The 102605-nt window shown below is 37.8% G+C and overlaps 6 protein-coding genes and 1 long non-coding RNA gene across 11 annotated transcripts; 5 read left to right on the top strand and 2 right to left on the bottom strand.

The window, feature by feature from the left end:
• Positions 1–1124: 1124 nt before the first annotated feature.
• Positions 1125–21455, top strand: LOC117293404 (SLAIN motif-containing protein 2-like). 4 transcript variants are annotated; one of them, XM_033775723.1, is made up of 9 exons: positions 1125–1517; positions 6549–6697; positions 9260–9397; positions 10447–10665; positions 11415–11654; positions 12892–12993; positions 14329–14689; positions 17151–17238; positions 19870–21455. In XM_033775723.1, exons 1-8 carry the CDS (start codon positions 1192–1194, stop codon positions 17203–17205), a joined length of 1590 nt encoding a protein of 529 aa, XP_033631614.1. In that variant the 5' UTR covers positions 1125–1191; the 3' UTR covers positions 17206–17238; positions 19870–21455. The 4 variants fall into 4 exon arrangements, with proteins under 4 accessions (XP_033631614.1, XP_033631613.1, XP_033631615.1 ...); XM_033775722.1 differs by lacking the exon at positions 17151–17238; XM_033775724.1 differs by lacking the exon at positions 19870–21455 and having other exon boundaries at positions 17151–17403.
• A 5536-nt stretch (positions 21456–26991) lies between these two features.
• LOC117293403 lies at positions 26992–32378 on the top strand. Of its 2 annotated transcripts, none has more exons than XR_004519437.1 (4): positions 26992–27134; positions 27977–28128; positions 29123–29225; positions 30591–32378. It is a non-coding gene; the product is annotated as an uncharacterized LOC117293403 (long non-coding RNA). The 2 variants fall into 2 exon arrangements; XR_004519438.1 differs by having other exon boundaries at positions 27974–28128.
• Positions 32379–32966: 588 nt separating this feature from the next.
• On the bottom strand, positions 32967–41825 carry LOC117293605 (scavenger receptor cysteine-rich domain superfamily protein-like). Its single transcript, XM_033775963.1, has 5 exons — positions 41744–41825; positions 39248–39595; positions 35067–35194; positions 34388–34604; positions 32967–34134 (listed from the first exon to the last, which is right to left on the bottom strand). Exons 1-5 carry the CDS (start codon positions 41823–41825, stop codon positions 33761–33763), a joined length of 1149 nt encoding a protein of 382 aa, XP_033631854.1. The 3' UTR covers positions 32967–33760.
• Positions 41826–45993: 4168 nt separating this feature from the next.
• Positions 45994–60036, bottom strand: LOC117293402. The gene is made up of 8 exons (XM_033775721.1): positions 59867–60036; positions 58314–58426; positions 57724–57926; positions 57167–57241; positions 49727–49795; positions 48139–48294; positions 47263–47529; positions 45994–46545 (listed from the first exon to the last, which is right to left on the bottom strand). The coding sequence occupies exons 1-8, from the start codon at positions 59867–59869 to the stop codon at positions 46106–46108; spliced, it is 1326 nt and encodes a 441-aa protein (XP_033631612.1). The 5' UTR covers positions 59870–60036; the 3' UTR covers positions 45994–46105.
• An 800-nt stretch (positions 60037–60836) lies between these two features.
• LOC117293981 lies at positions 60837–71139 on the top strand. Its single transcript, XM_033776495.1, has 8 exons — positions 60837–61007; positions 61501–61634; positions 62550–62622; positions 63716–63816; positions 65016–65114; positions 65820–65897; positions 66836–66910; positions 69932–71139. The coding sequence occupies exons 2-8, from the start codon at positions 61563–61565 to the stop codon at positions 69998–70000; spliced, it is 567 nt and encodes a 188-aa protein (XP_033632386.1). The 5' UTR covers positions 60837–61007; positions 61501–61562; the 3' UTR covers positions 70001–71139.
• Positions 71140–71976: 837 nt separating this feature from the next.
• On the top strand, positions 71977–87382 carry LOC117293604 (TM2 domain-containing protein DDB_G0277895-like). The gene is made up of 7 exons (XM_033775962.1): positions 71977–72213; positions 77666–77729; positions 79736–79842; positions 82672–82767; positions 83540–83626; positions 85076–85159; positions 86982–87382. The coding sequence occupies exons 1-7, from the start codon at positions 72139–72141 to the stop codon at positions 87249–87251; spliced, it is 783 nt and encodes a 260-aa protein (XP_033631853.1). The 5' UTR covers positions 71977–72138; the 3' UTR covers positions 87252–87382.
• A 6112-nt stretch (positions 87383–93494) lies between these two features.
• Positions 93495–101012, top strand: LOC117293988. Its single transcript, XM_033776503.1, has 5 exons — positions 93495–93699; positions 94746–94809; positions 96841–97031; positions 97911–97973; positions 98758–101012. Exons 1-5 carry the CDS (start codon positions 93625–93627, stop codon positions 98827–98829), a joined length of 465 nt encoding a protein of 154 aa, XP_033632394.1. The 5' UTR covers positions 93495–93624; the 3' UTR covers positions 98830–101012.
• Positions 101013–102605: the final 1593 nt, after the last annotated feature.

Raw genomic sequence — 102605 nt, 5'->3', positions numbered from 1 at the left:
TGCGCGCGCTGTCGGTGAATTGGCCGCGGTGTGCGCGCGAAAGGGAAACGAGAAACGTCTTGCACCAAGACTACAGTTATTGCAGTATTAGGCGGCACTCCCCGGTGCGCCCAGGAGCAATTTTGTTCCCCCTGCACATTGGATCATGGAATTGCCATCCTTAAAAAAAAATCCCTGTTTCTTTTTAAAACTCCCTTTTTTTAATCGATTTTGAAAATTCGTAGTGCGGAAACCAAAATTGCGGCCGGTGTCAGATGCAATTTTGTCCGCCATGTGATACTGTCCGCTCCGGACACTTTTGCATTATGCAATCGTGTCCGGGTTATGCAAAAACCGTCCGGCGACATGAACATGACTGTACATGTACATGTATGTGCGCGCAAAAGCGAGCAAGTATGCACTGAATTCACTATTTCAGCATGGATATTCACGTATTTTATGATTCCAGCGAATACCCAACGGCCGAACATTTACCACATGTCATTCATGACATGCACTTAGCTTGTAAAAAAATGGCGGACGTGTTCCGTCGACCAAGGGCGTTTAATTTACTGCAAGGACGGTTTTGCACGGGGGCGGACACAACTGCATATGCAAATGTGTCCGGGCGGACTCAATAAATTGCATTATGCAGCAGCGTCCGGGCGGACACGATTGCATAGGCAAAACCGACCGGCGAACATTATTGCATATGCAATAATGTCCTCCGGATAAATAGTATTGCATGGAGGACATAGTTGCATTCGACACCGGGGAGACCGTAAGGGATGGGATCTCTATCATCAGGTGGGTGGGAGGAACTGTGCAATGAAAAAAGACCGAATCATTTAGAAAGGCGCCCTCATTTGACGAAGATGTTCAATGTTTAACTAGCCAAGTCCGTCAAGAAAAAGTGTAAATTAATATTCATAGTTGATATTGAACTAAGCGTAAGATTGTAGCCTATAACATACATTTAAGAAGAAAAAAGTCATAATTTATGCAAATTTTAGGCAGATTCATGTAAGAAAATTACTTAATTTTAAGAGTATGACAATTTGACATTACGCCCGCTAGACTTGAGGAAGTCTAATGACCTGACGAAACGGCCCACAATTCTTCTTGATATTTCCTGTGAACCCGTATTGACATTCATGACATTTTAATATCGTAGTGATTTCTGCGTGATATTTCGTCTTCAAACTATGCGAAATGGACACCCAAGTTGACCCAGAAGCCGAGGTAAGGAAACTTCAAAGTCTGGTGAAGAAATTAGAAAAGCAAAATGAACTGCTCCGCAATAAAGCTGGTGGCATAGGCACCGACAAAAATCATACGCCTCCCCAAAAATCTAGAGTGCGGCAAAACAACATGGCGATTTCTGATGTGACAAACCACAACGACCGAATGAGAACGGCAAATCATTTGGAGAATGGTTCTGGTGACGAGGACCGGGCAAATTATAGTCTGATGGATGACAGTGTTGAACTTTTGGACAGTGAAATCAACGACATGATGAAAGAAGAGGAAGATAGTTGGTAAGTATTGCACTTGGCAGTCAGTGCCACTATAAATGACTAAAACCTAAACAGCTACAGGACAGTACTGTCATGTAACCTAACTAGCCCACCTTGTTGAGCTGTTAATGGCTCCGCTTTTAACATCGGTCTCATCACTGTCGTGATACCACCTTGTTGAGCTGTTAATGGCTCCGCTTTTAACATCGGTCTCATCACTGTCGTGATCTCATCACGACAGTGATGAGACCGATGTTAAAAGCGGAGCCATTAACAGCTCAACAAGGTGGGCTAGTAACCTAACTAAGTTATTATTATTTTAAATTGTGAATACACTCTGCACTTCGACTTTTGTTGTATTAATACAGTATTTTATTGTAATTTTTTTGTATTGGCTGTATTCTGTAAAATTAAAAATGTATGTGACCATGGAGCATTGCTCCAGCATGGGTCATGGTGTGACTGAATTTATTTTGTTAATAACACTACACAGCATGCCGTCCAATACTGGACGTAGATCCAGTAACAGTAACAAGGGCACTGTACTGATTAATAAATAATTTGACATCTGTTATGTGGGTGGTCGTACTGTAGGCCTACTGCAGATGTGTATGTAATGTAGATGTCACAATTTCTTTAAAATTTTTAAAGGAGCACAGGGCACCGGTTAGTCTGGACCTGGTTCAATTTTACGCTGACCAAAGGTCTTGCACTCTTGAAAACTTGAAACAGCTTCTCTACAAATTCAATGTGAATGCAATTTAAACCAGGCTCTATTATAAGTATTAAATGATGATTATTTATTCATATATTTACCTGACTTTTACGCATGTCTCAGGTATTCATTGTAGATGATATTTTATTCCTCAAAATGAATGGCAAATTAAAGCATAATGATTTTTGTTAACATTCGATTAATAATGTGCACATTTTATATGCAACAAATGACTTGCAACTCCGGTCAATTCTCACTTATGTTTTTAAATGAATAGTGAATAGAAGTTAGAACCAACTCATCGTCAACAAGTATTTCCACATTCATTTATGGCCTATGGCCAATTTCACAGCGCTGCTTAGTGGCCGATTTTGTGCTTACTTTGCAACTTCTGTTTCATAGCGCTGCTAACCGTAAGCACACAAAAAGGCATGCTAACATTCCGGTGCTTACCGCACGCAAATGCGGTAAACATGCAATATGGCCGCCCAATTTTTCTGCTAACCTGTGAAATACGCTAAGGCTTAAGCAAATTTTTCTGCTACAGTAAGCACGCAAATTTGCTTACCATTAAGCAGCGATGTGAAATTGGCCCCAGCTTGTATGTAGCCAATTTATGTATGTGTAGGTCTTTAAAAAGGACAGCTAAATCTGATTTTTTCTTTTGTACATTAGAATACTTGGCTTGGAATACTTTAAACTTGTTTTTATGAGTTAACCACATCATGTCTGATGATGTCTGTTGGCATGTGTATGCTTTTTTTTTGAAAGTTTTGAAAGGGCAAGGGCACCAAGGCATTTTTTCCTTGGTAAATGCCACCCTATATTAGGGCACCCTATGAGGGCATTGTGCATTTCTAATGGAGAATTTCAAGGGCACCAAGGCAATGGCCCGGGGGCATGGAGGCAATTGCCTTTGTTGCCTCCACGAAGTATCATGCCTGGTGTGCCTGGTGTTGTAGCAAAAGGCTAGCGTTTTTTTTTAATTGACAAATTAGTTTAGTCATGACCAATCATCAGTGATGAATGTACAGATAAGTTACTTTACTACAATTCTGGAAGCTACGTACAAACTTGTATAAGATTCCCTTAATTTTGTGTAACAAAAGAGAATTTAAATTTTGATCATTTTCTACAATGCTTGAGTCATGCACGTGTAATCTAACCCCTGTTCTTCAGATACTTACTGGACTATCGATAGCCAAAATCAACAGTCCAGTCTACGGTAGTAGTTTAAGTATTGGGTCATCAACCGCACAACTGTGAACATCTGGCCGTCTAGTATTATTTTCCCTGACATACATGTATCTAAAACGTATTTGTGCTAATTTATTTGTCACAAAAGAAACCCATTGAATGTACATGTAGGTTGCTCACTAACGTACGCTCATGTACATTGTGTAACAGTAAAATAATACAATCCTCTAAACTTTCAGCAAGATATCATGATTGTTCTAAAAAATTTTGAAGTTTTCTAATTGTACATACTTCTGGCATGTCTGGCTGTTTGGTGCAGATGAAACTCCTCAGTGCCAAGTGCATCATGACAAAACGAGCTCTGTTGTACTGTGTGTACTGGGTACATTTGTATGTACCTACATTACATACATGTACACCTAGCCCTGGCGACCTTACACTTTCGTGTTATACAGTGACGTCCTGGATATCAGGGTCCATTTCTGGGGCGGAAGAAGCCACTAATTTCAACAGATTCACGTTCCATGGGAGCATATTTTCTGCGTTGGGTTTTGGTCGTCATATATTCTTCACAAATCCGTCATTTTCATGAAATAATGCAGCTCCCAACGTTAAGAAATTCCCATTTTTGTTCGTATTCTTACAGTCTGCCGTGTGTACGCAACGTGCACGACGCACAAATCTTGCGTTGCATTTGCATGTTAACGATGTGCAGTCAAGATACGGTGACCAAGAATATTTCACTAAAATTACAGATTTGTGAAGAATATATGACGACCAAAACCCACCGCAGAAAAATGTATGCCGCCATAGAATGTGAATCTGTTGAAAAAAGTGGCTTGTTGCAGGTAAGATTTGAGTTGTGAAGCTTTAAAAAAATTTCCGCCCCAGAAACGGGCCTTAATAGTTAGAAAGAGTCCTAATAGGGCTACATACATGTACACACCTATAGACTAAAACAGGCCTGATACTCAACTTACATGTACATGTAGGTCCATGCCTCTGGTTTTTGCCTCGGTGGCCCTTGAAATGTTCTGGCAAACCCCTTGAAAAAAACATTTTCCAGTGGTTGAACACCTAACATGTGTCTTAAAAAACGTAAAATTAAAGTGAAACAAGATTTTGTTTAGGAATCTACATTTTATTTTTATGGTCGTCACTGTAGTTTTAAAAACTAACTTTGAGTACTTCAGTGGATTGCAGATTACACCTGAAGGATCAAAGGCTTTCCTTTGGCATCCTGTTATAGGACTAAATCATTTCCTGTATGTCATGTAAGGCCTGTGATGTGGTTGGGAATGTGGTGTGTAGTATTAAAGTCACCTGGAAGTGGTATTTTGTCAAAATACCGCTTTTGTCACTAATAATGTGTTTTGATGAGTGGAATGTGAATAAACAGTTAACTAAGGTTCTAAAAAATTAGTTCTTACCTTATTTACAAATTTAAGAGTAGGCCCTGACCCGAGAGGGCGCTGTTCGTGACGTCAATCGAGGCGCGATATTTGAACATAAAATGCTGCACAGTGCTGAAAAAGACGTCGGACCGGACCACTAGGCACTATTGCTCTTGTGAGTCTGACCAGCAATGCAGCCTGACCCCATCTTTAATTGTTTTACCGCATCCAGCAGCAATACACTTGGTCGCATTGCCGGAAAAGTGCAAGAAAATAACTTTTTTGAAACAGACAAACTCAATGACTTGGACTTGCATGTACTATGCACGTGTGTTTACTCTACGCATCATGGCAAAGTCTGCCTCTATTGACGTCACAAAAGGGGTAGGCGGAGTCAACCCCCCAGACAACTTTAATTATTTTATTTTTTTACATACATGTAAATCTTGACAAAAAATTATTAAAAAAATTGTTTTATTGTTACTAAACATTACTCTAATGTTTGAAAAAATAAAAATTCTATTTCCAGGTGACTTTAATTTTGGTTGTTACCTCGTACACCAATGTGTGTTACATGTAGCACTTTGTCCTCTTTACTTTCCCCGAGCTCTGTGAAAAAAAAACACCTGTAGGCATATTATTATTCAGTTGGGATTCGAACCCATTACCTTTGCATCTAGAGCAGTTGTCTAACCAACTATATGCCACCGAGATTGCCCAGTAGCTACAGGCAGTTTGAATTCCACATTATATTTTAGCAGTACAGACCTCCAAAGTGATTTAATAGGTTTAATTTGCATACGCACATAAATTTTTATGTTTAAAGACACTGGACACTTTTGGTAATTGTCAAAGACCAGTCTTCTCACTTGGTGTATCTCAACATGCATAAAATAACAAAGCTGTGAAAATTTGAGTTCACTTAATCGTCAAAGTTGCGAGATAATAATGAAAGAAAAAACACCCTCTTCACACGAAGTTGCATGTTTTCAGATGCTTGATTTCGAACCTCAATCCAATTCTGAGGTCTTGAAATCATATTCGTGGAAAATTACTTCTTTCTCGAAAACTACGTTACTTCAGAGGGAGCTGTTTCTCACAATGTTTTATACTACCAACAGCTTCTCATTACTCGTTACCAAGTAAGGTTTGATGCTAATAATTGATTTGAGTAGTTACAAATGTACCAATTAGTGTCCATTACCTTTAATCTTTACTGCGGGTTCTGCCCACAGTGGTTGGTGCCTAAAACAACATTTCGGCCCTCAGAACTCCCTCTGCAATCACCACTGGCATTACTTTCTCTCTTTCCAACATGTCCAATCACCACAATTTTTTTTACAATTTTGAATTAATCTTGCCTTGAGATTTCCTTTGAAAGGTTTTAACAAAATGTAAAATTTATACCTACATGTGAAACACGTACAAGTTTGATAATGCAAGTACATGTGTCATAGTGGTTTCTTTTACAATTGAAAAGTTTTTAAACAAAGAACTAAAGAACGCTATTCCAGACAATTGTTTCCATGGTGTTCATGTCATTCAATTCAATGCAGGTTGCTAAATTAAGAAAATTTGGTTTCCCGGAACTAAAGATGTGTTGGTTGCCACGACCAACTGGTCAACTGTTATTTTCGCAATGCACAGGGCTCACAGTCGCACTGGGGAATTTTTTTTTTAAAAGTCTGTTTATTAATTGTTGTGATCAAGTTCTATTGGGTAACAATAGCTTTGTTTTATTTTAAGGTTGTACGTATCCCCCTTGAGGGTGTTAACACCAGAGGAGCGAGCCATCAATGTCTATGACTGGGTAAGACAAGATCTGGATCATCCCAGTGAAGAAATGGAGTCTGCCAAGAGGTCTTTGCAAGCCAAACTAGATGAATTATCAAGAGGTATGTACAACCCCCCCCCCCCCTGTTTCCCAACCAAGTTTTCCAACAAACACTCCCATTCCTGTCCCCTTAATTATGTTAAAAATCAATTTTAAGCCCATTGCCCTTTTGAGATGTGTTGGTCACTATTATGAGTGCACTGTATCACTATCATGATGTGGGTGCACACATACATGTATTTACCCAAACCAAATAGTTCCCTGGCAGTGGTAGTGTGTCCACCCTAAATGTATCTCAAAATGGCTAATTAGTAATTGTTACTCATCTGCTTAGTGAGTTAATCAAGAATGCCAAAAATGATATTGCAAAAAAAATTGCATAAAGATATCATCATGTCCATAGCTCTTCAACACCGGGAAATATTTCTGATATTACTGCACGCTCTATGGGGCGCTATTAGTATTACCATCCGGCCTGTCTGGTATGCATGTCCCCAATGCAATTGACATGCCAATCCAACACATACAAATAAATAGTGTAAAGGGTACCTCCCAGATTTATGCTAATTGATATGACCGTCAATCATACATCATGTACACAATTGTAACAGTGAATATTGACCATTGATAGACAGTTCAGCTCTCAGTGTTTATTTATGTTGGGCCCAGCCCTGATAAAAGTACAATTTTGTTCCCTTCATTAGTACATAGCAATTTAGGTAAGAAGCTTAAAGACAGTGGACACTATTCGTATATGTCAAAGACTAGCCTTCACAGTTAGTGTATCTCAACATATGCACTAAATAACAAACCTGTGAAATTTTGAGCTCAATCGGTCTTCTAAGTTGCGACATAATAATGAAAGAAAAACACCTTGTCACACGAAGTTTCGAGACCTCAAGTTCTAAACTTGAGGTCTCGAAATCAAATTCGTTGAAAATTACTTTTTTTTCAAAAATTATGGCCTTTCAGAGGGAGCCGTTTCTTACAGTGTTTTGTACCATCAACCTCTCCCCATTACTCGTAATCAATAAAGGTTTTATGATAATAATTATTTTTAGTAATTACCAATAGTGTCTACTGCCTTTAACCCAAGGCTATGCGTATGTTGGAATATAGGCCTATAGATGCTTTAGACTTTTTAGTGTACAAACAAAAACTTTCTCAGTTTGACCCCTTGCACGCGCATTACACGCGGCGACTGATGCCACGCTCACCATGTTGGTGGGCAAGTTACATGTAGGCTTACTTGTATTAACGCCGCGTCGCCTAAATGCACACTTCACTGCATAAAGCACATCATACAGTTACATGTACATTAGGGCCTATATATAAAAATGCACAGTGAAATTGCTCACCAGTATGGCGCATTCAAGATTTTTCTGATGATGATGTCATGTGAATTGGGTCAATAGTGTGATATTTAGGAATAGGGTACATTGAACGCGCAGAAATTTGTCAAATTCACATGTGCTGAACCTTCGTTTGAGTATCAGACCTTGGATTATACATGTACGGTACGTGCCCTGGTCTTGGCCTCGGTGCCTTTTGCACATGATATTTAGTGCCTACATGTACAAGGCTCAATTTAATGTTCAAAGCTTTTTAAATACAGAAAAGTCTTGCTTTAAATCAGAAATATGTTACCAGTCAGAATACTATCACAAAATTACAAAATGTTGACTGGTTCACTGGAATTTCTGCTAGTTTTTGCTCAGTGAAAAAAATCGGTCTACTTTACTCACTGTTAAAGGCTGTATGGTAAATTGGGCCGTTGTCCTTTTGGTACATGTACTATAGATAGGGCCTAGGCTTGTACAAAACAATGCATCTTGGTACTGTCCTAACTAACGTACGTACATTGCACAAAACCCTTCCTCTCCCCTGGACCTTTAACATTTAGACATTAGCTGAGGTGTTAACACACATGTCATGGAAGGACAAATTATATTAACATGATTAAATACATGTATCATGTCTATCAATTTCATTTTAATCCTCTGGTGTTCAATAAACACATACCGGGAATCGAATTGCAAGAACAACATTTCCACTAGACCAAAAGGTTCATGTAGCTCATTACATGTATGGACCAGAAATACTTTTTGCAAGACCGCAAAATCTATTGTTCCTTTTCATATATTTTTACCAAACTTTAAACGAGAGGTTTGGAGTTGAAAAGTTTACAGCGTAACTGTAATTTTAACTTTTTCACAAATTTGAGAGGGCAAGACCTTTCGTTTTACAAATGGCTTTTTCGAAAATCTTCAAGTCTTAAGGAAACTTTTGACGGGTTACCAAGGCCAAGACCAGGGTAGTAGAGGCCATGGTCTTATTGGTCAACTCTGTATAATTCCAGACTTTTTAATATTTTTTATTTTTCGATAAGTTACTGAAGAATTGGTTAGGGTTTGTAAACTATAATTGTAGGCCTATACGGGCAATTTGTTGCCAATCCAAATTAGAAATAAAGTATACTAAGAGGAATCATTTCCTCACACAAGAAGGAATTTCAGACTGGAAATGTCAGGACAATTTGTATTTTATCACTTACTTAGTAAGTAAACTGTCTGCTTCACCAGGTATTTTTGACTAACTGTTACTGGATATTATTTTTCATCAGCCCAGAGGAACAGCATGGGACCCAATGCTTTGGTTATCCAGCAGCACCAGCACCAACAACAACACCAACAACAACACCAACAACAACAACACCAACAACAACACCAACCTGTCATGGTGGATGCGTCAGTGGGTGTAGGTCAGTAAAGTGCATGTAAAGATGACATTGTTTTGGGTTTCATACTTTCTGCAAATGTGTTTAGAATTTTGTTGTCACAAATGCGCAAAAAATAATGAGCTGTGTAAAATTCTGGTGAAAGTTTCTCATGTGAACACACTCATGTGATGTCAAAATTCACTTCTCATCAGTAAGTATGAACAGGGTGTTACTAAGATACAATAATAGACTGATCCATTAGGCTCCGCCCACTGCGCACGTGTGAGCAAGAACATTTTATTTATTTTTTATTTATTTTTATTTTCAATCTTTAGACATGCACAATAGTTGCAAGTTGTACAGGGGCTGTCAAGGTTAAAACAAAAGAATAAAAACTGTCATCAAAAGATGTGTAAAACCAGACCCCTGCCAACCATAAAAATATAATTATACAATATAAAAAGGTGATTGCACTGAATAATTTAAAAATCACACAAACGAAAACATTAAAACACGAGCAAAACCAGACTATTGAAAACAAAAACTGCACCCACAACAAAACGCCGCAGCGATAAGAGGAAGGGACAACAATTTAAAATAAAAATCATAGAATGAACTAAAAACCCTCAGAAACCAAAATAAGTTGGCAAGAGCACCTACACAGATTTACACCAGACCCACAGGGCCCATGTGCGCCTCTCCAATGCCATTCTGCACAACTATGCCACGCGCGACAAGCATTGGCACACGCATGTCGGACCTTAACTTGTCAGACTTTTGGTTGCGCAATGGGTTGTGATTGGTCAATATGTAATGGGACAGGGCTTAATGGAACGGTCTATTACATCGACCCTGCAAATGAAAGACATTTTAGAAACCTCAAGTTTGTTTGGCAACCTGAACCAGAACTATGTTTGTGCTTCGGTCATTGGTTGAGTGTTGTTCACATGTTCGGTTCAGTGTTGATGATGCTTTGTTATGACCATAACGTAACAGAGTTGATGGCTCAGTTGAAATGGTTTCAAGTTCTCAAATAAAAATAGCTATTATACTAAAATATGCAAAATATTTTCTTACATACTCTTCTTCAGGCCGACTAGAATCCTCCCCATCACCATCACCCAAGTCTCCCCAGTCCAGTGCCTCCTCTAGCCACTTTCCGTACCAGTCCTCAACGATGCCTCGGAGGGAGAGGGAACGAGAGAGAGAAAGAAGGATCAGCGGAGACAGGAGACCCAGCGATGAGCTGGGTTACACCAAACTGGAGGATGTAACCGATGTCCAAATACTTGCCAAGATGCAGGAGGATAGTAAGTGGATCTTGTCGAGGGATAATTAAGTGTACGGTAACCAGAGCCCAATTTCATAAAGCCTGAAAGCACAAAAACATGCTAAGCACAGAGGGGTATTGATTAACAGAAAGAGGTTACCAGCCAAAATGTTATTACGTTTGCATTGTTGCAACTGGTGCCTAACTCAGTTTCTGCTTAACAATAAATTAAAATTAGTTCAGCTTTTCTGAACACTCATATGAGGAGCCCCTCCACTTTCTATCAAAAACAAGAGGCTAAAATAAATATCAAACAATGGGCTCAGAGGTCACAGGTCTGGTGTACCTGCTCTTCAATACCAACAGTAAAAGCAGTGTTTCCTCCTCCTTAAAGGAACATTACAGAGTTGGTTTTGCTAGTGATGAAGTTGCTGGCAGTGCAAGCACTTTATGTAATCCCACCATATACATAAACTGACAAACATGTAGAAGTTTGAGATCGATCGGCCATCTGGGTCACGAGAGAATAGTGAAAAAAACGATTACAAATTTTGCATTGCATCGATGTCAAAACAAAAATGAATAAAACGCTCAATGAGCGATAAACTCCATACGCGAAATTAGATTATTTATTTTTCATAAAATATGAAATTTCAGACAGAAATGTTTCAAGGGATGTTTTCTACTATAATCATCATTAGACCATGTAAGTTTTATGGAAATCTGTGGTCTTCAAGATTTTTGTTTCTTACCTATTCTGTAACATTCCTTTTAAATCATCTCACTCAGGTCTAAGACAAGCCATGCACCAGTCTCCCTCCAATTCTCCAAGGAGGGCCGTCACCGGTATCTCACCAGCCTCCTCAGAGAACACCCTCCACAGACCGGCCTCTCGGACAAACAGCCACGGTAGCAACGCTGACAAGGACGAGGCCCATGAGGCACACCTCGCAGGCGCCGATGCAAACGCCAAGACGGCAAATGTGGTACGGCGGAGGCCCTCGCTTGAGAGAATAAAGAAAGTTGAAGGTGGGTAGAAGTGACTAGACTGATTCCCGTTCCTTATCCGCAAGGATAAGTACAGGTATTGGTTTACATGTGTATACATGTATGGTTGATTTAAGTACGAACCTCCACAACCATGAAAGCCATGTGAAATGACGCGAGGTCAAAGGTGATTATGGATTTGGGCTCAACGGCATATCTCTGTCGTAATTAACAAACCTCAAAAGTGTGGCATCAGATGTTCAGGCTAGGTAGAAGTAACATGCTCCGGCTTGTAAACAAACTGGATGGGTCTACTAGTAATATGAGACGTGTAAGGATACCTTGCACATTACTGCTAAGTTAACAATTGCTTAGCAATGTTTTTGGCTTAAATTTGGGCCAAGCTGCAGTGGGAACGAAAAGCTCACCCCATCATCAACATTTTCCTCTCATGGATCCCACTGATTCTCCTCCGTTTGCCAGTTCCTATCATTGACATAAATTGCAGATCACATTCCATTTCCATTCAAATATTTTAAATTTGAGAGCAACCCTAGAGGTCTGTGAAGTATTCCTGTACTAATAGATATTCCCATTCCTACACCATACTCATACTAAATTTGTGTACAGTTAGCCTACGTCATTTATTTCAGTGCATTCATAATCAATTGATTTCACAAATAAACCAGTTATGACATTGCCAAAACTACCAGCAAAAGTGTCTTATGATTTGTCATTAAATAACAACATGATTTGGGCATTTATAGAGTGTTATTATCACAGCACTTTACAGAAGTTCCACTTATTTTTGTCCATAAGTTTTCAGTTTAAATTGATTATGGCTGTAAAGTTCTTAAGAAGAAATTGTGATATTAAACATCCTACTTCACTTTATAGTCAACAGAACATTACTTGTTCTGGATATTATGAAAAGCAGGGATTCGAACCCACCACCTGTTGGTTACAAAGTCCACCAGTTTACTCCTCTAATGTTGGAAAATGATGTGGATAACAATATCTCCTTTCCTTATAACTTCTGGGTATCATTTAAGCGTCTGCATGTTCAACAATTTACCACTAATATTCCATAAACTTGTTGCACGGGATACATGTAATTCACTGTACTCGATTCCAGAACACCAGTTAGTGTCGTACTGATCCATCTTCAACTCATCTTCCGCCCACTACTTCTGCCTGCCACTCCCCTCCACCTTCCCTTGTCCCCCTCACCCCCATCCTGTCCCGTTTGTCGACACCCCACCTCCTTTACAAAATGCAGGGGATACACGTAGATATAGTTATGGAGCAAAGATGGCGCCCAACCATACCGCTGATAACGGGGACAGTATCACAATAGCCGAGTTGCAGAAACTCGCGCTTGGTAAGTGTGCGTCTTGCACGGTCGCAGAGCTAGTTGGTCATGTGGTCATGTGGTAAAGGTTTGCTACGCAAATGTGCCATTTTATGTACTTTTTTTCCTCAGTGCACTTAGTAGGTAAAACTCTGATGCAAAGTTACTTTTCTTCAAAATACTGGTCACTGTAAAAAAAATTATATTATTATTATTATTATAGTTATTGTTATTGTTATTGTTATTGTTATTGTTATTGTTAGTGTTAGTGTTAGTGTTAGTGTTAGTGTTAGTGTTATTGTTATTGTTATTGTTATTGTTATTGTTATTGTTATTGTTATTGTTAGTGTTAGTGTTAGTGTTAGTGTTAGTGTTATTGTTATTGTTATTGTTATTGTTATTGTTATTGTTATGGTTATGGTTATGGTTATGGTTATGGTTATGGTTATGGTTATGGTTATGGTTATGGTTATGGTTATGGTTATGGTTATGGTTATTGTTATTGTTATTGTTATTGTTATTGTTATTGTTACCCACTATACTTGTACCATGTCATTACCACATTTGGTTTAAACATATCTGTGCAGCACCACCCAAATGAAACAGGAACCCTCTTCAAATCAGGCATACAACATCCCAGCTGATCGGCCAATTTCCTATTGTTGCCTCCTCCTTTTTAAGTGGCATTGAAACTGAAAAACAACTGCCTGTTTGGTTTTTCTACGCAACAATGCTGCATGGTTGTCAATTACTCCGGATATGCATAACTATGCCCAACCCGTCTGAAGCAGCTGCCCTTGATGCATGTGGTTTGTGCATGAACTGTCCAACATGTACAGTACCCTCAAAGTTATCAACACTCTGTTTACCAAGATAGAAGATCTATAAGTGGGATAAGATTTGTCAAGAGCAAAGTGCATGACAATTCCTTTTATTTGATAACAGATTCAAACCAACGACCTTCTGTCGTAAGTTCAAGATGGGAATTCGGACTGAAATGTAAAGTATGCACTGGACACCATTTCAGTAAGCAACTCTTTCGATGCACCAAGAGATCAGTGCAGACAAGGACAATTGCTATCAATGAATACAAAACATTTGCTTACTGAAATGGTACTTAGTGTACTTGAACAGTAGATAGAGATCCAGTTCCCCATCTTGCTTCTAGTGGGCTATACAGTCTTTGGTATAGACTAAGGAATGTTGCAGAAACATTTTTTGTTTTCATGTTGTTTGCTTTTGTATGTTGTTTTGTGCCATGGATTTTGTTGTGATCCTTTGCCTTACATGTACAACTGTAATTGTGTTGACACTTTTACTTTTACAATTTGTTGTTAAAAATTGTTTCTTTTTGTGTAATTTCAGAGAGGCAAGCAGCTCACAAGGGCAGCCTACCCAACCTGAACCGAACCTTCACCAAGGAGAGTCCCCCAGCCACGCCCCAGCCACCCACCGCAGCCACCGTCTCCCCCCAAAACAACCACACAGACCCCACAGAATCCAGGCTCAAACACCCAACCAGCCCCTCACCAACGCGGTCCTTGCCAAGCCCAGGTAAAACAAGCTCCCTCAAACAGCCATCACCGAGCAAACTACGGACCGCCTCGCCACAGCGCAGTGGGATACCGGTTAGATCGAGTGTCTCTGCTGAGCGGAGTGGTATTCCAAGGCCCCGGTCGGCGGTTCTCAGCCCAAGATCGCAGTTACTTGTTCCAGGAAATAGGAGGTAAGCCTTTAGTGTGGTACCTCTGCATGTTGATTCTCAGGGTTTAGTGGAGAGATGACTTGCAGTCCCAATTTCATAAAGCTGTTAAGCAGAAAATACTGCTTGACAAATTTCTTTGCTTTAAGCGAAAATTGAGTCGGGCACCAGCCACACCAAAGCATGTGATTTGGGCGGGTAACCTGTTTCTGCTTAGCAATACTATTCTGTGCTAAGCACAGTTTTTGTGCTTACAGGCTTTATGAAATTGGGCCCTGACCATTCCTATTCATCTGTGATGTGTGTCTATTGCTTTGCAAACCTGTCTGCCAATTGGACTGTCGTCCTGTAGTGCCTACTCTCAAGGAAGAGTATACAAATTTGGATGTACACAAGTATAATTGACCTGGGCCAAATTTCATGGCTCTGCTTACTGCCGAATTCTGCACTTACAATCACCATTCTCTGCTTACAGTGTAAGCACCAATTTCTGCGTTAGCTGTGTAAGCGAAGGATGCCTAGTAATGTTGAATATGCACACACAACCAAATTGTCCCTGCTAACATGTGAAATAGACGCTTGATGTAAGTGCAGAATTACTGCTTCAATAAGCGCCAATTCTTTGGTTAAAGCAGAGCCATAAAACTGGGCCCTGTTCCGTACTACTTACATGTAGGTGGAACGACAAACCCAGAGTAACCTTTCTCAATTTGAAATCTTTGTCCAATCTCACCAAGTAAGATCTGAAGTGTGTGCCGTGTTTTTTGAAAACTCAATTGAATAGTATGAACATTATTTCATATTTTACTTGTGTTCTAATTAAACACAAATTAACAAAGAGTTTTTTAAACTGCACTTCAAATGAGGAGTGATTTCGCATTTTACCTGTTTACATGTACAATGTGTTCATTGCTTGCAGGTGATATTTGAATCAAAAGGGAACACCCTATCTCTATTTGGTTTAAAAAACACATTTCAATTTTTATTTAGATTGAGGTATAGCTTAAAATTTCTGTTTCGTTGTTGATGTTGGCTGCCATGGAAACCAGTATTGAATGGAGTTGTCAATGATTACATGTGTCTTGTACATGTACATGTACAGTGTACATGTATGATCAGCAGTTAATGTGCATGCAAGCCATGTGTTTAGCGAATTGTCAAACAGCCAAATCCCCAGCACAACGTTACTTGTATGTCGCATTGGCATCCCCAAGGGGTAAGGGGGAGTAGCTTGAGCCCCCACTGCCCATGATGCCAATGAACGGCAGCTACGATGTACAGGTATGGTGTGGCTACCCAGCAAGATTGGTGTGAATATTGTGCAACAGTTGTGTGATTTTATTTTAATGTACTCCCCACAGCAGTGATAGAGTTGTATATTTGGCAGCGTGGGTGGTTTTGTAATAAAAAGCAAAGATTGCCAGTGTAATTTGTGAATGAAGCTGATTTCAAGCAGCTGCATGGCATGACAACAGTGATAATGTAGTGGTGGGGAAACTGTACAATAAATGTAAAATAAATACTGTACTACACATGGGTAGATGCTTTACTGTACAATATACGTTCACCTTTGCATTTATACCTTTCACTGACTAATATCACTCAAATAAACGTCAACTTAAAAATAAAAAAATATTACACTTCAGTGTATACAAATTTGCTGTCAGGTTTTGAATTTAAAAAACTCATAATATTGTGTGTACTGTAAAGATTGCATGATCATTTGTGTACACATTTGTTTTTGTGAAGGTATTAAAGCATGTATCAAACACGTACATTGTACATTTTAGTAGAATGCTCTTGTTTAATGTTTATTCTAAGTTGTTTACAGCTACCTCTTGTGTTGGCAATTTTGTTCTTCTTTTGATGAATGTTCAATAAGTTTATAGATTTGCTTTTGAATTGATATGCACAGCTCGCCTCCCCCCCCCCCCTCCATGTAGGTCTGTACATATTTTATGGGTAGAACCAGTCATCTCTCTCTCATGCGATATAATTAAAAACCTATTCAACTTGTTCTCAGAGGTAAAGTGGCTATCATGTGTATTTTATGTTTAAAAGCTATAAGAATTTGCTACAGCTCTTCAGGCAGTATAAACACGTTGGTACATGCGCACATGTAAAGTGCATGTATAAAATTCATCCACATTTTTTAGACTAGAAAGTTTTTTACACACTGGATGCTATTTGATAAATCTTTTAGTAACGACTGATTTTGTGTATCAATTGCAGCACTGAGCAAGGGAAATTGTTCAGTTAACTTAAACTCTAGAACCCCAAAAAAGAACAGAAAAAATGAGAACAAGTTTAAAAACAAAACAAAAACAAGAATGGATCTAGGGAGAGATGTCTGGTTCCCATTGTACTTGTAGACCTACTGTAGTGCATTTGTTGAGAAAGTCTGTTAAAGTACAGTAGTTTTAAACTCCAAACTCTACATGGTTAACCTTAATACTGCATTGCAAGATGGCCATTCTATTTTCAGGGGGGACAGTTCGATGATGAGGGAACTCAAAGAAACCCAACAGTCAGAATGGTAACCCTTGGCTGATAGATCGCCAGCGGGTAGCCAGGTGAAAATATATTCAATCCTTTTACCCCTTTCGTTCTTACATGTACATGTCTTAGTTCAGATATTATTATTGGCTAATCAACAGAATTAAGTTTAGGTGGTTGTATTTCTAAAATAATTTTTCCCCCTTAGTTTGTTATTAAATATTTAATATTTTATTATTGAAACAATTTATTATTTTTATTTTATTTTTTCTAAAGTACATGTACTTGTACACGAGTAAGGTTATTATTTGTATTTACCTAAAACATAAACTCGCAACTCGGACATTAGACTTGTGGACAAGTCGTAGCGTTCCGATTCTATTCATGCTATTCCGAATCTCCCCGCAGTTCCCGCGGTATTCTCGCGAGACTACTGGCCCTGCGAGACTACTGCTCTCATGACTAGTATAAGTCGACAACCAGCAGTTCGCGCTAGAGCAGTGATCTCGCGAGAGCACCGCCACAACTCGGACTATCTCACCGCAGCAGACCATCCCCCACAACTTGTCCACAAGTCTACTCGGACATCTGAGGAACTCTAGTTTGGCAAATGTCTGCTCTAGAATTGCAAAAAAAAATTCAGGACTCAGGAAGGTACTGAGTATATAGTGCTTCACTCGTATTTAGCATGGGTAAACACAAATAGTATAATTTATCTGTGGTGCATCTAAGAAAAGGATTAAGGCTATTGACCCAATCCACCTGACGTCATCATCAGAATAATCTTGGATGCGCCATACTGGTGGGCAATGTCACTCTGCGTTATTCAGTCAAGTGCACATTTTAGACGACAAGGTGTTTACACGTAAACCTATTGGCGTCCACCATGGTGAGTGTGGCACAGTCGCCACGTGTGACGTGCGTGCAAGGGTCAATAACTGACTAAGTAAAACAAAAACTGTCTGGCCCTGGGCAGGAATGAATAATAATTATAACAACTACTGTGGGATGAATTCATTATTAGTGGGGTTTATAGACTTCTCTGGCAATGGTTGCCTGCCTTATTTGCAAAGTAAAAGTTTAACGCATTTTTTTGTACAACTCATAAAGATTTGTACAAGAATGTATATATCCAGAAGCGTACATAATTTAGGTAAAATTTAGCATACCGTCCTTTAGATTCACACATTGCCTGCTGGCTGCTAAAATGTACATGATGCACACTAACCTTAACAATTAACGAACTAACTGAACCAAAAGTAACTTAATACGAAGCATTTTTCTTTTTTATTTATTGAGAATTCCTTTTGAGCAAACCAACTAATCTAGAAATATTGCCTGCAATTGCAAAATGATCTTGTAACAGGTATTATCAGAACAAAATTAATATATGATTTATTTATTTACATGCATACCATCATGTATACTGGTAATGCACAATGTATACAGTAGATTTTTATTCACTCAAATTTCTAAGACATTTTATCAAAGAACTGTCCCACATCAATCAAAATCCATCACCATATGGATTCTCAACATCGACACAAAATATATGAGATGGATTCTAAAAGGTAACCAGTTGTGACGACCTCTGTTGACCTTATCAGTAATGATCCCATATGTAGCCTTATTAGTGAGGTCAAATGAGGTTGCGACTACCAGTTACCTTATAGAGTCTTCGCTCCCAATACTGTGGCTTCATTTCTGAGGATTTTGACCATTCAATGCTTAACTTGGGTATTTGTAGTGTGTGAAATATTGCAATACAAATGTAAATAAGGCGTTAATAGTTATATTGAATATTTTATTACCCCAAACAATTTATTATTTTTTGGTTGTTCTAACAAAAACAAGGTATTTTTTACGATGCTGGAAGTCAAGTATTGGCTTCCTATACAAACACTATTTGACTTGTATTAATGTGCTGTTATATTGGTTTCCTAACACACACTGATACAAGGATACAGTGTATCCAAACTAGTGGCTTCAGCAGTGGCTATGGATAGATTGCTGACAACTGTAGCTAAAGTCGCATTGATTCAGACACAGCCTAAACTAATAAACCCCTTGCATAATGCAAAACACTACAGTGACCCAGAAGCAACGCACATGATTTTACATGCACGCACAAAGAGCAGCCAATGATTTGCCTCTTTTGGCCACAGTGAGGGCGCTTTTTAGAGGCTGTATCAGACTGCTTCAGCAGTGGCTTTGGTAAAGAAGCTGGAAAATTCCTTTTTATAAGTGTTAACATCGAAGCCAATGGCCATGTAGCCACAGCCGAAGTAGCTGGACTATGGCGCTGCTTAAGAGTCACTAACCAGGAAAACATAAACACTGATTGCCGCTTGAGAGAGAAAGAGGGTAGAGCCTACCGGGTTAAAGGAGCTTTCTCAAGATGGTGAAACTAACAGCAGGTCCCAGTTTCATAGAGCTGCCTTTAAGCACAAAAAGTTGCTTAGCACAACAAAATAATGCTTACCAGAGTCAAGTTACCAGCCAAACTCAGGTCACTGTAGTTTGTAACTGGTAACCTGCATGTTCTGCTTAGCAGACATTTTGTTGAGAATGTTTTCTGCTTAGAAGCAGCAGCTCTATGAAATTGGGCCCTGAACACACCTCTGCATATTTTGTTGCTCATTACTTTTCTTCCGTCTTATGATCATCCTCTTTGCGGCTCTTTTTTCCCTCTCTCCATCTCTCTGTAGCTCATTAACAATGCCAAGGAGATCACGTAAGACTAAAGATGATTCGTGGAAGGATGGATGCTACTGAAGACACAATCTCGCCTCACCATTGCCAGGAGTATGCTTGCTAACCCCCTATCAAAATTTGTCAAAATTTTCTTATGGTAGACTTTAGACCAGTTTATGCTTCCTGCCAATGCAATAATAGTTTTGACGTCACATGGCTGTTTTCACAGCGAATGTTTGGCAAGTGTTAAACAACTGTGGCAAATTTTTCTTTGTGAATTTGCGGCGTAAAAATTCGTATCCCATTCGCGTTCGCAGGAAGTATAGGATCAGGCTTTAACCTGCAAACGCTTTTGGAAGAGTAATGCAATGGAAGTTTCGTCACGCAGGACTTTTTCCTCGATTGAACTTTGCCCAACTTCATGGCATTGTTTACAGCAGAATTATGTTCTTGTGATCACCTTTCTGTGCTTACGGGCCTATTGTGGCTTGTAGACCATTCTGTGCTTATTGGCCTAAGAAACGGGTCTAAGTCACAGAAACACAATTTTCTTGCAATTCATAGACGCTAAACCAATGTTTGTATGAGAGACATCAGCTGTTGAAAGCTTGTTGGGAAGATCATAATTATAAACAAACAAACAAACAAACAAACAAACATTTAAAATGGATCCAAAATAAAGAAAGAAAATAATATGTACAGAAATTGGGAGATATTTTTAAAAGAAGAAAATTTGTACACTTAGTAATAAATTTTCTGCTTGGGTTTTCACAATTTGTACACTTCCTGTAGCAATGCCATGAAGTTGAGCCCAGTTGTACATGTACATATCAATTGCAAAGATAATCATAAAACCATTTATTGCGCCAAACTTTTAACAAAAATTCGCTTTAAGGATTTATTCCAGAGACCAGGGAATTCCCCTCGTTGAACTGAACTAATTTCTTGTTTTTAAAGGGCCTTGTTACACGAGGCACGTTTGACAGGCGACTCGGAGGCACCCAAACTGCACTTCATGCAATAAAAACACTTCAGTTGCATGAGAGACTTTTGTAGAAACAGTGTCTGTCTATCTTGAAGAAATTGATGAAAACATTTTCATGTGAATGTGTTTTCGTCTTAGAGATTGCCTGGAAAATGGTTGCCTGTAGATTGCCTTCTGTGAAAATGGCCCTAATCAAGCAACAGGGGTGTTTTCCAAATCTTCGCTCACACTCAAGCTCGGGCTTTGTCATCAATTTTGAAGCAGGTTGCATTTTACATGGTGTTTCCAGTATCAATTAGAGCCTAGTGCCCAAGCCTTGGACCAAATTTCATAGAGTTGCTTTAGCAGAAAATATAGCTTAACATTTGCCTGCTTAGCAAAAATGACCAGGATACGAGTCACAAGTTGTACATGTGATTTGGCGTTTTGGCTGGTGACCTTGTTCTGGTGAGCATTGTTTTGTTGTGCTCAACTGCTATTTGTGCTGAAGCAGCTCTGTGAAAATGGGCCCAGATTTGGAAATAACCCGAGTCAAAGACAGTTATATAACACCCAAGCAGATCCTTGCCATTTGATTGGAGGATTGTCCGTCACGTGATAGCAAATAAAAGTACCATTGCACGCTGAGTCACTCACCGTGCTTTTTCGTTCCATCCGAAAAGTACCATTGCACGCTGGCAGCGTGCAATGGTACTTTTCGGATGGAACGAAAAAGCTGAGTAAAAACATCACTGCGTGCGCGTGTCTTTGGTAACGCAGCAGGTGTTACTGCAAGAAGGCATAGTAAAATTACTAGCATTCGGCTTCTACAGTTGAAATTGTTTGTTTTGAAAGTTGTATCTTTCAATCAAAATGACAAAGATCTACTTGGATGTTATATAAAACAAATAATGAATGTTTTTCATTCGTGCAATGGTGCGAATATGTTCATTCGTTGAAAGCTGGAATGTTCCATTCAACTCGGCTCCGCCTCGTTGAATAGAACATTCCATCTTTCAACTCATGAACATATTCGCACCATTGCACTCATAAACATTCATTATGTGTATATTAATGCATTAATACATTTCCAATATATATTTTAAAAAAAACTTTTAAGGTGTAATAATTGTTACAGTGCATGCTGCTGGACTAAACAAAACAAACTAACACTATTAACCAGGACCCAATTTTAAAGAGGTACTATACTAGAGCGAAACATTTTGCTTAACAAATTTCTACTAAGAAAGCTAAACAGGAAACAATTTCCTAAAAAAAAACTGGCAAGTTGTGAATGTTTGAAATATAAAAGTTAGGAAAATTTGAAAACTTATGTAGTTTCAAAACTTTGTATGAAATACGAACTATTCTGACCACCTATGCATTATCAAGAATTGTCAAGGGTACAAAGAATTTACAAAGAGGTATTAAATATTTTGGTCACCATTTTTATAACCGAACAATTACAAAAGGTCAGATACTATGAACGCATTGATTGTCGGTTGGCCTAATGGGTTGAGTATGGTGCTAGGGATCCTTAAAGACACTGGGCACTATTGGTAATTGTCAAAGACCAGTCTTCTCACTTGGTGTATCTCAACATATGCATAAAATAATAAACCTGTGAAAATTTGAGCTCAATTGGTTGTCGAAGTTGCAAGATAATAATGAAAGAAAAAACACCCTTGTCACACGAAGCTGTCTGCTTTCAGATGCTTGATTTCGAGACCTCCAAATCTAAATCTGAGGTCTCAAAATCAAATTCTTGGAAAATTACTTCTTTCTCAAAAACTACGTTACTTTAGAGGGAGCCGTTTCACACAATGTATATACTATCAACAGCTCCCCATTACTCGTTACCAAGTAAGGTTTTATGCTAATAATTATTATGTGTAATTACCAATAGTGTCCACTGCCTTTAGCAAGTTTTGGCTGATTTAGTTATGGCCAGCTACGACTATTGCTTAGGGTGTTGCTAAGGACGCCCTTTTCTTCAATGCATGTCGACAATGCGATGTCACCGTAGCCTATAATTCGGACAGGGCCTAAAACATTGTAGGTGAATATCGCAAGGAAAAAAAAAAAAGGGTCATTGTTAACATTTTTAAGATCACAATAGTAATCATGTTTGTTCAATCTTAAGGTTACAAGAGGTCAATGGTATTTAGGGAACAAACCTGTTTGGCAACCTTTGACTTTAAAGTAGCACAACGATGAAAAGGTCAATATGTATTTCTGTAAAAAAATTCAAATGTATATCAACGTTCGATTCAGTGTGTGAGATTGCAAATATTGTAAAAAATAAGTGTGGATTGTGACATGTATATGTAGGGTAATGATAGATATAGATACACATACCAGAAAATTGGGGCGTCCAAAGGGCCCTGAAATTTTACAGGAGGCAACATTTTGTGTCTATTGCCTGGCTGTTCATTCTTGAGCTGCCTTGAGGCCTTCAATTACATGGATGCCATGGCCTCTCTGTTGCCCCTGGCCTTGGTGCCCCTTTAGAACTTTGCCATAGACTTAAAGATTTGCCAACTGAAGTGCCCCTTGAAAAGTGAGAACGGCCTTACCCTCTCGAAGATGAAATTCCAGGGCTGCTGATATAACAATCAATTCGGGGGAAATATTTTACTTTGGTTGTAGCCCTAATTACACCATTGTGCGATAAGCACTATACACTTGGTACTTTCGGACAGAAAAAAAAAGGTGCAACCAGTCATATGAACAGTTTGCTTCAAATGGTATTTTGGCAGGAAACCATTTTCTGCTTACTTAAACAAAGTGTTTTGCATAGTTAAAAACAAGTTACTTCAGCAGGTGTAATTTTAAAGAGCTGCTTAACCTAAAATAAGTGTGTAGATCATTTCTGCTAAGCACAAATTACCAGGATACCAGTCATAAATGTAAGATGTCATTTTGACTGATAAACATTAGGTGGTTGTACTGGGCTACTTTTTGTGTTTAAACAGCTCTATATAATTGGCCCCTGGTCTTGAACTTGATGGTCCCTCAGACATTGTAGTTTTCTAAATGAAGTGCTCTTTTACAGAAATGGAAATGCGGGTGTCATCTGGCATTGTCAACTTGTCATAACTTGTCATTTGTAAACCATTTTTGATTAAAAACCCTTCAGCCTTCTTCTGTAGCAATTTGCACTTAATGAGTAATGTAGTATACCGTTATTTATATAAATAAAGAGATCAAGGATCAGGTTAATTATCGATAAAGTGTTGTAAATGCGCGGGTCTGGCAGGCTGAGAGAGCCCAGAGGCTCAAAAAATTAACGTCATACTTTTCATGAAAATACTGATGATCAATCTTAGCTCAGCATGAAGCAGCGATGCAGCTTTCAGCTCAAAAGCTGGTTTCTTTGTGCGTTAAATAATTGTTAATGGCATATTGAAAACTGAAAAACAGTGTACAAAGTAACTTTTATTTACTTGGCCAGTCCTCCTTCTTTTACAAAGTTGCAATTCTGAAGAGATCTAAAGCCATTCAAAATTTCAGAGTTTTTGCTATTATTTAATTTTATTGTGTACGCACAATTAGCACCACTGACAGAATGAATGGAAAATGAGAAGAAATGCTCACTTTCTGGTGGCCAAGTAATTAGAGAGTGGGTTCGAATCCCAGTAATGACTCTTGTTCATGAGTGAGGCACGTCATCCAGGATTGTGATGTGAATGATTAGCAACCTGTGCACTCATTTGATTTTCCGGTGCTGCATGTTTCTGAGGAGATGAGATGGTTTTTAGGAGAAACTTAGGGGGTAATATTTCTTTAAGGTGCTTTAAGGGGCCTATTTGGATTGAAAAACACATACTAAATATATATTATTATTATTCATGTTAGTAGCATTTCCACTGTCAGAAAATATGACTGGACATGCAACATGTATTTTAGTGGAATTTACTACTGTCTAATTGATGGAACTTTTTGGGGTGTAAGCTACATGTATTTTGTACTTTGCCTTATTTCTTAAACTGGGGAGCCTTTTTTTCCTTTTCTTAAAAATGAGGGTTTTTCCAAAAACGTGGAACGTCTTTTCTAGTAGAGACAAATAGCGCTTGGCAAAAGCAGAACACCAGCTACACAGAGCAGCTGCCAAGGGGTTCTGCCAAGTCTCTGGTTAAAACCTCGGAGACTTGTTTCCATTCAGTGTACAAGAATAGTCTGTGCCAATTTTATAGCAATCTTTAAATCCTATAAACCAACCCTGTGTACACAATTTAGAGAGACACATACTTCTGGAGATTGATAAGTAATCTTTGGGCTGATTGTCTGATTTGTCTAATAAAATTAAGTTTAGACCTGACCAAATTTAGTACCTGCAAGGCTGTTGCTGGATTACATTTTTGATATAAACAGGCCCCCCCCCCCCCCCCAAACATTTGTCATGGGCTTAATTTCAGAACATACTGTTTAACAATAATGTCAAAATGAGCTGGAAACCACTATGTGGCAACAACGTAAACAGAATATGATTTTGGCTGGTAACCTGTTTCTATTAAGCAAGATTTGACTGTGCTGAGCAAGTTCTTGTGCTTACAAGCTTTTATGAAATTGAGCCATTGTGATGTACAGTCTTTTGGGGTTTAGTTAGTAAAAGCTTTAAGAGTAGCACAAGACTGAACAGGCAAAATTTAGTTTTATTGGTTTACCTATTTGTTTATTGCTGAAAGAAATGAAGAATACAAAAAAAATGCATTTTCATATTCTGTGTATAATTTATTATGTACAAAACTGTAAAGAGTTTTAATTTATACTTTTTTGAGAGTTAGAAAAAAAAGAGAAATACAATGTTGGATCAACAGCAAAACATGTAAATAATAAAAAGTTATAGTCCGAGGTTGCCGTGGGATTATTTCAAGAAGATATTTATGTTTCATTTTTGGATTTTTTTTATTTTGATTCCCCTTACTATGTTTTTTACTTCAATTACATGTAGTCCTATTCGCTATTGCAATTAATATTTACCCTCTACTGCAGGTAAACAACATGTATTTTATATCTTACTTTGTAGTACAATTTGTACTTTGGTTTCCATTGATAACGTTCAAGGAGGGAAGGGAGAATGTCACTTTATAGAAGTTAAGACAAATTATAGACAGTACCTTCCTGGAACCAATTTCATAAAGCTATTAAATAAGTAGAAAATACTGCTTGACAAATTTCTTTGCTAAGCAGAAATTGAGTGGGTCGCCAGCCACAACAATGTAAACTGAATTTAATTTTCTGTGCTTACAGCCTTTTGAGATTGGGCCCTGGTCTGCTATGAGACATAGATTAAGGTTGATTTCTGACTTCCATGATTGCTTTTATTGTCATTGTATAACATTATTGCATTTTAAGTCACAGATTCTAACACAAAAATATAAGATAAAGCATATAAAGTAAGCTAACTATCGCATTGAACTGAATCATGCAAGTGATAAAATGAAAATGGGTATTATTTGTTTTGCATGTTTTTGTTTCCATTCAAATGAACTGAATAAATATTATGTCAAAGACATCTTTATGAAATGTTTTCCGGCTTTAGTGTTTCATTCTGTCTTCCGTGTTCAGTGTTCAAAATGCGGCAAACTATCTATAAGATCTTTATCTTAGTTTAGCCATGGGTTAAGCCCATCATTTTTTGGGTTCAAAGTGCTAAAACGTTGATGGACTAAATAATGGTTCGGGTTGTTAGTTTTTGTGTCCTGTTTACTTATTGGAGTCAAGTTTTTTGTAAGGTTTTTTTGTGCTCTCCCTTGTTCTCTTTGACCAATACAATTGCATCCAAAAAGTTGTACTTAATTTTACCAAACAATTGTGATACATCATCTGGAGGGGTAAAAAAATATGCTACCCAAAAATATAATTAGGTGATTTCTTGATCAGTTTGTTTTTCTTCTTATTATTACATGTATGGGTAGGAGTAGACTAGGACCGAGTACACACTGATAAAATCCATCACCATATGGTTTTAAATGATGCCTTGTTCGTGAAGATTGTCTCTTCGCTTCATAAGTACATTTCTTCAATCGGCAATGCCATTAAAAATTGCCACTTTTCCTAGTTTAGTGACGAATCTAGTTATTCGAAAATACAAAGTCGTCCTTGAGCCAAGACTAAGCAAAATATTGATCGACCATTGTTTCCTCCCATTGACTGGTCGTCGCTTGGTGGCGCTTTGCTAGGAAATCTTACTCTTTGATTATCTGCACTTGGTTCAGTATTTCTAGTAAACAGCGATATTTATCCCCAAGTTTGAGTAAGATCCCGAATAAATCATGTTGGCTAACATTTCCAGAGTCTTGCTTCGAAAAGGTAAGTAATGGATTACCTATTTCTTTGCTTAATTCGGCTGAAATTCAACCGAAGATTATTTTTTTTGGTATCGAACAAATTTGTATAAAAATCGCTTCACTCCACCATAATCTGACTCACGACACACTTCGTAGCCTGGATATTTTCGGGGGTGGGGTTGGGGGGGGGGCATTACTCTAAAAGTGGAGGCAGTGCTTTATATAGGTTTGTGATTTTCATGCTTTTATTTTGGAAGGTGTACACATTTTCCTCTTATTCTTTTCTTTTTGTGAGCAATAGTGCAATTTATTTTTGTATTGCTTGGTTTGGTCTTTGGCCTGGGTCACCTCACCTGCTTGGTGGGGGGGGGGGGGGGTATACTCCTCCTAGCCCTAGAACTATAAATGAGGTTCGTTCCACTATTGTTTCCATGAACCTCATACAGCACCAAAAGCCCTGTTCGTACATTTAAATAACTTTTTGTATGGCGCCACCACTTTTTCACTCGTTTAAATTAACAATAACCAAAGTTGAAACCCAAGCCTTTTTTAAGCATGGAGGAATGAATAATACAAAGTACAATTATCTAAGAAAACAATGAAGGGTAAAATCAAACTAATTCCTCAAAATCAAATACAAAATACTTTGTAAAAAGTTTTTTTGTATTGGGTTCAAACAAATGATTTTGCTATAGTGCTGGTTATTTGTTTCATAGGCGGTGTAGTTATTATTATGTATTAACTTGAAAGAAAATTATTTTGATAAAAGATACATGCTACATGTACATGTAGGCACAGCCACCACCTACCCCTATGCCAAACCAATTTTTCAAACATTACCCGTTGGCTATTGCTGTCCAGCAGGCATGTCTACCAGGATGCCGTCACTGGTAACCCGGACACCAACTACTGTCGTACGTCGCAGCATGGCCACTGAGCCAATGGAACTACCCAAGTTGTCAGGTGCCATCTGGATGGGTGGTGGTGTGGCGTTTTTCTTCCTAACTGCAGCCTGGGTAGGTCATTTTGTTATCTTTCTTTAAAATTTAGATTTTGGAAACATGCTCAAGCCTGAGGCAATTGCCTCCATGCCCCCTTGGCCATTGCCTTGGTGCCCTTGTAATGCTCTAGTTGAAATTAATATTTTCCTCATAGGGTGCCCATTACCAAGGAGAAATGTGTATCATACAGGCCTGTGCTCTGAAGTTGGGGGGGGGGGGGGTTGTCATTTCCATTTTAATATTTTTACTAGGCCTGCAGCCAATTTCACAAAACGCTAGGATTAATCGTAACTCGATATAACGAGTAACCTGCCTAACTTAGGATGAGTTCAATGCTTCCCAACGTCTATGGATACAGAAATTAACTCGTCCTAAGTCCTAAGTAAGATTAGTCCTACGTAAGTTAGGAGTTTGGTGAAGTCAACGGCTGATACTTCATGGAGGTTGCCTCTTTTGCTCCTGGTTGTTGCCTGGGTGGCCCTTAAAATGTTAAAATTGTATTGTCTCTTGTCATGCTTGTAGGTTGATTTGTAGGTTGAAAGTATTTTTTTTTTTTAATAAAGTCACTTTATTTACCATCCTGTACATTTTAATATTTTGTGTTTGTTTTTATCTTATAAATAATTTCATAGTTTGTGTTTTTGCCACATTCTCAACTATTTGCCCTATTTTGTGCTTCATTGATCACAAACATTACTTTATTTTTTGTAGGGGGTTAGTACTCGACAAGGTCTGCTTTTTATGGGCCCCTCTACTTCCATTCTCAAGAGATGTTTGTTATGTTTTGCTTTGTACTGTATAAATTTATTTCTTATTCTTTGCATATATAGGCCTAGTTGTTATACTTCTACATTTATGTTCCATTGTTTATCTTGTGTAGGCTTATGGATTAGAAATTAAAATGAATTGATTTGAGATTGATGTACAATTTAGATCAATTATAACGGTTTTTTGAAATCGAGCTCCTAGTCTTCTTTCCAGTCACTTTTTGTTTTGTTAAAACCCACAGGTGAACTTCAATGATCTGGTTGTGTGGGGTACTGCTCCAGAGAGACCCAAGTCTGTATAGAAGATTACATTCAGATTTATGTAGCACCTATCTCACTCAAAGGGTAAGCGTATGCTCTTTAAATTTAATCAAACGTAAAAATAATAGTGGCTTCTCAAAGGCACTGGACAATAATATTGGTAATTACTCAAAATAAATGTTAGCATAAAAACTTACTTGGTAACAAGCAATGGAGAGTTCTGGTTGATATAATCAAACATTGTGAGAAACAACTCCCTCGGAAGAAATATATTTTTGGAGAAAGCAGTAATTTCTCACTAAAATGTTTGAATTTGATTTTGAGACCTCAGAATTTGATTTTGAGGTCCCAAAATCAAGCATCTGAAAGCACACAACTTTGTGTGCTAAAGGTGTTTTTTTCTTCCATCATTATTTGGTAACTTCGACAACCAACTGAGTTCAAATTTTCACAGGTTTGTTATTTTGTGCATATGCTGAGATACACCAAGTTGGAAGACTGGTCTTTAACAATTACCAAAGGTGTAATTAAAAAGGGCTAGAATTTGTCACGCATCCAAGCTCATGTCGCTTCCAAAATTATTACACCTGCTCACTGGGACATTTTATTTCATTGATTCAAAACACCCTTAATAGATGGTCATTTGCATTGGGTATAAAGAACAATATGAATTTGTTTTTCCCCACATACACCAGTGTTTGTTAGTATTCTACACTCCGTTCTTTCCCTGCGCGCTGTGAACAAAGTTACAGGCATATAATTTGCGTGGGATTCAAACCCACGACCTTTGCAATTCTAGAGCAGTGTCTTAACCAAATAAATGTGATGATCATAGCGGTAGTCTAGTTGGTAAGACACTGCTCTAGAATCGCAAGGGTCGTGGGTTCGAATCCCACCCGAGTAACATGCCTGTGATATTTTTTCACAGGACTCGGGAAAGTATTAAGTATACAGTGCTAACACACATCGGTGTATGGGTAAAAAAAAAAATAATAATAATAATAATAATAATAATAATAATAATAATAATAATAATAATAATAATATTCTTTATCCCCGATGCAAATTTAACATCTATTAGATCATAGCTGTGTTTTTCCAGAAACCAATGTTGTACTTTAAGATGTTTTTACATGTACAGTGTGTAACACACAGCCCCTTGAAAAACAACTTTGGTTGAATGGGCTACTGTGTATAAAAAATAAATAAATAAGAGAACAAATCATACCTGGGCACTAATGTAAAGCGCATTGATACGGTTATTGTGAAATGCGCTATATAAGAATTTGTTTAAGCGCTTAGAGAATTAAGTGTTAGTTATTAGGCTCTATATAAATCGAAAGTTATTATTATTATTATTATTATTATTGTACTTAAGATAATGTAAGATCTTTGCTGTACCATTATATACACTTTTAAATTCTTAACGATTTGATTTTTATCTTTCAGATATGCGAGTCACATTGCACAATGTAGAGAGAAGTCAACCTAACATGCATGACTAGTCAAGCATTTTGACCATCCAAACATATCCATGTTCTTAGTTGCACGACCTTGGTCAGTAGTAGAAATTAGTTTGTTAATATTACGTAATGATGCAGTAAGACAAATTAAACCGTAGCTACATTTGACGTCATCAACCATTCAAGATCACTTAGTGATCACCTTTATACATGCAGTCCAACCACTAATTTGTTTCTTGACTAGCTTCCCTCGCCCAACTTCAAAGGTGAAGAAAGCCGGGTCATTTTGACAATCGGTGAGGTCTGCAAATTGCCAAAATATGGGTACTTTTGTAGAGTTTCTTCTCAAAATTGTAAAACAGGGTATATTTATTTCAAAAATTTAATTGTTGCAAATCCTATATTCACACCTATTTTTCCTGGTGGAAGTTGTTAAGCACCAGAATTCATCTCGGAGCTTTGAGTTCAGCCTGTTGCTCTTCGTACTGCTACCTTGCAGTACTGGAAAACAAATGTGCTCTGCGGGCACACTGGAACATATTTTGGTGTTTGCAAAGACAAGTTGCAAGCAAAGCATAAAGATAGAACTCAGCTTTTCTGGGGCCCGCTTAAGGGCCCTGGAAGCTTTTGCATCCTAGGTACTCTGTAGTGCCAATTGAGCCACCATTTTGCACTTAAATGCACTTAACAAATAATGATGGTCCTTCAGAACCTACAACACTTCCCATTCCTGTAAAATGTATGCGTTGCTGTTAAGTTTAAAGATGCTCTTAACAAAAAAACCAAAAAAATGGTATTTTTTCCAAGTAGTTTTGGACCAGTGTGCTTTGCTTGGAGTGAAATGATCACCATCGTGGTAATAATGGGGGACTTTTGAGGTTCAGCAGACTTACCAGGTAAATCCATTGTTCTTGTAAATAATATGAGCATGCTCAAAACGACAGAAACAAATCAAAATTTACTTTGTAAGTCTGCTGCCACCTAGTGTTCAAAAGTCTCCCAATGAAGGTTTACTGATGGTTTATGGCGTAGTTGCACATGGGTAGCTTTACAAGCTGAATCATTGTTGAATGTTCTGGTAGATGTAGATTGCATAACTCATTTTGAAGTGTGAGTAGGTATTGCACATGATTATTTGTCTTGTGTTTATTCAAACGACATTTGTAGAACTTCATTTTTATGAAAAGCATCATGTAGTAGTAAATTTAGTACATAAAAGTTTATAAATTTTATGAATTTAAATAATATTAATAATTTCATCATGCTTCAAGAACCACTCATGAAAATATATGTGACTAGGTTTACAACAGAAAATTAGAAGTTTCAGAGGTCCCCATAACAAAAATATTAGCAGGATTGGCATCATGTATAGTTACATTGATTATGTTCGGAAAACATTGTCTTAAAAGAAACAATCTGTAATTTATTGAAGTAAACCTGCTGTGTAAAGTACACCTTTTCTCTAGTTTGTTTTCTACAGAAATAAACCAAACGCACGATCTGATTCATAATTCCTTGAATTTTGAAAATTAAGAATTTTATATTTTTAAATTTGTTCAAACAGTTTTTCTTGCATTTTGTTCTCAAACCAAAATGTAGAAAGGTATTATTGGGAACTGATTTTCTTCCAAATAACCTGGCTGCTATTTAGAGGCTATTTATGTGATATCGCACTTTCATATTTAGTTTTTTACTTGCAATATTTATCAACATTATGGAAACATCAACAAGAATGTCGCAATAAAACAGTGAGGAAACGTCACTTTGCAAAGAAGTCATTTGAGTTTTTTTTATTAAAACTGTGCTAATCTGGACTCAAGAAGTTTACATTATTATTGAACTGTTCACCAACAGAGGGCGCACTTTTATTTACCCGCTCAAAGAAAAAAACAACACTGGACTGCTCTGAAAGCCGCAGTCCGCCTTATACAACGCGTCTGTCTGCCCCATATGTACAAATCCCATTCTTATTAACTTCAGTTATGGTATTCTCCCCTCTGAAAATTTCTCCCTAGTCTGATTTCTGATTATTTAGCTATTTGGGAAAAAATAAAAGGATAATTGTAATTTAATAGTGGATTGTTATCAAGGCCCACACAGCATGTAAGAAGTCGGGCCTTTACTCGATAAACATTTCCATACCAACTCAACAATGTGGATTACATCACGAAAGTCCAACTCCTTGAGAACGTTCCTTCGATAGCCACAGATCCTCCCCGAAACATTACCCTCCAAAAAAAGCCCAAAGATGGTAAAACAAGGTGAAAGTCAAAAAAGTCTGATACATCCAAAAGTGGTAAACGTAATGCAAAACAAATCTGGAGTTGCTGGAGTCGTAGACTGGAATATTTACTTGATGGGTAAAACTTCTAACATGAATTTGTTCCACAATTTGTTTTTCACTTTCAATGTACACATCGATCGCACGTCATTGTCACACAGGTGAACTTCATATTATGCACTGGTAGTACCTTATCATAAAAATACTCCCAAGAATCGCTGAGTTATGTGCGGTAGGGTTTACTACGTAGTTTTTGTTGAGCGGAACTTGTACCTGAAACCTCTGGCTATACTGTGCCAGCGCTTCACCAACTGAGTAATCTTGTACTGGTTATCTCCCCGTTTTGCCAATATTTTTAGTCGGGGTGCAAGTCATGAAGCCATTTAACCATTAACTGCCGTACATGCAGTATACACACATCTACATCTATGTGAGTTCTCATCAAAGCCTGTTCAGAATCTAGATGAGGAAATAGGCTGCTGTATACACATTTTGTACGACCATGGTACCAATACAAACTCTATTCTACATGAAAAGGATCACAAGGCAGCACATGTAACTATATCAAAGGGATCATATTAAAACAAAATTAATATGATCCTTTTGATATAGTGAAAAGCATATTTAATATGCTTTTAACAGTATATTTCAATAATTTTTAAAAAATATAATAAAAGGCAAGCAAAATTAACAACACTTCATCACAAAACTAAAACTTGTCTCTATAAGTTGCAACATTTTGACACTTTTGGTCTGACCATTCAGTTCTAATGTTCATTGGTCTGTCCAGCAGTTCCTAATGTTCCAAATTGCTGTGTAAATGCAAGCAAAACTTATTACTCACTTAAATGTGTAGGCGTATACATAGTTTGCGATTAATTTCCAGCCGTCCCTCCAAGAGTAGCCCCAGGATACGTTGGCTGTTGGTACCCGGCGACGGCTGAACCAGGCGGGCCTACGACGGAATACGGAGGTGGTCCCGGTGGTACTGCTGCCACGTTGTAATGCACAACACCGGGTTGGTTACCAGCTGGTAGATGGACACCAGGAGCTGCGGCAGAGCCGCGTGAGATCATGTATGTGGTGTTCTGACTATAAGCGGTGGCAGAGGTGGGATCGGTGCGAGACCTCTTCTTGTTCTTCATTTGCTTGCAGCAGACAGCACCGAGCATCATAACGAATATAATGACTAGTATTGAACCCGTCACGATGCCCGCAATGGCTCCCACAGTCAGGTAGCCTTGTTCGACTAAGAGAAAGAAACAATTTTGAACGGCACAATTACTAACAATGCTTAACAAAAAAAATTATACATTATTATTAATTGCAGCCCCTTTACTTTTCCCATTCACATATTTTTGTTTAATCAAACCGACGGTGGCCGGTCAAACCATGCTCAAACGTCTCACTCCCTTTCGGTGCATTTGGGACGTATTCAGTTGTTTCCGGACACAGGGGACACGGCAAAAGGGCAAACGGGTTCAGATAAAGGTATGACGTACTTGCTGGTTCACACACAACTGCAGCAAGCTCCGTATTCCCGTAGCAGTTCTCAATGTACCATCCCCGGTGATGGCATGATGCCAGTGTGGTCTCGTCCCCGTAACAGCCAACGTTATCCAGGAGCACGCGCATGCCAGCTGACCCGGCCTTGTAGTAGTCACCGTTACTCTCTCGCGCCTTTTCGGGATTACCGTACTTCAACTGCCGGCATATTACCTACAGATAACAAACCAAGATGGTATTACAATATGTACAGTCGGCTCTCGTTACAACAAAGATCTCGAACTGGTCAAACCTCTTATAAAGTTACCGTGGAACGGCGTTAAGACAGAAAAGCAAAACAAAGAACCACTATAATAACAGAAATGAGATATCGGGAATTGAGAACGGTTCCTGGGGTATACTTGATTCATGGAGGAAATTATTCCTCCATGCTTGATTCAAGTCCCGTTCTCGTGTAAGAGGTCCCCAAGCATATCGCACTCGCCGTCCAAAAATGTGGTCCCGAGAATGGAACATGTTTGGGGAACGCAGAGCATCACAAAACAATAGTTTTCTGTTTGGCGACGACACGAGATTGGGACTTGACTCATTGCTGGGTTGGCGGTGGGGGTTAAAAGTCTCGGGATTTTCCTCTGTAGTGTAATGAAAAGGGGTTTTAGAGTGTTTTGCACTTACCTTGGAGTCAGAGTAGCCCCAATAATCGTTACATATGGTTCCCCATACCCCGCTGCTGTGTTCTCTGTGGTATACCTCCACCCTACCTTCAAAACGATTGCTTCCACCCATCAAACGTACTGCATAATCTGTACAATGAGAATAAAAAAGGACAATGTTTGCTTCACCTTTTTCTTACATAATGACTCATGTTGTGTACGTGTACACAATTTTCAGTAAAGCACAACCCCTTTTTATACTACAGAGCCACTTCCCGTGAAATAAAAGCCTGGACACATCCCGGGAGTTTTTAACCCTACCGCCACCCCAGCAACCGTTCTCACTATCCCAATTTGGCATCTCCCGGGAGTAGGCCCTGCTTTTTTTATAGGGATATATACACAGGTCGTCTCACGGGAAAACGTTTTACCCCTTGACCCTACCCCTAATCAGGGTTAATTATTTCCTGGGAATAAGTTAATTCCTGGGAAATTCCCGGGAAATTCCCGGAAGTTTTTTTGAAGTGTGAAAAGATCGACCAACATTTTCCGGGAATTTCCCGGGAACTACATATAGTGTGTGAAAATGGCTTATGACATGGCAGCTGTTAAAGGGTAGATGAACTGGCAATCAAGCTTGGTTTCCCAGAATAATTATGTGCACTAAGCTGCCTTAAACTAACACGAAAAGTTGCTGTTCAGCAGATCAAAATTATGTACAAGAATAAGATAATAGCCACAGTACCATGTCTCATGTATGTGTTGCCTGGTATCCTGCTCATTTCTGCTTAGCAATAATTGTCTGCTTAATAAGCAGCCCTATGAAATCGGGCCTTATCCAGAGCAGCTTAATGCAAAGAAAATTGAGGCCATGCCGGTGTCGCATGCAATTATGTCCTCTATGCAATACTATCCGGAGGACATTATTGCATATGCAATAATGTCCGCCGGACGGTTTTGCATATGCAATCGTGTCCGCCCGGACGCTGCTGCATAATGCAATTGTGTCCGCCCGGACACATTTGCATATGCAGTTGTGTCAACCCCCGTGCAAACTGTCCTTGTAAGAAATTAAACGGTGACTTCAACCGTCGGACAACTCGTCCGTCGGACAACTCATCCGTCGAGCAACTCGTCCGTCGAGCAACTCGTCCGTTCGGCAACTCGACGGTGTTGTCTGACATTCAACTAAACGCCATTGGTCGGCTGAACCGTGTTCGCTATTTTTGTACCTGCTAAGTGCATGTCATGAATGACATGGGAAATGTTCGGCCGTTGGGAAATCACTAAATACGTGAATATTCATGCTGCATTACGTTGGTTCAGTGCATGCACGCTCGCTTACGAACGCACGTACATGTACAGTGGACACGATTGCATATGCAAAAGTGTCCGGAGCGGACAGTATTGCATGGCGGACACACTTGCATCTGACACCGGCCCTATCCAGAGCTGGGGCCAATTTCATAGAGCTGCTTCACGAAAACAGCTCGCTTATTTTACACATGTTACTGGCCAAAACGTTTTGCCATATAGATTGATTGTGACTGGTATTTAGCTGTTGTTCACTTAGCATAACAATTGAGTGGAGTCTTGGCCGGTAATCTGATTTTACTAAGTAGGAATTTTTTTGCTTAAGCAAAATTTTGTGCTTAAGCAGCTCTATGAAATTGGGCCCAGCTGGGTGCAAAGAAAACTGAGGCCGTGCCGGTCAAAATTAAGCCTTGTAATGTAAAATATTGTCGAACATCCCCAAATGAAGGACAGTTTATGGTATTGTCTCAGTCCCTACAATATAGAGAAGTTAAAAACAACTATGTTTGTATTGTTGTCTTTCTTCATATACGGTTTACTCGACCGTGCAGTGGGGCACTGAAATATTATTTAGAACCCAAAATAAATAGAGCACGAGTAGGGGCTTCATTCCTTTATCAAGAGCAAATGGGTGGGGCTTGTTCCCTTTGGATCTTGCTTGGAATGAGTGAGATATGTGTGCATTGTTATGCACATTACCTCTTTCTTTTTGTCTTGTTCTGAAATGACGTAACAGTGCTGTAAGAAGTGAATGAGGTTCTTTGTGTAAACAGCTGAGTCAAAGACTACAAATGGAAGATTGAAACATTCCGATCTGTCATGCTATACGCATGTTGTACAGAGCTGCATTTCCTTGGACATTCACCGAAAAACTGGCGACCCGTTTGTACATTAAAAATGGCGGGTTATAATGTGTTGGTTTGCTGATTGGTGGTTTGGAATTATCGAGGATCTCACTTGTGTGAGGTTTACTGACGGTACGTAAAGTGTAACATTATTGGTAAGGGATCAATTTGATACTGATTGCGCAAGTGACTTGAAGAGATTTATGAAACACTCCATGATGCGAACCAGCAGCAACCATTCTCGTCGGACTACATCTTCCTTCCTCCATGGACCACCACTGTGTCTATTGTTGTAGGAATCAGAACTTTCCTGTCCCCGGGACTCAAGGAGTGGGTCAGCGGGGACTAACGGAGCTTGACCGGTGAAGACAGAACTAAAGACCGCGTGGAACTCAGCATTCAAGAGGTCGACCAAGATGGCGTTACGGAGGGGACTTCCAATGGCTCGGATATACAAAAAGAGGATACTAAAGAATGGATGAACTACAAAATGTGTTTAAATACAACAATACATTGACTCGTACAAAAGCGATGTTTGTCTTCGAAGTTTGGGACTGAACTATGCGAGAATTATACGCTGACTGATAATTATCCGGGAAAGGACTTTATCGAGCTCGGAAAGTAGTACTGTCTACAAATTGAGTTGAATATCTGTGGAGTGTGTGGTATGGGTTGAATATCTATGGATGTGTGATATGGGTTCGTCTAATGGCTCTTTCATGACTGCTACATTGAAGTTCGTCCATGGTCACCAATGGTACAACACATGGTGAGCGAAGAACTAACCAAATTCTTCCCCGTTTTCTTGCAGGTTGTATACACTGTATGTAAGAGTGCTGTCAAACAATAATATAATACTAATAATGCAAAACTTATAAGCGCACTTTCTTATTTACCCGACTGATAAACTTTTTGTGTGTGTAGGCCTAGGCCTACTTATTTTAAAAGTCGAATTTAATGATTTTGGCATGTGTAATGCATAGATTGGAAGAATCAAATGATGTCATTGTCGACTGATTTTGGTTATCACTTGCCAAGGCATGTGAATGTTTGATATGCCATGAATGTACATTTTATTTCACAAAAAGCATTACACAGCCTGATGATAAGAACGTTATGTAGGACTTCTCCGCGTTGTAAGCCATGTTGTAAAAACATGCACACCCTCAGAGCCCGTATTCATCACAATAACTTAACATAGGAAGTCTATGGCACATTTTAGATTTATGTGGTATGAATAGTATATAAATGTTTACCTTTTTACGAGCAAGGTCTGGGAGGGCACACCTTTTTTGATGACAGTTTCTAACTTTTGTTTCTATAACAGTTTTTGACTTTTGCCTTTCCCTAGCTGGACGGCCTCTGCTTGTTTTCATAATTTGTGTATTGTCCGAAGAATTAAAATTAAAATAAACAAATAAATAGTTATTATGGGCAAGTGCCGTCTTGAAAAATGCCGCAATGCGTCTTCGAAAAGAGAAATAAAAAATCAGTCAAGCAGCCAAGATGGACGCCATGCTGTAAATAGTTTTCTAAGATATGAACTGTTTTGTACGGAGCTTCAGGAGTGCCATCCCACATATATTTGTTGCTTTGATTCGCATTTCATCCTCAAACATTATGCGTGTGGGTCATGCGCATTGGAACGTACATGAGTGATGATTGCGATTTGGGGGTTTTGTGAATAATATATGTAATTTTCCAGTTTCGTAAGACATGTAGACCACGAAATTGTTTTTTGTTTGGAAGATGGAAGTTTTTTTCGGTATTTTTTTCCCAGATCTTTTTCGTTAAAATGATGAACGAGTCCCAACTTGATTCAACTTAGCTTTCGCATTCTAAATGCTGACAAAAACAACTGTTCTTCTCTAAAGGTAAAATAATCGTTAAAATTAACGTTATTTCGGTAGTCCATGGTCAATTTAGTTATAGGCCCTAAAGACAAATTAAAAAGGGGAAATTATATTTTTAAATTGCCCATACCCCCAAAAATGAAACAATCAGTAACTGAATAGCGGCGAGAAAAATAAAGAGCCACACTCACCATCAATGGGGCTGCATGCAACGGCAGCCACATCCCAATCACCAAGGCATACAGTCGGGCTCGCACCCGTTACATACTCAACAGTAGGGCAGTTCCCAAGCGAATTCTCGTTCCCATGACAACCCAGCCTGCTCACTGTTACCACCATGTTGTTATTCCCAGGGAACATGTCCTGTGACTTCGCCGTACGCGTGTTGAGTTCGTAACCGAGTTGGTGACAGACAACCATGGCTTCATGATTGCCGAATTCTCCCGCGCAAACGCCACCCCAGCTGCCGTTGTTGTACACTTGAACCACACCTTCGTAAGGTGATACCATATTCTGTCCAGTGTCGAGTCGAACATCACCTGAAGGGGGTTTAAAGGAAAACCCATTTTGTAAAAATATATATCTTGGACCACCTTTAAAGATGAGGCATAGATTAGGGTATGCTCTCAGAACTAATGGCAACTTAAGGCTTGAAGCCTACATCAGCTTTATATAATAATTCTGAAAAAACATTTAACTTCGAAGTAATTTGGTATTAAAAAAGTGTATCATTAACATCCCGGTTTTTAATTGTTTATATGAGAAGCGTTACTGTCAGTAACGCTTCTCAGATTCTTCCAGCTTGGTCATTTGCTCCGGATTTTTGCGATATCTCAAGCAATCACCTTTTGAAATGAATTTGTTTCATGTTAGTTGTATTGCATAGGCCTACATGTGCATTTATATTAGATCAAAACAATCGGACTATTCCACACAAAAACAAGTTTTATTTTGCTTTTCAGTTCAAAGTTCAATTCAACAACGTTTATTTCCATTTCACAAACAATATTACAAGTATTATACAAAATAAAGATTAACATTAAAACAGCTAAATGATACTAAATAATAATAGTAGGAAAAGGACAGAGTAAGTGAAATGGTGGCAATCCAGCTACCTGAGCGGAATGTTTTCAACAGAAATGGTATTTTTACTTGTTTATAATGCACTTGTTCACCATTTTAATGTAATTTTGATATGTGTACACTTCTGAACTTTTCGTTATTATCGATTAAAAAATCAGGCCCCTACCTAAAGGTTTTTTGAAAAACTAAAAACACTTCTGCCGTTGAGAGCGGGCGTCAAAGGACAATGCCGCTGACGTCATTTGTGGGATTTTGCTTTGTTATACATCCACGCTGCAACAAAGCGGCTTTATCTACTTATGACGTTTTGAGAGTGATTACGTAACAGGGCTTTTCGCAAATCTCGCAGAAAAGCTGTGGATAAGGGCATACAAAATGATTGGTTTTCTTTTACACAATTGAAACCTATTTATAATCATATGACTCGATTTCCTTCTTCATCGAAAACATTTTAAGTGGAATTCAGCAAAGTTCACCACTTGACATTAAACGTTCAAGCAGGTCTTTAATTAAGCGTTTGCTTGATTTGGGGATGCCATACAGGACAAGACAGACAAAAAGACAAAAAAAATTACAGACATACGGACGGTAGGGACAGACAGGAGGGCAAACACAAAGCACTAACAGAAATAACTGCAAGAGTTTACATGAATCTACGATAAGTAATGATTACAAAACTAAGTATTAATACAAAACAGAAAAATAGCTAACACATAGTAGAATTAGAGGAAGGCTTTGACTACACGTTTCAATACATTCATTGAGGAAGAGCTTTTGATGTCACTATAGGAAGCTTGTTCCAGTTGGCCGCACCAGAGTACCGAATCGTGTGTTTGAAAACTTGTGTCATGCGCTTAGGAATATGAATGTTTGATGAAGCACTGGTGATATGGTCGTGAATATTGTAATTCAATGTAAAGAACGATTGGAGGTGAGTGGGAAGTTGTTTGTTGAAGAATTTGTACATGAAGATGTTCTGGTGGTATTTGTTGATGTTATCGAGGTTAAGAAGGTAGAATTCTTTGAATAGAGGATCCGTATGAGCAGTGTAGTGTTTGTGAGCTTTTAAATATGCAGAATCGGTATAGTTATCAGTGGAAATTAGCTTCAATCTGAAATCTTTATGGTTCTAAAACTCAAATACCAACCATTTTGGAGAAACATTTCCTTCTGCAATACTTTAGAAGGAAGTGGCATCTAAAAAAAATCAATCTTTCGTTCCTTGTTGCGTTTGCTGCCATCGATTTGTGCACTTAGATCCATAAAATGTTATTATAAACAGCGTGATCACGTAAAAATCATAAACTGTCTAATAAAACAAAATAGAATGAAAACTTCTTCCACTGCAATGCATTGTGTTTTACCTGTGAAAGTGTGGGATCGAGAAAGAGAAAAAAAACCCACCAAAAACAAACATAACACTCAAACCACAAAACAAAATAGCATCAAAGAACTCACACCAAATGGTTTGCCATTTCCTTTACTGTTTGATTTCAAGCAGATATCAAACAAAAAATTACAATAATTTCTTTTTTAAATTCAGCATTTTCAAGGCAGTGAGTTGTTAGCTTGCTTTAAATATAATTTAAATCACTAATGCTTACCTTTTCTGTATGCAGTTGTGCAGGTAACAATGGCCGCTACCACGATAACAAGCAAACTGACATCAGAAGCCGATCTTATCATCTTTTAAACACGGGAAAATATTGTTCGTAGAATTAAAGCATAAAACATACACCAATATTCTTGCAAATATCACAGGATTGGGTTTAAAAATTTGAAATTAGATGATTCAAAGCACAAGTGCTGCACGGGTTCCAAATGGCGTCGGTGCATCTTATGAGGGCAACACACTATAATAGATTAATTATTAAGAGACTACGAGCTGTGTACTATAGAATTCAGAGTCCAAAGACTCGACTGATTTTAACATTTCTTGTTTTTAGACCTCTTTACAATAATTGACAGTCAGAGTTAATGACTAACTTGTTTATTGACACGAGAGTAACATCACTTACAGTGGCTAGTGACAGGCTGTACCACTCGGCCCGAAAGTGTCCAGTGAGGGAGACGTTGGTAAAGTTGCAGTGGTATACTAGATGGATTGTCAAACTATCAGGAAATTGCCTCATACCTTTGACACAAATTACTGTGATTTCAATTTCGTTCGCTGCAGGTTCGATTCAAGTGTCTTTGTTGCACTGTCTTGACTAACTCCAACTTGGTACCCAAGTTTGTTCTTTTTTAGCACTATCTTGGCAAACTCAGACTTGGTATACAAGTTTCTTTGTGGCACTTCTTGGCAAACTCGATATTATTATGTACAAGTTACCCGTTGTGGCAGTATCTTGGCAAAGTCCAAATTGGTATTCAATGGGGCAATATCTTGGAAAACTCATACTTGGTATCCAAGTGTCTTTATTGCACCATCTCGGTGACTCAAACTTGGTATCCAAATTCCTTTTTGACACTATCTTGGCAAACTCAAATTGTGTATACACGTTTCTTCGTGGCACCATCTAAGCAAACTGTCACTTGGTATCTACATTTCTTTGTGGGACTACCATGGCAACTCCAACTTGGTATCCAATCACCTTTGTGACACTATCTTGGCAAACTCAAACTGTGTATATACGTTTCTTCGTGGCACCATCTAAGCAAACTGTAACTTGGTACATGTATCTACGTTTCTTTGGAGCACTACCATGGCAAACTCAAACTTGGTATCCAATCACCTTTGTGGCACTGTCTTAGCAAACTTGAACTTGGTATCTTTGTTGTACTATCTTGGCTAACTATCAAAGCTTATTGGTGGCACTACTTCGGCATGACTCAAACTTGGTATTATAGTATCTTTATGTGGCGGTATCTTGGGAAACTCAAACTGTCTATCTAAGTTTCTTCGTGTACTTTTGTGCATCATCTTGGCAAACTCCCTGCACCTCTAAGCTTCAAGACGATAACAACAAAACAAGATGGACGCAACTTGTAAACTGAGTAACCTGTTTATTTGCATAAACAGTTTGCATAAACAATACTAGACAAAAGAGACCAAACTCTCTAGTTGAAAACCACTGATTACAATGCTGAATGGAGTTGGTACCACTGACCTTAGGTTGTACCAGCCTAAAGTAGAAGAACCACTATTGAGGTACGCAACAACATCGACTTAAGATGTGTTTTATTTAAAATTATCATTAAATTTTTTTGTTTTTATTGTGGTTCCAATAATCTTGCAAGGAAAATCATACAAAATCGTAAAAAAAATAGCCACTCTATGTCTTGAATTAAACAATTGTATTTTCCTCATTTATTTATTTATTTAAGAGAATATATCTATGATTAATATCAGTATAAGGGTATCGCGTGGTGTTGATTAGAATAGTAGCAACAAAATTATACGCAAGCACTGTACAAAAAAACAGTTGCTTTTGATGGTAGGCATATTACATAAGCTTCAATGTTTAAACAAAATTATATATTTTATTCTCGAGTATATTTCACGAGACACGTTGATTGCCATCGAACACTATTGTTTACAATAGCTGGATATATAGTTCGGTCTCAACTTTCTGAAAGTACAATTTCGTATAAAACTAATAATTAAATAGCAAAATTGTTCGGCAACTTGCATTAATCTTGCATTAATGTCTCTACGTCACACCACTGACGTCACAATTTACTCCATTCCCATGTGTGACTGTAGCTGTTATTAAAAGCTTTAAGGCACTAGACTCTATTGGTAATTACTCATAATAATTGTTGAAAAACTTACATGGTAATGAGCAATTGAGAGCTGTTGATAGTATAGTATAAAACAATGCGAGAAACGCCTCCCTCTAAAGAAGGGTAGTTTTTCAGAAAAATCTCGAATAATAACAACTTCAGCTGAAGCCTTTTATTATGCACCTGAGAGCACACAAACTAATGCAACAAGGGTGTTTTTCTTGCATTATTCTCTTGCAAATTCGATGACCGATTGTGCCCAAATTTTCACAGGTTTATTATTTGATGCATATCTTGGGACACAACAAGTGACTAACTATACTGACCTTTTACAAATTCCAACTGTCATAATTAGGTCGTTTGTAACAAATAATTTGCTTTAAATGAAATCATGCAAAATAACCATATTAAAACATTCTTCTTGTTAGTACGAAAGAAATAACACGTGTAATTACTAATTGCATACTCCACCAATTCACATTTCAGTTATTTATGAAGATATCATCTCGTTTGATTATAGGAAATATGTATATTCTGTGAAGCCTCTACATATATTAAGTTAAACCGCCAACAAATGTATACACCGTGTCGAACTAAAAATCTATCCAATAAACTGTGAAACTTTTTTATATAAAATTGTGTACATCATAAACCCGTTCACCGAGAAAGACACTTTTACACCCACACAAGTATTTAGAACAGAGCTTGGTGTACAACAAAGGCATTATATCTCGTAATACTTATAGTTGTACGATGTTTTTTAAACTTTACAAAGCATACTTCGTGAATATCAACCGAAATGGTCATTTCCTTCAATGTTTTAATCCTGGTGTTTCTTTGATTATACTAAGGCCCGTTCACACAGGTCCCGATAACGAGAACGAAAACGAGATCGATAAAAACGCGCAGCCTCGATTGGTTGAATTTCTCCACGCATAATACGCCCACGCTTATTCAACCAATCGAGGGCGTGCATTTTTTTTTTCGTTCTCGTTTTCATCTCGTTATCGGGGCCTGTGTGACCGGGCCTAAAGCCGTGTCCGAATTGACGGCTACAAGTACAGCTACGGCTATAGATGTCTATACAAAAATGTGTCAATTCCCTAATCACTACTCAAGTTGTTGGTTATTAAGTTAATTATAGTTACTAATATACAATTAACACATTGAACTTTGTTCATTCACTTAAAGCGACAAATTTAATTTTAACATTAAAAAAAAAGTGTTTTAGTGGTTTTGAACCTACACTAAAAGGCACATGATGGCAAAATTTCCAGAAAAAAATCCCACCACCATTCATAATTTTATTAACAAATAAAAAACCAATCACACACTTTATTGTCATGCGTATGATCTCTGGCAATCTTATAAAGCCAGCCAGATTTATTGTTACCAGTTAAGGTTGCCAGCCCAAAATACCACACCACAATGTGTGACTGGTATTCTGCTCAGTTTTGTTTCCTTGGCAGCAAGTTGTTAAACAACATTTTTGGCTAACCAGCACTTTGATACAGGGCCCTACAGCAAAACCACTATTAATTCGCACACAACATTACGCATCCATTCAAGGCACTTGATGGAATGATTTTTCTCTTTCCAGAAAATGGATTTAAACAAAAGGTCATTGCCATGGTAATAAACTGGGTTTGCCTGGATAAAAGTCAATTAAAAAATAGTTTCTGAGTTTCTCGTAGTTGAATGCATCTACACAGTACACATTCAACCCTGTATGACCATATAATGATAACATAGCCCCTTTCACACTACTCTATTCCCCAGGGTTGCCCCCCGAGAATAACGGTCAGCCTGTTCATACTTTGATCGCTTTACCCCCGGTCTGCCCCGGCATAAGGGCATACCCCTGGGGAAACCCCTGGGGTTATTCTTAAAACGTGCAGCCGGAACCTATGGAAAATGGATACAGTGTGAAAGTGCGCCGTAGTAACAGTGGGGTTAAAAAATAGTCCCTCGGCCCTCCTTGGGGCTGTATTCCATGGGGATAAGAGATTCAGTGTGTATAGAATTTGAGGTTGCATGGTGAGATATCAATGTATATTTGGTTTGCGGTAACACCATGTGTGTATCTACTTGCCAGGTAGAGTTTGTTCTTAGAGAACTGTCTATTTCTACCTCCATGATTATACTACCGCTGAGTAGATGTTCGGGGGTTCGGGAGACTTCTTAGATACAGTGTGAAAAGGGTTTTAGCTATGCCAGCCAGCAGTATGTTATGAATGCATCTACACAGCACTAGAACCCACCATTAAAGCTGAATTTTCACTAACGACTTCGCGAACATCATCCACATTACACATTCTATGCATGACTTCCAGGCACTTCCTGCAGTACATGTCCCTGTCTGTCTGCGACTTGACAATCTTAATGACAAAGTCTTTGGCCTCGTTGGACTGGGCAAGGCCCTCCATCATAGGATGTATACTATCATCCAAAACGTCATTTGCTGTAAGTGTCTCGTCATAAAGTAGTCCGAGGCATCGGTAACTTTTAAAGTCCTTACACTCTTTTCCTGTCAACTCTAATGCAGTACCGATGATCTCGGTCATGTCTCGCTCAGGTGAAGATTTCAGCTCCTCTTTGAGGGATCTTCTTAGAGGCAAATTCCCAAATATGTCTTCAAGTGTGGTTGAACATGCATCACTTAGGGTGACGTTGACAAATTCTAAAATGAACAGAAGTATTCACATATAAAGTTTCTTTAAGAGGGAACGTGAACAAAAAGGGATGTTGTGCAGTGCTGTTGACTGCACTGCAATGTTTCTAACTGTTTGTAACTATACTCTGGCCGCATATGGCAGAAATGTCTGGAGTTGGAATGTCTTGGCCGAGTGGTTAAGAGCACCGAATTCAAACTCTGGTGTTTCTGATCAGCAGACAAGTGGCTTGAATCCCAGCCATGACACTTGTGTCCTAAAGGACGAGACATTAAACCATTGCTTCGTCCGTCGGATGGGACTTAAAGCCGTTGGTCCCTTGTGTTGTGTAACGCATGTAAAAGAACCCAGTGCACTTATCGAAAACCCTAATATGGTGCTACATAATTGGGTCTAGAATTCATCACTTCAATAACCTATCTTTCTTAAAGTTTGTATATACTCGGCGCCTTGGGTACCTCGTTGGTAGACACGTTCGCTACTATAAGACTTTGATACTATTAATATTATTATTATGAAAATGCAGTACATAATACAAGCGGGCAACACCAACAGTTGAAAAGGACACTATGCTATATTACTTATCTTGATTCAACTGAAGTTTGTCAACCGGGGGGGATAGAAAAACGGTATTTCCTTTTAAAAGGGCAAAAACAACACGGTGTTCGTTTTTAAAATGGAAAAATCACATCCCTATACATTGGTGGTCTGTCTTTGTGTCTTACCTTCAGTTTTGATTAAACCCTCTGCGATGCACTCAAACTCCCCTCTTGTAGTAACTCTACCAGCCTTCACTGTATACATCTGGTGTGGGATCAGAACACCTTCTAGTTGATATTCATCCAATCCATATGTGTTTATCCATTTTTGGTGAGGATAACGAGGGTTTGGAAAACATGAACAAAGTTGCAGAGCATTGCAGTTGAGACTCTGTAAACCTTTCACGGTGGCTGTTTTACTTTGAGGATCTAACTGAATCTGCAATTGTTTATCTATTGGAAATGGCAAACACAAACAAAATCAAACAAACATTAGTGCATTGCGAATGAAATTTTTTCGAACAATTATTTCCCAAAACTTTGTAACTAAGTAAAAGATATCTGTTAGGACACCAGCAGTGCACTTCATACACAAAATCAACCCACATTAGAAGCACATCAACTCAGTAATTGGCAAACAAATGAACGCCAAATTAAAGTACCCGTTTTGCAGTATACATTATATATACTAAGTGCCTTGAGTACCTTGTTGGTAGATACATGCGCTATATTATAAGACTGCAATATTGTTATTTTTATTTTTATTTACTCCTTGGTGATGAGTAGCAAGTTAAGTTACATGGTATTTGTGGGTGATTTAACCCTATAGTGGCGTGTAATATCCTAGTCGTCTAACACACCAGACTCAAATTCTGCAGATGTTCTGATCAGCAGAGTGTGGATTCGAGTCCCTGTGGTGCTTTTTCTTATCTCTATTACATTTTCCAAATCTCAAATGGAACCATCAATTTGCTTCCAAAGTTTACTGCTTGATGTAAACCGCCCCCCCCCCCCGGCCTGGAGAGGCCCTCTTGTGGTAGAGCACTTTTAGGGAATACTTACATTTCCTGACGGATATTTTAGTCTCCTCTGTAGAGTTGATCCAAAGCTTTTTCCAGCATTTTACCTTTCTGCACAGTTTGCATGAAAGACACAAGAATACCAGCGCCAGACTAATACTACCTACAACTGAAACCTTGACGTAAACATCTGAAAATCCTTCAAGAGAAACAGACAAAATAAGCAATTAAAATTTGAAGGTTCTGTGAAATAAAATTGAAAAGGTTTATACTAAAACTGTTAAAAAACAGGGCCTTCATTTTTTGTCAAATTGACATCGGTGATAAAGAATATTAATTTTGGGTTTTACCCATACGCCGATGTGTGTTAGCACTGTATACTCAGCGTTTTCCCAAGCTCTGTGAAAACAAATCACAGGCATGTTACTCTGGTGGGATTCAAACCCACGATTTTTGCTATTCTAAAGCTGCGTCTTACCAACCAGACTTTCCTAGCTTTCCTTTAACATATTGCACGAACAAATGATTACAAATCTGCAAGTCACCTCAGACTAGAACCAAACATAGTAATGGTATCCTGTAGAATGGTACATTCTTTATTCTAGAATGGTACATTCTTTATCTTAGAATGGTATATTCTTTATCCTAGAATGGTATATTTATCCTAGAATGGTATATTCTTTATCCTAGAATGGTATATTTATCCTAGAATGGTATATTCTTTATCCTAGAATGGTATATTTATCCTAGAATGGTATATTCTTTAACCTAGAATGGTATATTCTTTAACCTAGAATGGTATATTCTTTATCCTAGAATGGTACATTCTTTATTCTAGAATGGTACATTCTTTATTCTAGAATGGTATATTCTTTAATCTAGATTGGTATATTCTTTATCCTAGAATGGTATATTTATCCTAGAATGGTATATTCTTTAACCTAGAATGGTATATTCTTTATCCTAGAATGGTACATTCTTTATCCTAGAATGGTACATTCTTTATTCTAGAATGGTACATTCTTTATTCTAGAATGGTATATTCTTTATTCTAGATTGGTATATTCTTTATCCTAGAATGGTATATTTATCCTAGAATGGTATATTCTTTAACCTAGAATGGTATATTCTTTATCCTAGAATGGTACATTCTTTATCCTAGAATGGTATATTCTTTATCCTAGAATGGTATATTCTTTATCCTAGAATGGTATATTTATCCTAGAATGGTACATTCTTTATTCTAGAATGGTACATTCTTTATTCTAGAATGGTATATTCTTTATTCTAGATTGGTATATTCTTTATCCTAGAATGGTATATTTATCCTAGAATGGTATATTCTTTAACCTAGAATGGTATATTCTTTATCCTAGAATGGTACATTCTTTATTCTAGAATGGTACATTCTTTATTCTAGAATGGTATATTCTTTATCCTAGAATGGTACATTCTTTATCCTAGAATGGTATAATCTTTATCCTCAATGCAAATTTAACATCTATTATAAATGGTATCCTAGTTTTTTTTGTTCTTCCCCTTATATTTAGGCTGTGATGACCACAATCCAATACAATGACTTTTCTTTTACAAGGAGGGGGGGGGGTACAGTTGTTTTAGTTTGTCCTTACCTCCATTGGGTGTTAATGAAGGTACCACTTGAGATGTGCTGCTATGGGTTCTTCCCGAAGTCATAGTATCTGCAAAAGCACATTAAGAGAAATGAAAATAAATATCATATAGTGGACTATATGCATTTTAATTTAGCAAATTTTTGTTAGGAAAAAAAAGGAAAGTTTCCTGGAGGGGACTTGAACCTCCGACCTATGGCGCTATCTAGACCAAATTGAGCTAATCAATGGTTCTGCTGCCCTCTATCGTCCCAGAAAGTCTCCCATTGAGCTAATCAATGGTTCTGCTGGTGGTATCCTCATGTTGTCAGTGTCTCTGTCCGGGGCTTCCCAACAGTCAGAGGCCATTTATGCACAACCAGTAGCTGTCATACAGCAAGGGATCACCTATTGTTGTTGTACATTTGCTATTTTGTTTGTCTCTGTATTTATATTCGATTTTGTTGGCTTTGTGTTCCGTTTATGCAGTTGCACCCTGACTTAGGACTATGTCAAAATGACTCTTTAGGAAATGTTAAAAACTTAAGGCTAGTTGTAGAAGTGAGGACCCAAACTCGAGATAATACTACTCCACCCCTGGTCAAGTGTATTAAAATCGGCCCTTGGTCAGTGGTGGACGCACATTATTACTTCAATAACTCATTCAATTCAATTTCAATTCATTAAGGTTTATTAAAAATATCACCAAATACACGACAGAAGTTAAAAAGACTTAAATTGACGTGTTTACATACATTATTAAAAACAATGACCAAAAAACACAGACTTAAAAGAAGAGAAGAAAAGCTCCAGGCATGAATGCACAAAAAAGATAAAAATTAGATTAAATTTGATAAACATTTGATAAAACTGATAATTCATTATTATTAAAAATTACAAAAGACAACAAACTCTGACTTAACAAGGAGAAGAAACTGTAGGCATGAATGCACAAATTAAAAAAATTTGATCAAATTTGATAAACATTTGATAAAACTTAACCCAACTGTTAGAGATTCTTGTTGATGAACAACTGTTGATGTTGATAACCACTCAAGCGAACCAACTGTCCTTTTGTTCACTGAGGCAAATGACATAGCAAGAAGGGATCCCTGTCGAAAACACACACCGCTATTATTTAAAACAATTGAACCGCTGAGTTATTTTGTTAAACCCTGCAAGGCATATAATTCCAACCCCTTCCTTGTCTGGTCACAATTAGTGCATTTTGGCGTTTCGTTAGAGCCAAAAGATATTTTTAAATATGGTTAATTATAAGATGCCTGTTGAGAGATGCTTAATATTGTTTACTGTAAACAAGCGACCCGTGAGGCTATTTCTTAATTCCGGAAATCCCCATGCAAAGTAAGGTAGACCCAAAACAGGTCCCAAATCACCCAAGCTTGTATACCCCTACAACTGTGCAACTCCTATTGTTCCTCTTTTGTTCAATTCTTTTCGCAACAGCTCCTATTGGTTTTGTACACAATTACCAACTGTGGACCTTTCCCGAACCGTGGACTCAATTTCCTTTTTTGTTATAGGTCCCCGGTTTGAATGTCTATACCTACTCAACCTCTCATAAATTGTGTTTGTTGTGTTAGGCCCACTTGTTATCATTGTGTTGTCATCAGTAACCAAATGTAGCTTACGATCGATTCAGAATTTGTTCACACAATATTTTAAGAAAAAAGGAGGTCAAAATGCTTTTAGTTTAAGCTATTACGCATATTTTATTTTGTTGCTATATAGCTACAAAGATATTATGTACAAACATAAACTGTTTTGTCAAAATTTTAATTTGTTTAAAGGAATTTTACAGAATTTGTAAAGAAGAAAAACTCGCCTTAGATCACAGATTTACATAAAACGTACACGATCAATGATGATAATTATAGTAGAAAGCATCCCTTTAAATACTTCGATCTAAAATGTCATTTGATGAGAAATAACAACAAAAAAATCCCGTTTGGAGTTTATCGCTTATAGTGAGCGTTTAATTTTTTGTTTAAACCGAGGTCATGCAAAATGTGTAATCGACTTCTTTTTACTATTTTCTTGTGACCCAGACGGCCGATCGATCTCAAACTTCTACAGGTTTGTCAGTTTATGTATATGGTGGATTACATAAAGTGCTAACACTGTCAGCAACTATTTTGCTGGCAAAAATAAAACCACTTTTGTAAGATTCGGGTACTTTTTCAAAATGTCCACAGATTTACATTAAACTTACAGGGTTTGAAGATAATGATAGTGGAAAGCTTCCCTTCAAATGTTACTAACTAAGGTTTTGTAGTTTTTGAGAAATGAGTAAAACAAGTCACAAAATAATTTTGGTCTCATGAGACCAAAACTATTTTAGCATATAAAATCCCCTTAACCAGTTATGATATTATACCAAAACCATAGCATAACTGGTTAATACGTTTTTACATGCAAAAACTGAGACGAAAATTATTACTTTTACTCATTTCTCAAAAACTACAGCACCTCAGTAAGTAAAATTTCAAAGGGAAGCTTTCTACTATCATAATCTTCAAACTGTGTAAGTTTAATGTAAATCTGTGGACATTGTGTTTTTTGTTAGGAAAAAGTACATGGACAATGGACACTATTGGTAATTGTCAAAGACCAGTCTTCTCACTGGTGTGTCTCAACAAATGCATAAAATAACAAACCTATGAAAACTTGAGCTCAATTGGTTGTCGAAATTGCGAGATAACTTTATGAAAGAAAAAACACCCTTGTCACACGAAGTTGTGTGCTTTTAGATGCTTGATTTCGAGACCTCAACATCTAATTCTGATGTCTTGAGGTCAAATCGTGGAAAATTTCTTCTTTCTCGAAAACTACTTAACTTCAGAGGGGGCCGTTGACCGAAATGTTTTACACCATCAACCTCTCCCCACTACTCGTATACCGAGTAAGGTTTTATGCTAATAATTATGTTTTTTTTACTTTTTCTAATAAGCAGGAGAGAGTGCTTGTTCAATATATGCTTTACTGAACTTTTGAGTCGCATTTGTTTGTTTTGGAAAAACATCACCAATCCCGTTCAACTTACTTTTGACTCGCCTTGTATTAAGGTGGAAACATGCGCGGTTTCGTTCGCACTGAAAACATGCAATTGTCCGTAGTGGAAATGGATTAAAGGCACTGGACAAGTATTCTCACTTGGTGTATCTCAACATATGCATAAAATAACAAATGTGTGGAAATTTTAGCTCAATTGGTCATCAAATTTGCGAGATAGTACTGAAAGAAAATTCACCCCTGTTGCATTACTTTTCGTGCTTTCGGTTGCATTTCAGCCATGGTCTTTAAGAGAAATTACCTCTTCCTCAAAAACTACGTTACTTCAGAGGGAGCAATTTCTCATATTGTTCTATCAACAGCTCTCCATTGCTCGTTACCAATTAAATTTAGTATGCTAACAATTATTTTGAGAATACCAAAAGTGTACAATACTTTTACATTCGTAAGGAGTTATAACTTGCCAGTCTGGAAACAATGTTATACTTCATACGTGGAAACATGTTACAGTCCGTTAGAATACAGTTCGCTGCTGTACAGTCCGTTGGAATACAGTTCGGGTTTGTAGTGGAAACGAGTTACAGTTCTTTCTGGCCGTATGAAAGAACCGGGTTTATAGTTCGTAGTTGTAGGTATCACCGTACGTGACTATATACATGTACAGTTCGTAAAGGACACCCACGTTGTAATTCTTATAGTGAACTGGAAACCAGTATACCGTTCGTCGTCGATGGAAACAATATTATATAAAATTATTGTACAGTTCGCAGTAGAAACGGGTTAAAGTTCGTAGTTGGAATTTATGTACACCTCTATATACAGTTCCTTGAGGAAAACCAATGTTATCATTCTTTCAGTGAACTGGAAACCAGTGTATCGTTCGCCATTGATGGAAACATTTGCTAGTGTATAGCAGTAGAAACGGGTTACAAATTCAGCGGAAATAGGTAACGGTTCGCGGTTGAACAAATTGCATTCATGTTTTTTATGTTACGGTTTAATAGTGTAGTAAATACACTAATGTCATGTTCCTATTGAACGCACTTATTAAGTTACACACGATTTTCAAAGTTGTGGTTTAAAGACTGTTACCTACAGTTCGTAGTGCACACAGTCTCCATCGGATACAAGTAGTGTGACGTCATGGGTACCTTCACTCAGCTCACACTGATTTCCTCTCAGGTTGAAGGACTTGCATCGTTGGTCTTTGTGACAAGCCAGACAGCACTGCAACTTCCCCCGCACAGTAAAGGTCTTAAATGTGTGGTCAGACAAACAGCGATTGGTAGCGACGATAGAACAACTTACGGAGTCAGTTATTACAGGAACTGGACGTTCACACATGACATGCTTTTCAGTATTGACACATGGAACTGAACCCCATAAAGGAAAGATCTTACTGAAGGCAGAACATTGACGATCTGGGGTTCGACGTTTCCACCAATCAGCGCGGTACTGAATTTCCGAGGTGTCTCCGATACAATCCCAAACCCCATCTCCGTCTTCGTCTGTACAACCAATCCACACACCGGTAGAGAGTGCCAAACCCGAGTTAGTAAAATCCCACATAAAATCATATTCTTCTTTTGAGTTAGGCGTGGCAAGATGTGCATCAAGTTCGTTGCAGATTTCAACGGCATCTTTCCATGTACGCATTGGGTTTAATAAGCTCTTGTAGCAAGACCCTTTCCATTGCTGCCATTCTTCATGACAGGCTCCGTAACTCACGGCATTCGTGCCCGGCAGAACCAGCAACACGACTAGGGACAAGGAGCCAAATACTACAGCGTGATACCCCATGATAATCAAAATTGAGTACATGCAAACTTTTTACAGCTTGATTCTGACTCCGACAAAAACACCGTGTGTTGTTTCGATAACGCAGTGCAAACTGAAGTCAGCTATACCTGTGTATTCCCGCTGGCAAAAAAAAAAACCACACCCCCAAAACACAGCTTCATTCTAGCTTCAGACACGAAAAGGAAATGACGCAGTGTGTGGCGTCTTCCTCATTAAACTGTTGCATCAGAAACTGATAGCTATGGGTGGTATCGCGCAAGTTATTAGAGAGAAAATAACGCCATATGTAATGCAACGTGTTGATATCTCCGAACCGTTTGGTAAAAACATGGCGATCAAAAGATTGTGGTGTTTAATGTACGTATATTCCAGCTGTGTTTCAAAACCTTACGTGCAACCACCCACCCACATAGCGATCGTGTTCGCGGGGTCCTGCTATTGTTGTTTTATTATTTCAATTCTCTTGTGGGGTCCATGTTGAACAAAGAAGTGTCATGTGTGAGTCTAGTGTTCAATTGTCTAAAATACCCCCACAAGAGCGCTGCTCCCGTAAGCACACACACACAACCTTATACGGATCAAGTTTGGATCCAGCTATTTCTCTTTATTAATTCCCTTTTCTAAAATAATAATAATTACAATAATTTATTTTTAATATAGCGTCTTACATAAAAAAATCTCAAAACGCTGTACAGTATGTTACATAATTATTATAAACATTCAGCTAAAAATAGTAAGCAAAATACAGCAAAATTACATTGTACAATAAGAACGATAAAAACATACAATGACAAACACCAATACGAGACAATCAACAATATAACACTTAATGTAAAATTGTCAAAGGTAATGTCTTTTAAAAAGAAATGTTTTGAGATGGGTTTTAAAAATATCAAAGTTGGTGATAATCCTCAAATGAATGGGTAAGTTATTCCCCAAAATGGGAGCATAAATAGAAAAAGCCCGATTTGATAAAGAAAAAACATTATACAATGTGTGTTCTTTGATTCCTTAATAGGCTTTGGCCTGAAGTCTTTGATATTATGAGTGTGAGAATTTACATTTTACGTTACGCTACGTTACTTCAGAGGGAGCCGTTTCTCGATGTTTGACAGCATCTTAAAGTAGTCGCACTTCTTGCTTAGTTTTTTAAGTATCAATTTGGCATATTCTAGTTACCAATAGTGTCCACTGCCTTTAAAAGGAAAGGTTTAGCTGGTTTTGTGTCTCAGTCTTGGTCTCAAATTCGACTATTGGGTCTCGACTACAACATTGTCGAGCACCCCCCCCCCCAAAAAAAAAAAAAAAAAAAAAAACCACAAAAAAACACACCACATATTGGTTGGGGCTCATGAGTATCATTATACTCCTCCTCGATTTCTTCGGTCCACACTTGACATCACTCGCTTGGATGTTCCCCGAGCAAACAGAGTTATAGGTCAAAAAGCTTCAGTGTTGCTGGGCCAATGAGTTAAAGGCAGTGGACACTATTGGTAATTACTCAAAATGATTTTTAGCATAAAACCATACTTGGTAACAAGTAATGGGGAGAGGTTGATGGTATAAAACATTGTGAGAAACGGCTCCCTCTGAAGTGAAACAGTTTTCGAGAAAGAGGTAATTTTCCTCGAATCTGATTTAGAATTTGCCGTCTCAAAATCAACAATCTAAAAGCGCACTATTTCGTGTGACAAGGGTGTTTTTTTCTTTCCTTATTATCTCGCAACTTTGATGACCAATTGAACTGAAATTTGCACAGGTTTTTGTTTGTATGCGTATCTTGAGATGAAAAGACTGGTCTTTGACAATTACCAATAATTTCCACTCTCTTTAAAGGGTCTATGTAACTTTTGTAGGACAAAAAACGCTATGTCCACAGATTTACACTAAACTTACACAGTTTGAAGATAATGATAGTAGGAAGCTTCCCTGAAAATACTACGTGCTGAGGTGCTGTAGTTTTGGGGAAATGAGTAAAACAATGTCATGAAAATAAATTTTGTCTCATGAGACGAAAACTATTTTAATCATTTACAAACGGATTGTCATGACATTGTCTTACTCATTTCTTAAAAACTACAGCACCTCAGTAAGTAATATTTGAAGGGAAGCTTTCCACTATCATTATCTTCAAACCCTGTAAGTTTAATGTAAATCTATGGACATTTTGAAAAAGTACCCAAATCCTTTAAAGGGAAGGTTTAGCTGGTTTTGTGTCTCAGTCTTGGTCTCAGATTTGACTATTGGGTCTCGACTACAACACTGTCGAGCAAAAAAACAACAACCACCACATATTGGTTGGGGTTCACGAATGGTAGTATCATAACATTCCTCAACGATTTCTTCGGTCCACACTTGACATCACTCGCTTGGATGTTTCCAAAGCAAACAGAGTTATAGGTCAAAAAGCTTTCAGTGTAGCTGGGCCAATGAGTTGAAACAATCTCCCTTCCGTCAAATGACATATTCCCTAATGTTAGGGAATCTGTTTACTCTGTCTGCATTTCTGCAAGTCCTAAAGACTCACCTTTTTTCCATGTTAATTTCTTTCTCTAGTGCGCTATGATCTTGATGGAATGGCGCTCTTATAAATGTGAATTGTTATGTTATCATGTGGGTCACACTTACCTTTAGGACTGCTAGATGTAGTCTCGTACTCAGTGGTTGAAACAGGTTGAGGTTGTGTTGTTAGGGGTATGGTTACTGTAGTCAATGATAAACAAAACGTAAAATTATGCATACCAGTACATTACTCACTCGATGAAAACACTTTGTTGGTTAAGGTTCTGAGGCTTTGTTTGAACGGCAATCAATATAGAAATTCAATTGCCAAAGCTTTTTTCAGCTTTGTCTCGTAAATATCCAACAAAAATATACAAAGTCCTGTTACAATTTCCAGTCTAACTTTCCAGTCTAACAAGTAACTCGTCCTAACTCGAGACAAGACTAATCCTAACTATTTGTGAAATTGACCCAATAGGATTAATCCTATCTCGAGTTAGTAACCTCGACAAGTAACCTGTCCTAACTTAGGATTGGTTCAATGTGTCCCATTGTCTTGGGATATGGAATTTAACTCGTCCTAAGTCCTAAGATTAATCCTAAGTTAGGAAGAGTTTGGTGAAGAAATCATTGACTGGTCCTTTCTCTTTGTTAAGAAAAGTCAAAAGTCATTGAAACCCTACCTTTTGGCTTCCGGAGCTTTTGACACAGCGTTTCATTTGCTCGTGGATTGCTCCCCAGTCCCATGGTGGAACTGCATATCTTGGGGCAGAACCCATTTCTATAACACGGCCTGTAGACGTAGAGTATTCCTCTTTGATCCAAGTCATACGGATTCTCTGGGCAGTAAGAACACTGTACACACTGGCGACCTAAGCAAAACTCTCTATAGGGAAGGTAAATGGGAAAAATGGACAGTTAAGAGAAAACTTCATGGGATTTGGGTACTTCTTGTGACACAAAATACAATTTCCACAGATTTACATTAAACTTACATCATTTGAAAATAATGATAGTAGAAAGCTTACCTACAAACATTACTAGCTGAGGTGCTGTAGTTTTAAAGAAATGAGCAAAACAATGTCACAGAAATCCATTTCTGGCAATTGCCTCCATGCCCCTGGTCATCATTGCCTTTGTGCCCTTGAAATGCAACAGTAGAGATTTACGATTTTCTCATAGAGTGCCCTTTATCAAGGGGAAATCGCCCTGGTGCCCTTCCCTTTCAAAATCTAAGCACACAGGCCTGAGTACACAATCGACATGTACTTACCCACGTGAGAGGTTACAACGGAAATTGCATTGCTTCTCATCCGAGTCCATCATGCGTATCTCTGAACTACCCATTCTGAACACCATTACCAGGAACAGTCCTTTCAAGATGTCCTGTTGAAATAAAATAAAACGAATAAACGTGTCTATTATTAAACCTTGTGTAAATGTGTACAAATAATTAAACATTGTGGAACAAATTGCAAAACTTTATGGAAACTGCTCCACATTTTGGATTTGGTTTGGCCCTCTCCTATGGCGAGGTATTACAACCTTATATTAGTGTTATATTATAAGTCCAAACACTGGAAATGAGACACGAGAAGAGTTTATTGGTGGAAATGTGCAACATGCTAGCCAAACTGCCTGTAAAGTAGTACCAGACTCCCCCCCTTCTTGGGGGAGGGGCAAGGGAAACACAAGATGGGTTTCAAAGTTGAATTACCACCGTAGAAGGTTAATTGCTGTATATCCACAAAAGAGCACAATACGGAAAAGTTCCCGCATGGCGCCACCACTTTGACCTTAAAGCCATTGGACACTTTTGGTACAGAATTGTTTTTTAACGTTCACAGATTTACAAATAGTTTACAGGGTTTACAGAAGGTAATGGTGAAAGAATTCTCTTGAAATATTATTCCATGAAATGCTTTGCTTTTTGAGAAAACATTAAAACAATATTAATTCTTGATATCGAGAATTACGGATTTATTTTAAACACATGTCATGACACAGTGAAACGTGCGGAAAAAATGGTGGGTTTGATGACAGATTGAGCCTAAATTTTCACAGGTTTGTTATTTTTATTAATAAGTTGTGATACACGAAGTGTGGGCCTTGGACAATACTGTTTACCAATAGTGTCCACTGGCTTTAACGAGATATCCCTTTTTGTAAAAATTAGTGAAAATGTAGTGCCAGGAAACAATGCATCAACATAGCTAACAGTAGTGAGATAGAATGCTCGATAGATAGAAAGATAGATAGAAGTACTAGACTGGTAAATACTAACATATAACCAAGTGCTGTTTGTTTCGACCTTGTGTATACATCATACATAAAATACGTGTTTTCATGGTCTAATTTACTACAAAACAATAAGTTGACACTAACTACAGTACACCGAAATATAATTATTGTTGACTTTATTTAAGTGACACTGAACTTGGACACGTTGGACGTGTGACTCACAACAAACACTCAAGTCTAAATAGTACCCTCTCACTCAGAAAAAAACAATCTTTGGATAATGTTCCATAAATAAATAATGTGTTCTTTACCTTTTTCTATGCGCTAATAGTAATCCTCTTAGATAACTTTCCGTATGGCGCCACCACTTTTTCACTAATTTTTACAAAAAGGGATATATCAATCAGGTAAATTTTACTATATTATTTCATCTCGAATGAAAAAGTGGTGTCGCCATACGGAAACTTTTCCCGCGCGGTTTATAATACCGTACTACTACTACACGAGGCACTAGGCATTCAATCAATCAAAAGGGTAATTCCCCCAAAAAATAGTTGGTCGTACTCCTTGCTCAATGGGTCTTACCATGGTCTTATTGTCAACCTCAGCATGTCTGAACCCTCCACAGCATGGGCCTGAACGCCTTCGAGGTGGTGACACCCTCTTACTTAGTACATGTTGAGAATCAGTCAAACAAATCCGGATGAAACGAGAGTCGATCGAGGAGAGTAAACAACCCAGTTATTTTGCTTTCATTTCATTTCCGGGAGTGTAGTTGTGTGGCGCCCTCTGTCGTTGATTGTTGATTTCCCATTATTGAAGACTTTGTGTCATTATTGATGGCCTCGAGGGGTCATCGTAAATTGGATTATCAGCGTAAGCGATGATGATTTCATTATCACACTAACTTAGTGGCACTCCCCGCTCTCACTACAGAGCATGCTGAACTTAGCACATTATTACCAAATTATATCTGTGCAAGCCTCACCACAAAATTTGCCACCATCAAGTTCTCTATAGGCCTAAAGTGAAAACATTATTAATAAGCTCATTGTGTTAGTCATCCATTGTTTGCACTTTGGTTGTTGGTCGTTGTAATTTGGGTAAATAGTACCAAACCCCGAAAATGGCCCCATTTGGCTTACTAGTCACTATGGCCAAGATGGAGTTAGACTTTATACTTATTCTGTGTGGAAGTTTTCTATAGTTACAAAATGCAATATTATTAAACCAAATCGCATATATTGAAAAGATTAAAGATGAGCTAGTAATGTTTGATTTGATTACAGTGGGCTGAAGCTGGAGAGTAATTGATTGATATTTGGTGCGGCACTGCCCTCTTTTTTTCTTGGTTTATCTCCCACTCACGCTTCTATTGAAGCGCTTCTATTGAAGCATGAGTCTGAGCTGAGAGCTTGCCCATGAGAGGGCTGTCCAGACTCGCATATTCTACAAGCACACACAGCGCAGCAAACGAAAGGAAAACAGACTATTGGCCATGCACCTCAAACAGCCGGAACAGGAAGTTTTATCTGTAAAACACACTGCTGGGAGCGTCCGGAATAAACAATGAGTGTAGCTGTACATCCTACGTTGACATTGAATTATAGTTAAATCGCTTGATGAACCAGTATGCCACCATATTGCCACCTTTGCTGTCCTGTTAAACCCTAGACTACTTCGTCGAAACAAAATCCCCCAACTTGGTATTGTCTTTAAAACGCATGTAAGTATGATGGGTTATTAACTGAATACATTGTTATGTTCAAGAGTGGTGCACCTTGCTCAAGTATAAGCAGTATAGGCCTAAAGCTAAAACATGTAAAACAAAAACAAAATGTGACGTCATATTAAACATTATTTTTATTGTTTTCAGGCTTCTGTTGATTGTGTTTTGTTTTTTTTTAAATAGAAGATCTATTTAAAGGTTGTGGTTGTGGTTTGATTCAAAGTCAATGTTGTGTTGGTTTACTAATATAATATAATGTTATTTTTTAGATATTTTGGTAGAATCATAGAATGTAGTATTTTGGCTGGGCCATTTTTGGATCTGTTTATTTGTGTTTTTTGTTGCGTGTTTGAGATTGCCGTTACAATTTCGGTTGATGATACTGTAAAAGTTTGTTTTCTGATGTAGAGGGGGTTTAATACAGTTCACTCCTATTTCATCATACTGTGTAGCGATGTTTTATTGTTCATATTTTTATTTACACTATTAGCATTAGGTTGTCTTCGTGACTAACACTGATTCGGGGGCAATGTACGGTGGGTGAGAAACGCCATGCCAATCATGAAAGCTTGTTGTTGTTGCCGAGTGCGAGCTGGATGTATTTTCTCTGGGATCTTTTCAATGGTGAGTTATCAAGATGTCATTGAATACGCTTTCTAAAGGCAGTGGTGGAAACCATTGGTAATTACTCAAAATATATGTTGGACATTTATTTTGAACTTATTTGGTAACGACCAATGGAGAGCTGTTGATAGTATAAAACATCCAGAAACGGCTCCCTCTGAAGTAACGTAGCTTTTGAGAGGTAATTTCTCACACTCGTAATATCAAAGAATTAAGGCCAAAACCCCCTTTAAGGAATCAAAGAACACACATTGTATATATAAAAATGTTTTTTCTTTATCCAACGACCGCAAGTGAGGCCACATTTTCACTCAGATTTTTTGTTTTGTTTTGTGAATGTTGGAATATGCCGAGTGAGAATGTCTTTCCGAACGTGTCATTTACACTGTAATTGTCACAAAGCGGAAAGAAAACCAAAAGTGAAACTTCGATTTACGGTTGAATAACAATAAAAAGTGTACCTGCCAACTTCCTTTGTTTTAATATCTCGCAAAGGATCGCGAGGACATGAAGGTACAGATTCCCTTTGTGGGCAATATTTTTTTAGATAAGTGCTCTTTACAATTGGGCGCACTAGACCCCAGTTCTATAATTGCCTAAACAAAAACGTTTATATTTTTGTGGTAGACTGTGAGGCTGTGGACACATGAGAAATGTTTGAGCCTTGAATTTTACCTGCAGTAAGACTGATCTAATTTTATCAGCAAGGATATTATAGAACGGTCTTTGGAATTTGATTATCTAGCCAGCCTTTTTACATAAGAAAAATTGTGTCCGAACTCGTCCTTACAGCGTCATATGCACGTTGAGGACCAACTCGCCCATGAAATAAGCTTAGTCATATCATCAAAATAAATGTTTCGTCCCTGAAAAACAACGGATTATTATTACCTAATGCTTCCTTTTTCCCTATAGGTGACGTCCTTGTCATGGGCGGCATGGGGTGTCTATAACTTGTTCGACTCTGGACTTTTACAAACCGAATCGGGTGAGTCAGCTTAGGACAAGGAGGGAAGCGGGCTTAATAACAAAACACATAAGAGGCCATGCACGCGCCATCTTGCCGCAAAGCATACTGGAAACCAGTTAAAACATAAATCAAGCCGCCAAGATTGACGCTATGTTGACACGTGTTTTTCAATTTTGTGAATACCGCATTGCTTCAAATTAATATTCGCATGCCGGTGTCGTATGCAATTATGTTCTCTATGCAATACTATCCGGAGGACATTATTGCATGGTTTTGCATATGTAATCGTGTCCGCCCGGACGCTGCTGCATAATGCAGTATTGTGTCCGCCCGGACACATTTGTATATGCAGTTGTGTACACCCCCGTGCAAAACCGTCCTTGCAGTAAATTAAACGCCCTTGGTCGGATCGACGGAACACGTTCGCCATTTTTTACAGGCTAAGTGCATGTCATGAATGACATTGGAAATGTTCGGCCGTTAAGTATTCGCTGCAATCTCCACTGGACGGTGTTTGCATAGCCCCGGACACGATTGCATATGCAAAAGTGTCCGGAGCGGACAGTATTGCATGGCGGACTCAATTGCCTCTGACACCGGTATGGCAGGATATGTTGTCACCCGGAGATTCTGCCCCCCCCCCCCCCCATACGGCAAACTGTGTACAAACTACTTCTGATAGCGCCCTCTTTTGAATCACTCTCCTTCAGCCCATGTTAACTACCAATGGGGGATAGAATCTCTGGCGGGGGGGGGGGGGAATCCCATGGGACACCGGTGCTGCTTGATGGAGTTGGATTTCATGCAGAGTCATTTGCGTGTCAATTACATGCGCATTGGGGCTATTAAAACACTTACAAAACAAATTTGTACAGAAACGATGATGAACCATGCAAACCATTATGTTGTTACCCTAATCTGTAAGTCTGGGAACTGCAAATAAGGGGATCAATATCGAACACTTTGCATTCAAATAACTTATTGATTGATGTAAATATTATAGAATTGTTTTTTTCTCTCAAAACCTTCTATCATGGTAAATGCATATCCAAATTAACCCTAAACAGTGTAATAATCATGTATACCTTTTTGTACACTTATTAAACTACAGTGTCAGACGTTCCACCATTTTATTATGGATATGCAGTTGGTGTCGGGTTGTGGCTATTTCTCTGTATCACATCCTTCTTCATGGTGGCGGGAGTTTGTTGTGTTAGTATTATTTCAAAACTGTCCATCACAACGTCAAACTTTGGCCATTTTCCATAGAGTGCGCCACCAACGGTGTTCCCTCGAGATGACATGATAATTCACGCGGTGTGTCGTGGGAACAAGCCTACCGTCGATTTCACCAAACTCTTCCCCACAATAGGATTGATCTTAGGACTTGAACGAGTCATTGCAACCTGGTACTGTAACATGCAAACCCTAAGGACTAGTTACTCGTCCTAACTCGTGATAGGATTAATCCTAGCATTTTGTGAAATCGGCTGCTGAACATCTGACGCCACACGTCGAGGCTCGTGATCTACCAGGGATCTTCATTTTAACCCACGTCCATAGTCACCCTTAACATTTCTCTTGGATATTCACATTTAAATGCGACATACATGTGTATACAGAGCCAATAGAGAAATGGCAATGATCAGATCTACATAAGGAATTGCAAATTACCTGTTATGGCTGCCTCCTTGGTGGCCCAATTTCACGGTATGCCTTACCGGGAATGTTGCGCTTACGGTCTATAGAACTTTCTTTTTCTCTGCTGGTATAGTAAGGTTGCTCCTGGACTTGATTCAAGTCCCGTTCTCGTGCGAGAGGTCCCTAAAGCATACCGCGCCAACTATCAAACAAGCCGTCTGGAACTGTGCCCGTTCTTATTTATAACTCTATGGTCCCACCGTCAAAATGTAGATATTTATGTTGGCAGCGCGGCACAGGCTGGGGATGCCCGCCGCGCAAATTTCTTCTTACGTTAGGCGATGGGACATAAAATAATAGGACTCTCTCACGGGATTGGGACTTGAGTTAAGTCTAAGTGCTCCATGAAGATATGCCCTGCATGCTTGCCCGGCAATGTAGACTGGGGACTGGGCATCAGCTGTTCACAGTTTCCCCTAAAGCAGCAGCCGGTGTGGCAATAAATCCTGTGCACCCCCCCTCCCCCCGGATGATTCTGTCCCCCGTTTATGGTGAACTGTGTACAAACTTCTTCTGTTAGCGCCCTCTTTTGAATCCTCCTCCTCAAGCAGCTAATGTTAAGTTCCCTTGGGGGACAGCATATCCAGTCCATCAGTTGACAAAATGTTGGCAACCCCTCCCCTCCTTAAAGAAACCAGTCTCCTGGCAAGTTATGCTACCTATAGCTTTCAATACACCCACTCATTGGTGTTGTTTTTAACTCCCTATAGGATCGTCGCGGTCTTCTCATACCATACATAGTGGCTGATGTTCTTGTTATCCTGGTTCAGTGCGTCTTGTGTGCCTTCTATTTGTATATAATGATTCAGGTGAGATAGACAAACTGGAACAAACTTAGGACCTTTTCGAAACCACGATTTGTGGCTTCAGGCTCCTTGAACTATATTTGAAAGCGATTGTTTTTTGGTATCCAACAAGGGAGGAAAACTGGACATGTGTGGGAAGCCGAAGCTAAAGCCTTGCTTTAGAAAGCACCAATGGTGCAATCATTTTAAAAGCTTGTATCATCAAGGATTCCTGAATGACGCCATAGCATCATCAATTTCCGCGAGGGTTATTTAATTATCAGAGTTCAAACTGGAAATTGTGCACAAAGAACGTTTCACACCGCGCGTAACTCACAGCCAATAATTGAACTTTATTACACTTTTCTTTCAGAACCAGTGATTCCATTGGGTCATTAATTCATTGGATAAACGTGCAATGACGTAAGCTTTCCGTATCTGTTTCCATATCTGATTGGTCCGAGGTGTCGTTTGGCAGCTGCACTTTACGGTTGTATGCATTGAATCTAAGTGAAAGGTGCAGATGGGTGGGGATTGACCTAGGCCACTCTTTGGCTTTATTCACGAGCATGGAAAGACGCAGCTGATCAGGCTAGACTTTATTGGACTTAGTGAGGGCGCTGTTTGGGTCTAGTGACGTCATATGCAATGGGTATATTTAGCTATTACTTTTTTTGTGATCGTTTCTCTCGTGATTTATATATATCTCTATTGCGTTTATCTCTTAAGGTTTTCGAAGACGGTTACCTGTACAACTTGGTGAATCTCATTGCTTTGTCTATGGCAGCTGTTTTCGTTGTTTTATACGTAAGTTAAAAAATTGCCAAAAGACCTTGCGTTCATTATTTTAATATAATCACATTCGGTTTGGTGTATTTTTTTGCGGTTTTGAAACGGGCGTAAAGGACAATATTTGCTATAGTATCACAACCACAGCCGTACCATGATGAGAGTTTCGACAATTTTTGATTAGAAGCCATTTCCATTTTCTGATAAAACGCATGGGTGACCACAGGGTTAAAAATTGGTGCTGTATTTGGACCGAAAATGGTGTAGGCCTAAAGCAACCGCGTGACGACCAAAGAAAACTGGTCCTTTTATGTCAAAGCTCTCTAAATATACACATATCTGAACAAGACACTCTCAAATCAAATATTTTGTTTGGACGGTTGAGTCATAAAAACTATATAAACTGAAGTGTTTGAGCAGACCCAAGTTGAGATGGAATAAACTTAAGTGTTGAACTCGTAACCTTAAACGCGTACTAAGTAAACATTAAACCGTGCCCATGTACATTGTGCTCATATTATAAACATGTATTCCGGTACCAGTCTGTTCTTCATTCAAACAGATTGACACGACCATAGGAACATATTTTAACTGGACAAACGTTTTTGCGTTGTACACTTTATTTACGATACAACACGTCATATAAAAAGCTCAAATGTTTTTACAAATATTGCGCTGACAACGGATTATTGTTAAAGGGAGCCATTGAGTTTCCTTGCATTTCTTGGGTAGGGAGGTTACATCTTTTGCAAACGTGGTTTTAAAAGTCTATGCTTATCAAAAACAGCCCCCTTGTATTACATTCATCCTGCTAGGCTACTTTATGTCATTTTTGCTTTACTCAAATAGTAAACAATTACTTGTCGATATTTTTCATGGAAATAAATGTGTATGTGAACTTGAATTTAAAACCAAAATGATGACTTAATAGTTTTTTGTGACTCATTCATTTGCAGTCATTGAGTCTACTATGTGTGATTTCAAGATATCAGGAACTCCGCTACGGAGAAGATGCAAGGGTTATCAGACAGGTAAGTATAGTTAGACTGAACATCTGACGTCACACTTCGAGGCTCTTCAATGAACATATACATCCAATCAAAACACACTTTACGGAAGCTTCAGTCACTGCATTTATCCAATGACATTATTGTGTCCAATGAAAGCATTAGTATACACATTATTGACTGGCAACGAGGTAACTAGTATATGTCTATTCACACGAGGGACTTTGAGTGACCAGAAGAGCGACCTATAGGCCCCTCTTCTGGTCACTCACAGGCCCGAGGGGGAATAGACGTACACTAGTTACCGACGTATGCCAGTCCATATGTGTTTTATAACACAACTCGATCTTAAATATGTCAAATAAGAACAGAAAAAGGAGTTTTGTAGTTGTTGTTCACGGTTCAAGTCAAGATAGGGCGCTGTTACCGCGGGCACTATATTCAAAGACTAGTGCCCGCTCTGGTACTATTCCCCCAAAACACGTGCGCGCGATCACATAGCCTATTAGTTCATCCCACGTGACCGTGTTTCAGCCAACCAGAATACAGAACAAGCAAGAGGTGTGTTATAAATCTGAATAGCAAGTACCTGCCTAAAGACAGGGGCCCAATCTAGTAATCTCTTCTCCAGTATTGTGGACATACAGTATTCGTGTTGCGATTTCGGCAACTTTAAAAAAAATGAACGTCGCAATTAAAGACTAGTAAGGATGTTCATAATACGCTCTTAAAAATCCCGGGGTAAGAATTTGACCCGTATTCCGATTCAAGGGGAACTTGACCCATTTCTGGATCAGGCTGACATGGATTTTTGGGGGGGAATTTTAATTCAGATTATGCGTTAGTTTGACCCATTTCTGATCATTTTGACTCAGAATCTGGATCATAGTGACCCCCAGATCATAACAAAATAAAAACGAATAGCCACTTTAAGTTATGTCTAAAACGCTTGATTGAGATTTACAATGCTCACTGTGCTTGGCCTTAAAGATGTCAGATTTTTTGCCCCAAACATTAAAAAAAACATTTTTTTTTGAGTGAATGGTATTTCAAAGAGTATCACCCGCTCTAACGAAAAACAGTTTAACTTTTACTTTTAATGCTCAGGAACCATGACAAAAATTTAAAACGTTTCTTATAAAACACATAAGAATTGGTCACGTGATATATTGTCGGGATCCCGACAAAAACTAATTTTGAGCACTTTATTTCACTGCTACTAATAATTGGCGGACCTTTTCGAGCAATGGCTCAAATGAAAGCTTGTAACTTTCTCGACCCCCATCAAAATATCTATTGAAGTTTAAATCAAGATTTGGGGGTCAACTCGGCTAAAAATCTGACATAGCATCTTTAAAACTGCAAAATCCGCCAGACTAAAATCTGCCATCATTTGAAGCTAAAAGATCTCTCATGACTCATCCGCTCCAATGATTAATTTCTACAAACTTACTGGCTAATTGCCATAATATTTAGTCAAAAATAAGTGTCTCTTCGTGAAACCTCAAAAGTGAGATGTCCTAAATACTATAAAAACACCCAACTGGATGACGTGTTTTTACCTCAGGAGAAGGGCGCGCATGTTGATCGCACGCACTGTTCGTCAATAATACCTTAAAAAAAACGATTTGACCTTTTAAAATTGCAGCACCTGCAATACCTAAGCCATTGTTTGCAGCTAAAAAACATCTCATGACTTATCCTCTCCATTGCCTAATGTCTACAAATTAATTGGCTAATTGCCACAGTATATAGTCGAAGACATGTGTGTCTCTTCGTGAAACCTCAAAAATTAGATGTGCTCAAAACACCCAACTTGATGACGTGTATTTACCTCAAGAGAAGGGCGCGCATGTCACGTCACTCTTCGTGAAACCTGAAAAACGATTTGATCTTTTAAAACTGCAAAATCTGCCATACTAAAGCCAATTGCAGCTTAAAGATGACTCATTCTCTCCATTGACTAATTTCTACAAATTGATTGGCTAATTGCCATAGTATTTAGTCGAAAATAAACGTCTCTTTGTGAAACCTACAAAAGTAGTGTTTTTGACGTAGGAAAGAGGCGCTCATGTCACGTGATCGCACGCACTCTTCGTGAAACTCGAACAACGATTTGACATTGTAAAGGCACTAGAGACTATTGGTAATTACTCAAAATAATTGTCAGCAGAAAAACTTACTCGGTAACAGCAATGGGGAGCTGTTGGTAGTATAAAACATTATGAGGACCGGCTCCCTCTGAGCAACATAGTTTTTGAGTAAGAAGTATTTATTTCACTAAAATGTTTAAATCGAATTCGACCTCAGCTGAGGTCTCGAATTCAAGCATCTGAAAGCACACAACATTGTGCGACAAAGGTGTTTTTTTATTCCATCATTCTCTCGCAACTTCGACGACTATTGAGCTCAAACTATATTTTCACAGGTTTGTTAGTTTTGCATGTTGAGATTCACCAGGTGAGAAGACTGGTCTTTCACAATACTACCAAAGGTATACAGTGCCTTTAAGCCTATGTGACAATCTTCTGTTGCATTGTATACTATGCATTTTGGGGGACCTGTGGCTCTTCACAATACATTCGTGAAAACGCAAAAATACATTTATTGAGATAAAGGCCCCTTTAATACTTGAGTAATCATAAATTTGTCATTTATGACGTGGTTCTCGTGGAAACGGTGACGTTTGTTTGTCTATACCAAAGAGTCTGGGAATATAAAGGGGGTTCCCCCGATTCGCAATCTGCTAAAAAGCACTACAATCCTACGGAGGCTCTTTGTGAATGGAATTGACCCTCACGGTAGACAGCACAGGTCATAAAGTCACACCGAGTTTCCCCCGCCCACACACGGGGAATGGATGAATGCACAGTGACGACTTTGGTGCCCGCCATTCATATCCTGTTGTGTTCACAAGGTTAAATATTGTGAAATTATGACAATTGTGAAATGGCTTTCCAGATCAAGGGAGCCAAATATTGTATTCATAAAATTAAAAAAATAAAAGATGACTTCCATTTTTTATTCTTTTGGTACATTATTTAGGAAAGTTTCATTCCGGTACAATCTGCAGCATTTGGTATGACTTCGAGAAACGAGTCCAGACGTTACTAACATCCGATTGGTGATGGATTGCATCAAGTCTATAGCGATGACCTGGGCCAAATTCCATGAGTGCGTGTAAGCACAAAAACAAGACAACTCTCGCTTAGTAAAACAAAATAGGTTACCAGCCAAAATACCGTACATTTACCATGGCTGTGACTGGTGTACCCGGCTCATTTCTTGCTTCAGCAAAGAATTTTGTAAAACAGAATGTTCTGCTAAACAGCTTAATGAAATTGGGCCCTGTTCAGTTAAGCAATACTTTTGTGTGCTTAGCAAGTTTTTGTGCTTATAGGCTTTATGAAATCGGGCAATGTGGCTGTTGTTAGTTTCTGTTTCGTCCATACAATTATATTGTTTATCCATGTAAATAATAATTGCTTTGCGTAACATAAGTACGACGTTAAACAGTCGTGGCTGAAAGTTCCATGTGTCTTAGGGTGTCGCCTAACCCGGCCGGCTGTTTCGTGTATGAGTGTTCTCAAAACGGGGACAACTCTCAATAACTTGTGTTGTGAATATTGTATCTTTCTCAACGATTTACACATTTTTCCTGACAGAACAGTACGACATAAAAAACTCACTGACAACTAAACACAAACTGAATCTTGAAAACGGCACAGACATTTTAAAGGGTCTGTCTTAATTTGGCTTGGGACCACTCGAATGTTTCAATTCTATGTTTTTAGATATATACAATAAAGCTAACCCATGAACACGTTACTACGGTGAGTGATTTACTATTTGTAAAACCATGTAAGATAATTATTTTAGTTACCTTAATTTGCTTAAAATTAAACATTCAATATAGGTGCATCGTGGGTGAATGTATACAAAGTTAATGGTTCATTTCTTTTGGATGTATACCGGTTGTTAGAATAAAGTCTTTGTTGACTGTTTGTGTTCCACATTTAGAATTTTAATAAAATTTATCGCTCTTGAAAAATAAAGGTTTATATTCTTTATAACTATCAGTTATGATGTACCGGTAGCATTTTCATAACATTGTATGTGATTTAGCTCCGAGGTTTTACCAGACCAAGAAATTGTCCCTGAATGGGAAAACAAACTGTGACTCCGATGGACAGGCAGTCAGCTTTCTGTATGTAGATATTCATCAACCATCAAGCATAATTATTTTAAAAGGTGAATACAAAAATGCAACAGCTGACATTTTATATTATTGATCGCTTACCCGATCCATACTGTGTTTTAATTTTCACTACAATTTTAGAGTGTGTAATGTATGGTATAACAAAATTATACATTTTTTACCGATTAATGAGCTGGGCTAAAATGGAGTGTAATGTAAAGTAGTGCCTATATACATGTTTACCTTTTATAACAAACTTTTTCGCTTTTGCCCTTCCATGGACAGCCTGTACTTGTTTTAATTGCATTGTCCGAAGAAATAAAATGAAATAAATAAAATATGGTCATGTGTTGTGTTAGAAAATATTAATTTTATAATTGCTTGCACATAATGACAGAATAACAACAACAATCAAAAACATTGTTGAAAAAGTTTGATGAAAGAAGTGAGAAGTTGGCTCGTGGAGCATACGAATAACATCAGCCAAGGTTTGCGATAGAATCAGTGAACCATTCCACTCATTACAAAACATTGTAAAAGAAACACAAAATAATACAGGGCTGCGACAGAATAGAAGGAAAAATATAAAGGAGTGAAATACGAGGCGTTTCCCAACTATAATAGAAGAAACATAACTTGACACATGCTTTTTTCATTTGACTGTACTTGCACGCATGGAGTTCAAAATGTCAACCGTCGGCTACGACGTCACAAACTCCGGCCTCGCCCCGCCTAGACTTGATTCAAGTCCTGTCCGAACGGGACTTGAATCAGGACGCGTCCTCTCGTGTAGGCTATATTGCGCAAACTATCAAACAAGCCGCATCAGTGCGCTTTCACCGGCGTAGCACAAAACAATGTGTCAAACGATGAGGCAATTAAAGGATTGGGACTTGAGTCAAGTCTACACCACGCCCCACGCTAGCCACACTCTCCCCCATGCACAGTTTTGGGTGATGATTGTATGTGTAGGCTACTATAGTGTGTGCTTCAAAAAATAAAAAACGTCTCCATCATCCACAACAACAAGTTGAGACAACCGCGAAGTATCAAAATGGCGATAATGCAGAGATGTTGCTGTTTCGACAATGTCCGGGCAGGAGCGATGGCGGCCGCAATTTACACGCTGGTAGGTGTATTTTCTTTGTCTGGGCATCGAGTATAACCACAGGTACAACGAACGACGACGTTCTGGTGCTCTTATTATAAATTTCAATGTGGCGATGTTTACACTGTACATGTACAAAGCAATGATGACCTAGCTCTTGCAGCGGCCGTTTGGCAAGTAATGCGCTGTATGTCGACGCATTCAATTCAATTAAATTCAGTACAATAATACGTTTATTCCATACTCTTGTTTTTGGTTTTGGATTGGAACGCAAGTTGTCAATTGATGAAGCAAAGGTTCGATAAAGCACTAGGGCAAGACCAAGTCATGTGCATAAACTAGTGGACATAGTATCAATATTGTTATCCTTCACATTTTTGCATCAAATTCGGTTGATTTTGCTGATGTTTGTCAAGCAGCAGTATATGGAGATATCCACTACTACTACATTATTAGCGGGAGGTTTTCTGCACATTACAGTTGCCACTGTCGTTGTGCGACACTATTGGTAATTGTCAAATACTAGCCTTCACAGTTGGTGTATTTTAACATATGCATAAAATAACAAACCTGTGAAAATTTGAGCTCAATTGGTCATCGAAGTTGCGAGATAATAATGATAGAAAAATAACCCTTGTCACACGGAGTTGTGTGCGTTAACATGGTTGATTTCGAGACCTCAAGTTCTAACTCGAAATCAAATTCGTGGAAAATTACTTCTTTCTCGAAAACTATGGCACTTCAGAGGGAGCCGTTTCTCACAATATTTTATACCATCAACCTCTCCCCATGACTCGTCACCAAGAAAGGTTTTATGCTAATAATTATTTTGAGTAATTACCAATAGTGTCCACTGCCTTTAAGAGGAGGATGGCAAAAAATGTGCCAGAAGAAAAACAAATTCTAGCGGGAGTATTGCTCCATTCACACGTGGTTCGCGTTTGACCACTAATTTAACTCTTTTTTTTGTGTGGAGATAAAGCCAATTTTAGCTGAAAAACCTATTCATTGAAGTCTTTTTGTTCAGTTGAAGACGAGCGATTTTGAAATCGTGTAATATTCTGTTTGTCTATCACTAACATGGTTTAAGTAATATTAGTGTACTTTTTCCTGTTGTGAATAAGTCTGGTGTTGGGACTTGTTTTCGCAAAAAGTCATCACTGAAAACTCAAACTTGGTGTGGATTTCATAAAGAGTTAAGACTCGTCTTATCTCGACTTAGGACGAGTTACTCATCCTTACTATAGGACCAGCCATACGTATTACACCTTTATCGTGCTGCAAACAAATTTTTTAGTTTGTTTGTTTGTTGTTTTTTTTTTTTGTTTTTTTAACTGTTTGTTTATACTTATTTATTGTTTAATTTTGTATTTACTTTGTTGTGCTTGTTTTCTTATTTGCTTGTAATTTATTTTACGGGAATAAATCAATGATTATCAATTTAATTTAAAAACTTAACTTGATATTACACAAGTATTCATGATATATGTTTCTGTTCTAATAACAAAAGTAATATTTTCACCCAAACGAACATTCGATCAAAGAATACGCGGATAGAAAAATATAAACCGACATTTGATGTTTCCATATTTAAAAGCGACCCTAACTTGACATCACTTTGTCATTTGTGTTACATTGTATTTTGTTGATAGGAAAAACTAGAGCATTTCAATGAATTTTTCTCTTACAGAAAATAATTAGCAATGGTGTATAACTTAGTCCGGATGGAGGTATGCAATCCATTACCGTAGGGGATACATTACTACACTTCCAAGTTCCCGGACCGGATACTCAAAGTGGATGCCATTACTCTAACTATAGAACACAGCAACTATAATAACAACACACAATACGTGACCATACAGTACATTCACATAATACAGGCATTCTAGCCTTTTGAGATCTGGGGACATACTCACGACACTATTGTTTGGGTAATTGTCCGAAAACACTCAAACCAAACAGTGCACATACTATAATACGCATGGTGTTCGCCATAATATACCCCAACAAAGCCAGTTGTGCGTCACAGAGTGTCGTATACGTGTAGGCCTACGTCACGGTTTATTCCCACCAAACCACTTTTATTATAAGTAGTAAATACCAATGTGCAGTCTAGCGTGAATTAAACTTGACATTGAACCTTGAATAATAGACCCTTTTCAAAACTACGGCTTTGGCCCCCCAGATTCGGCTCATCCGGCTAGCTGTTGTTTGACGGTTGTTTTGACACTGCACGTCCCCCTTGCGTACGCGCTCGGGCTTCAGACGAGAGGACAGAGCCTGAAACCAAATCCAAAGCCGAAGTCGTGGTTTCGAAAAGGGCCATACTTTGGGTTTTCATGGGTGCATTTTTTTATGACGATAGGTTCAATTGGTGTTATGGCAGCCCCCCCCCCCCTCGTAAAAAGGATAAATTAAAACAAGTACAACAGGTAATAATAACTTATAAACTAGTTAATAAATTATGTTCTTTTGTTCATTAATATTGTAAAATACACTGACCTCTATAAAATGTAGATAATAAACAAATGTTTACCGACACAAAAAGACAAAGAAACAAATCTGATCATGCATGGTGTAGCCGGTAATTGTTTGAGCGCTAACCAATTTAAGATTATGAATGTTGGTTTTACCCATTTATACCAATTTAAGATTGTTGGCCAACTCGTGTCCAATATGTCCTTAAAGGCAGTGCACACTATTGGCAATTACTCAAAGCAATTATTGGCACAAAACCTTCCTCGGTGACGAGTAATGGGAGTAACGGAGTAATTTTCCACGAATTTGATTTCGAGACCTCAGATTTAGAACTTGAGGTCTCGAAATCAACCATCAAAACGCACACGACTTCGTGTGTGACAAGGATTATTTTTCTTTCATTATTATCTCGCAACTTCGATGACCGATTGAGCTCAAATTTTCTGTGAAGGCTAGTCTTTGACAATTACCAATAGTGTCCACTGCCTTTAATCATAAGCCGTAATTATACACATGAAATCGGGAGTCATAGTTTTAACCATAGCACTCGAAGCAGTCAATATTTGGATACTGTTATAATGGAGGTTAGATTAACCTCCACGGTTCTAAGTTCTAACCAAGCTTTTCACGCAATACCTATAGAGTTCTAGACGCACCCTAATCGTTTTTGTCATGCGTTCTCGATGCCATGATTTCTACGTCTGTGAGTTGGGTTAGACTGGCATCCAATGTACCTACCATCGATAACTATTACTGTAATCGTGAACATATTGTTTTGGTTAAAAATAAAATGAGACTGTTGCCAGTCTTGCTGATTAGGCTGTGATGTCATTAGGTTTTTTTCTTCTACGGAGCTCCAGGAACGCCATCGAGAAAACGAGGTAATTATGTGACTACGTCTGAACCCCAGACGCTGACTTGCCATGGTCATAACACATACCATACGAGATGGCGTAGTAAGACAAAACAAAGATGTCGACTAATAATTTGTCAATGTAGTCTAGATAGGGTGTATTTTGTGGAACAACCTCCCAGTATCCATCAGAATTTGTAACTCTTTGCCCTTTTTCAAGAAATTTCCTAAAACTTATGTGTATATGTAATAATTTTTATGTTGTAGTTTAGCTCCATTGGTTGGCTCTTTTCAGCGCTTTGAACTTGTTGAGAAGGCTTTATAAATGCTCTGTTGTATGTATGTATGTATGTATGTATGTATGTATATGTATGTATAATTGTGACCAAACATGAAATTTGTCTGACCAGTAGGCTATATCATGAGGAAGATAATTGGCTATAGGACTATAAAGATTTGAATACAAAATATATAATTAAAAAAAAGCAATGTTCATAATATTTCAAAATGGCTGCCGATGCTTGTTATAATACCTGTTTATCTTTAAAGGACAAATTTGCGGTGGACCTATAGCCAAATAAACATAATCAAAAACAGACAACCCTAGTTTGTAGCAACATGATATTAAAACACAATTGAATTTGTTAGAAACAAATCATAGGCCTAAGAGATATTTCAGCCCACGAATTGTAAATAACAGAAAATGTTGAATTTTGTCAACATTCTTTTTAATATAGGTTTTCTCGGTAAATTTCGGGAAATGAGCAGCCAATTTAACCACCAGCCTATTCTATTTCGCACGAAATCGAATGCTACTAAAAAAAGGGTCATTCGATTTCATTTTAAGACTAGTCAAATCTACTTTTACGTCATTCGATTTAACAAAATAATCATTCAATTTAACAATTCATCGAAGCTGCATTCAAATTCGCAGGAGTGTTTTTGAGGCGTGTGTTTAGTCATTCAATTTCATTTTGAGGCAGTCAATTCTGATATTGTTGCCGTCTTATATACGCTTGGTTAAGTTGTTGTTTCCTTATACGAATGTTAAAGGCATGCGGTTAATGTTTTGGCACTCTTGAACATGATATGCCAAGATGTCTGGCACGCCAACAGATGGTTGGTGAATATTTACAAAAAACAACAACTGGAAAAACATTTAAAAAAAAAACATTCAAACACATTCAAATGCCAGGTCTTGGTCAGTTAACCATTGAAGGTCTCCCGAAAAAAATAAAGAAGAAAACAACCCTTATGGGGCCCAAGGTAAAGTCTACTGGAAACATAAAATAAAGAAAATAAATTTCCATTTTTTGAAAGATTGATTGTTCAACTCGACTTCGCCTTTTTGAAGGGAGCATTCCATCTTGAACCTGTGAAGGTACGAAACGGTTTGCCTTATACAGTTTATCTGTTTACTCGTATTTCTTTAGTCGTACTTATTTGAATCCTCGGTGAGCGAAATTGATTGCCTCTTTACGAAATTTAAATCAGCAAAATCTCTAGTCGAACCAGCTTTGCTAAATTGAATGATGATTGTGTGTCATGAAAAAGAATGAGTGTGCTAGGAACTTGAATGCCTCATAACGAAATTGAATGACCGAATTCTGAATTTGAAACGCAGTAAAAACCGGTGAGGCAAAATGGCTTTAATTTAACTGAACATGAAATTGGCTGCTCATTTGCCGAATTTGACCGTGAAAACCTATACTATTGATTATTTTGCTAACATTCGGCTGTTATGGAAAGGTCTATATCTTAGTATTCGTCGACGTGTCAAAATGACAGTACCCAACAATGTAAATTGTTGGATTAATTTCTTGTATTTGTAAAATTTTCCATTTCATGGGTTTAGGCCCTATATAATATTTCTAGGTCTGATGTTTCTAACGTTTTAAATTTGTATCTACTTTTGTCTGCATTTTTGTATTTTTTTTATGTCGGTTATTTTTCGGTTTAAAAGTATTTAGCCTATATTTTTTTAATTGGTCTTGATTTTTGTCTTTTAGTTTTTATTGTTAGGCGCACTGAGGAATCTTTGATTTATAATGCGCCTTATAAATGCTGTTTATTATTTTTTTATATTACCAACTTGAATCGTTTCATGTTAACATCTTTTTTTACATTGATACTGTACAGGTCTCCGCTGCGGTATGTTTGGCCTATGGCGTTTACGAGATAACAACACTCGCTGGTATTTCTCGTGAGTTTACACTTAGCATTACAGCAAGTATTTTTATCAAGTTATATATTGAACTGACCCGACCTTACAATCAGAATAAGTGTTGGAAATTGTTGCTGAGGGAAGTATATAATCATTAACCCTGGACGATATCGAAAATGTTGACCGGCGATATACCCAGCAATGGTCCCTGCGATCGGGGGCCCCGTGGGTGCTGATATTTCGTGAGGCATGTGCCCAAAAGGTATTGTCGGGTAATCAAATGGATAACAATGGCTCAATCACACGGGGAAAACAGTATTACTGCAAGGAGGAAGAAAAAAAACATGATGGCTTTATTGTGATTATAACTAAGGTTTAGATATATTGAAATGAGTGCTTTATGGTGTCCCCGTAATTTTTTAGGTTTGTAAAAAAAATTGTAAGTCTTATAAGATCATGTTATCCCTGGTTTCTTCAAGTTACAAGGCTGACGATCTGATCAATTACACGAATTCCAATGAGGCCATGTCCTCTGTTGTCCGTGGTGTTGACCTTGATGAACCTTTTCTCATTGACTTAAAAGGATTTGGGTACTTTTTTCAAAATGTCCATAGATTTACATTAAACTTACAGGGTTTGAAGATAATGATAGTGGAAAGCTTCCCTTCAAATATTACTTACTGAGGTTCCGTGGTTTTTGAGAAATGAGTAAAACCATGTCATGAAAATACGTAAGTAATTTTGGTCTCATGAGACCAAAATTATTTTCATGACATTGTTTTACTCATTTCCCAAAAACTACAGCACGTAATATTTACAGGGAAGCTTTCTACTATCATTATCTTCAAATTGTGTAAGTTAAGTGTAAATCTGTGGACATTGTGTTTTTTTCCTTACAAAAAGTACAAGATGTTGCAATGGATTCAGGATGTGTCCTTTGTAAATTGAACTAGGCATTTATTGTCATTTTAAAGTGGGTGATGATGATTCAACGACCAAGTCTTATTCAATGAACACGTAACCGGTCTTAATACCAGAGGTGGACTTTACAAAGAGTTAAGATTAGTCTTATCTCGAGGTGGGACAAGTTACTCATCCTAACTTAGGACTATAGCTTTAAAGACACTGGACACTATTGGTAATTGTCAAAGACCTGTCTTCTCACTTGGTGTACCTCAACATATGCATAAAATAACAAACCTGTGAAAATTTGAAAGAAAAAAATACCATTGTCACACGAAGTTGTGTGCGTTCAGATGCTTAATTTCGAGACCTCAAATTCTAAATCTGAGGTCTCGAAATCAAATTCGTGGAAAATTACTTCTTTTTCGAAAACTTCTCCACTTCAGAGGGAGCCGTTTCTCACAATGTTTTTAGCCTTGCTCAAGGCAGTCGAATTATTCACTCAAAAAAAAAGACCGCCGCTGTATAAAAACCCACCCGTATTCACTGTGCGTAACATCGCACGACACGATGCCCCCGTACACTATCCGCTTGCGTCAGCCTTGTAGGGTCTGTGTTGAAGCCTCCGCATGCGGTTAGTGGTACGAGTGCCGATGACTTATGTGCACATTAGTCGTACGATGTGACAGTGTGTATACGGGTGGGTCATGCGGTGTGATCGCACGCACCACGCACAGGGTATACGGGTGGGTTTACAGCGGCGTCTTTTCGGAGCGAATAATGCGACTGCCTTGAGCAAGGCTACAATGTTTTATACTACCAACGTCTCCCCATTACTCGTTACCAAGTAAGGTTTTATGCTAAATGGCAGTGGACACTTTTGGTATTTACTCAAAATAATTATTTTTATAGTGCGTGTAATTTTCATCAGACTTCATGCAATAGGCTTTCCATGCCCCTATAATGCATTGAGTTACATGTAAATTATACATATTTTTAATGTTAAATTTGCATTTTAAAGGTCATTATGCAGAATTTGTGACGCTTGGAGGATATAGTGTAATCTTTGACTGCAAGTTTTCCAACGAGTTCGACCTGTCTTATAGATTTCTCTTATGTTTGTTTAAACTCATTTTGTGCAGATTTGTATGGTGTATCAGAAGCCACTTTCATTTCGTTGTGCATTTATCAGGCCCTCGTGGCACTGGTGTTGATAGCATCCATACTGGTCCTGGTCGGGATATCAGTGGTAAGTAGCCAGGGTCCAATTTCATAAAGCTGCTAAGCATACAAATTTGCGTAGCAGGAAATTTTGCGTTGATAAAAACAGAATTACCAGCCACGAGATTTTCAGGATATGCAAACAAGACTAGTAACAAGCAATATGCAACAAACTGAATTTTGTTGGTGATCCTGTTTCTCTCAAGGAAGAAATTTCATGCTAAGCGTAAATTGTTGTGCTTAGCAGCTCCATGAAATTGGGCCACGGTAGTTTGCGGTGTGACCATGTGTATAATTTCTTGCCAGTAGAGTTTGTTCTTTACATATAAATAGCAATATTTTGCTATAACATTCTACTACCGCGGAGTAGGTTTTCGGATTTTTGGCGAGCTGCAGAGCATTAAGTGCCTATGTAATACCAATTTCCGTCCGGCGTTCGTCTGTCCGTCTGTCCGTCCGTCCGGCCGGCCGTCCGCGATTAGTGGAAATGTTAAAGTTTTTGGTTCAAGTTAAATTGTTTGAATTGAGTTTTTTTTGCCTAAGTGATATTGTTAGATACAATTGCCAGTAATTTTCAGTAATTTTCAGCTATGTTTTCAAATAATGTTGAAGTTTTTGTAATAACAAAAAATGTTAAAGCTGGATTTAAAAGAAACAAACTCAAAATGAAATCTTAAAGTTTTGAAATAATTTGTAAAAACAAATTATCTGTCACTGGTTCCAGTTGAATGAGCTGAAACATTGAAAAGCACAAATGATCATAACTCCTGATTGCAATGATGTACTGACTTGAAACAAGTCAAATATTGCTTCTACATGTAGATTCATGTATGAAAAGATCAAACTCAATATTAATCACTGGTGTCAGTTGATTGAGCTAAAACAATGAAAAACACATTGCTTCTTATATGTAGATTCATATGAAAAGATAAAACTCAAAGAATTTATCACTGGTTTCAGTTGAATGAGCTAAAACAATGAAAAAACTCCTTATTTCAATGATGTGATGACTTGAAACTTGAATCAAATAATGTTTTGTTAGATTCATTATATTATAAAAAGATAAAATTCAAAGAATAAATCACTCGTTTAAGTTGAATGAGCTAAAACAATGAAAAATGTTCATAGACATAACTCCTTATTTCAATGATGAACTGACTTCAAACTATTGCTTTTTACATATAAATGCAAAACAAAGATAAACCTCAGAGTGATTCAGATGGTTCTAGTTGAATGAGCTTAAACAATGAAAAGCTTGAATAAGCCTAACTCCTTATTGGCATGATGTACTGACTTGAAACTTAAATCAAATATTGCTTGTTTACATAAACGATAAACCTCAAAGAGTGCATCACTGAAGAGTGCAAAATGTGAATCAAATATTGCTACTTATATACATGTATTTAACATGAAAAGATAAAACTCAAAGACCACTGGTTCTAGTTGAATGAGCTAAAGCAATGAACACCTTAAATGGTCGTTACTTCAAACTTGTCAATGTCCCCACCCCTTTAACAATCAGTTGATCAAATGATTGGGTTTTTGGGGGAGACTTTTCAGTTCTAAACAGAACTGTCCTGCTTCACCTGGTTTAGTTGTTAAAAGAAGGACAGTTAAAATCAGGTAGTAGTTGAAAGCAGGACAGTTTTTTTTTTTTTTTAGAACTGAGAAGTCTCCCGGGAAAAAAAAATCAGGAAAAAATGCTCCGCGGTAGTAGAATATGTAGCAAAACCGTTATAAGAGCAAACTCTCCCTGGCAAGTAGATATGGTGAGAAAGGTGATGTATGCAACATTTTGTAAAGCTAAAAGATACCTTTAAGAATTAGACTGCATGCTTACTGAGTATAAATTTCGATGAAAATAGCAGAGAAATTTTTTTTCTGTGAAATAATTTCTTCTGAAATCTAAGTAATTTTTGAGAAAATTACAGGCTCTGAAAACTATAAAAAATAAAATAAAATAAAATAAAATAAAAACTGATTTCGGTTGTTTGCAACAAAAACAAGGACAATGTGTGTATGATACTGATCTTTTTAAAATGTTTTTTTCACTTCCATTTATTTTGACCCGCGCAAAGGATGAACCCTTAAAATAATGTTCACACGTTTTTGTTTTTATGTCCAAGTGTATTGTTCATCATGCACGCAAAATGTTAACACTGTCTGCGACTATTTTGTTAGCTGATGCCAATCATGTATAAAACCTTTAAGAAGTACTTCGGCGAATTTGATTTTGACGAAAATGCCTTTCAAACTTGTTTACAACGTGTTTGTTATAAGCGGTTGTATACAAATTGGGGCTCCCACGGCATATGAAGACGTAGGCCCCTAACGGAGCTTTTCGCGAATCTCTTATAAAAGCACTGGACCAGGGCATTCAAAATTATTGAGTTTTTTGCACAATTCAAATCCATTTTTACTCACATGACTAGATCACGCTTGCCATTTTCGTTCCAGTAGGTATTTTAAAGACACTGTTTTAGTGTATCTCAACATGTGCTTAAAATAACAAACCTGTGAAAATTTGAGCTCAATCGGTCGTCGAAGTTGCGAGATAATAATAAAAGAAAAACACTATTGTTACACAAAGTCGTGTGTGCTTTCAGATGCTTGATTTCGAAACCTCAAATTCTAAATCTGAGGTTTCGAAATCAAATTCGTGGAAAATAACTTCTTCCTCAAAAACTACGTTACTTCAGAGGGAGCCGTTTCTCACAGAGTTTTGTTCTATCAACAACTCTCCATTACTTGTAACCAAGTCAGTTTTTATGTTAAAAATTATTTCGAGTAATTACCAATAGTGTCCACTGCCTTTAAACTTAAATCTCATGTTTCTATTTTATTTATCTCATGGTAGAACCAGCGTGGGTACCTGATTATGTTCATGGTGATGAAACCACTTGTCATCTTGCTTGAGGGAGTATCATGCATCTTGTATGTCGTCCAGGCTATAGTAAGTCTGGTTATTCAAACACTGACAATGCCAAATCTTCCAAATATTAGATCTTCTTAAATCTCCCGAAAATTAAATCTTATTGTTTTATTAATGATTTAATCTACACACTCTATTAAATGTACACACTCAAATTAAAATCCTTATCCATTGTCAAAACAAAAACCAAATAATCAATTACATGATAACTAAACATCAATGCTTTAAATGTTTTTTGTATTCTTTGTAAATTGGAAGAAGACGAAATGTCTAATATCTCCCACCACCTTTTCATTCGTTATAAAATAAACTAGGTTTCTAATTTACTCGAATGAGAACTTCCCTTTGAATGAGCGAAAAAGTTGTGGCGGGATACCTTAAGTATATCCTGTGATTGATATGGTGTTTTTGTGTTTGTTTGTTGTTTGTTTGTTTGTTTGTTTGTTTGTTTGTTTGTTTGTTTGTTTGTTTGTTTGTTTGTTTGTTTGTTTGTTTGTTTGTTCGTTCGTTCGTTCGTTCGTTCGTTCGTTCGTTCGTTCGTTCGTTCGTTCGTTCGTTCGTTCGTTCGTTCGTTCGTTCGTTCGTTCGTTCGTTCGTTCGTTCGTTCGTTCGTTCGTTCGTTCGTTCGTTCGTTCGTTCGTTCGTTCGTTCGTTCGTTCGTTCGTTCGTTCGTTCGTTCGTTCGTTCGTTCGTTCGTTCGTTCGTTCGTTCGTTCGTTCGTTCGTTCGTTCGTTCGTTCGTTCGTTCGTTCGTTCGTTCGTTTGTTTGTTTGTTATAATTTGTGTTTTGTATTTATTGTTTTTTTTTACTCGCAAAACAGGCTGGTGGATATGTTTACGTAATGTTATTGGCGATCTTGTTGGCATTTGTCGTCCTGGACGTAAGTAATGGTTGTGTAACCCAACTTTATTTTTTGGTTAGATTAATCAACATTGTCACAATGGAAAGACGAATCTAATTTTAAAGGAACACGTTGCCTTGGATCGGACGAGTTGGTCTTCGAAAAGCGTTTGTAATCGGTTTTTTTTTGTAAAATGCATATGGGTAGAAAGATGTTGTAAAAGTAGAATACAATGATCCACAAAAACATGCCTCGAATTTGCACGGTTTTCCTTTTACCTCGTCGACTAACACGGTCGGCCATTTATGGGAGTCAAATTTTTGACTCCCATAAATGGCCGACGTGTTAGTTCGCACAGTAAAAGGAAAACCACGCAATTTCAAGGCAAACTTGTGTGGATAATTGTATTCTACTTTTAAAACATCTTTCCAACCATATTCATTTTATAAAAAACGGTTACAAACGCTTTTTGTAGACCAACTCGTCCGATCCAAGGCAACGTGTTCCTTTAAAGGCACTGGATACTAATGGTAGTTACTATTAAAACAAATGAAGCATCAAAACTTACTTAACGAGCAATGGATAGCTGATGATAGTGTAAAACATTGTGAGAAACGGCTTCCTCTGAAGTAACGTAGTTTTTGAGAAAGGGTAAATCCTCACTCAAATAATAAAAGACTTACTTCAGGCCTAAAGCCTTTGATTATGCATTTGAAAGCACACAAATTTGTGCAACAAGGGTATTTTACTTTCACTATTCTCTTGCAACTTCGATAACCAGTTGAACCCGTTTTTCACAGGTTTGTTATTTTATGCTTAAATGTTGAGACACACCAAGTGGGAATACTGTTCTTTGACATTAACCAAACGTGTCCAGTGCCTTTTTAGTCTCCATATATCGCCATGATGTATGAAGTAGTAAACGATTTGCTGTGGTCCCAGTTTGCAGCAAGATTTATGTCAACTGTTCCAACAGTTGTCATTATTAACTGTTCCAACAGTTGTCGTTATTAACTGTTCCAACAGTTATTGATGTAGCTTTGTTAAACCAATTATAGCTGTAACCAATTATAACTGTATGTTGGTCCAGTATACAAAGTGGCTGCTTGGGCAATTCTGTTTCATCTATACGTCTTGTACCCTTTTTCATTATAGTAGTAATGAACGATGATTCATTACATCAACCGGGATCAGAATATTGCCAAACTCGATGGACATTGGCAGACATAGGCCGTGTCCGAATTGGCGACTTTGGCTAAGGCTACGGCTAGATCAGCGCGTCTGTCAGTAATTTTGTTGTTGTAATTTTTAACAATAGGCCTTTAATGAATGTCAACACGCCAACTAAAGTCTTTTTAACTTCTGCCGGTTTTTTTTTATCATTATTTTTTTTTTTTTTTTAAATAAACCTTATTAAATTGAACTGAATTTAATTGAATTTGCAAAATTATTTTATAATCTCATTCTTTGGTGTGATGTCTTCTATAGGTGTTTTGTTTCCTGGTCGTGACGTCACAGTACCAGGAACTGCGAGATGGACGCGGTCGCCCTGAGGATGTCCTTGCTGCCAGGGTAAATAAAGTTTGCTGTGTTTAAAAAAATCATTACAACTTCTGTTTAAATTGCCCATCTATCTCCATAGTAGACGTAGGCATTTACCCGCCTGAATCAATGGTACCACTTCCACCAAACCCCGTCTCTCCAGTGCTGCTGCCTTAAAGGCACTGTACACTATTGGTAATTACTCAAAGTAATTGTTAGCATAAGAACTTACTTGGTAACAAGCAATGGAGAGCTGTTGTAATTTTCCACTTAAATATTTTAGTTTGATTTCGAGACATCAGAATTAGATTTTGAGGTCCTGAAATCAAGCATCTGAAAGCAAACAACTTCGTGTGGCAATGGTGTTTTTTCTTCCATTATTACCTCGCAACTGTGACGCAAAAGGACAGACACAATTTAAATCAGAGGAAATACAACGAGTTCATACCGAAAAGGAAATACAACGAGTTCAAAACGAAAAGTTTTAAGACACTGGACACCTTGTTTGTTTGTTTGTTTGTTTGTTTGTTTGTTTGTTTGTTTGTTTGTTTGCTTGTTTGCTTGCTTGCTTGCTTGCTTGCTTGCTTGCTTGCTTGCTTGCTTGCTTGCTTGCTTGCTTGCTTGCTTGCTTGCTTGCTTGCTTGCTTGCTTGCTTGCTTGTTTGTTTGTTTGTTTGTTTGTTTGTTTGTTTGTTTGTTTGTTTGTTTGTTTGTTTGTTTGTTTGTTTGTTTGTTTGTTTGTTTGTTTGTTTGTTTGTTTGTTTGTTTGTTTGTTTGTTTGTTTGTTTGTTGTTTGTTGTTTGTTATTTGTTATTTGTTATTTGTTTGTTTGTGTGTTTGTTTGTTTGTTTGTTTTGTTTTGTTTCGTTGTCTTTCGTTGTCTGTCTGACTGGGTTTATTTTACAAATCAAAACATCACCATACTCTATTTATTACATTTATCCTGCTCTTTTTTCCTTAAGTTATTTGTTACTTTACTCCGTATATACATGTAACTATTGATATTTTTCATGGAAGTATGGGAATAAATGTGTATTTGAATTGAATTGAATTTAATTGAATTGTTATTTTTTATAGAAATATCAAATATTCAGTATATTGTCAATACATGACAGTTTGCTTTTCAAAATGGACGGTATTCGTGTTTTTGTCAAGTCTGTTCTTTTATACATAAACAAATGGAGATCAATGGTTTTAGATTGCCATTGAAGTTAGCTTCGTTTACTTCAAACGAGGTGGTAATTACAAGTTGACAAAAGGTTGAACAGGGAAGTGTTTACTGGCATTTTTCACTATGAATACTTTCATTTTGTTTGGGTGGATTTTTGAAAATATGTTTGAATCTATTGCCCGTATATATACTTTGCTAATTTCCTATTAATGCTGTGTTAACTGTGTCATTGTTTTAGTTTATCGTAATAATTTTTATTGTACGGCACATTTTGATCATTTGTTAGATGGCAAATGCGCGGTATAACTATCTCTGATATTATTATTATTATTATTATTATAATTATTATTTTGTTCACTTCGAGAGTAAGGTTTGTTCGATTATTTGTTATTTCAGTATCGCTTCCGGGGGCTGCGTTTTTAATTGGTACTTAGTAATGAAAACTTTCTCTTGTTTCAACCCTTTTTTGGGGGGGGGGGGGGGGTAGGGGATTAAGGTAAAGGTTGTTGGGTAGACCCTATCCTTGTGTTTTTTCTTCTTATTGTTTTTTTTTAATTGTTTTTATTGTTTTTATACTGAATTTTAGGCCTACCTATCCTTAAATTCAAGTGGGAAACCTTTTTATTCCCATTGCGCCTAGAGTTTTAATTAAGTTGTATTGCTTATTTTTATTTTATTACAGACCACCACCCACACTATTGTGACCAATCCTGGTATGGGTGGCGCAGTTGTTGTAACCCAGCAGCAAGGGTACGTTGTTCCCCAGCAGCAAGGGTACGTTGTTCCCCAGCAGGGCTACCCAGCCCAGCAACCAGGATACCCGGCCCAGCAACAGGGCTACCCACCCCAGCAACAGGGCTACCCAGCCCAGCAGGGGTACCCACCCGAGCAAGGATACCCACCCCAGCAGGGGTACCCACCTCCAGGTGATAACCCCCCAGAGAAGGCTTAAAACAAGCTATGAGAAGATGATCCTGTGTATTGTCAACTAAGCCTACACGGTCAGGTTTATTAAAGGCACTGGACACTATTGGTAATTACTCAAAGTATTTGTTAGCATAAAAACGTACTTGGTAACAAGCAAAGGAGAACTGTAAATAGTATAAAATATTGTGAGAAACGGCTCCCTCTGAAGTTAATTAGTTTTCGAGAAAGAAGTACTTTTCCACGAGTTTGATTTTGATGTCTCGAAAGCATCTGAAAGCACACGACTTCGTGTGACCAGGGTGTTTTTTCCCATTATTATCTCGCAACTTCGACGACCCATTGAGTTCAAATGTTCACAGGTTTGTTATTTTGTGTTATGTTGAGATACACCAAGTGTGAAGACTGGTCTTTGACAATTACCAATAGTGTGCAGTTTCTTTAATAAAAGTGTTTAGCAGCAAACTGACGTTTATCAAATGAGCCAACCCCAATCATTCTTTGGCGTCATTTTGAGATACAAAATAATGCAGCTGAACAGGTTTATTAAATCGAGCACCATGTGCCATAGATTTGAGATAGAAGTGGCGTTTGTTTAGCTTCAAGAAACCCTGAAAAAATTGTCCATGAAGCCATGTAATGGCTGAGTGGGTAACATTAGGGTTAAAATGGGCCACTTATACACTCTAGGGAAAAAACGGGAAACTTTTAAAGGGTGTCAAGCAAAGCCATTAAAAAAAGGAAAAATCACATTTATTGGCATAATATACAGTACACGGGCTTATTGTTACTAAGTGCATGTGACTTTTTCGGGAAACTCGTAAAGCTTTAAAGCAAATCATTGTTTTGCTTTAAAATAAATAAAATAAAACGTTTTTGAGAGACCAACAAAACCCACCAACCGGTAGACTACTTGTCAATACAATGTTCGAACACAAATTGAGACTCAGAGTTGAACTATTTTGGTATCCGAACTTAATATAGAAGTATAAACTGTATATTGGGTCATATTCCTCTTATCTTATATCGAGTAGTCTTTTGTAAATAGCTATAGATTGCATAGAAATGCAGGAACTCAGTGGAGATGGAGGTAGGAATTGATATTCCTCTTAAAGCGTCTATGTACTTTTTGTAGGACAAAAAACACAATGTCCACAGATATACACTAAACTTACACAGTTTGAAGATAATGATAGTAGAAAGCTTACCTGAAAATATTACTTACTGAGGTGCTGTAGTTTGAGAAATGAGTAAAACAATGTCATGAAAATAATTTTCGTCTCACTGATCATGAGACGAAAATTATTTTAGCATGTAAAAACGTATTTTCATGTTTGTTATTTTATGCTTATGTTGGGATACACCAAGTGAGAAGACTGGTCTTTGACAACTACCAAAAGTGTACATTCCCTTGAAAAGATGGCAGATCATAGGATGAAGGCAAACATGCACCAGACAAGGAGTTCCCCAAATACATAGTTATTTAATATCTGCTCAAGCACAACAAGTATCTCAACAAAACACATTTTACTGAAATGCAGGGGTATTACGCGTATCCTACCGTCTTTGACAAAGCTATACCGCTTATTATATTTTCTTAAGCTGAAGAATGAAAATAACCAACCCGTTAAGAAGCTGTATAATATTATTTAGTCTCTGACCGGTAAAGATGCTCTCAGTTTGATTAATTATGTGAATTTATACACATATACTAAATAGCTATGTTAATCAATCTGTTGCTGATATTTTTTCAATTGTGCATTTTTTTCGGTTTCGCGGAGTGGGAGAGGGTCGGAACGCCTATCACAGTGACATACATTTAACGGCTTGTCAACAAGTCTAACCAGACTCTGGCGACAAACCACATTTTTAGGAAAATCCATCCATAATCGACAGTTTTCAACTTCCATTCACATTGACTTAATTTACTGCCGTTCGAGTTTGCTATTCTATTTAAACAATGCAAATTTGTTTCGGTTTCGCAGAGTGGGAGAGAGTCGGAACGCTATCACAGTGACATACATTTAACGGCTTGTCCACAAGTCTAACCAGACTCTGGCGACAACCTACATTTTTAGCAAAATCCATCCATCATAGACAGTTTCAACTTCCATTCACACCGACTTCATTTACTGTCATTATGAAAACTGTGAACACTCCGGGTGCTCCAGGGATTGAAACATAATATTAACAACCGGTGTGTTATCTGCATATTATATTGCAGCATGCATGTAGTAAAGTAGCAAGAATATATGTGTTTACATCTCAGCGAGTTTTCTACCATAAAAGAGAACCCTTTTGCGTTTGGTTCTGATTGCGTTCGATGAAATATCCGTATTCCCTTTCCTATGTGTTGACAAATGAACTGCTCTATTATTAGCTGACAAATATTGTTGTATGTTTGCATTTCGTGATAGAGTATAATATTTGTAATACGAGTTTTAAACATTTAGTATTTTGTAATAATAATGTTCGTATCGTTTTCCCCTTGCTTCCACGATAATTATTTTGTTAACGCAGTAACGTGGATGAGCACATTAAGCTTCCGTAGTCGAACGATAGCGAAATTGTCAACATAATATAATTATGACAAAATTCAATCATTTCTGCAAAATTTCAAATAACAAAAAACAAATACATTGTTTGGTTGTTCTATTTTCAACAAAGTCAGCACTATTTTTTAATAATTGTGAAACATAGTTATTAACATTTTGCTATTGCTTTGCATAAATGGCTTCCACTAGTAGTTTTCCTTAATAGGAAAAACTTGGGCTGTGAGCAATAGAAATGTAGAAAATAATATAGAAAATAGAAAAAATTAAAGTATAGAATATGTTTCCATAATCAGAGAGGACCTTAAGATGATAGATAAGGACACTTTGTCTGCGTTCATAAAAACTATAGTATGTGGTGGAAAAATAACTAAAACAGAAGCATTTTTGGGACATATGGTATTTTTGTATCAAACATTTCTTATTTTCAACGATGTATTTGTGTCCCCAATCTGTGGCACCGACCCGTTATTTATTTGTTTACAATTTGTTTTGGGGGTTTTTACGCCAGAAAGTCGCGTTATTCTTAATGGTGCCGTTTTTCTTTTTATGTGAATGTTTTTGTATAACTTATATATTTTTTTTATTCATGCTTTTTATTACGTCGTGTGCCCGGCAAAAGGACGTAAGGGAAAGTTCCCGGCAGAAGGACGTAAGCATTTTATGTTAAAATTTGTGTTTCAAGAATTATGAGCGGGAAAGTTTGGTAAATTTGTTGCCATGCAAAAGTCATTCTAGAAAGGTTAAATTCTGCATGGGGAATGGGGAAACATGTCTTCAGGGTAATTCTAGCAAAAGAACAAACAAAAATGACGTATTTTTCATGTCAGGAGCCATTTTGTTGCTTACGTCCTTTTGTTACTGGGACGAACTACTTTATGTTCCCGGCAAAAGGGCGTAAGGCCTTACGCATTTCATGTTCTTATTAGAAAAAACGTACTTTATTACCTACAAATCAACGAGAAGGGATCCATTGTTTTGTTTTTTTTAGGCCCTATATTGTTTGCAGAATAACAACTTGTTGTTTCCAATAATTGTTACTATTAATGTGCATGCCATTACATTTATTTCCATTCGTGCCAAGTATTTTTGTATTTCAAGTTTTACTCAGAATTAAAAAGGTTTTTGCTGCAAAAATGTGTTAATTGTTCTTTTGTTAAAAAGAGATGGGTTCCCTTGTAGTTTTTGAGAAGGAGGTCATTTCTCATTCAAGTATTTTAAAGACCTCAGGCCTGAAGCATTTTTATCAGCCATCTGAAAGCACACAAATTAATAATATTGTGAAACAAGGGTGCTTTCTCTTTTGTTATTCTCTTGCAACTTTGATGACCAATTGAGCCCAACATTTCTCATTTTTGTTATTTTATGCATATGTTGGGATACACCAAGTGTGAAGACTGGCATTGACATAATATACCAAAGCTGTCCGATGACTTTATAAGGGCTACAATAATGACCAATTGAGCCCAACATATCTTAGGTTTGTTATTTTATGCTTATGTTGGGATACACCAAGTGAGAAGACTGGTCTTTGACAATTACCAAAGGTGTCCGGTGCCTTTAAGAGGGCTACAATAACCAGAGTAGAACCCGCAAAAGTTTTAACTTCGAAATTGGAAACTTGCCTAAAGGGAAAGTTCGAAACTTGACCCCAATTTCTCGTCAGAGCAAGGACCTTGGTGATTATTTGGCCGCCACATAGAGAGATTGCGGTTACTGGTGGCTTAACATTAAATCATTTGGGTTTTTTGTTTAAAGAGAAAAAGGTATTTAATAAATCCAATCGTATCATAGCACATTCCCGGAATACAGAACACACACATTGGTTTAGCGTCTATGATCATGAATTCCACAAATCAATGTGACTCAGTAACATTAGAGGTTTAATGTTATACCACACTTTCTCCAGGAGACGATCAGAACAAACTGATCGAAACGTCGAGTTGAAACCAACGGTTCTTTTCTCCAGAAGACGATCAGAGCAAACTGATCGAAACGTCGAGTTGAAACCAACGGTTCTTTTCAGAACCACCCCAACTATTTAAGAGATAGTCATTGTACGGTGTTACCGCAAACCTTTCCATAACATTACATAGACAATACCTATACATTTGAGAAGTCAATGGTTAGCTTGGTAGGATTTGAACCCACAACCTTCCCTTGTGATTGCAAGTCATGCAGTCTGACCATGAGTTGTGTGTGATTTCCACACTGCCTGTGGTGGGACAATATTTCGAATGTGTCTCAAGCGTGTAAATGATTTTAAAAGCAATGGACAATATTTTACTCAAAATATTTGTTGGTGTAAAATCTTACTTGGTAACCATCATTGGAGGGCTGGTGTCGCATGTAATTATGTCCTCTATGCATTGTATCCGGAGGACATTATTGCATATGCAACACTGTCCGCCGGACGGTTTTGCATATACAATCGTGTCCGACCGGACGCTGCTGCATAATGCAATTGTGTCCGCCCGGACACATTTGCATATGCAGTTGTGTCCGCCCCTGTGCAAAACCGTCCTTGCAGTAAATTAAACCCCTTGGTCGACGGAACACGTTCGCCATTTTTTTTTACAGCTAAGTGCATGTCATGGGAAATGTTCGGCCATTAGGTATTCGCTGCAATCAAAAAATACGTGAATACTCATGCTGCATATTATACGTAGGTTCAGTGCATGCACGCTCGCACACATGTCCGCCGGACGGTATTTGCATAGCCCCGGACACGATTGCACATGCAAAAGTGTCCGGGCGGGCAGTATTGCATGGCGGACACAATTGCATCTGACACCGGACAACGCGAGAAACGGCTCCCTCTGAGGTAACATAGTTTTGAGAGAGGGATACTTCTTCACTCAAATGTTTGAAGATTTTAGGCCTAAAGCCTTTAAGTTTTAGTAGACATCTTAAAGCACACAAAGAAATTGTGAAACAAGGGTGCTTTTTCTTTTAATATTCTCTTGCAACTAAACCTTTGAAGACCAACTGAGTCCAAAAAATGTCATGCGTGTGTTTGGATACACCAAGTGTGAACAATTGTCTCTGACAATTACCAAGGGTATACATGGGCTCCGCTTTGCCCATATTCGATATCTTGGAGACCGAGGGGTGGGAAGGGGGGGGGGGTGGAAAACAAGGGGAATTTAAGACTGTGGTGCGCCACAAAGAATTGTCAGTGCAAAGTCTTATGGAAGGTGTTAAGTGCATGGACATTATGATGTGGCATTAAATAAGACTGATTCCAAAAATGCTAAAAACGCCTCTTTTCTATTTCCGTTTGGCTTCTTCTTCTGTTTAGATTCTAGGTTTCTGTGGAGACATTTGATCTTGTAAAGGCTCTGTATAAATGTTTTGGTTCATTCGTTCATTATTGGTTTATTCTTAAAAACAAAACTCCCATGGCGACCTAAGGTCGAATAACAGGAAATATACAGAGATTTAAAATTTGAAATAAATAAAATGCCATATACTTAAATTGGTTAAGGCGCAACATATTTACCATGTATAAAACAATTTTTGTTTCAAGTTTGTGAAACTTTATTAACTGCAACATAATGCACGAATACACCTTTAAGACACCACACGTTTAAGGTCGGGTCAAACGGCAAAGCACAGACTTGCTCAGTCCTTCAAACGCCACGCCCTCATTCTACGCACCATTCGTTGGTATCTGAAGAGCAGATTGAATTCGTACACTGATGTACGAATCGCACATACCAAAACATTCCGCGATCTATCGCTCAGACTCGGACGCCATTTTTAGAGTAAGTTTGTTGGCTTTCTTGGGTTTAAAAATGCTGTAAAACACGGATTAAAACGATCAAACCTGAAAAACAGTGTGACATCATGGCAATTATTAATAAGTGTTGCTGTTTTAATAATGTTCGCTCTGGTTCCTTCGCTAGTGGAATCTACACAATTGTAAGTATTTGTTTACTTATTATTCGTTATCTATAGATTTATTTGTTTATTTATTTATCTATCTATTTATCTGTTTACTTATATTCGTTATCTATTTATCTATTAATTTAATTGTTTATTTATTTATTTTGATTATGAGATGATTAAGTGCTTTAATTTTAAGTGTTTTCTTTGGATGTTTAGGGTTAGATTTGAAAAAAAAAATGCAATTAAACTCTTTTTAAAGCCTTGCTACTTTCAGAATGAGTGGTATTGTATCTTATTTAGCTTCTTGACCTTAGAATTCAACTTTCATCATAAACAGAAGTTCAAGCAATATACTGTTGTGAAAAAAAAACACAGTTGAAATCAATTTATAACTAGACTAATATATATATACATATGTCTTTTAAAGTGAAGGGTTTAAGTCAGTTTTTACCCCAAATATCATTCGGTATCCAAACATACGTCGGTTTATTTATAGAGGGTGGATCATACCGGTCGTCTTGAATCTAGCATCTTGCAAAATCACATTGCACAGCAGCCAGCGCGCTTGACATTCAGGCGACTGTTGCATGTACCAATTGTTTTAATTCATTAGTCCTATTCAGGTGACTGTTACATGTACCAATTTGGATTCATTGGTCATATTCATCAGGCGACTGTTGTATGTACCGATTTCAATTAAATTTAGTTATATTGTTCAGGTGACTTTTGTTTGTACCAATTTTAACTCGTTACTCCTATTACAAGCGACTGTTGCGTATACTGATTTCAGTTCAATGTTAATCTTATTTCCATTCCGAACAGTAAGTAACAGAATGCGAATGTGGAGGCATGCTCCCTTGAGCAAGGCCTGCCCTTTTGGAAGAGAAAATGAACATGATTTTTTAAGTAGGCCAAGTTAAATTAAGGCTGTGTTGACCAAAAGTAATAAAGAAAGTTGGGGGTAAGGATCATAATCACTCATTGCGCATGTGTCTTGTAAACCGAATGTGTTAAACGATGTTCAAAGTTGAAAGTTCAGGAGGAGGGATTGACATAACTCTCTTCATGCTTGTTTTCAGAGCTATGCCTTTCTTGGGTTCATCTACTTTGCATACAACATCGTCGTTACTGCACATGTTAGTAGTAAGTAATCTAATTGTTACTCGTATTTAGTTGTAAACCTTACACAAACTTTCATTACCAGATGGTGCAAGATGGTGACATATAACTTGTTTTGTTGGTTTTCCTTTTTGACGGATGTCCTTTATTTTGTCAACTTATCAACATTTTGACGATAGGTGCAATTTCCATAAGTTATAAGTCGTGTGTTCATTTAGCTAGCTGTGTAGCTCGCCTGTTGGGGTCCATACCTTGGGGCTATTTTATGTCAGAGGTCACAACAATTGTTGGTTCGATTCGTTGTAGATCACGTAAACCCTTATCCCTATTTTAGAAAAATGCAGTGGACACCTTTGGTAATTGTCAAAGAACAGTGTTCTCCCATCATATTGACTCAATTGGTCATCGAAGTTGCAAGAGAATAATGAAAGAAAAAAAAAAGAAGAAAAAAAACTTGTTACAGAAATTTTGAGTGCTTTCAGATACCTGAAAATGGCTTCAGACCTGGATGTCTGTTAATATTTGAGTGAGAAATTACCTCAAAAATTACATAATAGAGGGAGCCGTGTCTCACAAAGTTGTATAGTATCAACAGCTCCCCATTACTCGTTACCAAGTAAGGTTTGATGCTAACAATTATTTTCAGTGTTTACCATAGTGTATGTACAATGCCTTTAATCTTCTTCACAGTGAAAATGATGTATACATACTGTGGCGATTATGCTATACCAGCAATCACGCAGTGAACACACTGTCCTTATATTTATGGAGACGAAAATAAATCTGAGGGATTTAAAAACCTTCTACTCCCACGGACGCCAGCGCGTGCCACCATCGGCACACTCAGGAATGTTGAACTTAATTCAATCCGAGCTTCAATTTCAATTGGACTTTCACCAGTCCTTTGATTGGTATTGTTAACAAATTGCTGTCTTGTATATGTATATTTTATAATTATTTTGTTAAAGATATTTGATACATTTAAAGGAACACCGTTGTTAAGATGAGTGGAATATTTATGCGTTTCGTTATAGCAAACCTATGGGCAAGCTGCATATTTTGAAAGAGACAGTTTCTCTCTAAAACATTTTAATCTGAAAAAGACTTAAGACCTTTTTTAAAAGGGCTTAAAAGCCCTTTTCAGGGTATCTGCATGGTAAGGTTTGTTATTCTCATAACCTTTTGCTTTCCCTTTTCCTACATGCTAATGTCACATCTTTTCGATATACTTTTTTAATAACCAGAGTAAGTTTTCATTTGTAGTTGTTGATAGTATAACACATTGCGAGAAACGGCCCCTGTCGCAGGCAATTATGTCCTCTATGCAATTCTATCCGGGGTACAGTATTGCATATGCAATAATGTCCGCCGGACGGTTTTGCATGTGCAATCGTGTCCACCCGGACACTGCTGCATAATGTAATGTGTCCGCCAGGACACGTTTGCATATGCAGTTGTGTCCGCCCCCGTGCAAAACCGTTCTTGCAGTAAATTAAACTACCTTGGTCGACGGAACACGTTCGCCATTTTTTTTACAAGCTAAGTGCATGTCATGAATGACATGGGAAATGTTCGGACGTTGTGTATTCGCTGCAATAATAGAACACGTGAATATTCATGCTGCATATACATCATGTACAGTCATGTAAATGACCGACGGACGAACTTGTTGCATAGCCCCGGACACGATTGCATGTGCAAAAGTGTTCGAAGCGGACAGTATTGCATAGCGGACACAGTTGCATCTGACACCCCCTCTGAAGTAACGTTGTTTTTGAGAAAGAAGTCATTTCTCGCAAGTTGTGCGACAAGGGCGTTTTTTTCTATTCACAATCTCTCGCAACTTCGTGACTACCAATTGAGCTCAAATTTTCACAGGTTTTGTTTATGCATAAATGTTATAAAGACTGGTCTTTGACTGTTACCAATAGTGTCCAGTGTATATAACTGAGCAATGTTGTCACACTTTGTATTGACTGATGCCCCGCGTGACGTCACGAAGCTGCGACTCTAACTGGTGTAACTTTTTGCTTTCGTTGTGTTTTCGTTGTGTAGATGAAAACAGTTATTTCATCACTTCGATCGTGGGGATGATAGGCTGGGGTCTGGCCTTCATTACGGCTATCTTCATGATGATTGGGGTATACCAAGACCTGAAGGGCATGCTGATCCCATTCATCATAGTCAAGATCTTCATCATCCTGGTCCAGTGTATAATATTGATACTGTACATTGTTAGTCTTGTGGTAAGTAGAGAAACCTGGCGTGATGGGAGTGCTGACCTTTATATTGCAACGTCACAGCCCGAGTTTTTGCTAACCGAGGTTGGAAAACCTTCCTATCGAAAGCCATAACAATGCAAACCAAAAACAGCCATAGTTTGTAAAAAAAAGCAAGTAGAATTTATTGGAAACAAATCACCAAATCATATATAGAGATATTCCAGTCCGTGAATATTGTTACATTAATTTGTTGAACTTTGTCACAATTTTCCATTAACACAATTTGATTGTTTGCGTTACATTCGGCTGGCCATGCCAACCGGTGCAATTTGTTTAACAACAATGGAAATATGTGTAAGGTGAGTGGTAGCACCATGTTGGTATACAATGGTACTGGAAAGAACCGGTACTCTTGTCAACCACCGGTTCTTTTCAGAACCAACACTACTCGTTAGAGATGAGATTTATAGATGGTGCTACCGTAATACTTGAGATAAGTGCAATATGTTAGTCTGACATAGGGTACAATACCTACTGTTGTGTCTGCATTGTGTTCTGAGGAATCTCAGAAAGTCTTTAGATGGGTGGTTTTAAAAGTTCTGGCCAACATCTAAATGTATCTATAAAGAACCCTCTTTGATTTACATCCAATTAATACGATCTCATATATACCGAAACAATGTTGTTAGACAAACCTAGATCTATTCTTTTGGTAAAGTGGAGCCATCTGTTCAGCCATCTGTGGATGTCTTGAAAAAGAAGTCATTAATTTGGTATTATATTTTAGCAATCATTTGGGATGTTCAAAATGCGTTCGTGGAAGGCCTGGTACTCCTTCATTTAAAAGTAATAATCCTGGGCAAATGAGGCCTTGTTTAATGTCTTTTTTCATGTTTGTTTCAGCGTGTGTTTTATTGGTATTACCTAATCTTCAGTCTACTGCTGGTTGCCATAATCAGCATCAACGTAAGTATAATCTCATCTCTTGGCACACCTCCTTGTACCAATTTAAAGTAGGCCTAGTTAAAGGCATGCTCTGGACAGTATTGGTTATTACTCTAAATGATTATTAGTATAAAATCTTACTTGATTAAGAGGAATTGAAAGCTGTTGGTAATATAGAACATGGGAATTGGCTCCCTCAAAAGTAACGTAGTTTTTGAGAAGTATGTAATTTCTCACTCAAGTAATAAAACCCTTCAGGTGAAGCCTTTTATTAGGCATAAAGTTGTGCAACAGTGGTGTTGTGCAACAGTGGTGTTTCTTTCGTTATTCTCTTTCAACTTTGAAGATCTATTGAGCTCAAATTGTCACAGGTTCACAGTGTTATTTTATGCATAATGTATGGATACACGAAGTGGGATTAGAGGGCTTTGTTATAACACGTTTCCAGTGCCTTTGGAAGTGAACTCATATACACGGCTTTACTTTGGAATAAACTATACATACGCGAAAAATAAACTTGACTTGTAACTGCAAAAATGCCAACATGTGCTGACAGCGGCCCTCGCTGCAGGGTGTCAATAGACTTGATTCAAGTCTTAGATCGCGGTTATTCTTCTGCATCTTGCGCCCTAACTAGCAATCTAAGGCTAGATGACGAAGAAAGATCACAAGACGGCGCTGTTTGTAGCGGTTATCAGGACGACTAAAAAGCCACGATCAAAGACTTGGAACCAAGTCTAGGGTGTCAAAGATGAAAGTCTAATAATTACTGCACATTGTTTTTGTTTTGTTTGTTTTTTAATAGATAATGTGTCTACTATGCGTGGTGTCTCAGTACCAGGAACTCAAGGCAGGACGCGGCACGGCACTAGATTAGGCGATCTCTCTGTCCCCGGCCGATAGGGGGAATTCAACATTTTAAGCAGACACGAGTAGGCCCAATAGTGTTTCTGGTTTTCTAATAAAAAAAATTCTTCCTTTTCTTCAAACAGAATGTCAGTGTTCTATAGAGTTCTATAAATGCATACCTGCAACTGTTCAGACCTTTTTGTGTTGTTTAGATTTTTGAGATCAGGTCGCCAAATTTCTGACGAGACATCAACGAACAAGATCCAAAAGTTCTGTCAAAAGAGGATGCCATTTGCTTGTGACCGTAGAGATTTTCGAATACGGGATACAATGATTTGTTTGTACATTGTTTGAACTGCATACATGTGTGTATGCAATAGCTTTATTTGCATGACTTCTTGCGTCGTTATCTAATGACTCATAAAACTGCTTTTCCTATTTCTGAGAATTGAGTGTTGCCATGCAGGTACGAAAATGTGTTCCTGATTGGTTCACAATTACATTGTGATAAGCTATCACAAACATGGTGTAAGCATCCTTCGAGCTGACTTCGTCTGAAATGTCCCCGTTGATTAGAAATGAAAACGTTTGACTCTGATTTCTGACGGTTTGTGTCCGTTCCCGAGTACCAGATAAGCGGTTAGGTTCATGACGTCCTTTAAAAAAAAATACATTTGACAGTTTGTTTTGCTGTTTTCTCAACAAGCATTCAGCTGAAAAGTCATATGTGACTTTTATTGTTTCGTTGTTAATGATGTTGCCAATCAATCGGCAAACGTTTAACAGAATCAATTTATGATTCTGCCTTTAAATTGGCACAAGGCATTGGTTTACAGACAGTCGTTTAGCTGCCGTGTTGGAATGACAGAAGACGTGTTGAAATGTTGAATGTGTTTTGCAGTTACTGGGCACCTCCGAAAAAAAGCTTATCGCCATATGAGCTAATTATAAAAACAAAACAACTTTAATCTTTTTTATTTACAAATTATATGGTGCTCTGATGGTTAAAGCGTTTATGGGTAAAACATTAATGTAACTGTAGTCACACGAAGTTTAGGAGTTAAGAAATGCAGAATTAATTACAGGTTGATAGAAGTAGTGTGGTTTTATTCCTTGTTTGGAGATGTTTTTACTACAGTTTTAGTATTTATACTATCTTTATGTGTTTTGTGTGTGATTTGAGTATGTGCTGGATTGATTTTTGTTTTTGGTTTGTTGTTAACTTTATCGATGTATATGTAAATAAAACAAAATGCAAGTATAATCCTGCAACAGTGCTTGCAGGAATAATTTGATGAAGTGTTATAAACAACAAGACAATGATGCAATGTTCTAGATGCAATTGTGGGAATTTGTTTTGACACATGTACGGAAGAGCCATTCTACAATCTCTAAGGCTGTAGACATCCAAAAGTGGAACAATGGGTGATTTTGACCAAAATCACATAGTATCTAATCGTTTAAAAGTTGTTATTGTATGACATAATGTTTAATTTGGAAACAAAACTCACAGTCTACTAAGAGCGTTGTAAAGGATAAGAAGTCAAATATTCAACTTTTGGTGCGTTATCAACCAAGACTCTCCAAAAGCAACTCCCATTGGCTTCTTGTGAACATTTGAGCCAGTATGTGTGAAGTGAATATGGAACAATAATACGTGTGAATTGTATAATTGACCCAATTTAATAGGGTTGCTCGCGTGCGTACAAAATTGTGCTAAAAGTTATGGTTACAAACTAAAAGAACGCAAAAAAATAGTTAATGGTCTGACGTTTCGACTCTAACTATTTTTTGCATTTATACCATCGGTCCATTTGGTTGGTAAGTTGTTTGCAACATCTAATTTTATTTTCGAAACTAAAAGAACATGAGACAAGTACCATTTTCTGAGTGGTAAATTGCTCATGTTTGATGAACCAGGAAACTGTTAAAGGCAGTGGACACTATTGGTAATTGCTCAAAATATTCATAAAACCTTTCTTGCTAACGAGTATAATGGGGAGTAGAGGTTGGTAGTATAAAACATTGTGAGAAACGGCTCCCTCTGAAGTGACGTAGTTTTGATTTCGATACATCTGTTAGCTGGTTGTACAGCAGCTAACAGATGTATTTAAATCAGAACTATGTCACTTCGAAAAACTACGAGACCTTTAGACTTAGAGTTTCAGGTCTCGAAATCAAGCAAGCATATGAAAGCACACAACTTCGTGTGACCATAGACCTTATCGCAAATACCAATGCGCAAGCGCAGACTGTTGAATGATGTGCATTGTGGGATATATATGGATCAAATTTGGATACCAGCTAGACCGCAATGCACCTAATTCCAAGCTTTACGCGCGCGCCCCGGTATTTGCGAAAAGGTCTATGGTGTTCGTGACCTTCGTGTGATCGGGTTTTTTTTTTTTTTGCAACTTCGACGACCGATTGAGCTCAAATTTTCAGAGGTTTGTTATGTTGAGCTACACCAACTGTGAAGACTAGTCTTACCAATAGTGTACAGTGTCTTTAAGTAAAATTGTCTGCTTTAAATGAAATTGAAAATTGGGTCCTGCATGGGGGTGAAGCTAGCGGATTTGTTAGTGTTACTTTTTTTTTTTTTTTTGGCAGAGGCCTTCCTCCATGTTTGACATATTATTATATAAATGCATGTTATTGTTTTACTGCATGATGAGTGACGAGTTGCATAAAGAAGCGTGAATTTCATATCTTGCCACCGATAGCAAAATGTATGTCAAGTGATTTATCATAACCGGATTTTTGGGTTCACATGATCTGATGTTAAGTTTTATTTCCAAATGCGTGTGAAGGTTCATTATTGCACCAAACAAATTTAGTTTTACTTCTTCATATGCCTTTTATTTAATTTATTTATTTATCTTTAAAAGCTTTTCTTTGTTCATTTATTTGTAATTGTATCTCTTAATGATAGAGCTTAAGTTATTAAAAAGAAATCGGTTTTTGAATAGATTCTAACATTATTGCTAATGAAGAAGCTATGAAAATAGAGAATAATACAGTTTTGTTTTTGTGCAAACATTTTGTTTAGTGTATAACTGGCACTCAATATTGTTCCCGTCTGTATGAACTATGCTAATGAAACTGCCATTGTAGTGCTTTTCAATAGGGATTTGTTTTCCTAAATTTGTAAGAAAAGAATTGAGGTTGGCAATTCTATATACTACACTCTAAAAACTCCCGGGTCCGAATTGACCCGGATTTGGGTCCCAGGAGGCCAGACCCATTTCTGGGTCCGTTTAACCCGGTAACCGTGTCAATGTGATTTGGAATCTGCGTCATTGTGACCAGAAATTAATGGTTAAAGGGAAGGTACATGTTTGGTAATTACTCAAAACAAATAATATTAACTTAAAAACTGACTTGGTAACAAGCATTGGAGAGCTGTTGATAGTATAAAACATTGTGGGAAACGACCCCCTCTGAAGTATCGTAGTTTTTGAGAAAGAGGTAATTTGTCACTAAAATAATAAAAGACTTCTAACTAGAAGTATTTTATTCTTATCTGAAAACACACAAACTCGTCCAACAAGGGTGTTTTTTCTTTCATCATTTTCTCGCAACTTCGATGACCAATTGAGCCCAAATAATGTTCACCAAGTGAGAACACTGGTCTTTGACAATTACCAAATAAGCGGGGATTTTGACTCGGATACTGGGACACATTGACACGGATACCGGGTCAAGCTGAGCAGCTGACCTTGGAGTTGTGGACAGGAAGTTGTGGTTGTGGGCAGGAAACGTGTCAATGGTTTGAGCTATGGTGTCGTCATATAGAATGATAGA

The sequence above is a fragment of the Asterias rubens genome, chromosome 8, assembly GCF_902459465.1.
Source record: "Asterias rubens chromosome 8, eAstRub1.3, whole genome shotgun sequence".
Lineage (NCBI taxonomy): Eukaryota > Metazoa > Echinodermata > Asteroidea > Forcipulatida > Asteriidae > Asterias > Asterias rubens.
Note: the sequence above shows the minus strand (reverse complement) of the source record. Positions and strands in the feature narration are given on the sequence as shown.

Coding starts and splice junctions, on each gene's coding strand:
- LOC117293988 (XM_033776503.1), top strand. CDS start 93,625: ATGGCAATTATTAATAAGTGTTGCTGTTTTAATAATGTTCGCTCTGGT. Junction 93,700..94,745: donor CTAGTGGAATCTACACAATT/GTAAGTATTTGT, acceptor GCTTGTTTTCAG/AGCTATGCCTTTCTTGGGTT. Junction 94,810..96,840: donor CGTTACTGCACATGTTAGTA/GTAAGTAATCTA, acceptor TTCGTTGTGTAG/ATGAAAACAGTTATTTCATC.
- LOC117293981 (XM_033776495.1), top strand. CDS start 61,563: ATGCCAATCATGAAAGCTTGTTGTTGTTGCCGAGTGCGAGCTGGATGT. Junction 65,115..65,819: donor ATTTGTATATAATGATTCAG/GTGAGATAGACA, acceptor TTATCTCTTAAG/GTTTTCGAAGACGGTTACCT. Junction 65,898..66,835: donor CTGTTTTCGTTGTTTTATAC/GTAAGTTAAAAA, acceptor ATTCATTTGCAG/TCATTGAGTCTACTATGTGT.
- LOC117293604 (XM_033775962.1), top strand. CDS start 72,139: ATGGCGATAATGCAGAGATGTTGCTGTTTCGACAATGTCCGGGCAGGA. Junction 72,214..77,665: donor CGGCCGCAATTTACACGCTG/GTAGGTGTATTT, acceptor GATACTGTACAG/GTCTCCGCTGCGGTATGTTT. Junction 85,160..86,981: donor AGGATGTCCTTGCTGCCAGG/GTAAATAAAGTT, acceptor ATTTTATTACAG/ACCACCACCCACACTATTGT.
- LOC117293404 (XM_033775722.1), top strand. CDS start 1,192: ATGGACACCCAAGTTGACCCAGAAGCCGAGGTAAGGAAACTTCAAAGT. Junction 12,994..14,328: donor GTTGCAGAAACTCGCGCTTG/GTAAGTGTGCGT, acceptor GTGTAATTTCAG/AGAGGCAAGCAGCTCACAAG. Junction 14,690..19,869: donor CTTGTTCCAGGAAATAGGAG/GTAAGCCTTTAG, acceptor ATCTCTCTGTAG/CTCATTAACAATGCCAAGGA.
- LOC117293402 (XM_033775721.1), bottom strand. Junction 57,927..58,313: donor CGTTGTAACCTCTCACGTGG/GTAAGTACATGT, acceptor CCTTCCCTATAG/AGAGTTTTGCTTAGGTCGCC. Junction 46,546..47,262: donor GGGTTTAATCAAAACTGAAG/GTAAGACACAAA, acceptor TGTTCATTTTAG/AATTTGTCAACGTCACCCTA.
- LOC117293605 (XM_033775963.1), bottom strand. CDS start 41,825: ATGATAAGATCGGCTTCTGATGTCAGTTTGCTTGTTATCGTGGTAGCG. Junction 39,596..41,743: donor CACAACTGCATACAGAAAAG/GTAAGCATTAGT, acceptor AACCCCCTTCAG/GTGATGTTCGACTCGACACT. Junction 35,195..39,247: donor TGCATGCAGCCCCATTGATG/GTGAGTGTGGCT, acceptor CTCATTGTACAG/ATTATGCAGTACGTTTGATG.